We start from the raw sequence: 114,365 nt of genomic DNA, 5'->3' as shown, positions 1-114,365 counted from the left end.
TTTTCTTTAGTCCTCTTGCACTTCAAGGCACGTAGAGCCAACCATAGCAACCAGGTCTCTCCATCTGGGTCTGTTGTGGGCAAGGTGTTGACCTTGTTCCAGGGTCACATTGCAGGCCCCAAGGTCCAGGGCTATTACGTCCAGCCAGCGAGTGCGGGGGGCACCTCTGGGTCGTCTCCATCCAGCTTGCTGGGTGTTGAAGGCCAAGATGGTGCTGGTTGGGTGTTCCTGGGACAGGCGGATGACATGGCCATACCATCGCACTCGCCACATTGCGGCGAGACAGATGGCCATTGGCTGTTTGGTTTTGTCTCTTAGAGCCTGATTTGTGATGTGCTCGGTCCACGAGATACCTTTAATCGTCCTGAGGGCCCTGTAGTCAAAGCCATCAAGCCTGGCCGCAAGAGTGTTGTTCAGTGGCCAGGTTTCTGAGCCATACAGGAGGACGGAGATGACTGAGGCATTGTAGACTCTGAGCTTCGTTGCCCGGGATATGTGCCGGTGGGGCCACAGCGATCTCCACAAGGACTGCATGACAGACGCTGCAAGGGCGCAGCGACGGTCGACCTCTGTTTTGAGGTCTCCATTGTTGGTCACTGTCGAGCCGAGATATTTAAAGGTGGAGACAAAGTGGACAGGGGTGCCATCAAATACAAAAGATGGTCGGTCAGGTCCATCGCCAACATGCATCAATTTTGTCTTGGCCCAACTTATCTTTAGGCCAAGCTTTTTGGACTCCTCATTGAACACCCTTGAGAGCCTCACGAAGCTGATCGGCAGTTTCGCTGAACAGGACGGTGTCATCAGCATACTCGAGGTCCTTTAGAATGCAGTTGGCGAGTGGCACTCCAGGAATCTGCTCACAGACTCTTGACATCAGGTGGTCAATGACGCAGTTAAAGAGCTCTGCAGCGGCAACACATCCCTGCCTTACCCCGCTGTTGATGGGGAATCACTCTGAGTCTTGGCCATTCACACGTACACAGCTTTCCGCACCCTGGTACAGTTGTTTGAAGAGTGTGGTGATCTTGGTTCGGACTCTGAGGGATTTTAAGATGCTCCAGAGAGACCCATGGTCCACTGTCTCAAAAGCAGCCTTAAGGTCAATAAAAGCAATGACTAACGTTTTTGTAATTTCTGAACTCCCGAGACTTTTCTATCAGGAGTCGGAGAGCAGAGATGTGTTCGATGGTGGAACGATTGGTCAAAAATCCGGCTTGTTGTTGGCGGTGTCTGCTTCTGGGTGCAGGTAGAGCTCAGGTGAGTAGAATGCGGTTGAAAAGTTGGAGAATGGAGAGGAGTGTGATTCCTCTATGGTTGCTGCAGGTCAGTTGGTCTACCTTGTGCTTCCAGAAGGGAAGTATGATGCCCCGCCTCCGGTCATCAGACAATGACTCTTTGACCCTGTTGGAGGATGATCAAACAGGGGGAAGTGTGTTGTTGTCGACACGGCGGGATCCCTTGACCGTTCTCCACTTCCCCAGGTCCTCCGCGTGTTCGTTTGATTCGGGCTGAGTTGATGTGCAAAAGTCAGAGGCTGGAAATGGAGAAGTTCTTGCAAGATGTTTTACTGAACGTTCAGGGCACAACACGAATCGATTCGGGCTCCTGTGAGTCTCAGATTTCATCAGGAAGCCCCGAGCAACTACAGTCACACGTACATATAGGCATAGTATGTTAATTATATTAATTAGGGGCGGGCAGTCCTTCCCCTCATGTAAAAATCTGAAACAAAGAAAGTCAAGCAAAGTTCGATTTTGGCATTTTGACAAAGTACAGACCATATCTGTTGGTCCACAAATCTTGAGATTAGGGTTCCTCTTCGAAGGCACTTGACAGCCTTCAGGGACTTTCCCAAGGTGGGAGACGCAAAAGAAAACACTTGGGGGGCTGTTAATCACTCAAGGGGAAATAGGAGCCCAGCTTCACACTACATTCTTTGTTTTAAGTAGCGGATGTTCAGGACAGAGACCTAATAGTCAAAGTCGACCTGTCTATGATACAAAGTTTTAAGCTAAACATATAACATAGGTGATATCTTCAATCCCTCTCTCGGTCTCGAAAGAGTCCGAAAACTTGTTTGAAAAAGCTTTCCCTCTCTCGGACTCGTAAGAGTCCGAAAACCTTAAATGCATCTGAAAACATTATGTAAAGGTGATGTTTCAACAGCAAATACATTGGTGAGATAAATTCAAAACGATATGAAATGTGACAATAATAACGTAAACGTCAAAAACACTAATGTGTAATTCCAGCATGCAAAAATGGCGGTGATCATGAAAACATTGTGCATGCGTCAAATTCAAAAGTTATTTGGTTGTTTCCTATCATATGCAAGCAGATGCCCTCTCTGGTGGAGGCTGAGGAGGAGAGTCTTCCTCCGTATCCCACGGTGGTATAAGTGATAGCTTTGGGAGTGGGGCAGCGTTCGTTCGACGAGAGGGGAGTTTCTCGCCTGGTGGATGCGAGTTGCACAAGCAACAAACCGATCAAATACTTGGCGATCATCGTCGGTGGATACTTTGAGTGTGATGACAATTGTTTTGGGCAGACCACTTGAATTCAGGGCGAGTCGCTGGGAATGCTGTGTGTTTTTTTTTTTTTTCTCAAGATGTGAGCTCAGCTGCTGTTGGATTGCAGTTTTCCTGGGTGGAAGTTGCTCCTGCGTTGTCTGTTGCCGGGTTCAATTTGGAGTCGTCTGGCTCTGTTCGGGATTCGTCGAGCGTTGTTTCGAAGTCGTCAGGCGTTGTAGTCGTCCCAGGCTGGTCTCCCTGGCTGTTGATGTGATGGAAGCTGATCCCTGTGGGGCCTCGAGCTGGTCTGGTAGACGTCAAGTGGAACCACGTGTCTCCCTTTCCTTGCAGGCGAACCGCAGATGAAGTCCTCTCCGTCACCTTGTATGGACCCGTCCACCTGGGTTCCGACCACTTCCTTTTCAGAACCTTTAACCACACAAGTTCACAAACATTCATTAGCGGTGGAGCATCGGCCTGTTTTTCGGTCAGGCTGGAGAACGTAAAGGTCAACTGTCGCAGCCCAGGCGGTCCCTCCACCTGCGATTCCTCCAGTGGAGCTGTTGGTGCCGGAAACGGTCTGTTGGTATGACATTCAAATGGTGTCCACCCTTTGGCTGAATTTAGTGACATCCTTACATTCATTAAGGCAATTGGGAGAGCCTGTACCCAATTTAGCTTAGACGATGCTAATGCTTTTGCTAATTTTTCTTTGATGTTCCTGTTCATTCTTTCAACTTGACCTTGGGACTGTGGGTGGTACACTGAACCAAAAGAGTGTTTTAAACCCAGGGCCCTTTCTACTTCTTGTAGATGTTTGTTTTTGAAATGAGTTCCGTTATCGGACCTGATTTTCTTTGGGAACCCATGAGTCGGAATGTAATGATTGATCAAGTGTTTAGCCACAACGTTCGCTGTTTCCGTTTTGCATGGATAGGCTTCTGGCCATCCTGAAAAAGAATCCACAATTACCAACAAATACCTGTATCCTGACACTGGTTTGATCATGTCAGTGAAATCCATCGAAACCACTTGACCAGGAGCAGTCACGTCCGGATCGTGAGTGCCCTGTGGTGGCTTCGTCGTAGGCATGCTGTTGTACCTGCTACAAACACTACAGTCCTGTAGTTCACTTTTTACAATCGTTCTCATGAAAGGGTGCCACCAGGTGTGGAGTCGTCTCAGTGTTTCATCCACGCCTACATGGCACACTCCATGGGCTTCACTTATCAACTGTTTCAACTGTTTTTGTGGTGGGATGCATCTCCCATCCTTTTTCCATATTCCATTATCACTCTTTGCACCCCCTTTCGACTTCCACACACTCTTTTCTTCTGGACTGGCTTGCTCTTGCCACAACTTGACCGTATGCTCATTCACCTCTTCCCTATCGGTTAATTCATTCTCACTGATCATTAGTTGCAATGTGGGAAGATGATAGCCTGCTGCCTCTTTCGCCGCCTTATCAGCCGAATCATTTCCTTTTGCTACAAAGTCTGAGCGTTTGGAATGTCCTTTGCATTTAATGATGGCCACTGCTTTGGGCAGCATTAAGGCATCTCGCAATGCTAGGATGTCTTGATGATGCTTAATTGGCGTTCCTACAGCAGTCACAAAATCATTTCGTTGCCACTCAGCCAGAGCCGTGTGTATTACCACGTGCACATATGCTGAGTCAGTGTAAATGTTGGCAGTTTTTCCCTGGGCTAGCATTAAAGCTGTTTGAACCGCAATCAGTTCAGCTCTCTGTGCTGATTGGGGACCTGTTAGTCTTTTTGCTACTACCGTCGTGAAGTCGTCATTCGTCATTCGTGTCACAGCGAATCCCGACTGGAGTCCTTTTTCTCCTTTGAAGCAACAGCCATCTGTAAACAGTATCATGTCTGGATTATTCAATGGTGTCTCATACAGTTCTTCTCTGAGCGTGTTTTCGTCCACTATCCGCTGTGTGCAGCAGTGTGGTTTTCCTTCCATCATTCCTTCCGCCATGTTGACGCCTTCGTGCGTAAACAAGATGTGGGGTTGGGTTAGTATTGTCTCGATTTTTCTTTGTCTCCCTCCTGTCATGGTGAATGCCTGGCTTGTGACGTATTGTACAGTGCTGTGTGATGTGCGGATAGTGAGTGGATGATGTAAAACTATGTGCGATGTTTTCTGAACGAGCCGAGCAAGAGCTGAGGCAAAAGCCGCACATAAAGGATGTCGTTGTTCATATATGTCAAGTGGAGTGGATGCATACAAGCAAGTGTATCGTTCACCAACTCCCCCTTTCTGAAAAAGCACAGCAGACACACTGCTTGATTTTTCAGACACATCAAGAAAGAACATTTTGGTGTAGTCTGGAATGGCCAACGAGGCCGCAGAGGAAAGAAACTGTTTCAAGCTGATAAACGATTGGTCTGCATCAGAAGTCCAGGTAAGAGAGTGAGTTAAGTTTTGCATGCCCTGGTCATTAACCATGGCGCGCAAAGGACGTGTGAGTTCAATGAAGTCTGGAACATGGTGTCGAGAATAATTACAAAGTCCCAGGAGGGCAAGCATTTGCTTGACATTGGTGGGTTTGGGATGGTGCAAGATGTCATCCTTGTGTGAAGGTGACATGCCTGTCCCGTGTCTCGAAATGAGCCGCCCAAGGAATGAAACTCGAGGGCGTGCGATCTGAAGTTTGCTCTTCGAGCACTTCAAGCCAATCGTTGCCAAGTGAGCAAGCAGAGATCGTGTGGCTTCAACACACACAGTTTCAGAAGGAGCAGCCAGCAGAATGTCATCAACATATTGGATCAATAGTACTCCGGCTGGGAGAATTAGTGGCGCCAAAAGTTGCTTCAAATAGGCATTGAACAGGCCTGGAGAGAGAACAAAGCCTTGTGGCAGTCGGTTGTACGAATAGCACTCACTATTCCATGTGAATGCGAAATACTCCATCATGGAGTCATCAAGCGGGATGCAAAAGAAAGCATTCGCCAAGTCTATACAAGCGAAATGAGTGTGGGATGGTGCAAGTTGAGATAAGGTAGAATGCGGGTTGGGAACAGGCAAGGTAGGTGTCAAGACAGCAGCATTGATGGCGCGTAGATCGTGAACCATGCGGTATTTTCCGGTATTCTTTTTTTCTACGGGTAGGATGGGAGTGTTATATCGCGAACGCGGAATTTTGCATAGAACACCCGCTTCCAGCAACCCATTTATTGTGTCTGTTATACCGAGACGCCCTGATTCTTTAGTTGGATACTGTGGAATATAAATCGGCTCGGGTTTTATTTGAAAAATGACTGGAGTGACGTCGCATCGTCCCACGTCTGTTGAGTCGGTGGCCCACAAGTGCTGTGGAAGTTGTTCGAGCATGGATGCAGCGAGATCACTATCGGTCATTTCTCTGCCATGATGCCTGTCCAAAAGATTATGTTCAAGAACTGAAAAGGGATAAAATGCATCAGATTGGATCCAGTAGGCATCGAGAGATTTGGAATACAACAAGTTTTCGTGTATTGTTTCATACCAATCAGTCGCCGTTGTACACTCCCTCACGAATGGACCAAGATCCTTGGCTGTGTGTTGTGGAGAAACCATCAGCGAGACATGTGGATGGCAGGGTGGCATATACGGGTCGGACGGATCTGCCATCATGTACCATTTTTGTTGTTCGTCTGTTAGAGAAACCGAAAAGGCTACTCCTGGCTTTCCTACAAACAAATCGCCCATGTTCAATTGCCACGTGTTTCCCTCAACTTCCTTAAATGCTTCACTGTACACTTCATCACTTTTTCTGTCATAGTAGAGTGTGCAATGCATGCAGTCCGACACCATGTCATAAGTGCGAAGGCTGCGAACCCAAGGCGACCATTTCGTCCAGAAACTCTCCGCCTTCCTCCAATCAGTTGAATCTGTGTCCACTCTCGCCCAGTAGATGTCAGCTGTGGCACAGGCAATTGCAGGTGAGGTAACTTGTCCCTCGAATAGCTGTAATAGTTGAGCGTCCGTGTAGACAGATTGAGTAGAGCAGTGGCAGGAGTTCCCATCAGGGAACTCCAAAGTGAGTCCATCAGGGCTGCATTTTATGATCGGGGCCGTCTTGATGAGGAGATCACGACCCAACAGGTTCACTGGACAATTTGGTGCAAAGACAAAAGAGTGCATCAACGTTTGTGAGTAACATTGAGTGCGGACAGGGGTAGTCATGTGCAGGGTGGTTTCCTCTCCCTTGAATCCAACTAATGAGATGCCGCCGGTAGTAAGGGAACTTTCTGGTGGTAAGGTCATGACGGTGGAATGTCGCGCTCCAGTGTCGACCATGAAAGGTAGAGAAGTTCCTCCTACCGTCAAGTTGATCATCGGTTCCTGCAGACCGCGGCTAGTGGATCCAGGGCCCCATCATTGCGAATATTGACCGGCAGTCGGTGGCAGGTATTGTTGGTTTGGTGGTTGAGGAGGGCCAGGTTGCAGAGGTGGCATGACAGTCTGTTGTGGTGGCTCGTTATAGGATTGTTGGTTGTAGTCTCCCCTGCCACGTGACTGTGCGTAGCCTCCTCTGTCGTAGCTCCTTTGTTGTCCTCTGCCTCTGCCCCCCCATCTTTGTCCTTGTGGTCTGGCTCGGCAGTCACGTGCCCAGTGGCCCATTTTGCCACAGTTAAAACATTGTCCTTGGTCACCAGGGGGCGCTCTCCGACCCCTGAATGGTCCCGACTGATACATCATGCACTCAGAAAAGACAGAAGGTGATGAGGTGTTAGCAGCTGGTGGAGTCACGGGCTCCTCCTTTTTCTGCAAGCTTTGGAGCTGCATAATAGTCAATTGGGATTCAACGTTCTTTCGCTTTTCATTTTTTGTTTCGTTATCTTTACTATGTCTCCGTAGATGGTGCTTCAGGTGAGACAGCCAGCGAGCGTGGTCAGCGCCAGGGAGATCAGGGTTTGATTCCATGGACTGGACTACGGATTTGGGAACCCCTTTTAGCACAGCCGCCCGAAATACTTGGGAATAAAGAGAGGAGTCAGTGGGTTGATGACCTGTTTTTAGCGCAAAATCGACTTGAGCGCGATCAATAAATACTGCTGCATCCTCATCTGACTTTGGGGCAAACATCAAGTCAGAGATAACGACCTCGGGTATGGGGAACAAAGCATCTAATGCTGTCAGTATTTTCATAAACTGTGTGCTAGTAAGTGCGATGTTGTCCATAATGTCTGTAAGTCCCGATTGTTTCAAAAGAGTCTCTAACTGAGACAGCGGGCACGATTGCGTCATCAATGCTCTTACGTCACCTGCTGTGAGAATTTGACCTGTCGTGGCGCGCTGGACGGCTTTCAGCCAGCTCTCTCCACCATTCTGCATGGGAGGAAGTTTCTGCAACATCAGACTGAGGTCAGAAGGGGTGAATGGTTTATAATACATTGCTTGACATCCCGACACAGGGTCCACCTGGATATCATGGGAGCTTGGAAAGCAATCCCTCCCATAGAACGAGTGTACATGCCTCGCGGGCTCTGTGAAGCATCTGCATGTACTGAGGTGTCGATTTCAGTGTGTCGCGATGTACTCAGTGGTGAGTCTGGATGTGTATCTTTAAGGCTCTGTAACTCGCTTTTCATGTCAGTCATCTCCTTCTGCAGCTGGGACATGTATAGGTGTGTATTCACAGTCGCCATATCCTGTCGTCGTTCCCCCTCCTCTATCTCCTTCTGTCTCTCTTCAAAAATAACATCTCGAGCCTCACGGCTGCGTCTCATCTCTTCCTCTTCCTGTCTGTGTGCTTTCTCCTCTGCTTCTTTTAAGAGTGCGAGTAGCTTGTCACTAACATTCCTCGGCACTTCCTGATGTCTTGTCAACAAACTTTTAAATTTTATAGCTCTGTCTAGCAATTGTCGCGGCTCACGCCTGTATTTCATTAGTTCGTCAAATTCTTTTTGTATCATGTCGATTGAAGCAGTGACTCCTGCAGCCAGCGAGTCCGCAGCTGTCTGTCTGGTCGGATCAGAAGGTGGTCGACCCGCAGCGCCAACTCCATCCCAGTCCACTTGTAGGCTGCCTCCATAAACTGACAAAATAGGACAAACTGGTACAGATGTATCTTTAAGCATTTGTTTTACGTTTGCATAAGGTGAGTCGGTGAAAGGGTTAATAGGCACACTTTGTCGCCCCACGGCAGACTCACAATAGGATGGCGGCGCAGAGGGCAGCTGCTTGACTCCCACACTTTCTGTCTGAGATTCTTTTCTTGACTGTTTTACAGCATAGCCCATTGCCAACAGTCTGGCATTTTTTGTCCATTTTTCAACTTTCTTTAGACTTCCTCTCACCTTCCTGCCTCTCGGAGACAACTTGTTTGTTCTTTTCACATCTTCCTCCAATTTTTCCTTTTTATTCAAACATGCTTTTTCTACTTCTTTCATCAGAGTCACCAAGCACGCAGCCGAAGACATCGGCGGGAACCAGCCCTTGTCACAACATTCTCTCACCCACTCTCTCAGTTCATCCCTTTTTTCTTCCCTACTTTTCTCTGGCAAAGCGCCCACACACACACTACATGCACTTCTCACTTGATCACTCAGCAGCACACTACGGCCATGGTTTGGAATAACACGGGTATCGAACCACTCCAACTCCCTATCGAATTCCCCATCCATCTTTATACTTTAACAACACAAAACAAATTACAAACAAGGACACGACACACAGATTACAAATAAAGACACGACACACAGATTACAAACAAAGACACGACACACAGATTACAAACTCCTCTTCTCCCCTCCTCTTTTTATTTTATTAGCGGCCTTATTTATTTAATTAACGTCACACAAATGGAGGTCAATTCTTTCCCTATCAATCTCGCCCTACCTTATGCTGTAAATTGAAATGTGTGACTCCCTTTATTCTTTTTCCCGGGAACCCCTTTTATTCGCGAACTGCAGTATTTAATATCCGTGAACTTCGTTGTCCACAAACTTCTGACTCACGAACCTCTTTATTCGCGAACCTCTTTATTCGCGAACCTCTTTATCCGCGAACCTCTTTATTCGCGAACCTCTTTATTCGCGAACCTCTTTACAAGTGAATTCTCCTGTATTCTCTTTATGATCTTATTAAATTTGAGGAATTCCTGTTTCTAAAATTCTTGACAGAACGAAACAACCCCGCCTAAAATAAGATCAGTCTTAAAATCAACTCGTCTTCCTCGAGGAATTCTAGTCTCTAGGATTCTTAACAGAACGAGACAACCTCCCTGAAGATGAGTTTTTCCTTTCCCTTTTTCCTTATTCTCTTGTACTTCACTTGTATTTGTCTTAAAATCAACTCGTCTTCCTCGAGGAATTCTAGTCTCTAGGATTCTTAACAGAACGAGACAACCTCCCTGAAGACGAGTTTTTTTCCTTTCCCTTTTTCCTTATTCACTTGTATTTCTCTTATTCTCTTGTACTTCTCTTCTTTACCGGTTATTTTAGGCCTTTGGTTTAAGCCGCAAAACGAGGAATTATTACTCCTATAACTCGATAATTCAAGCGGAGTACACCCAGTAATACGTTTAAACCGGTTTAAAACGTAAAACGAGGAATTATTATTTCTAGAACTCAGAATTAGAGCGAAATACACCTAGTAATACGTTTAAACTGGGTTTCTCAATTACCAGCCCCAAACTAATTTGGTCTCAAATCAAACGTGAATCATCACATCATATCAGTCAACAGGGCAGAAAATCAATCGAGAGGATAAATGTCCCCTTACCTTATCAATTATGGCGCGCCGAAATTCTGCCTGTTGACCGACAATCAGCTCGAATCACGTCGGGGTCACCAATTGTTGGAGGATGATCAAACAGGGGGAAGTGTGTTGTTGTCGACACGGCGGGATCCCTTGACCGTTCTCCACTTCCCCAGGTCCTCCGCGTGTTCGTTTGATTCGGGCTGAGTTGATGTGCAAAAGTCAGAGGCTGGAAATGGAGAAGTTCTTGCAAGATGTTTTACTGAACGTTCAGGGCACAACACGAATCGATTCGGGCTCCTGTGAGTCTCAGATTTCATCAGGAAGCCCCGAGCAACTACAGTCACACGTACATATAGGCATAGTATGTTAATTATATTAATTAGGGGCGGGCAGTCCTTCCCCTCATGTAAAAATCTGAAACAAAGAAAGTCAAGCAAAGTTCGATTTTGGCATTTTGACAAAGTACAGACCATATCTGTTGGTCCACAAATCTTGAGATTAGGGTTCCTCTTCGAAGGCACTTGACAGCCTTCAGGGACTTTCCCAAGGTGGGAGACGCAAAAGAAAACACTTGGGGGGCTGTTAATCACTCAAGGGGAAATAGGAGCCCAGCTTCACACTACATTCTTTGTTTTAAGTAGCGGATGTTCAGGACAGAGACCTAATAGTCAAAGTCGACCTGTCTATGATACAAAGTTTTAAGCTAAACATATAACATAGGTGATATCTTCAACCCACACATGGTTGATGAGCTGTGTGAGCCACAGGATGATGTGGTCGCCACCAGCATTCAGCATCTCTGCTGTGAATGCACATCGACCTGGCGCTTTCCCATTTTTGAGCTTTGTCATGGCTGCTTTGACTTCAGCTAGCGATACAGGGGTGATGGGACAGTCCGGATTAGTGGTGAAGTGTATGGTGAGGGTTGGGTCTTCGGGGACAGGAGGATGATTTAGGAGCTCACTAAATTGGTCCTTCCAACGACTGATGCACTCGGTTTCGGTTGATAGAATGTTGCCAGCCCTGTCCTTGACTAAGTAACAGTGCTGGCGGGGGCCGGCTTTCCCTTTGCGGAGGAGGTTGAAGAGCTGCCGCAGATTGTTGTTTTGGGAAGCTGCCTCCATGGCTGATGCCTGATTGCTCCAGAAGTTTTCTCTGTTATGTTGAAGGGAGATGTTCCCTTGGGTGTTAAGGAGCCGATACAGAGCCATGTCCCCGCGCAAGCGAGCATCTCGTCTTCTGTCAATGATGTCCAGGATATCCTGGGCTTCTTCGGAGTAGGTCTTGTTCGCCCAATGGTCTCTATGGAAGCCTCGATTACATCAGCTTTAAATTGCTGGTCGCTGGTCAGTGTGTTGAATCGGTTGGTGATGGGGCATCTGAATGATTCCATGATGGCCGGGTCTTGTAGGCGAGAGGAGTCCAGCCTGGGGGAGGCAGTTTTTGGTGCCCCTGCCTTGAACTTAAGTTGCATGTCTGCTATCAGCAGGAGGTGATCTGTATTGCCAAGTTGTGCACCTCTGCAGACACGGCAGTTGATGATTGATTTTTTCCATCGTCAGGAAACAAGGATGTGGTCGATTGCTTTCTTTGTTTTTCCATCGGGGCTGTACCAGATCCAGTGATGGATCCGCTTAAGGGGAAATCATGTGTCGGCAATGCAGAGGTTGGTGGCTCTGCATGGATTGTATAGTCGCTGGCCGTTATCGTTGGTGGTGTTGTCGATGAAAACTGGACCTGTTACAGCCGGGAGGGTGTGGTTTTGGGTGGAGATTGTGGCGTTGGCATCGGTGAGGAGAATGACGATGTCATGGGTGGGGGCTGCCTGGATGACATCTTTTAGCTGGTTGTAAAAATTGTCCTTTGTCTCATCTGAGGTTATGTCTGTTGGGCTATAGGTGACAATATTTTCCCATGTTGGTGGAGGAGACGGGCGGAAAGCAGTCTGTCGCTGACTGGCTTCTAGCTGATGATGGACTTCCTCCGGTACCGTGGAATAGCTAGGGCTACACCGTGGAGGACTCTCCCATCATTCAGGCCACTCCACAGAAAAAGATGGTCGCCGGCGGTGGTTTCTCCGGTTCCGGTCTGGTGGGGGTGGATTCGTGGACACTCATAATTTGCATGTTCAGCTGTCTCCTCTCCCATTCCACACTTCCTACAGATGGTGTTAACCACCCGGTTTATCTTGGTGAGCCAATATTTCAGGTCCGGGTGGTGACCGCTGCGTAGACGGCTCAGTGTGACCTGCTCTCTTCTGCTCAGCGCCATCTCTGCAACTCTGTTGAGTTTGCTGCCCCCGTTGCCGTAGGCTCGTTGTGTTCGGTCGTGGGTTGCTGGCAGGAGCAGTTCTGGTTTGGTCGTCGGCCGTCTGTCCCCGAGGATGGATCTCCAAGTTTGTCGAGCCTTCTGCCTCCAGGTGGGCTTTTTGGTTCTTTGTCGGACCTCTGACTCGGCCGTTTCCAATCGTGGGTTCCCAGCGTAGTGATTTCTTATATGCTATTGCACTGAGTTGTACGCTTCTGGTTGCAACAGTCGGCAGGTTGGCTTCCGCCAAGATCGCCTCAGCAGGGGTTGTCTTCACTTGCCCCATGATTGCTCGGCCCGTGAATCTCTGGCAGGTCTCAAGTCTGTTGACCATCAAATGCGAGGCCCAAGGTAGCCACGCTGCTGCTGCATACTCCAACACAGACCTCCCAGTGGCAATGCATGTAGACTTCAGGGTCTGCTTGTCATACCCCAAGTCGGTTGACGGCAAAGCTCTCAGAGCCCCCGCCATCTTTGCACCGACGAGAGCTGCATGGGTGGAGAAGGTTAAATGTCTATCATACGTGACCCCTAGGAACTTGGGGGTGGCATTGTAGCAGATTGGGAGGTCATTCAGCGAGAGCACTGGACGCATTAGCTTCTTGTGTGTTTGTGGTGAAGAACGAACATTCCGACTTCTGGACCAAAATCTCAATTTCCACCATCTGCTCCAATCTCCCAACCTGTCGAGCACCTGCTGCCTCTTCTGCTGAGCTGCTTGGAGACTGCCGTCTTGGACCCAGGCAGCAACATTGTTTGCAAACAGGCTAACATGATGGTGTTGGATATAGGTGGGGAGGTCGTTCATGTAGTACAGGAACAGTAGCGGCGATAGGACCGACCCCTGTGGAACGCCTTGCTTCAGCGTGACCGTCTTACTCCTCTCACCGTCGTAGGTTACCCAAGTGAGTCGGTTTGACAGCCAATATTGGATCCACCACACCATCATGGTAGGGACGCTTTGGTGTAGTTTGAGGATCAGGGCGTCTCGCCATAACTTGTCATAGGCTCTAGAGTAGTCAACAAGGGCTAGCAAGGTCCTTAGCATTGGCTTACTCTGAAAACCGTCACTGATTGACTGTGATAGGCGAAGTAATTGGTACTCTGTGCTGCGTCCTGCTTGGAAACCGGCTTGTTGCTCATTCAGCATCCTCCCCTTCTGCGAGGAAGCGCAGTCGGTTGGCGACTAGTCTTTCCATCACCTTTCCCACTAACCGAGGTTCGTGAGAGCGGTCTGAAGCTGTTGAGTTTCTGTTGGTCCTTCCCAGCTTTGGGCACAGGTCGGATGTCTGCCACCCACCTACATCTGGGGCATGACCATTGATGACCAAGACAGGTTGAACATCTTTTGCAGGAACACAGGATTGTAATGGGACTTCTTTGCCATGTTTTTGAAATATATGGTTTTCAGGTGCTTGTGTATGTGACCAGGGTTGTGCCAGACACAGCAAAACATATGATCCGACTAAACCTCTTAACTAATGTACTGTTAAGAGCCCCGCGATCGTGATGATTCTAGTGCGGTGGTCATTCTCAACAGCAAAGCTCTCCAATAATCAGTCAAAAATGCCCCCCGTTGCTCCTAAATTCTTTTTATTTTTGGATTAATTTCATGTGGCAACAGTGTCACCAAAATAAAGCCAATCATAGAATGAATGAATGAATTGTGTTGACCTTGTAACAGGGTAGTCTGTGCTGAACATTATTTAGTGCTCAAAGCTTTATCGTATTGTTGATCTCTGTGTTCCTGATGTTAGCTTGCAAACAGATAAGTTGCTCTCCTCCCAAAGATTCACTGTGCAGGCCACTACAGGTTGAGAGTCATTATAATTACCTACTACACAGAGAGGCAGCGGATACTGAATGAGTCTTCAAATGTTCAGGTGGGGGGTCACATTCTCAAACATCCCCCACCCAGACAGACACTTTTTCCTTTGTTCTCACAGGTGAGATTACTGAGCTTTGACTGTGGGGTTGGGAGTTGAGGCATTGAGGAATGTGGGGGGTGTTCTGAACTGAGTTGTAAACTAAACAGCACTGAAAAACAACGTAAAAAAGTGATTCCAAAGGGGGTGAAAATGTACAAATATCCTTGATCAATTTCAGTTTCAACAATGCAGCAATCAACATGAGTGGCAAGCAACAAGAAAATGTTACATCAATAAAGACAGATTGAAAATATTTGCATTATCGTGACTTGGAATTGAGTTGTAGTTATTTAGTCATTAGAGTGTGTGGGTGTTAATGTGTGCGCGCGTGTGTGTGTGCGCGCGCGCGCGTGTGTGTGTGCGTGTGTGTGTGTTTTCTAACGTGACAAAAGTAAACTGATCTCAAACTTAGACAACTGTTAAAATGTGTTAGTAAGTTGAAGTGGAAGCTAAAATGCACGCCCAACACAATTTACTGTATTCTAAAAGATGAGGGAGAGGAGTCACTCTCTTCAAAGCAATGGTAAAGTGAACATGATTGACGGAGAAATACTAACACGATGTCATCACAAGGGTAACGTTTGAAAATAGTAGCTATTTATGTACTGTATTGTAATGGCACATTGTGAGGATCTCAGAATTGCTTATCATCTGACTGTTTTTGAAAAATCTTTTTGATTTTGAAAATAGTCGTATAGTCAAAGTGTATATCAGAACCTTGCCAGGGGCACGAATTTACACGAATTACTTGTCTACGTAATTTATTCTGAAAGTCTGGCGGATGCTCGTTTGTCTGAATAATGTCGTGTACTTTCATATAGGCGGGAGGGGGTGATGTGTGGGAGTTCAGGTCTGCTCGGGCTCAGGAGGTTGAAAGTTAATGTTGAGTCTTCTCATCCGTGTGAGGACGAAGATGCTACGTGGTCAACTCATGCTGCTTCTTGGTGAGAAAGCTTTTAGTATACTTTTTAGTTTCAAGGAAACCAGCCGCTCTAAAATGGGGTTCCTTCACACGCAATACGACGTAAATGCATTGCTGCTTTTAACCTTCTCTGTATAGAAACTGATGGCACAGGGACGTTTTTAAAACTTCCTCTCGACTTGGATTTCATTTACCGAGAAGGTTGTTGACATTAAAATGTATGTAAAATGACAAAAGATTTTATACAAACCAAAGCCAAAAATATATATATATCAGGAGACTACAGAATTTGAAATGTCTCCCAACTTAATTTTGTTAACAGATCACTGAATATCAAATGAAGTTCATGTGATTCAATCATGTCAGTCCAGTTAATGACTTTTTGATAAATAAAAAGAATCAAACCTCTGTGGTTTGAATTATGGCACTCAAAATTGTCCCAAGGTGTGATTATGATCGTGAATGTTCATTCATCTATGTGTGCCCTGCTATTGGCTGGCAACCAGTTCAGGGCTTACCCCACTCACTGCCCGATGATGGCTGGGATGGGCTCCAGCAGGCCCGCGCGACCCTTGTGAGGAAAAAGCGGATAGCAAATGGATGGATGGATAAATTATGTCAGTAAAAGCTTACGATTAAATTCCTCAGTTTTAAATAGGGCTGCAATTAATTCCTTTTAATACTCGTTGAATCTTTTGATTATTTTGTGAATTAATTCCCTTTTTTTTAATGACCATCTCTTATTTAAAAACAGAACAATATTTCAAAGTGTAAACGGATTACGATGCAGTTAATGGTTTGGTTTTGAAACAGGAAATAGGCAAACATGTTGATCATTTTTTCCAAAACCAAAGCAGATGTTTGCAAATTTCTTGTTTTTATTCAAAATGAAGAAAGAGTCTGATTTCCTGGAGGATGTATACTGGTCAAATTTGAATATTTACTGTGAAGAGGCTGAAATTCAGTGTTTTCAGATGAATTTGAACAAGGTCTCAAAATGATTATGATGAAAAAAAATTATTAATTTGATAATTTTTTAGTTGGTGATTAATCATACTTCTAGTTTAAAAGGTTAATGTGAACACATTATACACAAGAGCAAGTTGATGTGTTTTTTCCAGGGCAGCTATCAAGAGCTGATATTTATTTTCACTAAAAAGGAAATATATTTATTTTTATATATATGTGTGTGTGTATATATATATATAATCTTGAAGCATATCGTTGTTGTCCTGTGAAAAAACATTTGTCATTTTTCAAAATTGTCATCATTAAAGTAAAAATGTTTAAAAATGGCAAAAAATTGTGTGTTTTTCACAGGACACTGACGATATATTTATTTTCAGTTTTGCAAAATGGCTGCAGTCAAGACATAATAGAGTGTATACAGCTTACATAATTTGTGTTTTACATCACTGAACCATATTTACAATTCCATAATCGCTGGCGTCGGGTCGAAACCCCATGAGTCACCATTTGGTAAAACCATGCAATTGGTCAGTCAACAAGCGTGGGTATTCTTCGAAATTATCAACCAATCTGAAATGTTGAAAATGTTTTGCTCTCTTTGAAGATGCGATATTTATAGTTGAACAAAGTTTTGGGGTCACCTGAAAGGTGACTATTTGGGAGGTACAAGGTTTCGGCCCAAAGCAAAGGATATGTACCATGGATGAAATAGTGTGATAGTGATTCTGTGAGCGGCACGCAAAGCTCACCGCCAGCGCTCATTCATTCTGACTGGAGAGCACTGTCATTCATTTGGCCACCTCTCCGAGTCAATGGCTCGTTGTCCTCACTCTGCGGCGTCTGAAGCCCTCCGACAGCCACCCAAAGCCACCATCCCTGAGGTCGGGACCACTATCGATCGAGCCAGGGGGAGTGGTGAGTCTCTGCTCTGCTGTTGGAGACCGATCATTCAGGTGAACGGCACCCGGCTAGCAAGCAACGCGTGCGCTCGCAATTTTTGATTTTTATTTTTTATGATTAATCATCAAAAATGCATTCACTCGTACATATGAAATTGTAAATATGGTTCAATGTTGTTGTCAAACACTCTTATATTAATTATATACTGTATACGGTATGCTGCATCGTTGTTGGACAGTCAATATACAGTGACGACACAGCCCTGCTCGGCCCCAGAAGGACTGCACTTTTGAACCACATCCGAGATGGTCCTGAAAAGCTGTTTCATTGGAATTTGGCCCCGAAAAAGTCAAATGGAGACGATATGGAATCTGGCTCATGGCAAAGCACCTCAAGTGTGTGTTTATTTTATTTATTTATTTTTTGACTGACCAATCTTTGGTTGGGCTACTGTTCTTAGGTCTGTTGGTGTTCACCTTGGCCCAGCAAGTTAGGCCTGTGGTTGGCCAAGACCAGGATCACTTCAGCGTACCGGAGCTCAGTGATGTCTGCACTGAGGGCAGCTGTTACCCAGCAACGGGAGATCTTCTGATTGGTCGAGCGCACCAGCTTTCATCCACCTCCACCTGTGGACTAACTCGTCCTGAACCCTTCTGCATTGTCAGTCATCTGCAGGTAATAAAATGGTTAGATCAGGGATCACCGATGTGGTGCCCTGGGCACCAGGTAGCCCCCAGGCACCATCTGAGTAGCCCGCGGGCTTGTTCTAAGACCAGCTCACCAGTGATGGGACGTTGGGATTTTCTAGGAATGTTCTCGAGTGATCATTTGAAATTATAAACATTGGCAAAGATTTCTAGAAACAAAGTGTTTACACATTGACATTTTTCTGTTTCCAAATGATTGTGAGAAATCATTAACATGATCAGTGTCTTCATTTAAAGAAATCATTAAATGACAACATACAATAGCAGCATTATCCAAAGCAACCTATGAAAATTTGTTGTTTCACAAGTATGTATCAAACTGGTAGGCCTTTGCAGTAATCAGTACCCAAGAAGTAGCTCTCAGTTTTAAAAAGGTGGGTGACCCCTGATTTAGAGAATAGCTATAAATCACGTAGTATGAATCCCGATTTTAACTTGGCAAGGTGAATCAATTTCAGACTGTTTGTCTTCAGTGTTATTTTGACAGTTCCTGCTATTCAGTAGGCCATGTCATAGTTAAGACACAGAATAAAAGACATCAGAATGTACACCAGCTGTCTTCTAACTCAAAGACAAATAAATATACAAACAAACTTCAAGCTTCAACATCTCAATTTAGACAACAGAATATTTTAGACAGACCACAACAGCTTTTTACACTGACCCGAACAAATGTTGCACATTGCTGCACTTGAACCGATGTGATTTAGATGACCTGACAACATCAGCATCTATTATGATGTATACAATACACGAGTGGTTCCAAACCTTTTTGGGCTCGTTTAGCCCCGAACCTTTTTGTCATACTATGAGTACCCCCTCACTCATACTGTACGTATTGATGCTTCTCCGAAAATAGGATGGAACACAGCAGATTTTTAAATGAAAATGATTTTACTCTGTAAACTTAATTTGAACATTTCAGTCCTCGGCATTGTCTTCTTTTTAACTCAAATTAAACATAAACATCAACATGTTGCTTTGAAAAGAAATAATATAAAGCCCAAAAATATCAATTAAAAAAAAGAATAAACCCGCCCGGTCTGGGAAATAAATTATTAAAGGTTTCCTCGTACCCTCTGCAATGTGCTCATGTGCCCCTGGTTGGGAAACACTGCAATCAACATAGAGTGGATATAAAATACACAGTGGTACCTCTACTTACGAAATTAATTGGTTCTGGAAGAAATTTCTTCACTAGAAAATGTAAGGTTGTAAGTAGAGACGTGTTTACCATGTAAATGCCCTAATTCGTTCCAAGCACCCCAAAAATCTGACTTAAATGTTTCCGAAAGCATAAAAATGCATCAAAATATGTACTAAATAAATAAATAAATACATACATACATGTTGCAATTACATTATTGCACTGTAAATGAGAGTCGTGCATAATGTAAAAAAAACAAAGAATAAAGAATAAAAATTATGATCATTTAACTTTTAACTGCGTCCTCATCATTTTTTGCCCTCTTTTGTCCATGTTCTCTCAGAAGTGTTTTTTTCCTGGCGTTTTGTAAAGAACCGATCCAAGGACATTTGCCTTTGTCGGCTTTTAACAATCCTTCGAAAATGTCCAAGGCAAACATCAGCATAGTGAGCGATCGCCCGACTGGTGAACACTTTTTCTGGGTGATTCACATTTATGTAAAACTATCGGATCCCCTCATGGCCCGACAGGCGAATGACGAGGACGCTGCATAGACACAGATCTATCTATCTCTTGATCTATCAATCGACAGTCATCGACCCATACGGTAAAAGTCCCTCTTAGACAAGGGATGCCAGGATGATGTTAGGTAATATCCAATGGCAGAGCAGCTATAAGTATGTTGCGTTCAGGAAACTCGGAGTTACGAGTAACAGCCCATACTGTATTTTTACCTTTAGTATCTTGAAATTTCTTTCATAACAAAAGGCAATATTTTCCTGTTGAGACGTTTGGTAACTTGAACATTTTGTATGAAGAGATGTTCATAGGTAGAGGTACCACTGTATATATAATCTCAAAACCTTTTCACACCTGTAATGTACAACTCAAGTGATTATCTTCCTCTTTTCGAAAGGGGAAGTTAAGAAAAAAATTGGATAGTGTGTTTGCACAAGTGTGGACACCCTCTTATCACTGAGAAATGAGGCACAAAATCTCTGAAGCACTTGTCAGGAAATGCGTTTTGGGCCGAGGAAACCAAAGGGTGAACTTTTTAGCCGTAGCTCCCAAAGATCTGTTTGGCATTCGACAACACCGCTTATTATCAAAACAACACTATATTTGCAGTGAAGCATGGCAGTGTTATGGTCATGTGCTGACCCCCACTTTTCACATGAGTTTGAATGGGAATGGTAAATTCTAAACATTTCCCCTCTGAACAAATATTTTAAAACATTTTTAAATCATTGATGTTGTTCATTTGGTCTTCTTGACAGTTTTGTTGTAGCTTGTACCTGTGATGCTTACTGACGCTGTTCTTGTGATATTTAAATGCTCAATGGTGACGGGTCGCATACGTAACACATCCTGGAAACATCACACCCCGAACATGCCATGCCAGCTTCGATTGGCTTTTACAGATGTATTGTTTCTCCGGCTGTGAGGAGGAACTGTGGTGGAGTGTCATGTCACCCCTCACCCCAAGACAGGATTTAGCCATCTTGAGTACTGGCTGTGTAAGGCAGGCTGATGTTAACATACCGCAATGTAACTAAGTTTCTCTCTGTTCACTTTCCTTTTATTTGGATCTCCCCAATCCAAATTTGATTTGTGTTAAAATAACACAAAGACAAATCAAAGGGTGGGACTCCATAGAGCTTGACAAGTGAAATAACAAAAACAAAAGGAAATAGCTGGAATAAATAAAATATTACAATAAAAAGGCAGACATTAATTGAAAAGAAAAAACATTTTTTTGTTGCCTTAATTTAAATCAGATTCATTAATTGCTCTGTCCAGCAACTGCCTCTATCATTTTTTTAACGTAGTACTATCAGAAAATGTAAACATTTCCTTAATTTCCTTAAGAACAATACCTTTTCAATAATTTACTGGACTACAATAAAAACCATCCATCTTTATTTATATATACTGTAATACACAGTACATTTTACAGCTTTCTTACATTCAACATCTTTATTCTCCAAAGCATCTAGCAAAGTAGACTTGCTAGATGTGCTTTTTTAGAAGGGCCCCCTTCAACTGATGGAATGGAATGTTTGTCAGAAAATAAACTCCCTGTTGTGTATTACTTTGTGTGTGGCTCTGGGGGGGTGGGGGTTAGAGTCTGCAGCACATCCTGTGTTGACCATAAAACCCCTCGCCAACATACAGACACAGTGACACACACACACACACACGCACCCCATACAGAGGTGCTGATATAACTGGAGACAGATGTTTGTCCAGCTGCTCTGGGACACTCTGTGAGCGGAGTTCTCTCACTGAAAGTAATCCATTGCTCGCTGACAATGCTCGGGTATCTGAAACAAGCGTCCGCCTGTCTTCACCTATTTGCCAGCATTAGTCAGTGTAGAAAAGTGAATCAGTTCAAGGAAGGAAAATGCTTCAAATGAATTACATTGTTTCATTATAACCCAAACATTTAATTGGGCTATTATTTATTTTTTTTTTTTTGGTTTGACATAAGATTTTCGTGGCTTCATCTTGACAAACATAAAAAATGATATACAGCACCGGTAGTTCCATCCAGACTTGAATTGTCATCAAATTGTGTGACGATGGAAAAATGTGTAATGTGTTTTCCGGCACATATTAAGGATACAGTTACTGCTGTGCGATATTAAGATAAATATAAATATTGTAATAGGGCTGGGTGACATGATGACAGGAAAAAGACGACGATCTGCTGGGAGTATATTTACTAAATAAAACATGGCGGAAATATGTGTGACAACAGGCAATAAGACTCGACCTTTCCCTACTCCGCTCTCGATCTTAGTACAGAAATAATTTACATCAGTTTTGATCTTTTTTGTCAAACACAAAAACATAGCATTTTTTTTTTTAAATGTTCGCCGTCACACCACCATACCAACATAGGGTGTGTTCTTCGCTTTTAGAATGCAGGCCCCTCCTACTGCCCGAAGACAGGAGGGATAGGCATGCCCCGCGACCCTTGTGAGGATTAAGCAATTCAGAAAATGGATGGATGGATGGGCTTCTAAAACGCTGCCCTCTTCTAGTCAAACCTAGGCATTGCACCTTATTCCACCATTTCTTTTATTCCCCTTTTATGGTGTTATTTTAGATTTTCTTACATTTGTTGTAATCTGGAACAAATATTATGTTTCTGTATTCATTTGTTTTCATTTAGTATACTTCATATTAAAAAAAAATAATACTCACTACTTTTCATTGCTTTAAAACTGTCATTTTACAACTAAATAGAAATATTATCCTAATCAAGATCAGACAATATAGAAAAATTATGTTGTAATCTATTTTTCCCCTGATATATTGCCAGGCCCTCTATTGTAGTGCGATATAAAAACATCAACTGAATGACACAACCGTTTTCACTGATATCCTTATTTTGAGGTGTGGGATTGGAGGGGTATTGGCTTAGTTCAGTTGCTATGCCAATGTCAGCATTCCAAACTGTAACACCACAACCCTTGCATTCGTATAACATCATCTTCACCCACCATGCAAGACAAATAGATTTACGCTCAATCTATTATCACAACTTGCCTGGTGTCTATTTGTGTTGCCAGCCATTGAGATCCTGGTTTATGTTTGAAGAAATGTTCAATTAGTTGTAATTTTCCACTGCTATACAAAGACAACATATCCAAGTTTCATTTCAGAAGAATTGTTTGTTGAGAAGACGGTCGCTCAAATGTAAGAAAAGAAGGCACAGATCCCAACGTCTACATACAGGCCTGATGTTCGGTACTGCGTCATCTCATCTGCCTCTCTATGACCTTGGTACATCCATCACTCGAAACGGTGTTAGTCTGGACTCATCAGCCCAAATTCCCCATTGCTGAGAAGTCTAGTTGCTATGTTCATTTGCAATGTGAACCCTTCTTTGACCTCACTGATGTTTTCTTAAGGCTTCACAGCCATTTTGTCAAGTTGCCTTCAGCATGTTTAACAACACTTCTACTTTTGATTTGTTTTTCTTTTTGTTGTTGTTGTTGTTCTCACCAAATGCTGAACTTTGGTCAGAATCATGACCCAAGATGTCATGTACTGTATCTTCACTGCACTCATGCAGAAAAACAGCAGGAAAACAGGAATCTGAGGAATTCCAACCTTCATAAAGCCCCTGTTGCCTTTCCTCCTTCTGCCCCACTCTTCCTTTTCTTTTATTTCAGGAGGAAAAAAAATGTTTCATGTGTGACTCAGTGGCGCCCTACAGCGAACCAGACAATCAGACGGGAAGCCATCGTATTGAGAATGTTGTGACCACCTTTGCTCCGAACAGACTGAAGACATGGTGGCAATCTGAGAATGGTAAGGAAAAAAAATCAATGAAAGGTCAAAGGTCTACACCAGTCACACGTATTGTTTCGTGTTGAAGCGAGAGAGGCAGACGTTTTAATTGACAAAAGGCCATACATTAACAGTTACAGTTAATTGCAAATAAAGTGCATCCATCTGGAGAATATCATTGATTTCAGTAGTCACATACCACGCACAATCTCTATTCAGTAATCTGTGAAGTTTGAATGCTGAGGAGCCTTGGATTACTGTACATTTTTGCCTACTCGTCTCACTTCTCAATGGCATGTTTGAGACTGTCACAGCAAACGAAATCAAGTCTTTTCTGCATGGCAACGGCAAAATTATATTCCATCCATCTATCTTCTGATCCGTTTATCCTCACAAGGGTCACGGGACATCCTGGAGCCTATGCCAGCTATCTTCGGGCAGAAGATAGCACCCTGAACTCCTTGCCAGCCAATCGCAGGGCACACAGAGATATACAACCATGCGCACGCACACTCACACTCACACTTCGGGACAATTTAAAGTGTTCCATTAACCTGCCAGGCATGTTTTTGGAATGTGAGAGGAAACCGGAGTACTCGGACAAAACCCACACAGGCACGCAGAGAACATGCAAACTCCACACAGGAAGGCCGGGGCCGGAATTGAACCCATGACCTCTGCACTGTGAGGCCGACGCGCTAACCAGTCGGCCACCCGGGCATCGAGATTATATTATACATTATAATAGATATTTTATATTCCTTTAAACCCTCATTATCCCAGTTTTACATAAATACTGGATCTAGGCACAACATTGGCAACCGACAATGGAATTATGAAATGTCAGATGGCATACAATCTCTGGTCAGATTTTGCTCAAAGCCACGGCATCTGATTTTTTTAGTGCATTGTATTTTGCCTGTGTCATTCAATCAGAATGTTGATCTAATGATGAAAACAATATTGATCTCTGTATACAGGTGTGGAAAATGTCACAATCCAGCTGAACCTGGAAGCAGAGTTTCACTTCACTCACCTCATCATGACCTTCAAAGTGAGTGATTGCAAACTGAATTAGGAGATTATACATGAATACATTCAACAGGTGTATGTTTAAGAGATACAACAAGGTCTTTGAACACCCAAGTTTGTTGTGAAGAGTGTGCAGCGCTAGTGTCTAGCATAAACAGTTTGTACTTAAGTAAACGCCAATAATGTATTTTTACTTTAAAAATCAATTTTATTAGATACATAAATTGTAAAATCACTACAGTATTGTTAGAATATTATTTGATAGACAACGTACTTTTCGGTACCTGTAGTACAAAATATATCATTGGGCCCTTTTTTCAATCCAGGCACAAGTCTAGCGCATAGGTGGAGTTTTCTTTTGGTATTTTGCTCGACTCTGCAGCAGTAAAACTGAGTGTAACAAAGTGTTTGTCCCTTTGTATGCCATTTTGGGATCGACTGCAGTGTTTTCCCGGCCAATCCTTGCGTATCCTGTATTTGCGTTAAAATCATGGTTGCACGGCTAAAATGTGCACGCACATAAACATCGCGGAAACAGAAATTAGACTCATAGGAGTGTGTGCATGACATTGGAACGTAAACTTCAGTATCTCCCTTTCCAGCTGATGTAGTCGGTCGTGTGTGTGACATGCAATCAAGCACCCCATGATTTGTTCTCTCCCGGGGCTAACGGGGAATTCACTTACTTGAGAGGTTCCCTCATATTTTCAATAAATGTATGATACACACACATGATCGAGACGTATTCAATATAAGGTGTGGATTTGCTCAAAGATAGTGCTTTGGAGCCGACCGTCCAATCGCGATGACTGATTATGGTTTTGTATCCCGTGCCGTGCACAAATTGAACAGCCCCATCACCTCGCCGTTTTCCCCTCGAGCTGTTCCTCTTGGGGAAAGTATTTGCACACAATTTTGAAGCCTCCACACTCACGAGCTGCAGCTGGGGCTCCTTCAGGAGTTGGACCAGCCAAATTTTTTTCCAATCACCCTTTTTTTCTTTATCCCCATGGGAGACACAGAGATTAGCTTTTTGGGGGAAAGTGTGTGTTTTTTTGTAATTGTATTTTATTACAAAGAAATCCATTGCTGATATGGACGCATAAGGCACATTCAGAATTTAGCTCTGATGCCCATGCACCGCTCTGAGTGGGAGCGTTCGAAGAGGTAGAATGGAATCTGTACCCAGTAATTTCTGAACGCAGCCAGTACGGACGCGGCGTGTCCCCAGTCAGAGTGGCTGTTAGACGCGCCGGCACTCCATGTTTGGTGCCGCCTGAAAAGCCAAATGACAGATTTGAGCAACAGTCTCAGTTTCAGAACGGCCGCATTGAACCAGTGCGCGCCCGGAGGTGATTTCAGAATGCACCCCTAATGTGTGAGTACCTGAAAGACTCACCCCGTCTCTCCCTGCCCTCGCAAGAAGTCCAGCTGCAGCACACACACGGAAACAGGAAGTGTTTTGGAACAGAATGGCTACCTACTTGTGAACTTTGAAAATGTTTTACAAGTTAAATAAATAATAAATATGTAAACAAATCATTGAGGGGGATTGAAGTTGGGCTGACAGATTTCTGATGGGGCTGTAGCACCCCTTCCCACCGGTGTATGACCGTGCATGCATGCAATAGATCCTTACCGCCAGGGGCAGGTTGGCCATCGGGAATTTTGGAAAATACATTAGTTTCCTCGAATGGCCAGTGGACTGGTCCTGGGCATCACGGCCTGAATGATTAGGCTGAGAAAAAAAAAAGCGAGACTTGTATGTCGTCATTTGAATGTAAATATTGACCAGTCTTATTTGCAATGCACTTCGATCATAAGGCAGACTTCAAGTGTTAGCCATGCTGTGAAAGAAGTTCCGATTGCTTTAATATGATTTTGTTGTTCCGTTTGGATGAGCCAGTGTTACTTGATAATTTCTTTATTGTTGTTAGCTTTTGATGATAGACCTATTTCTCACTGGCTCTCATCCCTGAAGACATTTCGACCCGCTGCAATGGTCATTGAGCGCTCAGCAGACTTTGGGAAAACGTGGAAGGTGTATCGCTACTTTGCTTATGACTGTGAAACATCCTATCCTGACGTTTCCGTGGGTCCCATGAAGAAGGTTGATGACGTCATCTGTGACTCACGCTATTCCGACATTGAACCATCAACTGAAGGAGAAGTAATGTCAATTAACTGAACTTACCTTGGTGATCACTTTCACAATAATCACAATTTTTAGTTGTAGATCAAGTCAATAATCTGCTGAATCTTTTCAGGTCATTTTCAGAGTCTTGGACCCCGCTTTTCGGATCCATGACCCATATAGCTCTCGAATCCAGAGTATGCACGAACCGATTTATTAATTATTTAGCTAATTGATATGCACTCGTTTTTAAATAGTCTGGTATTTTTTTTCTGTTTTATAGATATGCTTAAGATCACCAATCTAAGGGTGAAGTTCACCAAACTTCACACGCTTGGGGACAACCTGCTTGACTCGCGTATGGAGATTAAAGAGAAGTATTACTATGCAGTCTATGACATGGTGGTTCGAGGAAACTGCTTCTGCTATGGACATGCGTCAGAGTGTGCCCCAGTCCAGGAAACTGGCTCTGTTCGGGAAGGCAAGGTAAGTTCTCAGCGGGGGTAATGTTTGGATATATTCCCCTCCAAACTGGGACTGTTTACAAGGCCTGACAGTTTGGTATAATTTACTGCAATTTCTTCTTGAAGTTATCAATAAATGATAGAAATAAACACAGGCGTGCCTTCTATCAGATGACTGACGAATGGCGGGAAACTTAAAAAATGAACGAAGCACTGACGGAAGTGGGTCTTCATCCGTAATCCGTTCATCAGAAATATGTTTAATATATATATATATATATATATATATATATATGTATATATATATATATATAGCTGGATAGCTCAGTTGGTAAGGCATCGGTTTGGCCTACGGGAGACGGTGTTTCGAATCCCGCTTGGGGCAAAAAGAAAAAAGAGCACATAACACCATCGAGTGTGGGTCCTTGGGCAAGATCCTTCACGCTAATGCCTACCTCATACAATGATGAGAGACAATAAAATGAATGACTCAGACGTCGCCCGGCCAAACAAGGTCTGCGCCAGGTGCTGGGGAACCAGAGCACCTTGATGAAAAATGGGCTACTGGAACAAAGCGGAGATGGGCGAGATGCGATAACATGGCTCTGTTGGAATGCTTCTACTCAAGCAACCCTAGTCAGAGGGGTTACATGCAGAGAATGTGGGCTAAATAGTTACTTCGAAACCCACAGTCACGGTTGACCACGAAACAACTAGTAAGTAGCTCAGTGTTCCAACATCCACAAACGGCAACTGCTGTCACAACTCGAGATTGATGAGGTACAACGCAGGTTCCATGGTGAAGGGCCCCAGGCTGCCAGATCAGAGGAGGAGGTCAACCTAGAAACCGATTACAACGGCTATGTGAAGTACCACCTGAAAGTCTCATGGAAAGTGTGAACGCAGCACTGAGGGTGATCCCTACAGTAACGATCACGGAAACCAATGAGCTGATATACGCTTCAGCATCAGTGATCCAAGAGATGCTTGGCTATAAGAGCAACCATGGAAGCCATGAGATACGTTACCCACCATGGAAAAGACAGTTGGAGGCTAAGATCAAGGTGGCTCGGAAAGATGTGAGTCAATTGACAGAGGCCCAGAGAGGTGTGATGAAAAGGCCGATACCCGAGAGGTACATCCAGATGACCATACCTGAAGCACTCGAAACTGCCAAGCAAAGGCTCCAAGCCTTGTCCAGCCGCCGAAAGCGGTACACGAAAGAGAATGAGGCCAGACGAATAAACAGGCTGTTAGCAACACAACCTGCGAAAGTGTACGCTCAGTGGCAGGGTCCTAATAACAGAGCTGACCCACCAAGACTGGAAACTGAAAGGTACTGGAAAGGCATATGGGAGAAGGAGGTTGCACATAACAGCAGTGCACAATGGCTGGTGACCCTGAGAGAGGAGCACAGCAACCTCCCTGAACAGAACCCAGTTACCATAACAGTGGCAGACATACAGGAAAGCGTCTCAGGTATGAAGAACTGGACAGCACCAGGCCCGGACATGGTCCACACCTACTGGCTAAAGAAACTCACAGCACTCCATGAGCGCCTAGCAGCACAAATGAACCAGCTGCTGAGGGATGGGACTCACCCAGGATGGCTAACCGAAGGGCGAACAATCCTGATCATGAAGGATCCCTCAAAGGGTGCAGTCCCATCCAACTATCGGCCAATAACCTGTCTCTCCACAACATGGAAGCTCATGTCAGGCATCATTGCGGCTAAGATAAGTGGACACATGGATCAATACATGAGCGAAGCACAGAAGGGCATTGGTAGAGATACCAGAGGAGCCAAATATCAGCTCCTGGTTGACAGAACAGTCGCACAAGACTGCAGGTCCCGACATACCAACCTGTGCACAGCCTGGATTGATGACAAGAAAGCCTATGACTCGATGCCACATACATAGATCACTGAATGCTTGGAGTTGTATAAGGTGAACAGGACCCTAAGAGCCTTCGTTGCAAACTCGATGAGGATGTGGAAAACCACACTTGAAGCCAATGGCAAGCCACTTACCCAAGTGTCCATCAAATGTGGCATATACCAAGGTGATGCACTCACCCCACTGCTGTTCTGCATAGGACTGAACCCCCTAAGCCAAGTAATCACCAAGACAGGCTATGGATACCGCCTCAGAAATGGAGCTACGATCAGTCACCTCCTCTACATGGATGACATAAAGCTGTATGCTAAGAGCGAAAGGGACATAGACTCCCTGATCAACACAACCAGGATCTACAGCAGCGACATCGGGTTGTCATTCGGGCTTGAGAAATGTAGTCGGATGGCGACTAAGAGAGGAAAGGTAGTCCGCACTGAAGGGGTCTCACTCCCTGAAGGAACAATAGCAGACATTGAGGACAGCTACAAGTACCTCAGTATACCACAAGCCAATGGCAACCTCGAACTGGCAACAAGGAAAGCGGCTACGGCCAAATACCTCCAGCGAGTGAGGCAAGTCCTAAGAAGCCAGCTCAATGGCAAGAATAAGACCCGGGCAATAAACAGCTATGCCCTGCCCGTGATCAGATACCCTGCAGGAATAATAAGGTGGCCAAAGGAAGAGATTCAGACCACGGACGTTAAGACCTGAAAGCTCCTAACCATGCATGGAGGGTTCCATCCCAAATCCAGCACCCTGAGACTGTACGCAAGCCGAAAGGAAGGAGGCCGGGGACTAGTGAGTGTGAGAGCCAAACATCCAAGCTCCATGAATACATCAAGGAGAAGGCTCCAACGGATGACGTACTCAGAGAATGTCTCAGACAATGGGGAACAGAGGATGAGGCGCTGGAAGAGGGACCATCATGGGAAGACAAGCCCCTACACGGGATGTACCACCGGACCATAACTGAAGTGGCTGATCTCAAGAAGTCCTATCAGTGGCTAGAGAGGGCTGGCCTGAAGGACAGCACAGAGGCACTCATCCTGGCTGCTCAGGAGCAGGCCCTGAGCACCAGAGCCATTGAGGCCCAGATATACCACACCAGACAAGACCCAAGGTGTAGGTTGTGCAAAGAGGCACCTGAGACGATCCAACACATAACTGCAGGGTGTAAGATGCTGGCAGGGAACGCCTACATGGAACGCCATAACCAGGTGGCTGGCATAGTCTACCGAAACATCTGTGCGGAGTATGGACTGGAAACCCCAGGGTCAAAATGGGAAACACCTCTGAAGGTGGTGGAGAATGACAGAGCGAAGATCCTGTGGGACTTCCAGATCCAGACTGACAAGATGGTAATGGCGAACCAACCAGATATCGTGATCATAGATAAAGGGCAGAGGAAAGCCGTCGTAGTGGATGTAGCGGTCCCAAGTGATGGAAACATCATAAAGAAGGAACACAAGAAACTCGAGAAATACCAAGGGCTCAGAGAGGAACTGGAGAGAGCCTGGAAGGTAAAGGTGACAGTCGTGCCTGTGGTGGTCGGAGCACTCGGGGCAGTGACCCCCAAACTAGATGAGTGGTTGCAACAGATCCCGGGAACAACATCGGACATCTCAGTCCAGAAATGTGCAGTGCTGGGAACAGCAAGGATACTGCGCAGAACCCTCAAGCTTCCTGGCCTCTGGTAGAGGACCTGAGCTGAATGAGGGACGGGCACCACCCGAGGGGTGAGACGAGGATTTTTATTTTTTTATATGTATAGAGAGAGAGAGAGAGATCTATATCTAGATAGATATAGATATGTATGTGAAAAGATGTGTATGTATGCGTGCGTGTGTGCGTGCGCGTGTGTGTGTGTATGTGTGTGTGTGTGCTAGAGATATCTCTGTGTGATGGCCAGCTGTGATTGTCTTAGGCAGTGATTCTCAACCACTGTGCCGTGGCACATGAGTGTGCCATGAGTGATTATCAAGTGTGCTGTGGGAAATTAGCCGATATTTTGCCAAAAACAAATAATAATTTTCTCATAAAAAAACTGTTTTTGCTCACTGGTCAGTGCCTTAGCCAATCAGGATGCAGAACCCAATTCACTGTTTAAAAGCATTAAAAAAAACGGCACTACAAAAATCCGTGGAACAGCGAAGCCGTGGAAAGTGAACCGCGTTAGAGCGAGGGATCACTGCATACTGGACACAAATCAACATCTTTTGACATAACGTGCCGAACAAACGAGCCTACCATTTTCTTGCTGGCTGCCCATGTGACTGTGCCTTTGTCTGACTGGACAGATTCATTCCTTTTAATAGGGCTGAAAAATTAATCTAATCCAAATTGACATTTTACTGTTATATAATGCAATATTCAAATTGCAAAGGCTGCTCGCTTGAAAAAGAAACAAATGCTTCATTTATTACTTATGTCTAGATAAACTGTGCCAAAGAGCAGTCCTAATATTTCCATATTGTTTTATGAAGCATGAAAGGTTAGTGATAAAGCCAGTATTGTTGTAATCTGATTTGTGATTAACTGACATAAGGCACATATTGGTTGAATTTTGTGACATTGTTATTGTCAATGCATAAAAGACTGCAAGTCAAGGTGTTTAGTAAGTTAGCAACTCTAATTGAAGCCACTAAATAAACCTGACTCAAATGAACAGGTTCAATGTCAGGCTTGCGCAGAGCTTGCTGATGATCTGATGATTTGAATCAGGTGGGTTGCAACAAGGAGACTTGGAAAACATGCAGGACAGCGGCCCTCCAGGACCTGAGTTTGACACCTATGACCTACAGCATCTAAAATAAGCAGAAATCGCTCTACATGTAATATTGAGACATTGCTTTCTCATTTTGTTCTGATTTGATATTTTTCAGGTTCATGGTCACTGCATGTGTAATCATAATACCAAAGGACTCAACTGTGAACAGTGTCAAGATTTCTATCATGACCTACCTTGGAGACCAGCTGAGGGACGCAACACCAATGCCTGCAAGAGTGAGTCTGTTCTGGTTCACAGGACAATCTTCTCATTTAAAATAAAAGCTTGTTCACTCTTCAAAGGGAGCATAACTCCTTGAATTGACCTTGTATCAAGATAGAAATTAAGCCAAGTTTCTACTGTGCTGTATAACGGAGCTCAGCTCACCACTTTGTGTTTGTTTTGCATTCAAAATGACACATTTGACCTGGGTCTATGGTTGCCTGACATGACACCAGCGTAATACAGTGTGACACTGGTAGGTTGAACCGCCCAACATATTACTGGTGTCAGGCAGAATACTCGTACCTCCGTACCTCTCAAGTTTTTGGCATCTCCTTTTGGAGACACCACAAATGTACCAACACACAGTAGCAGTGGCATGGCTCAGGTGCTAGCGTGAAGGTTGGGGGTTTGTTCCTCAACCCTGTGGGACTTGTTAAAATAAAGTCATTCTATACAAGTAAAATGTATTCCATTTATTTATTTTTTTATTCATTTGTTATTTCAGCGGCTTTAGTTAAAGTAAGACATTTGCAAACATACCACTACTCTATAAAGAACCAGTAATTGACATGCTGAACCTGAAGCTGCCTCAACCTTTGCAAGTTTGCATTCATTAGTCCTCAAGAAGCAACTCCCCACTTTCAACAAGTCAGGGATGACAATGGCACGTGATGGAAAAAAGCGGAAAGGGCGTGGCCTGGACGGGCCGTGGCCTGGATGGGGCGTGGCCACTTACAAAAGTGGCACTAAACATGCTGAAGATGAAGTGTATTCAATTTACACACTATTTGAAACTTGAACAGAAAAAAATCCCAAGATTGTTCACTATTCTTTCAAGTGAAAATTTGTGCAATTTTGCTTATGCATTCCTGTGAGCACCAATATGTAACTTCAAATTTGCTGCTCGAAATCAAAACTAAAAAAGGAAACACATTCCCTGCCATATTTAAGATTTGTTCATTACTTGTATTCATAAAGTGTTGTGTAAATGTGATAAAAAGCTGTTGATTCTTACCTCATATAGTGATCGTGAAGTCCCACACTGTTTACTATATATGGGTTATGAATGTATTTTATTATATAAAGTGGATGTCTATTTACAGTATATACAACAATATACAGTTTCATGAGGTAGAATACTTTATTTTCTCTTCATTTTAAGCTTTTTAGCAAGCGCAAAAAGCTTATTGGTCCTCTCCGTCTTTTTCCACTCTCTTTTTAGCCAACTCCTCTTGTTTTTACACATGCTCCAGGCTGTCGAAAAGCGCTTGAGATCGAGTAGTTACTTTTCAGTAGAAATGTCTGTTTTCGGTGTTTCACCGAGGTTGCATGAAGCTTTTCATCCTCTCGATCCATATAGAATGACATCGTCACACACTGTACACAGAGCTTTACCGGCGACATTGAGCTTTTTCACGAAATCCGACACAAGCACAATGGTTCCTCTTTACTGTTTCCTACTGGGGACACTGTCAGCTTTCTGTCCAACCAGTCCCATCGATACGTGTTTTTCAGATCCGCATCTATCTGACGCACTTTAGCTCCGTCGCGAGTCTCGATCACATTCAGCATTCACGAGAAAGGGTTTTAGGAAGGCGAACATGGATTGGTTGTGATTTGCATTTGCCGATATAGCGACCAATCACAACAAGTAAGGCTGTTTACAATCGGAATATGGAAAGACTGATCGAGAGCTCGTGAAAACTCGACGATAAGGTACCTGACCCCCCCTAAAATTTTCTCAACGGATTTAGACGATTCACAAAAATGATCAATTTAAGAAATAAAACGGTGGATTTCCGCGTATCCACGGAAAATTGCCATCCCTGACAAGTTGGTAACTGCATCACTCCCTTTCGCCTGATATTGCTCAATTGTTGCTGATTTGGTTTTGTTTCATCAATAAACAATTCTAAATAAACAAAAACAATTGATTACCGTATTTTCTGCATTATGAGGCGCACCTAAGAGCATTCAATTTTCTCAAAAGCCGACAGTGCGCCTTGTAATCCGATGTGTTTTATATGTGGATCAGTATTCTGATTTCTTAGACGCAGTATTTTAAATGTTCTGTAAAGTGCTTTGTTCCAGCTGCAGCCGTTGTGACAGCGCTCTATAAATAAAGCTGTATTGTATTGTATTCCACTTAGTGTAGCTCCATCGAGGCAGGGGGGTCAAACTCAGGTCCTGGAGGGCCGCTGTCCTGCATGTTTTCCATGTCTCCCTGTTGCAACACACCTGATTTAAATGAACAGGTTCAATGTCAGGCTTCCGCAGCGCTTGCTGATGATCTGATTTTGAATCAGGTGTGTTGTAACAAGGAGACTTTGAAAACATGCAGCACAGCGGCCCTCCAGGACTGGAGTTCGACACCTGTGTGGTCTAGTGGATGCATACTGCAACCTCGGCCACTATTGTAGCTTCTATTCTATGTGCTTTATAATGTGGTGCGCCCTCTATATGAAAACAGTGTAGTGACTTCTATATACATAATTCACCACCAACTGCAAACGTGTGAATGCAATGTTTTCATATGCTTGTCAGAGAGTTCATGATCATTTGGTAACGGGGTAGAAATAATTGCAGTCCCTTTAAGGACCGCCATGTTAGTCTGCTTGTTTCTATGGAAACCGACTTTCGGCGGGTCTTGTTTTGCGCCGGGAGTTTTTTTTTTTGGTGTGCTAATAAAAAAACGACACACTCTCTCTCGGAGTGCGAACGTGAGAAATTGTCGCTTTCTTCGAGTTTCTACAATTTCCACACTGGTGACCCTCGACGTTTTTTGCTGGACGATTCCAGACCGCGAAGATGTCTGTAAACGCTGTTTCGCTCAAGCTCCCCGAGTTTTGGGAATCATCTGCGTCTGCTTGGTTCGCTCAGACCGAGGCCCAGTTCGCCCTACGCGACATCACTGCGGATACTACGAAATACTACTATGTTGTTTCCGCGCTGGGCAGTTCGATGGCGTCCAGGGTCGTGAGTTTCCTCAAGTCTCCTCCGACCGAAGGACGATATGATGCCCTGAAGGCTCACTTATTGAAAACCTTTGAACTTTCCGACGCTGAACGGGCCAACACACTTTTCTCTCTCCACGGCCTGGGTGACGGCAAGCCCTCCGAGTTAATGGATCGTATGCTCGAGCTGCTAGGCGAGCACAAACCAGACTTTCTTTTTCTTCACCTTTTTCTGTGCCAGTTACCAACCCAGGTGAGGGCAGCTTTAGCTAACACCGCTATTACTGACTGTAGAGAGCTCGCTGCGGAGGCTGATAAATCTTTCCTGGCCGGCCAGCAACACTGTGCAGCGGCTCTCCTCCCCGTTACTGCCGCTGGTGCCTCCAATGATTACGCACTCGTCACGGCGGCTGTCCCTCACCCGCGGCCGGCTTCTGGTTTGTTTTTACCACGCCAAGTTTGGACCGAAGGCTAAGAGGTGCCGCTCGCCGTGCTCGTTCGGTGGGCTGGGAAACGCCGCGGCCGGCGCTCATTAGTGGCCATGAGCGTCGGTAACGTTGGCGGGCTGCTTTTCATCTGCGACTCTATCTCTGGACGGCGTTTCCTCTGCGACACAGGGGCACAGCATTTTGCCCGCATCGCAGATCGACATGGTAGCTGACAGCCACGGCCCTCCTTTGGCAGCTGCTAATGGGAGCCCCATTCGCACCTACGGCATGAGGTTCGTGGAACTGTGCTTCGGTGGGCAGCGCTTTAGTTGGGACTTTGTTACAGCGCGTGTCGGTGTACCTCTTTTGGGGGCGAATTTTTTGTGTGCTCATGGACTTTTAGTGGACGTGAAAAATCAACGTTTAATAGACCCTGCCACTTTCTGTTCTTACGCGTGCACACTCGGACCGGCTGACGTCATCCGCCTCTCCAGCATACTCCCCCTCACAGACGCTTTCCACCGCCTGCTTGCTGAATTCCCTGCACTCACACAGCCCACCTTCACTTCAGCGACTGCCAGACATGGGGTGGAACACCACATCGCCACCACGGGCCCACCGGTCTACGCCCGCGCCCGGCGCCTGGACCCGGCCAAGCTGGCTGTGGCCAAGACGGAGTTCGACAACATGGAGCGCCTGGGGATTGTCCGCCACTCTAACAGCCCTTGGGCCTCTCCTCTCCACATGGTCCCTAAACCCGGTGGCGGCTGCCGCCCTTGTGGAGGTTATCGACGGCTCAACGACGCCACAACGCCCGACTGCTACCCTGTGCCACACATCCAGGATTTCTCAGCTCACCTAGCCGGCAAGGTGATTTTCTCCAAGGTGGACCTCGTTAGAGGCTACCATCAGGTGCCCATTCACCCACCGACATCCCTAAAACGGCAGTGATCACACCTTTTGGATTATTTGAGTTTCTGCGCATGCCGTTTGGACTTAAGAACGCTGCTCAGACCTTCCAACGTCTGATGGACTCTGTGCTGCGGGACCTTCCCTTTGTTTTCGTGTACCTTGACGACATCCTGGTAGCAAGTTCTTCCACGGCAGACCACATGGCACACCTCCGAACCCTTTTTCAACGGCTCAGTCAACACGGACTTATCATCAACCCAGCGAAGTGCCAGTTTGGCCTCTCCACCATAGACCTCTTGGGGCACAGGGTCACGGAGGCAGGCGCAGTTCCTCTCCCGTCCAAGGTAGAAGCCGTCACAGCGTTCCCACGCCCAGTCACCGTGAGGTCCCTGCAGGAATTTCTTTGCATGGCGAACTTCTATCATTTTTTCATCCCGAGAGCGGCTCGCACTGTGCGGCCTCTTTATGAGGCCCTTAAAGGCAAGAAGCCCAAGCACTCTGTTGACTGGACTGAAAGCAGGGTCAGGGCTTTTATGCACACTAAAGCAGCTTTGGCACGAGCTACGATGCTGGCACATCCCTCCCTTTCTGACCACGGATGCTTCGGACTACGTGGTGGGGGCGGTGTTTGAACAGTGGGTGGACGGTACCTGGCAGCCTCTCGCTTTTTTCAGTAGGCAGTTACGCCTCCCTGAGCGGAAGTACAGTACTTTCGACCGTGAACTGCTTGGGATGTACCTCGTCATCCGCCATTTTCGACACATGCTGGAAGGCCGCCGGTTTACAGTTTACGTCGACCACAAACCGTTTACCTTCGCCATGTCCAAGGCCACAGAACCATGGTCCGCCCGACAGCAACGCCAGCTGACCTATGTCTCCGAGTTTACTACAGACATTCAACACGTGGCGGGGAAAGACAACTGTGTTGCTGACTGCCTCTCCAGAGCCATGCAGCGGTCCACCTGGGTTTCGACTACTGCAGTATGGCGAAGGACCAGGCTACCGACACCACAGTGCAGCAGTGCCGGTCGTCCACTACAGGTTTGCAGCTGAGGGACATGGTCTTTGGCAGGTCCGGCGCCACTTTGCTCTGTGACGTCTCCACAGGCACCCCTCGGCCTGTGGTTCCCTTGAGCTGGCGACGCCCGGTTTTCGATGCTGTCCATGGACTCTCTCACCCGGGGACCAAGGCCTCTCAAAGACTGGTGGCGGCCAAGTTCGTGTGGCACGGCCTGAAGAAGGATGTCAGAGATTGGGCTTGTGCCTGCATGGAGTGCCAGCGGGCCAAGGTGCACCGCCACACCAAGGCCCCTTTGGAACACTTTCACGTGCCTGAGCGACGTTTCGACCATGTTAACGTCGACCTGGTTGGCCCCCTGCCCCCTCTCGGGGGTACACTCACCTGTTAACTATGGTCGACCGCACCACACGTTGGGCTCAGGTCACCCCGCTGTCGTCCATTACATCAGTCGACGTGGCACGGGCGTTTATTGGCACCTGGATATCCCGTTTTGGCACCCCTTCGGATATTTCCTCGGATCGCGGCGTGCAGTTCACTTCTGAGCTTTGGACTGCAGTGGCAGGGAGCTTAGGGGTGAAGTTGCACCGCACCACAGCGTATCACCCGCAGGGCAACGGCCTTTGCGAACGTTTCCACCGGTCAATGAAGGCTGCTCTTCGTGCCACATTGAAGGACGGCAACTGGATTGACAGACTCCCGTGGGTCATGCTGGGCATCAGGACGGCGCCTAAGGAGGATCTCCGGTCTTCCTCTGCGGAGCTGGTTTATGGCCAGCCTCTGCGGGTGCCTGGGGATTTTGTGCCGACTGCTTCTACTCCTTGGTCGGCCACGGCACAACGCTCCACCCTCTTGGACAATGCCAGACTCTTTGCCCCTCTGCCCACTTCCTGCCACGGTGTTCCAGGTTCTCACGTGCCCAAGGACCTCCTGTCAGCTGGTTATGTGTTCATTCGCGTTGATGGGCACAGAGGGCCCTTGGGCCCTCCTTATGAGGGCCCCTTCCGGATTTTGGAGGCGGGACAGAAACATTTTGTCATTGACACGGGAGGTAAACCCGAGCGGGTCTCGGTGGACCGCATTAAGCCAGCTAACTTGGACTTGGCCGGGCCGGTTGAAGTGGCTCGCCCGCCGAGGCGGGGTCGTCCTCCTACCGGACGCTTGTCTCCTAGCCTTCTCCCCTCTGACCCCTTCCCCATGACACCCCCGTCTCCAGGTTCTTCTGTTCCTCCGCGCCCGCCCCCTGGGGATGCGCTTCCTCACTCCCCTGTCCTGCGTAGCCGTTACGGCCGCCGGATTCGCCCCCCACGACTTGAACTTTAGAGTGTCTATTTTTGTTGGGTTGAATTCTGGGGCGACGTGTGTAGTGACTTCTATATACATAATTCACCACCAACTGCAAACGTGTGAATGCAATGTTTTCATATGCTTGTCAGAGAGTTCATGATCATTTGGTAACGGGATAGAAATAATTGCAGTCCCTTTAAGGACCGCCATGGTACTCTGCTTACTTCTATGGAAACCGACTTTTGGCGGGTCTCGTTTTGCACGGGGAGTTTTTTTGGTGTGCTAATAAAAAAACAACACACTCTCTCTCGGAGTGCGAACGTGAGAAATTGTCGCTTTCTTCGAGTTTCTACAATTTCCACAACTGTTTTAAAATAGGCCATTCATTGTTGGTGCGCCTTCTACTCCGAAGCGCCTTATTGTGCGGAAAATACGGCAATAAAATGTATTTGGTGTAAAGATGATTTTGCAATATACTTTAATGCAATATATATATTGATCTGATAAATCAATTAATCAATGAAATAATTCCCATTTAAATTAAGTTGTCTGCGATTGGCTGGCAACCGGTTCAGGGTGTCCCCCGCCTACTGCCTGAAGACAGCTGGGATAGGCTCCAGCACCCCCCGTGACCCTAGTGAGGATGAAGCAGTTCGGAAGATGAATGAATGAATTAAGTTGTTAATAATAAATAAAAGTTGCATAAAAAATGCATTGTCAACATTTTCTTTTTGTGTTAAACTATCCATCCATCCTCTGAATTGCACACAGAGAAGGAGCAGCAGTCAATTGATGCAATGTACAGTAGAATTCTTTCAATTGTATTTCATAATATCATGACTGTTTGTTTTTTATAAACTACAAAAATGTGGGATTCCATTTTTCCTCATTCTTCATTGAGATTTGAAAGTTCTGATATACTGTACCAGCATGGCTTGAATGAGGCTTGTATCTCAAGACACCACTGTTCGACTTGTGTTTTGACCGTGGCTTTCTCTCATGTCCTCAGAGTGCAACTGCAACCAGCACTCGGATTTATGTCACTTTGACATGGCCGTCTATGTGGCCTCTGGAAATGTAAGTGGCGGTGTGTGCGATGGCTGTCAACACAATACAACCGGATACAACTGTGAGCAGTGCAAACCGTTCTTCTTCCAACACCCTGAGAAAGATGTTAGAGATCCAAACATCTGCCAACGTGAGTAATGAATGAATCTCTTTTTGGTCACTTAACAGTCAGTTTTAGAGTCCCAAATGGATTGTCATCACCAAGTGATTGTCAAATAAAATGTAAAAAATGGGGTTCTACAGTATTCTCAACAATATTTATCAGATATATTTTACACTGAAGTTGAAGGAAAAATAAAACATGCCTCAAATATATGATCGATGTTATGCTTTTGAACAAGGGAAAAATACTGAAGAAAATACAGTTACAAGCGCTCAGTTTTAAGATGACTGCAGTACAATACATAGGATGTATGTAAACAATATGAACTGATATTGGCAATGAAGGCGCTTTATACTGCAATGGAAACATCCATTTTAGCCGTGTCAAGAGATTTGTATTTTCCTTATTCTCGTCACTCCGCTTCATTGGAAATGATGTGAAACTAGATATTGAAGCAAAACGATTTCTGCCTTTTTGTCGCTGTAGCATGCAGTTGTGACCCGTTGGGCACGCTGAATGGAGGAATCTGTGATGGGAGGACAGACATTCGACTCGGACTCATTTCTGGCCAATGCCGCTGCAAAGTCAATGTGGAAGGAGAACGCTGCAACCGCTGCAAGCAGGCATATTATGGGCTCACGGTTTCCTCCGAAGGCTGCAAAGGTTTGACATGATCTGTAACATCATGCATGCATGGATGGATGGACAGGCGTGTACTGACCCACACAAATCCAAGTCAGCATATTCAAGTCATAATGTCAATGTTAAGTACCAGTTGTGAATGCATAAAAAGCACAGTCAAGGTTTCCTCTGGATTAAAATCTCGTTTCTGGCCCGTCTGTATGTAGCTTGCAAGTTCTCCTGTACTTCCATTTCTCAGCTTACTCCACTTTCCTCTCACATTCCCAAAACATACATTGTGAAGTCTACGCTACCCATACATGGAAGTGTGAGTGTGACTGGCTGTGACTGATTGTCGACCAGTCCAGGGTGTCCACCAGCTCTTGCCCAATGTCACCAGCACTCCCAAAATCAATTAATGTAGAACCGATGTGCGCTATGAACAGATATAGACGATCAATGTATCTGTTCCATATTGCTGAAATTGTGCAAATAGCAACAGGAAGTAAGGCTGTAACAGAGCATGCCGTCTCGCGCTATGTGCTGATATATACTTATGCTGCCCTGGCGACACTGTATGTGGGGGCACTCATCTGCTATTGAACTGTAAAGATTGCATACAATCTAAAAATGTCTTTTCTCTCTTAGCCTGCACTTGCAGCCTTCTGGGAACAGTTCCTGGCGGAAATCCTTGTGACAGTGAGACAGGAAACTGCTTCTGTAAACGATTAGTCATTGGCAAGGACTGTGACCTTTGTGTGGTGAGTTAATCATGTCCAAATACAAACACCACTCAAGCTTCTCAAACCTGGGGAACTGTGGGAGTTGACTACACAGGTTATGTGTTACTGTACATGATTGAGTGTGAAGAGATGAAGCTCCAATACATTTCATCTCGACATAAGCAGGGGTGACGTCCAAAAATGCTAACATCTGTTGTCTCTCTTTGTGTGTGTTTAAAGTCTGAACACTGGGGTCTCAGCAATGATATGGATGGCTGCAGACCATGTGACTGTGACTTGGGGGGAGCAATCAATAACCAGTGAGTTCATGCACTGTATCTAACAACGCTGCAACATTTGTAGACACTGCAAACAAGTCATCATATCAAATTATCAGAAGTGCGAAAAAGGAATTTATTAACATTTTACTTGATTGTCTCATTCAGTTACACTGGTCAATGACACTGTTTACCTTTTGAATTGTTCGGTTCTGACCGAACCAAATAATGTTTTAAGATTCCAAAAATGCGGTCTCAGACAAAGCACGATTACAAAAATATTTATTAAAGAAAATTGCACCGACAAAGTATGAACTGAAATCGCTGGTCACAAGGTGCCAAGAAAAGCAATGTGTGAAACCAAAAGTTCTTGCAAAGGCATGGTTCACTAGAACTCAGAGAATACTCAAACAAAATATCCAAAAGTGCAATTAAAATGAAAACAAAAATCAATACTAGAATAACAAACATACTACGAATGGTATCGAGAGGCCTAGAAAATCACACTTGAAGCTCAACAGCAAGCACGGTCAATAATCCAACAACGAAGAGCAGAAGTCAGAGTTCTTAAACACCTGAAGTTGCGCACAGACTCTTAGAATACTTTTCTTTTTTTAAAATTGAATGCCTTATGCTAAGTTTAAGTTCAAATTTACATGTGTTTGAATTTATTTTTTCATTCATTCATCTTTCGAACCGCCTCATCCTCACTAGGGTAGCGGGGGTGCTGGAGCCTATCCCAGCTGTCTTCGGGCAGTAGGCGGGGGACACCCTGAATTGGTAGCCAGCCAATCGCAGGGCACACAGAGACGAACAACCATGCACACCCTCACTCACACCTCGGGACAATTTAGAGTGATCAATCAGCCTGCCATGCATGTTTTTGGAATGTGGGAGGAAACCGGAGTACCCGGAGAAAACCCACGCAGGCCCGGGGAGAACATGCAAACTCCACACAGGGAGGCCGGAGCTGGAATCGAACCCGGTACCTCTGCACTGTGAAGTCGACGTGCTAACCACTGGACAACCGGGCCGCCCTGTTTGAATTTACTTCACTGAAAATGCTTCAATTCGAAAATATACAGTTTGGCGCTATGCACAGTGTGGAATTTAGACATTTTGAAATATTCAACAGCCTTGTTATATTGTTGTGTTTGTATTGTTTAATAAAACCCTTGCTTGCTGGGATTAACCAGAAAACAATTACTGGGTATTGTATTATTGGAAGGCGGCCCGGTAGTCCAGTGATTAGCACGTCGACTTCACAGTGCAGATGTACAGGGTTCAAATCCAGCTCCGGCCTCCCTGTGTGGAGTTTGCATGTTCTCCCCGGGCCTGCGTGGGTTTTCTACTGGTACTCCGGTTTCCTCCCACATTCCAAAAACATGCATGGCAGGCTGATTGATCACTCTAAATTGTCTCTAGGTGTGAGTGTGGGCGTGCATGGTTGTTCGTCTCTGTGTGCCCCTGCGATTGGCTGGCAACCGATTCAGGGTGTCCGCCGCCTACTGCCCGAAGACAGCTGGGATCGGCTCCAGCATCCCCCGCGACCCGAGTGAGGATAAAGCGGTTCGGAAGATGAATGAATGAAGTGGCTGTATTATTGTAATTGTAATTTTCTCTTCAGATGAAGTCCTTGATGAGAAAAATTGCTCCTCAATGAAAAAAATAAGAATATTCTTAGTCTTGCGTGATACAGGGCCAATGTTTTTCCATTGAAGTGCATTGATATATGTGTGATGCTCAGTTGCTTGGGGTATGATGAACTCGCCAACTGTGATGGTCCACTTTAATCACCTTTGGCCTTGTCTGGTTGAATGAAAAGCAATTCACAAATTGATAACGTACTGTATTTCTCTCAGATGCGATCAGCTGACTGGTCAGTGCCTCTGCAGAGATCACATGTTCGGGCGTCGCTGTGATCAAGTTGAGTCGGGATTCTACTTCGTTGCTCTTGACCACTACACCTACGAGGCAGAGGATGCCAAATTAGGGCCTGTGAGTGATCGTTTTAACTTTATTTTTTCTCAAACTTCTTCACCGACAAAACAATAGTAGATTTACAAAAGAAATGATCTCATCCACCAATAATTATAATTAGAGATGAAAGTCGTCCGGATTTACCCGGAATTCTGGATTTTCAAATTTTCATGAAATTTCCTCCGGAAAATTGAGGAAAAAATTGCCTAAAATTAATCCGGATATGAGTTGACAACATTGAACGAACATGCGTTTGAGTTTGTTGTTTTGCTTTCACGAGCGTAGCCATGTTGAGGCACGAACACTCGTAGCAGTAACATCCCTCCCCTCGCATTCTCATGGCCTCGCCATATCTCGGAGATTTCGAAATTTCGGCGAGAACGGAAGCCACAAAGGGTGCACGTGTGCACACAAAAGGCAGATTAATCATTGAATATCGAGTATTTGAATCGCGTTTTGTGTAGAGTAATTCATGCGTGATCGGCCAGGTACGGCCCCAGGGCAATGTTCAATCAGCTGACATACGTGCAGTAGACGCGAGTGTTAGGAACACATTCAAGTGGTCATGGCTTGACGAAAAGGACTTGAACGGATATTTTTTGTCCGACTACATTTGAAAGGTCGACAAACCTGGTAAGTCAGTTAACATTCTATCTATCTATCTATCTATCTATCTCTCTCTCTCTCTCTCTCTCTCTCTCTCTCTCTCTCTCTCTATCTATCTATCTATCTATCTATCTATCTATCTATCTTTGTTTGCATTGTTTAATAAAACCCTTGCTTGCTGGGATTAACCAGAAAACAATTATCCATCCATCTTCTACCGCGTAACCGGGGCCAGGTCGCATGGGCAACAGCTTTAGCAGGGAAGCCCAGCCTCCCTCTCCCCAGCCACTTCTTCCAGCTCTCCCTGCGGGAGAGCTGGGAGGCTTTCCCAGGCCAGCTGGGTGACATAGTCTCCAGCGTGTCCTGGGTCGTCCTTGGGGTCTTCTCCCGGTGGGATGTGCCCGGAACACCTCACCAGGGAGGCGTTCAGGAGGCATCCGAATCAGATGCCTGAGCCACCTCATCTGGCTCCTCTCGATGTGGAGGAGAAGTGGCTCGACTCTGAGCCCCTCCCGGATGACCGAGCTTCTCACCTTATCACTAAGGGAGAGCCCGGACACCCCGCGGAGAAAATTCATTTTGGCCGCTTGTATCCGGGATCTCGTTCTTTCGGTCACGACCCATAGCTCATGACCATAGATGAGGGTAGGAACGTAGATCGACCGGGAAATTGAGAGCTTCGCCCTTTGGCTCAGCTCCTTCTTTACCACGACAGACCGATACAAAGTCCACAGTAGAGGCTGCACCGATCCTACTGTCGATATCTCGCTCCCTCCTGCCCTCACTCGTGAACAAGACCCCAAGATACTTAAACTCCTCCACTTGGGGCAAGATCTCCTCCCCGACCCGGAGAGGGCACTCCACCCTTTTCCGACTGAGAACCATTGTTTCAGATTTGGAGGTGCTGATTTTCATCCCAACCGCTTCACACTCGGCTGCGAAACGCTCCAGTGAGAGTTGGAGAGCCCTGCTTGAAGGAGCCAACAGTACCACATCATCTGCAAAAACCAGAGATGCAATACTGAGGCCACCAAAACGGACCCCCTCAATGCTTCGGTGGTGCCTAGGAATTCTGTCCAAAAAGGTTATGAACAGAATCGGCGACAAAGGGCAGCCTTGGCGGATTCCTTCACGGGAAACGATTCCGACATACTGCCAGCAATGCGAACCAAACTTACATCGGTGATACAGGGACCAAACAACCTGTATCAGCGGGTTCGGTACCCCATACCCACGAAGCACCCCCCACACAACCCCCCGAGGGACACGGTCAAATGCCTTCTCCAAGTCCACAAAACATATGTAGACTGGTTGGGCAAGTTCCTACGTACCCTCGAGGACCCTGCTTAAGGGTGTAGAGCTGGTCCACTGTTTCACGGCCGGGGCGAAAACCACACTGCTCCTCTTCAATCTGAGGCTCGACTTCCTGACAAACCCTCCTTTCCAGCACCCCTGAATAGACCTTACCAGGGAGGCTGAGGAGTGTGATCCCTCTGTAGTTGGAACACAACCTCCGGTCCCCCTTTTAAAATAGAGGGACCACCACCCTGGTCTGCCAATCCAGAGGCACTCTCCCCAATGACCACGCGATGTTGCAGAGGCGTGTCAACCAAGACAGCCAGCATCACAAAACACCACTCGAGTTCTGATCGGAGGGGCCGTTCCTCCCAATCACGCCCTGATTCTCATATACTTGTCATCCAGGAAGACTATTCTGACGGTCAGGGTTCCGACTGGAAAGTATCAACAACAGGAAAATGTCTTTCTCTTCAGGTTTTTGACATTTTTGCAGTCTCCTGCAAAATAAAAGCATAATATGGGGGCTGGGGACTGGACTCAAAGTATGCTTCCTTCATGAGCGACATGGCTGGATTGTTGTACTTTATTGAACCTTTTTTGTGGAATACTTCATGCGGCCCAAAAACATCCAGACTATTTCAACTGCCCCCACGTTTAAATGCAGTTTGTGACCCTATGCTTATCAGACTTAATTGATGGAATTGATTGACTTTATTTGAGGACATGAATGACTTCATTTTTGGACTTGACAGAGTTTATGGGCAGACTCAAATGATTTTCTTCTTTCTCTCATGTACTTGTCATCCAGGAAGACTATTCTGACGGGCCAGGGTTCCGACTCGAAAGTATCAACTTTCAAAAACAGGAAAATGTTATTGACATCTAATCAATCATATCGCCTGAACAGGGACTTGAACCCTGGACCCTCAGATTCAAAGTCTGATGCTCTACCAACTGAGCTATCTAGGCTCTGTTTTGCTCTCTTTCTTAGCAGTCTCCTGCAAAATAAAAGCATAATATGGGTACGGGCGACTGGACTGAAGGTATGCTTCCTTCATGAGCGACATGGCTGTATTGTTGTACTTTATTGAACCTCTTTTGCCCAGAAACATCCAGACTATCTCAACTGCCCCCACGTTTATATATAGTTTGTGACCCCATGCTTTTAAAACTTTATTGATGGAGTTGATTGACTTTATTTAAGGACACGAATGACTTCATTTTTGGACTTGACAGAGTTCATTGGCAGACTCAAATGATTTTCTTGTTTCTCTCATATTCCTTGCTTGCCAGGACGACTGTTCTGACTCGGACGTATCAACTTTCAACAACAGGAAATTGTTTTTCTCTTAAGGTTTTTGACATGAAAACAATTGTATCGCCTGAACAGGGACTTGAACCCTGAACCCTCAGATTAAAAGTCTGATGCTCTACCAACTGCGCTATCCAGGTTCTGTTCTGCTCTCTTTCTTAGCAGTCTCCTGCAAAATAAAAGCATAATATAGGGGCTGGGGACTGGACTCAAAGTATGCTTCCTTCATGAGAGACATGGCTGGATTGTTGTACTTTATTGAACCTTTTTTGTGGAATACTTGATGCGGCCCCAGAAACATCCAGACTCTCTCAACTGCCCCCACGTTTATATATAGTTTGTGACCCCATGCTTTTAAAACTTTATTGATGGAGTTGATTGACTTTATTTAAGGACATGAATGACTTCATTTCTGGACTTTACAGAGTTTATGGGCAGACTCAAATGATTTTCTTGTTTCTCTCATATACTTGTCATCCAGGAAGACGATTCTGACGAGTCAGGGTTCCCACTGGAAAGTATCAACAACAGGAAAATGTCGTTCTCTTCAGGTTTTTGACATCAATTCAATTATATCACCTGAACAGGGACTTGAACCCTGGACCCTCAGATTAAAAGTCTGATGCTCTACCACTGAGCTATCCAGGCTCTGTGTTGCTCTCGTTCTTAGCGGTCTACTGCAAAATAAAAGCATAATATGGGTCCTGGACTGAAGGTATGCTTCCTTCATGAGTGACATGGCTGTATTGTTGTACTTTATTGAACCTTTTGTGTGGAATACTTGATGCGGCCCAGAAACATCCAGACTATCTCAACTGCCCCCACGTTTATATATAGTTTGTGACCCCATGCTTTTAAAACTTTATTGATGGAGTTGATTGACTTTATTTAAGGACATGAATGACTTCATTTTTGGACTTGACAGAGTTTATGGGCAGACTCAAATGATATTCTTGTTTCTCTCATATACTTGTCATCCAGGAAGACGATTCTGACGGGTCAGGGTTCCGTCTGGAAAGTATCAACAACAGGAAAATGTCGTTCTCTTCAGGTTTTTGACATCAAATCAATTATACCACCTGAACAGGGACTTGAACCCTGGATCCTCAGATTAAAAGTCGGATGCTCTACCACTGAGCTATCCAGGTTCTGGATTGGTCTCGTTCTTAGCGGTCTACTGCAAAATAAAAGCATAATATGGGTACTGGACTGAAGGTATGCTTCCTTCATGAGCGTCATGGCTGTATTGTTGTACTTTATTGAACCTTTTTTGTGGAATACTTGATGCGGCCCAGAAACATCCAGACTATCTCAACTGCCCCTACGTTTATATATAGTTTGTGACCCCATGCTTTTAAAACTTTATTGATGGAGTTGATTGACTTTATTTAAGGACACGAATGACTTCATTTTTGGACTTGACAGAGTTCATTGGCAGACTCAAATGATTTTCTTGTTTCTCTCATATTCCTTGCTTGCCAGGACGACTGTTCTGACTCGGACGTATCAACTTTCAACAACAGGAAATTGTTTTTCTCTTTTGGTTTAGAGATCAAATTAATTGTATCGCCTGAACAGGGACTTGAACCCTGGACCCTCAGATTAAAAGTCTGATGCTCTACCAACTGAGCTATCCAGGCTCTGTTTTGCTCTCTTTCTTAGCAGTCTCCTGCAAAATAAAAGCATAATATGGGTACTGGGGATTGGACTGAAGGTATGCTTCCTTCATGAGCGACATGGCTGTATTGTTGTACTTTATTGAACCTCTTTTCCCCAGAAACATCCAGACTATCTCAACTGCCCCCACGTTTATATATAGTTTGTGACCCCGTGCTTTTAAAACTTTATTGATGGAGTTGATTGACTTTATTTAAGGACATGAATGACTTCATTTTTGGACTTGACAGAGTTTATGGGCAGACTCAAATGATATTCTTGTTTCTCTCATATACTTGTCATCCAGGAAGACGATTCTGACGGGTCAGGGTTCCGACTGGAAAGTATCAACAACAGGAAAATGTCGTTCTCTTCAGGTTTTTGACATGAAAACAATTGTATTGCATTAACAGGGACTTGAAGCCTGGACCCTCAGATTAAAAGTCTGATGCTCTACCAACTGAGCTATCCAGGCTCTGTTCTGCTCTCTTTCTTAGCAGTCTCCTGCAAAATAAAAGCATAATATGGGGGCTGGGGACTGGACTCAAAGTATGCTTCCTTCATGAGAGACATGGCTGGATTGTTGTACTTTATTGAACCTTTTTTGTGGAATACTTGATGCGGCCCCAGAAACATCCAGACTATCTCAACTGCCCCCACGTTTATATATAGTTTGTGACCCCATGCTTTTAAAACTTTATTGATGGAGTTGATTGACTTTATTTAAGGACATGAATGACTTCATTTCTGGACTTTACAGAGTTTATGGGCAGACTCAAATGATTTTCTTGTTTCTCTCATATACTTGTCATCCAGGAAGATGATTCTGACGAGTCAGGGTTCCGACTGGATAGTATCAACAACAGGAAAATGTCGTTCTCTTCAGGTTTTTGACATCAAATCAATTATACCACCTGAACAGGCACTTGAACCCTGGACCCTCAGATTAAAAGTCTGATGCTCTACCCCTGAGCTATCCAGGCTGTATGTTCCCCTCGTTCTTAGCAGTCTACTGCAAAATAAAAGCATAATATGGGTACTGGACTGAAGGTATGCTTCCTTCATGAGGGACATGGCTGTATTTTTGTACTTTATTGAACCTTTTTTGTGGAATACTTGATGCGGCCCAGAAACATCCAGACTATCTCAACTGCCCCCACTTTTATATATAGTTTGTGACCCCATGCTTTTAAAACTTTATTGATGGAGTTGATTGACTTTATTTAAGGACATGAATGACTTCATTTTTGGACTTGACAGAGTTTATGGGCAGACTCAAATGATATTCTTGTTTCTCTCATATACTTGTCATCCAGGAAGACGATTCTGACGGGTCAGGGTTCCGACTGGAAAGTATCAACAACAGGAAAATGTCGTTCTCTTCAGGTTTTTGACATCAAATCAATTATACCACCTGAACAGGGACTTGAACCCTGGATCCTCAGATTAAAAGTCGGATGCTCTACCACTGAGCTATCCAGGCTCTGGATTGGTCTCGTTCTTAGCGGTCTACTGCAAAATAAAAGCATAATATGGGTACTGGACTGAAGGTATGCTTCCTTCATGAGCGTCATGGCTGTATTGTTGTACTTTATTGAACCTTTTTTGTGGAATACTTGATGCGGCCCAGAAACATCCAGACTATCTCAACTGCCCCCACGTTTATATATAGTTTGTGACCCCATGCTTTTAAAACTTTATTGATGGAGTTGATTGACTTTATTTAAGGACACGAATGACTTCATTTTTGGACTTGACAGAGTTCATTGGCAGACTCAAATGATTTTCTTGTTTCTCTCATATTCCTTGCTTGCCAGGACGACTGTTCTGACTCGGACGTATCAACTTTCAACAACAGGAAATTGTTTTTCTCTTTTGGTTTAGAGATCAAATTAATTGTATCGCCTGAACAGGGACTTGAACCCTGGACCCTCAGATTAAAAGTCTGATGCTCTACCAACTGAGCTATCCAGGCTCTGTTTTGCTCTCTTTCTTAGCAGTCTCCTGCAAAATAAAAGCATAATATGGGTACTGGGGACTGGACTGAAGGTATGCTTCCTTCATGAGCGACATGGCTGTATTGTTGTACTTTATTGAACCTCTTTTCCCCAGAAACATCCAGACTATCTCAACTGCCCCCACGTTTATATATAGTTTGTGACCCCGTGCTTTTAAAACTTTATTGATGGAGTTGATTGACTTTATTTAAGGACATGAATGACTTCATTTTTGGACTTGACAGAGTTTATGGGCAGACTCAAATGCTATTCTTGTTTCTCTCATATACTTGTCATCCAGGAAGACGATTCTGACGGGTCAGGGTTCCGACTGGAAAGTATCAACAACAGGAAAATGTCGTTCTCTTCAGGTTTTTGACATGAAAACAATTGTATCGCATGAACAGGGACTTGAAGCCTGGACCCTCAGATTAAAAGTCTGATGCTCTACCAACTGTGCTATCCAGGCTCTGTTCTGCTCTCTTTCTTAGCAGTCTCCTGCAAAATAAAAGCATAATATGGGGGCTGGGGACTGGACTCAAAGTATGCTTCCTTCATGAGAGACATGGCTGGATTGTTGTACTTTATTGAACCTTTTTTGTGGAATACTTGATGCGGCCCCAGAAACATCCAGACTATCTCAACTGCCCCCACGTTTATATATAGTTTGTGACCCCATGCTTTTAAAACTTTATTGATGGAGTTGATTGACTTTATTTAAGGACATGAATGACTTCATTTTTGGACTTGACAGAGTTTATGGGCAGACTCAAATGATTTTCTTGTTTCTCTCATATACTTGTCATCCAGGAAGACGATTCTGACGGGTCAGGGTTCCGACTGGATAGTATCAACAACAGGAAAATGTCGTTCTCTTCAGGTTTTTGACATCAATTCAATTACATCACCTGAACAGGGACTTGAAACCTGGACCCTCAGATTTAAAGTCTGATGCTCTACCACTGAGCTATCCAGGCTCTGTGTTGCTCTCGTTCTTAGCGGTCTACTGCAAAATAAAAGCATAATATGGGTACTGGACTGAAGGTATGCTTCCTTCATGAGCGACATGGCTGTATTGTTGTACTTTATTGAACATTTTTTGTGGAATACTTGATGCGGCCCCAGAAACATCCAGACTATCTCAACTGCCCCCACGTTTATATATAGTTTGTGACCCCATGCTTTTAAAACTTTATTGATGGAGTTGATTGACTTTATTTAAGGACATGAATGACTTCATTTTTGGACTTGACAGAGTTTATTGGCAGACTCAAATGATTTTCTTGTTTCTCTTATACCTTGTCATCCAGGATGACTATTCTGACGGGCCAGGGTTCCGACTCGAAAGTATCAACTTTCAAAAACAGGAAAATGTTATTGGCATCTAAGCAATCATATCGCCTGAACAGGGACTTGAAACCTGGACCCTCAGATTCAAAGTCTGATGCTCTACCAACTGAGCTATCTAGGCTCTGTTTTGCTCTCTTTCTTAGCAGTCTCCTGCAAAATAAAAGCATAATATGGGTACGGGGGGCTGGACTGAAGGTATGCTTCCTTCATGAGCGACATGGCTGTATTGTTGTACTTTATTGAACCTTTTTTGCCCAGAAACATCCAGACTCTCTCAACTGCCCCCACAATTATATATAGTTTGTGACCCCATGCTTTTAAAACTTTATTGATGGAGTTGATTGACTTTATTTAAGGACATGAATGACTTCATTTCTGGACTTTACAGAGTTTATGGGCAGACTCAAATGATTTTCTTGTTTCTCTCATATACTTGTCATCCAGGAAGACGATTCTGACGAGTCAGGGTTCCCACTGGAAAGTATCAACAACAGGAAAATGTCGTTCTCTTCAGGTTTTTGACATCAATTCAATTATATCACCTGAACAGGGACTTGAACCCTGGACCCTCAGATTAAAAGTCTGATGCTCTACCACTGAGCTATCCAGGCTCTGTGCTGCTCTCGTTCTTAGCGGTCTACTGCAAAATAAAAGCATAATATGGGTACTGGACTGAAGGTATGCTTCCTTCATGAGTGACATGGCTGTATTGTTGTACTTTATTGAACCTTTTGTGTGGAATACTTGATGCGGCCCAGAAACATCCAGACTATCTCAACTGCCCCCACGTTTATATATAGTTTGTGACCCCATGCTTTTAAAACTTTATTGATGGAGTAGATTGACTTTATTTAGGGACACGAATGACTTCATTTTTGGACTTGACAGAGTTCATTGGCAGACTCAAATGATTTTCTTGTTTCTCTCATATTCCTTGCTTGCCAGGACGACTGTTCTGACTCGGACGTATCAACTTTCAACAACAGGAAATTGTTTTTCTCTTAAGGTTTTTTACATGAAAACAATTGTATCGCCTGAACAGGGACTTGAACCCTGGACCCTCAGATTAAAAGTCTGATGCGCTACCAACTGAGCTATCCAGGCTCTGTTGTGCTTTCTTTCTTAGCAGTCTCCTGCAAAATAAAAGCATAATATGGGTACGGGGGATTGGACTAAAGGTATGCTTCCTTCATGAGCGACATGGCTGTATTGTTGTACTTTATTGAACCTCTTTTGCCCAGAAACATCCAGACTATCTCAACTGCCCCCACGTTTATATATAGTTTGTGACCCCATGCTTTTAAAACTTTATTGATGGAGTTGATTGACTTTATTTAAGGACATGAATGACTTCATTTTTGGACTTGACAGAGTTTATGGGCAGACTCAAATGATTTTCTTGTTTCTCTCATATACTTGTCATCCAGGAAGACGATTCTGACGGGTCAGGGTTCCGACTGGAAAGTATCAACAACAGGAAAATGTCGTTCTCTTCAGGTTTTTGACATCAAATCAATTATACCACCTGAACAGGGACTTGAACCCTGGATCCTCAGATTAAAAGTCGGATGCTCTACCACTGAGCTATCCAGGCTCTGAATTGGTCTCGTTCTTAGCGGTCTACTGCAAAATAAAAGCATAATATGGGTACTGGACTGAAGGTATGCTTCCTTCATGAGCGTCATGGCTGTATTGTTGTACTTTATTGAACCTTTTTTGTGGAATACTTGATGCGGCCCGGAAACATCCAGACTATCTCAACTGCCCCCACGTTTATATATAGTTTGTGACCCCATGCTTTTAAAACTTTATTGATGGAGTTGATTGACTTTATTTAAGGACACGAATGACTTCATTTTTGGACTTGACAGAGTTCATTGGCAGACTCAAATGATTTTCTTGTTTCTCTCATATTCCTTGCTTGCCAGGACGACTGTTCTGACTCGGACGTATCAACTTTCAACAACAGGAAATTGTTTTTCTCTTAAGGTTTTTGACATGAAAACAATTGTATCACCTGAACAGGGACTTGAAGCCTGGACCCTCAGATTAAAAGTCTGATGCTCTACCAACTGAGCTATCCAGGCTCTGTTCTGCTCTCTTTCTTAGCAGTCTCCTGCAAAATAAAAGCATAATATGGGGGCTGGGGACTGGACTCAAAGTATGCTTCCTTCATGAGAGACATGGCTGGATTGTTGTACTTTATTGAACCTTTTTTGTGGAATACTTGATGCGGCCCCAGAAACATCCAGACTATCTCAACTGCCCCCACGTTTATATATAGTTTGTGACCCCATGCTTTTAAAACTTTATTGATGGAGTTGATTGACTTTATTTAAGGACACGAATGACTTCATTTTTGGACTTGACAGAGTTCATTGGCAGACTCAAATGATTTTCTTGTTTCTCTCATATTCCTTGCTTGCCAGGACGACTGTTCTGACTCGGACGTATCAACTTTCAACAACAGGAAATTGTTTTTCTCTTAAGGTTTTTGACATGAAAACAATTGTATCGCCTGAACAGGGACTTGAACCCTGGACCCTCAGATTAAAAGTCTGATGCTCTACCAACTGAGCTATCCAGGCTCTGTTCTGCTCTCCTTCTTAGCAGTCTCCTGCAAAATAAAAGCATAATATGGGGGCTGGGACTGGACTCAAAGTATGCTTCCTTCATGAGAGACATGGCTGTATTGTTGTACTTTATTGAACCTTTTTTGTGGAATACTTGATGCGGCCCCAGAAACATCCAGACTATCTCAACTGCCCCCACGTTTATATATAGTTTGTGACCCCATGCTTTTAAAACTTTATTGATGGAGTTGATTGACTTTATTTAAGGACATGAATGACTTCATTTTTGGACTTGACAGAGTTTATTGGCAGACTCAAATGATTTTCTTGTTTCTCTTATACCTTGTCATCCAGGATGACTATTCTGACGGGCCAGGGTTCCGACTCGAAAGTATCAACTTTCAAAAACAGGAAAATGTTATTGGCATCTAAGCAATCATATCGCCTGAACAGGGACTTGAAACCTGGACCCTCAGATTCAAAGTCTGATGCTCTACCAACTGAGCTATCTAGGCTCTGTTTTGCTCTCTTTCTTAGCAGTCTCCTGCAAAATAAAAGCATAATATGGGTACGGGGGGCTGGACTGAAGGTATGCTTCCTTCATGAGCGACATGGCTGTATTGTTGTACTTTATTGAACCTTTTTGGCCCAAAAACATCCAGACTCTCTCAACTGCCCCCACGTTTATATATAGTTTGTGACCCCATGCTTTTAAAACTTTATTGATGGAGTTGATTGACTTTATTTAAGGACATGAATGACTTCATTTCTGGACTTGACAGAGTTTATGGGCAGACTCAAATGATTTTCTTGTTTCTCTCATATACTTGTCATCCAGGAAGACGATTCTGACGAGTCAGGGTTCCCACTGGAAAGTATCAACAACAGGAAAATGTCGTTCTCTTCAGGTTTTTGACATCAATTCAATTATATCACCTGAACAGGGACTTGAACCCTGGACCCTCAGATTAAAAGTCTGATGCTCTACCACTGAGCTATCCAGGCTCTGTGCTGCTCTCGTTCTTAGCGGTCTACTGCAAAATAAAAGCATAATATGGGTACTGGACTGAAGGTATGCTTCCTTCATGAGTGACATGGCTGTATTGTTGTACTTTATTGAACCTTTTGTGTGGAATACTTGATGCGGCCCAGAAACATCCAGACTATCTCAACTGCCCCCACGTTTATATATAGTTTGTGACCCCATGCTTTTAAAACTTTATTGATGGAGTAGATTGACTTTATTTACGGACACGAATGACTTCATTTTTGGACTTGACAGAGTTCATTGGCAGACTCAAATGATTTTCTTGTTTCTCTCATATTCCTTGCTTGCCAGGACGACTGTTCTGACTCGGACGTATCAACTTTCAACAACAGGAAATTGTTTTTCTCTTAAGGTTTTTTACATGAAAACAATTGTATCGCCTGAACAGGGACTTGAACCCTGGACCCTCAGATTAAAAGTCTGATGCTCTACCAACTGAGCTATCCAGGCTCTGTTGTGCTTTCTTTCTTAGCAGTCTCCTGCAAAATAAAAGCATAATATGGGTACGGGGGATTGGACTAAAGGTATGCTTCCTTCATGAGCGACATGGCTGTATTGTTGTACTTTATTGAACCTCTTTTGCCCAGAAACATCCAGACTATCTCAACTGCCCCCACGTTTATATATAGTTTGTGACCCCATGCTTTTAAAACTTTATTGATGGAGTTGATTGACTTTATTTAAGGACATGAATGACTTCATTTTTGGACTTGACAGAGTTTATGGGCAGACTCAAATGATTTTCTTGTTTCTCTCATATACTTGTCATCCAGGAAGACGATTCTGACGGGTCAGGGTTCCGACTGGAAAGTATCAACAACAGGAAAATGTCGTTCTCTTCAGGTTTTTGACATCAAATCAATTATACCACCTGAACAGGGACTTGAACCCTGGATCCTCAGATTAAAAGTCGGATGCTCTACCACTGAGCTATCCAGGCTCTGGATTGGTCTCGTTCTTAGCGGTCTACTGCAAAATAAAAGCATAATATGGGTACGACTGAAGGTATGCTTCCTTCATGAGCGTCATGGCTGTATTGTTGTACTTTATTGAACCTTTTTTGTGGAATACTTGATGCGGCCCGGAAACATCCAGACTATCTCAACTGCCCCCACGTTTATATATAGTTTCTGACCCCGTGCTTTTAAAACTTTATTGATGGAGTTGATTGACTTTATTTAAGGACATGAATGACTTCATTTTTGGACTTGACAGAGTTTATGGGCAGACTCAAATGATATTGTTGTTTCTCTCCTCTACTTGTCATCCAGGAAGACGATTCTGACGGGTCAGGGTTCCGACTGGAAAGTATCAACAACAGGAAAATGTCGTTCTCTTCAGGTTTTTGACATGAAAACAATTGTATCGCATGAACAGGGACTTGAAGCCTGGACCCTCAGATTAAAAGTCTGATGCTCTACCAACTGAGCTATCCAGGCTCTGTTCTGCTCTCTTTCTTAGCAGTCTCCTGAAAAATAAAAGCATAATATGGGGGCTGGGGACTGGACTCAAAGTATGCTTCCTTCATGAGAGACATGGCTGGATTGTTGTACTTTATTGAACCTTTTTTGTGGAATACTTGATGCGGCCCCAGAAACATCCAGACTATCTCAACTGCCCCCACGTTTATATATAGTTTGTGACCCCATGCTTTTAAAACTTTATTGATGGAGTTGATTGACTTTATTTAAGGACATGAATGACTTCATTTTTGGACTTGACAGAGTTCATTGGCAGACTCAAATGATTTTCTTGTTTCTCTCATATTCCTTGCTCGCCAGGACGACTGTTCTGACTCGGACGTATCAACTTTCAACAACAGGAAATTGTTTTTCTCTTTCGGTTTAGAGATCAAATTAATTTTATCGCCTGAACAGGGACTTGAACCCTGGACCCTCAGATTAAAAGTCTGATGCTCTACCAACTGAGCTATCCAGGGTCTGTGCTGCTCTTTTTCTTAGCAGTCTCTAGCAAAATAAAAGCATAATATGGGTACTGGACTGAAGGTATGCTTCCTTCATGAGCGACATGGCTGGATTGTTGTACTTTATTGAACCTTTTTTGTGGAATACTTGATGCGGCCCAGAAACATCCAGACTCTCTCAACTGCCCCCACGTTTATATATAGTTTGTGACCCCATGCTTTTAAAACTTTATTGATGGAGTTGATTGACTTTATTTAAGGACATGAATGACTTCATTTCTGGACTTTACAGAGTTTATGGGCAGACTCAAATGATTTTCTTGTTTCTCTCATATACTTGTCATCCAGGAAGACGATTCTGACGAGTCAGGGTTCCCACTGGAAAGTATCAACAACAGGAAAATGTCGTTCTCTTCAGGTTTTTGACATCAAATCAATTATACCACCTGAACAGGCACTTGAACCCTGGACCCTCAGATTAAAAGTCTGATGCTCTACCACTGAGCTATCCAGGGTGTATGGTCCCCTCGTTCTTAGCAGTCTACTGCAAAATAAAAGCATGATATGGGTACTGGACTGAAGGTATGCTTCCTTCATGAGCGACATGGCTGTATTTTTGTACTGTATTGAACCTTTTTTGTGGAATACTTGATGCGGCCCAGAAACATCCAGACTATCTCAACTGCCCCCACTTTTATATATAGTTTGTGACCCCATGCTTTTAAAACTTTATTGATGGAGTTGATTGACTTTATTTAAGGACATGAATGACTTCATTTCTGGACTTTACAGAGTTTATGGGCAGACTCAAATGATTTTCTTGTTTCTCTCATATACTTGTCATCCAGGAAGACGATTCTGACGAGTCAGGGTTCCCATTGGAAAGTATCAACAACAGGAAAATGTCGTTCTCTTCAGGTTTTTGACATCAATTCAATTATATCACCTGAACAGGGACTTGAACCCTGGACCCTCAGATTAAAAGTCTGATGCTCTACCACTGAGCTATCCAGGCTCTGTGCTGCTCTCGTTCTTAGCGGTCTACTGCAAAATAAAAGCATAATATGGGTACTGGACTGAAGGTATGCTTCCTTCATGAGCGTCATGGCTGGATTGTTGTACTTTATTGAACCTTTTTTGTGGAATACTTGATGCGGCCCGGAAACATCCAGACTATCTCAACTGCCCCCACGTTTATATATAGTTTGTGACCCCATGCTTTTAAAACTTCATTGATGGAGTTGATTGACTTTATTTAAGGACACGAATGACTTCATTTTTGGACTTGACAGAGTTCATTGGCAGACTCAAATGATTTTCTTGTTTCTCTCATATTCCTTGCTTGCCAGGACGACTGTTCTGACTCGGACGTATCAACTTTCAACAACACGAAATTGTTTTTCTCTTAAGGTTTTTTACATGAAAACAATTGTATCGCCTGAACAGGGACTTGAACCCTGGACCCTCAGATTAAAAGTCTGATGCTCTACCAACTGAGCTATCCAGGCTCTGTTCTGCTCTCTTTCTTAGCAGTCTCCTGCAAAATAAAAGCATAATATGGGGGCTGGGGACTCGACTCAAAGTATGCTTCCTTCATGAGAGACATGGCTGGATTGTTGTACTTTATTGAACCTTTTTTGTGGAATACTTGATGCGGCCCCAGAAACATCCAGACTATCTCAACTGCCCCCACGTTTATATATAGTTTGTGACCCCATGCTTTTAAAACTTCATTGATGGAGTTGATTGACTTTATTTAAGGACATGAATGACTTCATTTTTGGACTTGGCAGAGTTCATTGGCAGACTCAAATGATTTTCTTGTTTCTCTCATATTCCTTGCTCGCCAGGACGACTGTTCTGACGTATCAACTTTCAACAACAGGAAATTGTTTTTCTCTTTCGGTTTAGAGATCAAATTAATTTTATCGCCTGAACAGGGACTTGAACCCTGGACCCTCAGATTAAAAGTCTGATGCTCTACCAACTGAGCTATCCAGGCTCTGTTCTGCTCTCTTTCTTAGAAGTCTCCTGCAAAATAGAAGCATAATATGGGGGCTGGGGACTGGCCTCAAAGTATGCTTCCTTCATGAGAGACATGGCTGGATTGTTGTACTTTATTGAACCTTTTTTGTGGAATACTTCATGCGGCCCAAAAACATCCAGACTATCTCAACTGCCCCCACGTTTAAATGCAGTTTGTGACCCTATGCTTTTCAGACTTAATTGATGGAATTGATTGACTTTATTTGAGGACATGAATGACTTCATTTTTGGACTTGACAGAGTTTATGGGCAGACTCAAATGATTTTCTTCTTTCTCTCATATACTTGTCATCCAGGAAGACTATTCTGATGGGCCAGGGTTCCGACTCGAAAGTATCAACTTTCAAAAACAGGAAAATGTTATTGACATCTAATCAATCATATCACCTGAACAGGGACTTGAACCCTGGACCCTCAGATTAAAAGTCTGATGCTCTACCAACTGAGCTATCCAGGCTCTGTTTTGCTCTCTTTCTTAGCAGTCTCCTGCAAAATAGAAGCATAATATTGGGGCTGGGGACTGGACTGAATGTATGCTTCCTTCATGAGCCACATGGCTGTATTGTTGTACTTTATTGAACCTTTTTTGCCCAGAAACATCCAGACTATCTCAACTGCCCCCACGTTTATATATAGTTTGTGACCCCATGCTTTTAAAACTTTATTGATTGAGTTGATTGACTTTATTTAAGGAAATGAATGACTTCATTTTTGGACTTGACAGAGTCCATTGGCAGACTCAAATGATTTTCTTGTTTCTCTCATATTCCTTGCCAGCCAGGACGACTGTTCTGACAGGTCAGGGTTCTGACTCGGACATATCAACTTTCAACAACAGGAAATTGTTTCTCTCTTTCGGTTTAGAGATCAAATCAATTGTATCGCCTGAACAGGGACTTGAAACCTGGACCCTCAGATTAAAAGTCTGATGCTCTACCAACTGAGCTATCCAGGCTCTGTTCTGCTCTCTTTCTTAGCAGTCTCCTGCAAAATAGAAGCATAATATTGGGGCTGGGGACTGGACTGAATGTATGCTTCCTTCATGAGCCACATGGCTGTATTGTTGTAGTTTATTGAACTTTTTTTGTGGAATACTTGATGCGGCCCAGAAACATCCAGACTATCTCAACTGCCCCCACGTTTAAATATAGTTTGTGACCCCATGCTTTCAAAACTTTATTGATGGAGTTGATTGACTTTATTTGAGGACATGAATGACTTCATTTTTGGACTTGACAGAGTTTATTGGCAGACTCAAATGATTTTCTTGTTTTTCTTATACCTTGTCATCCAGGATGACTATTCTGACGGGCCAGGGTTCCGACTCGAAAGTATCAACTTTCAAAAACAGGAAAATGTTATTCGCATCTAAGCAATCTTATCGCCTGAACAGGGACTTGAACCCTGGACCGTCAGATTCAAAGTCTGATGCTCTACCACTGAGCTATCCAGGCTCTGTGTTGCTCTCGTTCTTAGCGGTCTGCTGCAAAATAAAAGCATAATATGGGTACTGGACTGAAGGTATGCTTCCTTCATGAGCGACATGGCTGTATTGTTGTACTTTATTGAACCTTTTTTGCCCAGAAACATCCAGACTATCTCAACTGCCCCCATGTTTATATATAGTTTGTGACCCCATGCTTTTAAAAGTTTATTGATGGAGTTGATTGACTTTATTTAAGGACATGAATGACTTCATTTTTGGACTTGACAGAGTTTATTGGAAGACTCAAATGATTTTCTTGTTTCTCTTATACCTTGTCATCCAGGATGACTATTCTGACGGGCCAGGGTTCCGACTCGAAAGTATCAACAACAGGAAAATGTCGTTCTCTTCAGGTTTTTGACATCAAATCAATTATACCACCTGAACAGGCACTTGAACCCTGGACCCTCAGATTAAAAGTCTGATGCTCTACCACTGTCCTGGGTACGACGTTAAACTGCATCCAACTGGTCCTCCAGGTTGGGGGTTGGGCGTGAGGTTAACAACCTCACCCTGTAAAACAAAACCTGTTACAGAAACGACGAGAGGAAGCCATTCCGGTAAACCACGGCGAAGAAGAGACGGCACATCCTTGGATGTATCTATGACGGGGCCGGGTGAAATCCAGCAGGAAGCCCGACCCCTGATGACCCCGATCTTTGGAACCAAAACCAACACCAGAGTAGGCACCTGGAATGTGCGCACAATGTTCCAGTCTGGTCGCATGGACCAGGTGCTGAAGAATATGAGGGACTATCGCCTGGACATCTTAGGCGTTAGTGAAATGAGGTGGACGGGGCAAGGGCGTCTCGTGGTTGATGGAGCAACTTTTCTGTACTCTGGGAAGCAAGACCACCATTCCCATGGAGTCGGCATCATCCTCTCCAATAGTGCAGCAAAAGCATTGATTGGATGGAAGCCGGTGAATGAACGGATTATTACAGCAAGGCTCTACACCAGATATGCCAAAGTAACCATCGTACAAGTCTATGCCCCAACCGAAGCTGCCTCAGCGGACGATAAAGACACCTTCTACAACCAGCTCCAGACCGTGCTTGAGGAAATCCCCAGACATGACATCAAAATGCTGATTGGAGACTTCAACGCAAAACTGGATAATGACAGAAGGGGCCTGAATGCCACAGTTGGACCACATGGGTCTGCAGGCTCCACGAACGACAACGGGGAGAGACTGTTGATGCTAACCAGTACCAACGGCCTCAGCATTGGCAACACCTTTTTTGAGCACAAGCGGATCCACAAAGTAACCTGGGTTTCACCTGGTGGCGGGACCCAGAACGAACTGGACTACATCTGCATCAACACAAGGTGGCGCTCGTCATTGCTCGACGTTCGCTCCCACAGAGGTGCAGATGTGGGTTCAGACCACTTCCTTGTGGTGAGTAAAATCAAGCTGAAGCTGAAGAAGGTGAAAAAGGTGCAGCCCAAGAGACCTTACGCAGTGGACAAGCTAAAGGATAACAACATCTCAGAAAGCTTCTGTGAGGAGTTGAGTAGGAAGCTCAAGGTATCACAACACCTTGCAAACATTGAGGAGCAGTGGAGTATGTTCTCTTGTGCCATTGCTGAAACTGCAGAAGCAGTTATCAGCAGAAAGAGGGGTACCAACAAAGAGAGATGGATAACAGACAACACCTGGAAGTTGATTGATGAAAGGAAAGTGGCCAAGATAAAAAGAGAACAAAAGAGGAGGCTCCGGAGCTGGAGGATGGAAGACGAGGAGTACAGGCGCTTGGACAGGGCAGTGAAGAAGAGTTGCAGGAAGGATAAAAGACAGTGGCTAGAAGAGAAAGCAAGAGAGGCACAGGAAGCAGCCGAGAACAACAACACGACGACCCTATACAAGATCGTGCGGGAGCTAACCAACTCCAGGAGCAGCTCTAGCGTGCCAATCAGGAGCAAGGATGGCAGGACACTTCTAAGCGACGAGGAGCAAGAAGCAAGATGGCTGGAACACTTCAGGGAGGTTCTCAACCAACCAATGCCTCCCGTGCTCTTCAATTTCGATCAAGAGACACCAGCTCCAGCTCTAAATATTACATCGAAAGAGATATCCGAGACTGAGGTTGCCAAAGCAATCAAGGGCCTTAAGAACAACAAGGCACCGGGACTCGATGAGGTAGCTGCCGAGATGTTGAAACACGGCCAAGACGCTGTTGTGGAGAGCCTTACCCACCTGTTCAACCTGATTTGGCATGCTGAAGAGGTTCCTGCCGACTGGAGACGTGGGGTCATTGTCACGCTTCCTAAGAAGGGAAACCTCGCAGACTGCAATAACTGGCGGGGCATTACACTGCTGTCAATCCCCAGCAAGGTATTCTGCAGTGTCCTGCTACATCGCCTTAAAGATGAAGTGGATAACATCTTGAGGGAAGAGCAAGCCGGTTTCAGGAAGGGAAGGTCTTGCGCCGAACAGATCTTTACCCTTCGAAACATCATAGAGCAGTGCCAAGAACTTCAGACACCACTCATGATCAACTATATCGATTTCAAGAAAGCCTTCGACAGCATCCACCGGGAGTCACTGTGGCAGATCGTCCAGCTGTATGGTGTACCCCTCAAGTACATCAACATCTTCAGGTCATTGTACAACAACTCAACCTGTTGTGTCAAAACCAACAGTGGCACAACTGATGATTTTGACATTGTCACTGGTGTAAGACAGGGTTGCATTCTGTCACCCCTACTCTTCATCATCATAATTGACTTTGTGATGAGGAAGTCCATCACAGGGGAAAAAGTTGGTATCAAGTGGGGAGGGAGCAGACTAGCTGACCTGGAATTTGCAGATGATTTGGCTCTGTTAAGTCACACCCAGCCCGCACTCCAGGAGTTGACCAACAATCTGCATGAGCACGGAGTTAAGGTCGGTTTACGAATTAGCCAGGAAAAGACCAAGGCCATGGCCGTCGGACAGCACCAGCACCTTCAACCACTCACTCTACACCAACATGACATAGAGTACATTGACAGCTTCACATATCTTGGGAGTAACATCTCAAATACAGGTGGTGTGGAGAAAGACGTCAACAGTAGACTTGGTAAAGCTGCGGGAGTGTTCCAACGCCTCCGCAACATCTGGTCATCGAAAGCCATCACTACGACCACCAAGCTACCCCTATATGTCAGTGGTTATCCCAACAGCGATTTACGCCTGTGAGACATGGATGAAGACAGCCAACATTACCAACAAGTTAGATGTCTTTCATCGGCGTTGCCTGAGATCCATCCTGAGGATCTCATGGAGAGACCACATCACCAACGAGGAGGTGATGAAGAGGGCAGGAGTGGCTGAACTGTCAGACATTGTCTCTGAAAGGAGAAGGAAAATGATCGGCCACGTACTCCGGCTGCCAAGAGAGAGACCGGCAAGTGTGGCCATGGACTGGATGCCAGAGGGTGGAAAGAGGAAGAGAGGTAGGCCAAAGAAGACGTGGAGACAGACTGCCAAAGAAGACCTCAGTGAGATGGGTGTCAGCTGGCATGGAGCAAGAAGGGTCGCCAGTGACCGGAACAAATGGAGGAGGCTCGTCGCCCAATGTTCCAAATAGGAGCGGGCGGAACTAACTAACTAACTAACTAAGCTCTACCACTGAGCTATCCAGGCTGTATGTTCCCCTCGTTCTTAGCAGTCTACTGCAAAATAAAAGCATAATATGGGTACTGGACTGGGTATGCTTCCTTCATGAGCGACATGGCTGTATTTTTGTACTTTATTGAACCTTTTTTGTGGAATACTTGATGCGGCCCAGAAACATCCAGACTATCTCAACTGCCCCCACTTTTATATATAGTTTGTGACCCCATGCTTTTAAAACTTTATTGATGGAGTTGATTGACTTTATTTAAGGACATGAACGACTTCATTTTTGGACTTGACAGAGTTTATGGGCAGACTCAAATGATTTTCTTGTTTCTCTCATATACTTGTCATCCAGGAAGACGATTCTGACGGGTCAGGGTTCCGACTGGAAAGTATCAACAACAGGAAAATGTCGTTCTCTTCAGGTTTTTGACATCAATTCAATTATATCGCCTGAACAGGGACTTGAACCCTGGACCCTCAGATTAAAAGTCTGATGCTCTACCAACTGAGCTATCCAGGCTCTGTTCTGCTCTCTTTCTTAGAAGTCTCCTGCAAAATAGAAGCATAATATGGGGGCTGGGGACTGGACTCAAAGTATGCTTCCTTCATGAGAGACATGGCTGGATTGTTGTACTTTATTGAACCTTTTTTGTGGAATACTTCATGCAGCCCAAAAACATCCAGACTATCTCAACTGCCCCCACGTTTAAATGCAGTTTGTGACCCTATGCTTTTCAGACTTAATTGATGGAATTGATTGACTTTATTTGAGGACATGAATGACTTCATTTTTGGACTTGACAGAGTTTATGGGCAGACTCAAATGATTTTCTTCTTTCTCTCATATACTTGTCATCCAGGAAGACTATTCTGATGGGCCAGGGTTCCGACTCGAAAGTATCAACTTTCAAAAACAGGAAAGTGTTATTGACATCTAATCAATCATATCACCTGAACAGGGACTTGAACCCTGGACCCTCAGATTAAAAGTCTGATGCTCTACCAACTGAGCTATCCAGGCTCTGTTTTGCTCTCTTTCTTAGCAGTCTCCTGCAAAATAGAAGCATAATATTGGGGCTGGGGACTGGACTGAATGTATGCTTCCTTCATGAGCCACATGGCTGTATTGTTGTACTTTATTGAACCTTTTTTGCCCAGAAACATCCAGACTATCTCAACTGCCCCCACGTTTATATATAGTTTGTGACCCCATGCTTTTAAAACTTTATTGATGGAGTTGATTGACTTTATTTAAGGAAATGAATGACTTCATTTTTGGACTTGACAGAGTTCATTGGCAGACTCAAATGATTTTCTTGTTTCTCTCATATTCCTTGCCAGCCAGGACGACTGTTCTGACAGGTCAGGGTTCTGACTCGGACATATCAACTTTCAACAACAGGAAATTGTTTCTCTCTTTCGGTTTAGAGATCAAATCAATTGTATCACCTGAACAGGGACTTGAAACCTGGACCCTCAGATTAAAAGTCTGATGCTCTACCAACTGAGCTATCCAGGCTCTGTTCTGCTCTCTTTCTTAGCAGTCTCCTGCAAAATAGAAGCATAATATGGGGGCTGGGGACTGGACTGAATGTATGCTTCCTTCATGAGCCACATGGCTGTATTGTTGTAGTTTATTGAACTTTTTTTGTGGAATACTTGATGCGGCCCAGAAACATCCAGACTATCTCAACTGCCCCCACGTTTAAATATAGTTTGTGACCCCATGCTTTCAAAACTTTATTGATGGAGTTGATTGACTTTATTTGAGGACATGAATGACTTCATTTTTGGACTTGACAGAGTTTATTGGCAGACTCAAATGATTTTCTTGTTTTTCTTATACCTTGTCATCCAGGATGACTATTCTGACGGGCCAGGGTTCCGACTCGAAAGTATCAACTTTCAAAAACAGGAAAATGTTATTCGCATCTAAGCAATCTTATCACCTGAACAGGGACTTGAACCCTGGACCGTCAGATTCAAAGTCTGATGCTCTACCACTGAGCTATCCAGGCTCTGTGGTGCTCTCGTTCTTAGCGGTCTGCTGCAAAATAAAAGCATAATATGGGTACTGGACTGAAGGTATGCTTCCTTCATGAGCGACATGGCTGTATTGTTGTACTTTATTGAACCTTTTTTGCCCAGAAACATCCAGACTATCTCAACTGCCCCCATGTTTATATATAGTTTGTGACCCCATGCTTTTAAAAGTTTATTGATGGAGTTGATTGACTTTATTTAAGGACATGAATGACTTCATTTTTGGACTTGACAGAGTTTATTGGAAGACTCAAATGATTTTCTTGTTTCTCTTACACCTTGTCATCCAGGATGACTATTCTGACGGGCCAGGGTTCCGACTCGAAAGTATCAACTTTCAAAAACAGGAAAATGTTATTGGCATCTAAGCAATCATATCGCCTGAGCAGGGACTTGAAACCTGGACCCTCAGATTCAAAGTCTGATGCTCTACCAACTGAGCTATCTAGGCTCTGTTTTGCTCTCTTTCTTAGCAGTCTCCTGCAAAATAAAAGCATAATATGGGTACGGGGAGCTGGACTGAAGGTATGCTTCCTTCATGAGCGACATGGCTGTATTGTTGTACTTTATTGAACCTTTTTTGCCCAGAAACATCCAGACTATCTCAACTGCCCCCATGTTTATATATAGTTTGTGACCCCATGCTTTTAAAACTTTATTGATGGAGTTGATTGACTTTATTTAAGGACATGAATTACTTCATTTTTGGACTTGACAGAGTTTATGGGCAGACTGAAATGATTTTCTTGTTTCTCTCATATACTTGTCATCCAGGAAGACGATTCTGACGGGTCAGGGTTCCGACTGGAAAGTATCAACAACAGGAAAATGTCGTTCTCTTCAGGTTTTTGACATCAAATCAATTATATCACCTGAACAGGGACTTGAACCCTGCACCCTCAGATTAAAAGTCTGATGCTCTACCACTGAGCGACATGACTGCATTGTTGTACTTTATTTCGAGCTGAAAGTCCTCCGGATTTTCCCAGAATTCCAGATTTTCAAATTGTCATGAAATTTCCTCTGGAAAATTGAACAAAAATTGCCGAAAATGAATCCGGATATTAGTTGACAACATTGAACGAACATGCGTTTGAGTTTGTTGTTTTGCTTTCACGAACGTAGCCCTGTTGAGGCACGAACACTCCTGACAGTCACACCCCTCCCCTCGCATTCTCGTGGCCTTGCCATATCGCAAAGATTTTGAAATTCCGGCGAGAAGGGAAGCCACAAAGGGTGCATGTGTGCACATCAAAGGCAGATTAATCATTGAATGTCGAGTATTTGAATCGTGTTTTGTGTAAACTCATTCATGCGTGATCGGCCAGGTATGGCCCCAGCGCAATGTTCAAACATTGAAATCATCGTGAATATTTATCCCAAACAACTCAGGCTTCAGTTTTAAAGATGATCTTATTCAATCAAGGATACATTTTTGTTTAAATAATTCTAGCCTTTTTTGTTTTTTACATTTACTTTTAAATTGGATAAATTGCAAAGCTTTCACTTCTCATTTATTTCACTTAATTGAGTGCTGTTCAAAACATGTTTTAACTGCAGCAAAGAAAGTGTTTACTAATATGTAGCCTTAAACACACCTTTTACCAAAATGTCTAAAATACGACAATGTTGCCTAAAATGGACACTGGCTCTTTATCTAACACTTTAATGCAGGGGTGGCCAACCAGTCAGAGCCATTTTTTTTTTTTACTGTGTTACTGCAAAGAGCCACATCATACACATGGGTGAACATAAACATCACTGCATCCCTTCCTCAAATACACACACACACACACACAGACCTCTGCTCAGCCATATTTATTGATTATTGATCCTGCATGTCAATCAAGTAATGGGATTGATGATAGGCTGACATTGTAAATTCTGATGTATTTAACGCCGTCGTTTGAATGGCAGCACACCACCGCCGAGGCGTTTTTGACGCTTGTCATTTGAAAGCCCGTGAGCCGCATTGAACCAGCCAACCATTGAACCATTGGCCGCATTGAACCAGCCAGTTGCTAACCCGCGGCTGGGGAGCCGCAGGTTAGCAACCCCCGCTTTAAAGCATTGACCAGTTACTGTTTTATCAGAGTAAGGTGCCATACTTAAAAGACAAAGCAACTCCTTAGCTGGTCCTCGCATTTTTCGTGAAGGACGATTGAAAAGCTCACGACTGCCAGCAGATGTTCACCTTGACTTTCATTTGCCGAATAGATACTGGACTCAGATTGACGTTAGGTGTCACACAGTTTTCTCTTGTTGCTTCAATTATTCTCAACTTGAGCAACAAGGGTGCGAGGCAGATATGTATGCGATTGCTTGTTTGCTCAAAGGCAGCGAGTGCCATCCCAAGTCCAGTGCGTAGTTTCTGCACTACGTTTACATTTTCTATTTTTGATGAATGAATGAATGGAGCGGTGGCATGGTGGTTGACTGTTAGCACGTCAGCCTTACTGTGCAGAGGTGCAGGATTCGATTCCGGCTACGGCCTTCCCGCTTGGAGTTTGCATGTTCTCCTGCGTGGGTTTTCTCCGGGTACTCCAGTTTTCTCCCACATTCCAAAAACATGTAAGGCAGGTTAATGGAACACTCAAAATTGTCCCCAGGTGTGATTGTGAGCGCAAATGGTTGTTCGTCGATGTGTGCCCTGCGATAGGCTGGCAACCAGTTCAGGGTGTGCCCCGCCTACTGCGCAGAGACAGTGGGGATAGGCTCCTGCTCGCCCGCGAGCCATTTGAGGATAAGTGGATTAGATTATGGATGGATGGCTGTACTGTCAAGCGCTTTGTTATAGCTACAGCTGTTGTGAAAGCACTGTGTAGAGAAAATTGTATTATTTAAAAAAAAAAAAAAAAGCCACAGCAGCCAAACACAAGCCCCAATTTTGGAATAATTCCATACATCTTTATTGTGATATTTATTTCAAAACCCGGCATGTTAATTAAAAAATTGTTAACAGAATATCACAGCCAAATATTGTATATTTATTGAAAGAGGGTTTTGTTGCTTCCCTAATGAGTTTGCTTCCTTTAGGGCGTATCGGTGGTTTCAAGGCCCCACCCACAGGACCACCATCCCACTTGGACAGGTATCGGCTTGGTCAATGTCCCTGAGGGAGCCTTCATTGAATTCACGGTTGACAACATTCCTCACTCCATGGAGTACAACATTCTCATCCGCTATGAGCCTCAGGTGTGACACAGAGTTACAGGATTTCATTTTGACATTGCAAGCCAGTTAATAACAGGACGGTCCCATTTAATACGATTACTGCAAAATCGATTTCCACAAAATCATCTACATGAGTGAGACAGTGTGTGTTATTGTCCTGTGAACGACTGAATGACTGACAATGGAATTCGTTTCTCGTTCCTTTTCTTCAAATTTGAATTCTCCCAGAGTAATAAATTCTGGCAAGTTCAGATCCTTTTGTGAGTTATTCCATGGAAAAGGAGCAGCATGTTTGAATGCGGTTTTACCCCGCTCTGTCCTGACCCCAGAAATTCTCATTTGAAGGATTTTTTTGAGTGCACAGACCATTCTTGACACGATTATGCAAAATAAGCATCGTTAAAAAAAAAGACTAAGTTCCACGTTACCTCTTCGCCCTGTGCCCAGCTGGACTCCATGGCTGCAGTGTAGGGCAACAGGTGCTCACCATCGAGCCCCACCTGCAGTGCTTTGCCCGGTCTGTCACCAGGACATGTTTGACCTGTGTGATCCCTTCAGGTGACAGCTCAGTATGGAGTGTTTGTTTTAACAAGGAATACTTTAATGTGTTCCTTCAGCTGCCTGACCAATGGGAGGAAGTTCTGATGACAGTGATGAGACCAGAACCTATCACAGCAGATAGTCGTTGTATAAATACTGTGCCAGATGACGACCACCAAATGATTTCGCTCCACCCTGGGTCACGGTAATGTTCATTAACAATATCCTTATTGTCACAGATACAACATTTATACTCTATGCCAAAAAAGTATGGAACATGTATTTTTGCCAAGGATTGGCAGCAACTCAGTGATGAATGATTTGAGAAGGCAAAAATGAAGACTCACTCATGGAGGACCGGTAAAACAAAACACCATTTGTAGAGATGGGTGGAGTAGAAAACAATGGAATGAAGAGTGAGGGTACTGTTACTTGAATACAGTTAAAGCAGTTTTAAACTACTATGACAAGTACAAAATCTTAACCACAGCCATCTTTGATCATTTGGTGCAATTTTATGACTGCATTTAAGATCTTCATGTCTCTTAAGGATGCTTTTCTTTTTGGGCACTAGTGTCAGTGGCTTGATTTATTTTCCCGGGGATTCCCCCCCCACCACGCACTTTTTTTATTAACACCATTTTGTTTCAACTCTTCTGATGTGCTGGCATATGCTGAATTGTTTCCTTTTGTGTCATTGTGTTCAAAGCAGTGTGCTTCAAGCTTTCCAGATGTTTCCTATTCTCTTTGTGCTTTCTTAGACATGTGGCTCTTCCCAGACCGGTTTGTTTTGAATCTGCTCTGAACTATACCATCCGCCTCAGTCTGCCATTGTATTCAGCCCTCAGTGATGTGCAGTCTCCGTACATGCTCATTGATTCGGTGAGAATACTTTTAACGTATGATCAAACTTTAAAACTAGAAGACAACACATGAACATTCCTCGTTGCTGGAATGGGTCATTTGTAAATGTTTAGTTGAGTTTCTCTGGTCAAGCAAAGCTGGTTTTCAACTTGAAACCGGAAACGTGTTCTTCTTGACAGATCGTGCTGATGCCTCACTGCAAGAACTTGGACCTCTTTACAACCCCAGAAGGGGAATCTGGTGGAAACCGTGGATGGGAAACCTTTCAACGATATCGTTGTATGGAGAATAGTCAGAATGTTATCAAGACACCGATGACTGACATTTGCCAAAACTTAATCTTCAGCATTTCTGCTCTGCTCCATCAGGGAGCCAAAGGTAGAACATGATAACATGAAATTGAGATTGCTGAGAAAGATCAAAACATACACATGTGTTTGTCCCTTCCAGAATGCCAGTGTGACCCCCAAGGCTCTCTGAGTACAGTCTGCAACATGAGTGGAGGTCAGTGTCAATGTCGACCTCATGTCGTCGGTAGAAACTGTGACAGATGTGCTCCAGCTACTTTCCAGTTTGGACCAAGTGGCTGCAAAGGTATTACCTCCAACCTCATGTTGCAGTAGTTCCAGTGTTGACTCAGAATCATGACATTATTACCTTTCTCTCTGTAGTGATAAGGCACAACCTTTTCCACAGCTTAAACCGCTGCAGCAAAAAAATAATAATGCGCCTTATTTGCAGATTTTCATGATGACCAGAAATGTACCGTTCTTCAATTTTTAGCTTCTTTTTAACTTGCCGCAATTGTGTTACTATTTACTTTTCCATGAGCTCAATTTTAAGTCTTAACCGTTCAAGTTTTTGAAAAAGATCCGCACACAATGAAGCCATTGAGATTGGTAAACAGATGTGCTCCTGCTCAATGCCACACACATGCAGAAAACGCCTTGCAATGCCAACGATGCAGCCTTCAAGTTGAAGGCTATCAACACGGCCTTTGAAAAGGCAACCGAGCATGAGTTTGAGGTAAATTAGTCAGTGATACGACAAAGGTTGGCAGATTTTGATTAGATCGTATTTGTATGTCTACCTCGTAACATGTGCTTGTTAAAATTGGACTGGCAAATTGGTGTGGTTGCTCTCCACACATTTTAGAGTTCTTTTTAAGATTCTATTATTTGTTTTGAAATCATGAAATGGCTTCGCTCCACCTTACCTCTCTGAGCTCCTTCGTCCCTGCCCGGTGCCTCAGGTCTGCGGGCCAGACATGATTAGAGGTGCCAAGAACTAAGCGGAGGCTCAGAGAGGATCGAGGCTTTTCTGTTGCTGGTGCCTCTCTTTGGAATGACCTCCCATTGAACGTTCGGGAAGCCCACTCGCTGCCCATCTTAAAAACTCGTCTTAAAACTCATTTTTATTCTTTGGCTTTTGACTCAAAATGAGACTTGATTTTTAGTTTTACTGTTTTGTTTTGTTTTTGTGCTTTCCATTGTCTTCGTTATTATTTTATTGTTTGTTGTTGTATGAATTATTTTTGCTCCATGTACAGCACTCTGTATACAGGGGTGGTTGTTTTAAAGTGCACTATAACTACAGTTGAGTTAAGTTATTACATGAGGGAATAAAGTTTAGATTATCCCACCAACCAATTTTTGGTGGGTGTTGCTGAAATACCAGCACACTTCTTGCACCGAATGATACTGTATTTTAAAGACATGTTAAGATTCTCTTGATTTTGATTTGGAAAAACAATTTCTTCATAGGCGATGTTTGAAACGCAGTCTTTAAAAAAAGAAAATAAAAAATTATATTCGTTGACAGACAACACTATGGTACATCATTTCCTAACACGTGTATGCCTCTGGTAATTTGTAAGGTAACTCACATTAATATTATCAAATAACTAATTTGTTGTGAACAGATAAAACAACATGATTTTGTATTTGCAGAATGCAACTGTGACGCTCAGGGCTCACAGAGCCCTCTTTGCGATCAGCTCACTGGTCAGTGTGTGTGTGTTTCGGGAGCATATGGACGTCAGTGTAATCGCTGTTTACCGGGCTACTGGGGGTTCCCTGCGTGTCGTCCCTGCTCTTGCAATGGGCACGCAGAAGACTGCGACGCTCACACGGGACAATGCCTCAACTGCAGGGACTTCAGCACAGGCCACAACTGTGACAGGTAAACCTGAATTCATTTTAAATATCACTGATCATGCACGACAGTCCCAAAGATTTACATGACTTGCTGACTTGTCATCTTTACGAAGAATCCATAGTGACGTTTAGAGAGTGATGGCAACTCGTTCCTAATCACTTGGCTTTGTCTTTAAACTCATTCAGTACCAGCCAATTCTAAACCAAGTCTGAAAAGACATATAAAAATGTCTTTGGGAGTGAATGAGTTTTAAGAGGAGACAGAGCCACTTTCAGGAATAGTTGAGCGGGCTAAAATGAATGTAGTTTAATTGTACTGGAAAGATATCAAGATCAGATATCATTGTCATCAGTGTGGAAGCGTCATTGATTCAACTTTTATCACAATACAGCCGACCAAAAATTTTTTTAAAAAAGTCTAACCGTCTAAGCCCTAATACAGACTAATATTGGGACCACTTATAGATTTAGAAAGAGCAGTACTGAATGTGTCGTGACTAATTAGAGATGTAAAAGTCACTCAGGTAAAGGTTATAATTTTAACACATCTACACAATGTTGATTAATTTACTAACGGGCTCAGTATCATGTTGACAGATTATATAGGAATGCGGGAGTAGGTTGAAAAAGCAATCTTGAGTCACTTCCTCCTGATTAATGTTGCCTACCTGATAGCTAAAGGGACCACTGACAGAAAGTAGAGATGCTCGTTAGCAAGCTAATAAGAGTAATCAAAGACAAGGGAAACCATACCACGAGGAGGAAGATTAGTTAAAGAAAAATGTATATAGCAAGACAATATCATGCTCTATATTTTGTGTTAAGGTGCATGGATGGTTACTATGGCGACCTGACTCTGGGCTCTGGTGACCACTGTCGCCCCTGCATGTGCCCTGATGGTCCAGGCAGCCTGCGGCAGTTTGCAGGAAGTTGTTTCCGTGGTGACAATTCCCAACAAGCTGTCTGTATCTGTAACACTGGATACAAAGGTACGTCATTGATCACAGATGAAAAAATAGAGATTATTTTTCCCCCATTCAGAAACTGATAGCACATCAAAAGCTGAATGTTAAAAAAAATGTCATTAGAATAGAATTTGAGATTAAATAAAACTATTTGGTGACATAATTGATTGTTTCTAGAAACTTAATATGAAGGCAGAAGAAGCACTGGAATCTGGTCCCTTTTTTTTTTTTTTCCACCAGGTGCTCGCTGCAATGAGTGCTCCCCTGGTTACTTTGGAAACCCACATGAGATTGGGGGCTCGTGCCAACCCTGTGAGTGCAACAACAATATCGATATGTTGGATCCGGAATCCTGCAACGCCCAAACTGGCGAATGCCTGCGCTGTCTTTATCACAGCGAAGGGCATTCCTGCGAAAATTGCATGATCGGTTACTATGGCAATGCACTACTGCAAGACTGCAGGAGTAAGTTCACTGAGCCACTCCAGCTCAAAAACAACTCATTCACACATTAACTGAGGACTCCAAAAGCTGCTTCGTTATTACTAATGCGGTCTTGCTGTTGTCCACAGAGTGTGTTTGTAACCAGCTTGGTAGTGATAGTGCCAGCTGTCCTTCATCAGGTGACTGTCACTGTGACCGCAGCAGTGGTCAGTGTCATTGTCTCCCTCATGTGATTGGTAAGCACTGCGACCGTTGTGCACCTGACACCTGGAACATGGCTAGCAATAAGGGCTGTCAAGCCTGCGACTGCGACACCAAACATTCATATGGGAGCTCGTGCAATGAGGTCAGCAATATGCCCACCTGAAATATGTTGTTGAAAAAAAATGTAGCATTTCATAATTTTACTTTCAAGGATACTTTCTGTTTGCATTGTGAAAACAGAAGTCAGAGTCAAAAAGTGTCTTCATAATATGCAGTAATGTTCTGTGCCGCCACTATTCTAAGCACAGTCTACTGATTAATGCTGCGTTTGTAGGATATGACTTAAGCAGAAAAATCTCCCAACACAGGTGGCTGTCATTTTATTTCTCTACTGCCACCTGCAGTCGACTCAAATTGAAATCATAGTGCCCACAGGCTCAGCTGTGACCAAACCATGAAAACAGGTCAGCCATGACGTTCTCAAACTGAGACCGTGGGCACCTTGATGTCACATTCAATCGCAAGCAGCTGGCAGCAAAGGACAAAATGGCAGCCCCCTGAAAAAAATTAAAACGGGTGGATTTTTCCGATTAATTCATATTCCACAAACACAATATTAATTAGAATGCCATGTTTAGACTAGTGGAGGTACATAGAACACATTGCAAAGAATATTTTTGACTTGTGCTCTCACACCTATTTTTTCTGTGAAAACGTGTTCTTCATACTGTAAATGCTACTCCAATAGATCAGTGGTCAATGTTCGTGTATGCCCGGCTTTGGAGGCAGGACGTGCAGAGAATGTCGAGAGCTCTTCTGGGGAGACCCAGAGGTCAAATGTCATGGTAGGTGATTTGTTTTTGTTGTTTGATGAACACGTGTAACATGGCCAGTAAAAAAAACAAAAAAAACAAACTTGGAAATAAGATAAGAAAACCTTTATTCGTCTCGCAATGGAGAAATTCCCAATACGTAAGTAAAATACGTGCTGTACTGAATTATAATTACACAAATGCTGTCAATTGATAAATACCTGACGAATTCTTTTACTATATCCTCCATTATCAAAGGGCGGAACCAAATTTTTACGTGTTCCCCTACTTCAAATGCGGCACTGCTTCTTTTAAGTTAAACTTCCGCCTTTGACTCTCCCCTTTTTCTCTTGATGTCCATGGAGAGGTAACATAATTTTTAGAGCTGGAGAAACCTTTGTTTTTATTTGCAAATTTAAGTGTTTTAATACATTGCTGTGCCATATCATTTGTGGAGGGAAACGCTGTATCAATATAATTGACGAAAAGGACATTGTTTTCTGCTGTTTTGGTCAGGCTTTGTGATTGAGACTGTTAAACGCAACTAACACAGGAAATCCTGCTGTGCGTCATCAATATCAATATTCGCAGTTGGACACCACCGGTTGCGCAAGACATAATAGTTGTCTTCTTTAAAAGACAATTTTCAACAGACAGACAAAGAGTTACTGAGCAAATGCTGGATATAGTCATGCCTCTAAAATGTTTGGGTCTCACATAACACATCGGAAAGTGAACGGCACTGTTCGAAAATAAAGCTACAATAGTGGCTGAGGTTGTGTAATGCATCCACTTAATGGAGCTATGCTAAAGGGAATACAATACTGTTTTATTTATATCACGCATTCACAACCGCGGCAGCTGTAACAAAGAGCTTTCCAGAACATTTAAAATATTGATATTGATCCATAATTAAGGCGCATCGGAGTACAAGGCACACTGTTGGCTTTTGAGAAAATTGAATGCTTTTAGGTGCACCTTAAAGTGTGGAAAAAACGGTACACAGAGAAAACTCATGCAGTCACCAAAGGTCATAGGCAGATATGCCAACAATTCGTGTAGCCACCAATAAATTGCAGTTTTATTTTTATGTCTTGCCATATTATTGAATTAAATTGATGATTTCATTCATTTATTTATTTTTGAGAACACGTGGCATAAAGCGAGAAATTGATTGGATAAACATTATTGGATTGGATTGGATAAACTTTATTGTCAAATGTACTGTATGTGTAACATACAGCACAGATGAGATTTATTCCCTCTCAACATAAAACAAGAGGAGCCGCTGCGGGTGTCCGCGCCGCTATCAAAAGAAAAGTTAACAAAAAAAAAGACAAAATAATACAAAACAACACATGAGACACAGACAATCGTGCACTCTTAACCACTTTCCTGTATACACTTTGTTGTCTGAAGCAGTTATAGATGAAAGAGGAGCGAATCAAAGTGTCCTTTTCACCAGTGGATCAAAGACGTCATGCTGCAATATGCACACGTCTGCTACAAGCTAAGCTTGAAAGCAACAAGAATCTGTAGCATAGCATCCATTAACGAAAAAGAGAGATTGGCTCTCTTCTCCGATATTATATCTAAACTGAACTGCACTGTTTCCATCAGAATGCGATTGTGAACCTTCTGGTGTCACTCAGCCGCAGTGCAACAAAGACAACGGTCACTGCGTTTGTGTAGAAGGAGTATCTGGTCCACGTTGTGACAGCTGTGCCCGTGGCTTCTCTGGTACCTTTCCCAACTGCCAACGCTGCCACCAATGCTTCGCGGAGTGGGATGCTGTCATTGGACAATTAACAAATCAGACGCACCGCCTTGCAAACAAGGTAAACGCTATCAAAATGAGTGGAGTCAGCGGGCCCTACAGAAAGTCAATAGACAGTATGGAAAGAAGTGTATCTGACATCCACGCCATCCTGAACCAAAACCCAGCCTCACAACCTCTAAGCGAGATCCAACAGCTCTTAGAGGAGGCCAAGTAAGAGTGGATTCAATAGCCTAAATGGTGCGAAAGGCCTAATCTGTCAAATGTAACCTGTCGTCTCAATGTGTCCATTAGTGACTTGATGGGGTCTTTGAGTCAATCACTGAACCACACGGAAAAGATTCTACTCAACGTGCAAGAGGAGAAAAGTGACATGGAGGGCAAATTAAAATTGCTGATGGCAGATGCTCAGAAACTCGAGCAGACCGTTCAGGACATTATGGATCAAATTGAGTTAATCAGGAACTCCGATGTCCGAGGTAAGACTGTATGTTGCTTAATACGTTTAGGTGTTTGTGATGAAAAGGTTTACATGGGCTCTTTGTTGTTTGTGCTATTGTTACAAATTTAGCGAAGGAGATTTTTTTGATCCACAGGTGAATCTTTCATCGTTTGTTTTGAACATCAGTTACGGTTTGCTTCACCAACCTAATTTTCTAATGGATAGTTTGTTTCTTGTTCATTGGTGAGTCTACAAATTGATGAAAACTCATATGAAGAGTAAATAAAGCGGTGCATGCAGGATCTTATGACGTTAAAATAAGTTCCATCTTCATAGGATCAATATTGTGTATTTTCGAGCAATTTAGATTCCAGTAAAAGAATTGGTGTGTTTTCATATGGCTATGTTTTTTTCAGGTCATCTAAACATTGAAGAAGGGAACTAACTGAACAGTGTCCTCGATCGATACATTATGTAACAGGTGTCAAACTCAAGGACCGGGTGCCAGATCTGGCCCGCCACATCATTTTATGTGGCCCGTGAAAGCAAATCAAAGATCGCAGCTTTCATGACGCTTGCTAAAATCTCTACCAAAATTTCAAATTCTCACTTGTAATAAATAAGTGATACTGTAAGTATTTTCTTGTTCCCAAACGACTCATTACAGTAACAATAAGTGATTAAACCGTTATTTTTTTACTTTATATGGTTTCAGTCGTGACGGCCCTCCAAGGGAAACTCACAAAAATCTGGCCTGCGACAAAAATGAGTTTGACACCCCTGCATGATGTTAAGGCTGTCCTCTTCAAACAACGGCCCTCGGGCCATTTGCGGCCCACCATCCATTTTTCAACAGCCCGCAACTTGACAAAAATAAATAATTAATTAAGTAAAAAATGCTGGACTATCAAATGACATTTGACGAGGGCCACACAGTTTGTTAAAAAAGGTGAAAGTGGGCAGGGTGAGAAGAGAGGCTGTCAGAAAAATAGGTGTCATTGCTACTTATAAATTTGTTTATAGACTGGCGAACTTTTCTCTGTATTCAAAGAACCATTTATGATTAAAAGAATAACACAATGTATCTTCAAAATACTGCAGGGAATAAAGTATATTCAATTTTAGAGGCAAAAATAGTTTCTTCCACTTTGTGCTCGACGGCTGATTTATGAAGACATCACATCAATGATCCTCAAGTAACAGATCGTTCTTTTTTAGTTTCTGAATGTGGGCATGGGATTCGGCTGCTGTTAAGTGCAGAGCTGAATCTACCCTGTGAGATAGCCAGCTCTTGGCCACCCCAAAAACAAACAAAATATAATTGCTTTGTGGACTGACTTTAGTGTGTTTCAAAAAGTGGTCCCTTCATCTTTCCATTTTTCTGTATGCGGCCCTCAAAGGTAAAAATGGGGGACGCCTCTGCGTTAAGGTGTAAAAGATGCTAGATGTTTATTTTTTGTTTTAACTCTGTTACCAGGGGCAGCCAAGACTGTCACCAAGTACTTCCTGCAGTCTCGGGTGGCTGAAGAACAAGCAAATGCATCCACCACTGACCCCGACAGCCCGATTGAGAATTCTGCTAAACTACGCAAACTCACAGAAGAGAAGATAAACCTAACCAGAGATGACTTCCTCAGGAAACACACTGAGTATGCACAAAGACTAGATGACCTGGCGGATCAAATCCAGACTCTGGACCTGACAGAGCTCAGCCACAAGGTACAAATACTGTATTTGCTAGGGTTCTCTTCAACAAATTCAGGAGCTTGGGAAAGTATTTTGACATTTCACCTAGTTTCAGGCCTCAAACATTAAGATCTAAAATTGGAATTTTGTATGAAGAATCAACACCAAGTGGGACACAATGGTGACGCGACTATCAGCACAAACCCAATTCCAATGAAGTTAGGACATTGTGTTAAACATAATTTAAAACAGAACACAATAATCTGTTCAATTTATTTTCAATTGAATACACCACAATGACAAGTTTTGAATGTTCAAGCTGATAAACTTGATTGTTTTTAAAAAATAATCATTAACTTAACATTATCGCTGCAACACGTGCTAAAAAACTGGGACAGGTGGCAACAAAGACAGTGAAGGTTGAGTAATGCTCATCAAACACCTGTTTGGCGCATCCCACAGGTGAACAGGCTAACTGGGAACAGGTGGGTGCCATGATTGGGTATAAAAGGAGCTTCCCTGAATTTCTCAGTTATTCACAAGCAGAGATTCGGTGATATTCAGCTCTTTGGGAACAATTGAGTGAGAAAATAGACAAACAGTTAAAGGACAATGTTCCTCCAAGTACAATTACAAGCAATTGAGGAATTTCATCATCTATGGTCCAGAATATCATCAAAAGGTGCGGGGAATCTGGAGAAATCCCTGCATATTAGCGACAAGGCCAAAAATCAACATAGAGTGCCCGTGAACTTAGATCCCTGAGGCAACACTTCATCAAAAAACAACATCAATGTATAAAGGATACCACGTGGACAGTTCCGAAAACCAGTGGGAGTAACTACAGTTGGCCTCTATAGCCAACTTAAAACTCTACAATGCAAAGTAGTGATGGGTCCATGAGGCCTCATGAGGCGTGTCGACAAAATGACACACTGTGTTGATACTGTGTCGCTGACCACTGCCACCTGCTGGACCTTCAAAATCCCTGCAGCCAACCCATTTGACAGACTGAACAAACTGATTTGATGATGACGTGTATACAAGCATTACCTCACTCTACCCACAATAGCCACAAGCGCCATTGTTTATGTTGCTGTTTATGCTGTTTATATTGTCTATACTGTTCAGATTACATGTCTTTTTTATACAGTGTAGCTGCTATCCTTTCTTAGCTGTGTGTGTTTAATGCACAGCATGTTTGCATGCATGTATGCACTGAGGATTGAGAGGAAGAAATTTTATCTATGCTGCATGTCATACATAAAGCATATTTGACAATAAAGATGACATTGACCCTTGACAATATCATTCACATCCATGCATTCATATTGTATCATTCAATGTGTTTCAAGAATGTGAAAATCATGTGAATGAGGATGCTTGTGGGCTTTGTCTTCACAAATTTTGATTTAGAAAAATAAGATGCTCCAGTGTTTTAAATTTCAGTCTGTTGCGTTTAATGCATGCTATTTCCCCTGTTGTGGAGAACACACACACACAATGGATTAAGACATGTCAAAAATCCGAGAGGCACTTGGTGAGACAAGGAGATTTTAATAAATACCTTATTCTCCAAAAGGAGATCAAAATGGCTCTACACGGCGGACAATTTGTATTTGTCCGGAAGCTGCTCCATAATATGCACGTACTGTAGCAACGTCACTCGAGTGAAGCGCGTCTCAGCAGTCGATAGTCTGCTGCTCTCTGCTGTGAGCGCGAGCACGTACTCGCGGCGCCGACCCAACCCACGCCACATATTAAGCTTTGAACTACGACAACAGCTAAACTAGCCTAGCCGATGTAATGATGGTCAGCAGACAAGGTTTACGTTTTATGTGACTTTTAATAGCAACGTGGCAGAGTCATCAAACATGCGGTGTGCTCACTCGCAGTCACTTTCTGGAACTCCCCCTTATAGGCGGGACCTCTCAATCAACTGGAGTATGACGTACAGTACAAACGTTCATAAAGCACTTCTCATATAATAATAGCCTATTATATGACAGCCGACATGACGCTCGAAGTCAGACGGACACATTTTTTTGATAATCAGTGTGTTTTCCGTATTGCCCAAACATATATTTTTATTCGAGCGAGGGTGAGGTCTGGCTTGTTTCGGCAATCGGCATCGTGTCGCCAGACGCGCTTCCTTAGGATACACTGTGCGGGCTTTTGCTGCGTCAACGCCCACTGCACTGAGTCGACGCCCCCTGGACTAAGTGGCGCAGCTTGGTCTGTGCCAAGCAGCCGATGCAGTCTAAACTGCACCGGTGCAGTTCACGTGTCAATTAGCAGCCTGGACTGTGTCAACGCAGCCGATGTGTCAATTAGCAGCCTGGACTGTGTCAACGCAGCCGATGCAGTCTAAACTGCGCCGGTGCAGTTCACGTGTCAATCACGTGACGTAATGAAGCAGCACATGCACCGACACGTGGTTTGCTCTGTGAGCCCGGCGCATGCGTCAACGCATCGGTGTCGCTGGACCCATCACTAATGCAAAGCAAAAGCCATTTATCAATAAAGCCCAGAAACGCCGCCAGCTTCTCTGGAGCCGAGCTCATCTAAGATGGACTGATGCAAAGTGGAAATGTTTTACATTGTTTTGGGAAATTGTGGATGATTTGTCGTCTGGTCCAAAGAGAGTAAGAAACATCCAATTTTTATGTTATGTTATGTTTATTATTTTACATTGTTACCTGTTTTGTAAAAAAAATTCACATCATCCGTCCGTCACCCCATGCAGCTCCGGCACTGACCGCACTTGTGTAGCTGCAGCCTGCCCATGAACTGTTTTCTTGCAGTCTTTTTTCTTTTACTTCCACCTTCATGATGACAGTATTCTTGGCAGCAACTCAAGCGCATGGCTTGTGCTCCCGCACTGTCTCTCACTCTTGTTGACATGCTTATAAACGTGCTGAAAAACGTACTGATGCAGTTTGGTGGGGATGCTTTTTTTTTTTTTATATAGACAAGGCTGTGAGCATTTAATTCCCCCAGCAGAGACTGTTTGATAATATGGTAACAATTTCAATTTATGTGTCTCCACAGACATGTGGCAATCCAGCAGGCGAGGACTCATGTTCCTCTCCCTGTGGGGGATTAGGATGTGTAAATGCAGAGGGTGGCCCCATGTGTGGAGGGGAAGCATGTGATGGTGTGTTGACAAAGGTTCACTCCAGCTGGCAGAAAACATTTGAGTCCGAACAGGAAATATTAAATGCCATGGAGGAAGTGGACAAACTTGCCAAAATGGTACAACCCTAATCGTTGGAGATTTGAATTGTCTTCCAAGGTAATTGGTTTGGTCTCACCTGTACTCTGTTTAGGTGTCCGAGGCAAAACAAAAAGCAGATCAAGCAAAAATGAGTGCGCACAACGTTTTTATGAAGACTAATAGGACTAAACACAATATTGATCAGAGCAACGAGGAGCTACGGACCCTTATTGAAGAAATTCGAGACTTCCTCACAGGTGAATCAAGCTTTCTTTGTTTGTCTGTCAGTCAAACTGTAAAATCCACTGATTGTAAAATAATCAGCAAGGCAACAAGTCATCACTATTGTGAATGAATAAGAGAAATTGACTAACAAGGATTTTTGTCCTAATGCTAAATATTAAATTGTTCATCGCATTAAGAGTGTCAGATATAATGTAAGTGCTGAGTAACAACAACGGCATCCTTCCCTTTAAGCATCCACACATAAACATGTTTCTTTTTTTAGAGGATGGGGCAGACTTGGAGAGTATCGAAAAAGTTGCAAATGAGGTGCTGGCCATGCAGATGCCAACCACACGTGAGCAGCTTCAGAACCTCACAGATGAAATTCGCAAAATGGTGGGGGAGCTGGGCAATGTGGAGACTATCCTGCAGCAGAGCAATGATGACAGTGAGAAAGCTGAAAGTCTACTGAAACAGGCCCGGCAAGCTAGGTGCGTTGCCTCTTGTGTCCCGAGTGAACGAGTATCTTTTGATAGAGCAGCCTTTTCACTGACAACAGGCTCAAAATCGCAATCATTCATTCATTCATTTTTCGAACCACTTTATCCTCACTCGGGTCGCGGGGGGTGCTGGAGCCTATCCCAGCTGTCTTCGGGCAGTAGGCGGGGGACACCCTGAACCGGTTGCCAGCCAATCGCAGGGCACACAGAAACAAATAACCATTCGCGTTCACGCTCACGCCTAGGGACAATTCGAAGTGTTCAATCAGCCTGCCATGCATGTTTTTGGAATGTGGGAGGAAACCGAAGGACCCAGAGAAAACCCACGCAAGCACGGGGAGAACATGCAAACTCCACACAGGAAGGCTGGAGCTGGAATTGAACCCAGTTACCTCTGCACTGTGAAGTCGACGTGCTAACCACCGCCCGCCAATCGCAATCAATCAATAGCAATCACAAAACACAAGCCTTTCTGGATAAATGGACGCTGGTCGTCGGAACGGTAATCTGTTCATCCAGCATCCTGGTTGACCAGGCACACTGAAGACGCAAACATTTGTCCATAAGCCATTGAAAAATCTCTCTCTCATATTGTCATATCCATACATGCATTTTGTCATATTTTGACAAAGACATTTTTGCCTGAAACATCTCCTCAAGAAGCTGTCCAACCCTGCTAAAAGTGGCTACATCCGTGGTTCAGCAGATCATTCATTTCTACCCCTGAAAATGAAATTGGGAGTAAATGTACCATATTTTCCGCATTATAAGGCGCAAGTAAAAGCATTCAATTTTCCCAAAAAACCGACAGTGCACCCTATAATCCGATGCACCTTATGTGTGGTGCTACTCAGTCTCTTTATATTCCCCAGTGAGTTGTTTCCCTGTTAGTGTTCCGATACCATCTAGGGGTGATTATTAGCAGGAACGAATTGTACCCTAAAAGGTTTCTGCCTGACACGAATTGACATGTGCATTTGCCGACACACACTCGAACACATAACTCCCATATTTTCCGCAATATAGGGCGCACCAAAAAGTCTTCCATTTTCTTATAAGCTCACCAAGCGCCTTAAAATCCGGTGTGTCTTGTGTATGGTCATTACGGTAATACGTCGACTCCAAGATGGCTCCTTCCTGGAGACATGCTTCCAATGTTATAACTTACTGTTGGTTCAGTGAACTGTGTCACTGCTTTATTAAATAAGTTTGTGTTGCAGCTCCGAAAAAAGGAGAGCTGTGGTGTTAATTTTTTAAATTAGTCTCAACAAATACAGGTATGTCTTTGTCTGTCTCCGTGCCTTCTTCCGTTCAACTCAAGAGGCGTTCAAGACAGCCTCCGAAAAACGTAAACTCAGGATTACTTCAATGAAACTACAAAAATTGAAAATAATACATCAAAACTGAAAAGCAAGCGAGGATATCACAAAATAAATTCTATAGCCCCCCCTACAGAATTTATATTGTGATTTCATCATTTGTGAATACACAACAAAGGAATAAATAACTACGACTGACATCTGACTGACTGACTGACTAAGATCAAGGAAATGCCAATGCGTTTTTCGGAGGCGGTCATTAACGCCTCTCGACTTGACCAGAAGAAAAGAAGGCACGGAGACAGACAAAGACGCACCTGTATTTGTTGAAAAAAGGAGAGCTGTGTTTTTTTTTAACGCAGACTTTATTAACTCATTCAGTACCAGCCGATTCTAGACCAAGTCTGAAAAGACGTTTAAAAACATCTTTGGGAGTGAATGAGTTAATGGTTTTCAGTCTCAACAAATACAGGTACGGCTTTGTCCGTCTCCATGCCTTCTCTTCCGTTCCACTCGAGAGGCGTTCATGGCCGCCTCCGAAAAGCGTAAATTAATCATTACTTCAATGAAACCACGAAGAAAATCAAGTGAGGAAATTGCAAAATAAATTCTGTAGGGCGGGATATAGAATTGATTTTGTGATTTCCTCGCTTGATTTTCTGTTTTGCTGCATTATTTTCAATTTTCGTAGTTTCATTTAAGTACAGCAATAGTTAATTTACGTTTTTCAGAGGTGGTCATGAACGCCTCTCAAGTTGAACGGACACCTCTCGAGTTGAATGGAAGGAGCATAGCACCATCTAGTGGAGGCATTGTAGATTGCGCCTTATAATGCGAAGCGTACAATGTATGAAAAAAATTTACGAAATAGCGATTCATTGAAGGTGCGCCTCATAATCCAGTGCGTCTTTTAGTGCGGAAAATACGGTACTTTGTGAGCGCTGCGCAGCCATTGTGAAACGAAGATCATACTAAAATCATAGTTAACCACTGACTAAAGGAAGGAAGAGGGAGACATGCAAGATTTTTAAAGGACATTTAACCCCTTGTGGATGTGAGCGCACGAGGTTTGTGTGCCTTTTTGCTGAATCAATTGTCTTAATAACTTTTGTTTTTCATTTATTGTTAAGCCATTTGTATTTATATGTGTCATGTGACCAGTTCTCATGGCTTTGTTCCAGTTGCAGCGGTTGTGTAGGCTCTATCAGGGGTGTCCAAAGTCGGTCCTCAAGGGCCGCTGTCCTGCCTGTTTTCCAGCTCTCCCAAGAGCAACACACCTGATTCAAATAATCAGGAATGTTCTAATGCTGCTTCAGAGCTGGCTGATGAGCTGATCATTTGAATCAGGTGTGTTGCAGCCGGGAGAGCTGGAAAACAGGCAGGACAGTGGCCCTCCAGGCCCGGAGCTGGACATACAATACAATACAGTTTTATTTGCAGGTATTGTATTGCATTCCCTTTAGCTCCATCTAGTGGATGCCTAGCGCAACCGCAGTCACTATTGTAGCTTCTATTCTCTGTGCCTTATAATGCAGTGTGCCTTTTATCTGAAAACTGTTTTAAAATAGGCTATTCGTTGAAGGTGCTCCTTATAATCCGAAGCGCTTTATAGAGCAGAAAACAAGTTCATCTAACCGGAATTTTGTTCAGTGTTTTCTAAAACAAAACAAATAATTAAAAAATGTGATTTATGTCATTATTTTAGGAGGGTGACGATCTAGAAGTTTAATATTTCCTGATTCTTGCTGTCCCCGGTTAAAATAACATCAAGACTGTCATAATAAAACAACTCCCTATATTCAACAGTCAGGGGGCAGCTGCTGTGAAGGAATCCGCTGAGATGGTCAAACAAGTGCTGGAAGAAGCTCAGAGAGCTCAGACAGCTGCCAGCAGTGCCATGCAGCAGGCCACAGACGATATCAAGAACACCAACAAGCTGCTGCTCTCAGTCAGTCCTCTTGCGTTTTCGTTTTTGTCGGTTTAAACAAGTATCTATTCATCATCAACCTGTACAAACACGTCTTAACTGTCTTGAGCTCAGGTGAAGTCCGGTACATCAGATGTGGAAATAAAATTGGGCAATGCCACTAGGCGGCTGCAGCAACTTGATGAGGATGTGACACTACTGAGAGGCCAAACTCTGAATGCCACACTGAGCAGTCAACATACCATTCAGGATGCAACGAGCATCAGACAAATAGTCAAAGAGGTGAAAAGGGTAAGTTCCAAACATTAGAAAGTTGACCGGATCATGGCTCAGGTGGGAAAATTACTCTCTTGAGCAATAAGAAAAGATTTCCAGATTGATTATTTATCCTTTTCTTCATGTCATGGAGGGCATCGACTCGGAAATTAAGGGCAAGTACTCCACTGTCGAGCAACGGATTGCACAAAAAGGGAGCGGTGTGGCTGAGGCAAAGAAGAGGGCAGAGTTATTGCAGCAAGAAGCCAAGGAGCTCCTGTTGCAAGCCAGTGACAAGCTGCAGATTCTCAAAGGTGACGTCATTCTTACCGTCGAATGAACCACATTCGAGGACCGAATGACAACAATTATGTTGCTCAGGTCGTCATGAATGCCTTTTAAAAGAGGAATGGTGGCACCACTTGAAGAGCATTGCAGGGCAATCGACTTCTACGTACAGCGCACTTGGCCACACCTTGACCTTGTATCGCTTCCTTCTTCAAAATGGTGACCAATTCCAGCAGTAATCGTGTGAAGTGAACAGTCCTCCCCGCTGATTTTTCTGCAAAGATTCTAAAGAATATGGATTTTTTTTCATTTTTTTAATTAACAAAAAAAGCAGAAAGGTTACAATTATTTTCATTACATTTTTTCCACTTACTGTCAATGTTTGTCGGCCAAAGGAATGCGGAATTTATTTCTACTTGTGTGGGATGCCACATAAGTCAGTGACAGACCAAAGTGCCACTGTCCGGATATCAAGCCAACCGAGATGTCCTGTGCACGCTGTTCTTGTATGAGAGTTGGTAATGTGGTCTCGAAGAGGGAGCAATATGTTGATACACTGTAACTTGATCAGTCTTTTTTTTTTTTTTAAGATGTTCTAAGTAATGAATGATTTCATCCACCTTTTTTAGAATGCGTAATATTGAATTTTGTAGTTTACCTTACAAGGTTTTTCCCAAAAAAATCCAAAACATTAATATAGTGTTAGAGTTAGAAAATTATTTCGATTAATTTAGAAAAACTAGGACAATTCTATAAAAAAAATTTTTTTAAACAAAATATAAAAATTATTTTCATAGGAAAATAAAGAAAAACATCACGTCTAACAAGGAGATTTGCAATGGTAACTACATCTATTCTTTCACATTTCAGAGCTCGAAAAGTCATTTGGGGAAAACCATCGTGCACTGGAGTTGAAGGCAGAAAAACTGGTGGAGTTGGAGGCCTCGGTTAAGGAGCTGCTGCAGCAGATCAGCCACAAAGTTACAGTTTATAGCACCTGTTTATTCTAAGGTCAAAGGTCACCCGCAAAGGTCCTTGCAAAAGGGGCACTCTTTTTATTTTTTGACCTCAAAGAACACAAAATGGACATTTCAAATTTCCATAACAACTGAATAATTGTGTTCCCCTTTATCAGTGTGTCCATTTGGAGTTACTAGTGTACACCATTGGATCTGTTCTTTGGGTCTTCATAACAGCAAAACCTAAACAAGAATGTAACTGTCGTATCACTGACCATTCATTCCAGATTTGTCGATGTTAAATCATTGGATGGCAAGAATTATTCACCGGTGGCCATAAGTTAGGAATCAGGATTACTTTTATTTTTTAAGTTTGTGTGAAATATAGTCCAATAGTTTTCTTTTTCTTGAACTTTACAGTTGCATCACACAAAGTGATCCTGAAAACAGCAAGTAATAAATGTTTTTTCAAGCTGAAATTGTGACTGTTTTGGGTGTCCCGAGCGCAGAAAACGTTGCATTAGGTACCTAATGCAGTGAGAGCAGATTGGGCAGGCGTGGGTGCTGCTTGGTCACACCGACGCCTTTGGTTGGTAACAGTCCACATTTTTCTTCACGCCGCAAATGATCAGAACTGTAAAGTGTCGTCACATGAATCACAAGCATGTGAGAGAAATACTTCTGGGCCTGTAGAGTCGACCCCCACATATTCACTGATATCCATACATCCATTTTCTGATCCACTTAATCCTCACAAGGGTTGCAGAAGCCTATCCCAGCCGTCTTTGGGCACTAGGCAGGGGACACCGTGAACCGGTTGCCAGCCAATCGCAGGGCACACAGAGAGGAACGACACACCCGCGTTCACACTCACACCCAGGGATAATTTAGAGTAGTGGTTCTTAACCTGGGTTCGATCGAACCCCAGGGGTTCGGTGAATCGGTCTTAGGGGTTCGACGGAGCCTCTGCCATGGAGGTGAAGACATACCTGACTCAACATGTCAATTACTTATGACACGCCTGCTTGGCCATCACTCGCTGCAGATGGTCACATTACATTGCTTGTCCAATCAGTGCTGCAGGAAATTTAGTTCCTTCAGTAGTCAACGTGTGACTGTCGTGATCGTAAGGTAAGATGAGAAAACATTTATTTGTCTCACAATGGAGAAATTCCCAAATTACAGCAGCAAAATTATGAAAGGGAGAAAGTAGAAGACAAAAAGTATATAAATAAATATAAAATGGTTTTAAAAAGGGCGGCCCGGTAGTCCAGTGGTTAGCACGTCGGCTTCACAGTGCAGTGGTACCGGGTTCGATTCCAGCTCCGGCCTCCCTGTGTGGAGTTTGCATGTTCTCCCCGGGCCTGCGTGGGTTTTCTCCGGGTTCCAAAAACATGCATGGCAGGCTGATTGGATGCTCTAAGTTGTCCCTAGGTGTGAGTGTGGGCGTGGATGGTTGTTCGTCTCTGTGTGCCCTGCGATTGGCTGGCAACCGATTCAGGGTGTCCCCCGCCTACTGCCCGGAGACGGCTGGGATAGGCTCCAGCACCCCCCGCGACCCTAGTGAGGATCAAGCGGTTCGGAAAATGGATGGAATGGATAGTTTTAAAAAGCATATTAAAAATGGGTGAGTGGGGGTCAGTCCAGGTTTTCAGGACCATCTATTCCAGGGGTGTCCAAACAGTCAGAGACTAAGAGACAATTTTTTTACCGTGTTACAGCAAAGAGCCACATCATACACATGGACCTCCCTTCCTCGCGCGCGCGCACATACACACACTTTTTAGCCCATAGATCTACTTTTGAAGCGACCAACTTCCCATGATCGACCCGATCGCGCATGTGCAAGGATACACACACACGCGCGCGGGTACCCAGCCATGCACTCGCACACATATGCACTCACTCTACGATGAGCAACAGCCCGAACATGAACGAAAGCTAAAAACGCAAACACACAAATCATTTTTCCCCACCCATTTCCTCCTCCCACCCCTTGCAGTCCGCTGGCTCCCGGTTGATTGCAATCAACGTATTGGGCCCCCCTGCCTTAAAATCAGAGGTAATTTGCTGACTATCTTAGCGCCGTTGTTTGCACATGAGCGGTTATTCAGTCATCTGATTGGTTGCCTTCTATATGTCAATCAAGTAACGGGACTGATGATAGGCTGACGTAGTACGTCTGTGTCTTGAGCGCCTTTGTTTTAATGGCAGCGCCACTGCCGATGCGTTTTCGACGCTAGTCGTGTGAAAGCCCAGGAGCCGCATTGAACCAGCCAAAGAGCCGTATGCGGTTCACGAGCCGCGGGTTGGCCACCCCTGGTCTATTCAACAGCCTGAGCAGTTGGCAGGAACGAACAGCGGTACCTCTTCTTGCAGCGTGGGTATATCAGTCTCAGGCTGAAGGAATATGTCGTAAAATAAAAAAAAACGTATACTCATGTCTTGAAATTTTATTTCCTTTTTTCTGTTTCAAAGAAGGGCGGCCCGGTAGTCCAGTGGTTAGCACGTCGGCTTCACGGTGCAGAGGTACCGGGTTCGATTCCAGCTCCGGCCTCCCTGTGTGGAGTTTGCATGTTCTCCCCGGGCCTGCGTGGGTTTTCCCCGGGTGCTCCGGTTTCCTCCCACATTCCAAAAACATGCATGACAGGCTGATTGAACACTCTAAATTGTCCCTAGGTGTGAGTGTGAGCGTGGATGGTTGTTCGTCTCTGTGTGCCCTGCGATTGGCTGGCAACTGATTCAGGGTGTCCCCCGCCTACTGCCCGAAGATGGCTGGGATAGGCTCCAGCACCCCCCGCGACCCTAGTGAGGATCAAGCGGTTCGGAAGATGAATGAATGAATGAATGAATGTTTCAAAGAAATGCGTTTTATATGTCTTGAAATTGTAAAAAGTCATTTTTCACAAATGAAGGTTTCGGGGGATTGTGCATATGAACTGTTTGGGTTCGGTATCTCTAACAAAGTTAAGAACCACTGATTAAGAGTGTTCATTAATTTAACCTGCTATACATCTTTTTCCAATGTAGGAGGAAATCGCAGTACCCAGAAAAAAAAAAACCCATGCAGGTATGGGGATAACATGCAAACTCCACACAGGGAATTGAACCCGATACCTCTGCAATGTGAGGTTGACATCTAACCACTTGTTCACCGTGCCACTCTATACATATATGAGCTGTCAAACGATGAAAATATTTAATTAAAAACGCAACTGTCAAAATTAACTCAAATGAATGAAAAATTTATCGTGATTACTCATGCATTTTTTATCGTTTCTGATTTTCCTTTATTTTAATGCTCTCATCAACATAGAATCATGAATCAGTTTTCTATGTGCAAAATGCAAATATTTACTGAAATAATTTCTATTTTACATGAACATTTTTCACTTGGAGCAGTTATTCACACATATCTCACATCTCTCACACAATATTACTGTCCATCAACAAAAGTGAAAAAAATATTTTGTCACACAACAGGTCCTTTACCAGCTCTTTTTAGGGAATCAAAACAGCAATATAAAATAATGAAGTGCACATCTAAGGTAAACTAGTACTCAGCCTATAGTGGATTTAAGCCATGGTTGCATACTTCGTTTTTCACAAGTTTGCTTTGAACACAGCAGTCAGGCTATGTTGATCCTTCTTGCTCGGAAGTCTCTCCACGGTTTTGTGTAGACATCATTTCGGATGACTACACTTGGTTCGATGACAACACTGGAGACGTTTTATTTTCAGTGTGTTCGCTACAACTGCCCCGCTGAACTCTCGACGTGCCTCAGCGCACAGTCACTGTCAGACGAACACAAAGAAGCTCCACCCGCTTGATTTATATGGCCACGGAACACTGTAACCTTCCACACAAAATAGTTCCAAACAAGTAACAATCGCGTCAGTGGCATACATCGTATTCGACAGGCTACCTGCTCTTTATTCACCAGAGGCTCATCAACCTAGTCTCTTAATTCTCTCCCGAAACAGTGTCTTCTCCCGCTTGGTGTGCCTTAGCCTTCTCCGTAACATACAATCTCTGTACACAGCTTGTAATGGAGGCTCTCGCTGGCAATCCGAAGTGGAGTCGGTCGATGCAATGCGAATGATTTCAGCTTGAGCAGCTCTGGACACTGTTGACAGGCTTGCATGCAGTAGCCATACATTTAGCTATGGCTTCAGCAAATTTGTTCTTCGTCGTGTCATCCATTTTCTTCGCTTTGAAATGATCCATAGCTGTCTGTCTGAGACGAGGGGGAGGAGTACTCACGTCAGTTGTGTGTGTTCAGTTAATTCCGTTTTTTCACGGCCCTCTGAATAGGGATCGTCGGCCAGCATGGAAGGATCACTCTTTCTGTACTTTTTTGATACATTTATTGGGACACTTTGCAGCAGAAGTAGTTGCAGTATCAGAAGCAGGTAATAACCTAAAGCACACATAAATGCAGTAAAAAATGAATACATCTATCTTTCTGCATCACGATGTAAATATGTATAGAATTTACATTAACACTTTTATTTTAACAATACATTTAATAAGTACTTTAATCAACCATGATTTCACTATGTATTATTATCGTCATTATTTTAAACGTAAGAAACCATACATCACAAACATACCAAGTCGACTCGAATAAAAGAACTACAAGTCCCAAAAGGTCCAACCGGAAGTGGAGCGCCGGCATGATTAAGCCCAGCTGCAACGCAATGTACTTTGTTCAAACATCAAATTGCAGCTAGACAAACATGACAACTAGGCAAAATGAGTTAAATAAAGACACCACTGTTCTAGACACACTTTGGCCCACGCTGTCTAAATTGCCGATTGCGAACGGTAACTGTGATTGCAAACATAAAGCACAACGGGCACAACGCAAAGCAGACAAACAAAGCAACCGATCATGATCGAATCTAAAGCTAACTTTACATACAGTATCTGGTAAAGAAAAGCACACGCGTAGCTTACCATTGGGCCATGCCGACGACGGAGCGAGTGTATTCACTAACGTAACATAATGCGATCCTGTTTTTTATACGTCGCGCAAACGGTCACCTGTCAGTGGCAGCCCCGCCCCTCTTAAAGTGCCAGGTTAATCCAACAGTGTGCTTGGCCATAAAGTGGTATTTCAGACTCGACGTGCTATGATGATAGCTCAGTTTACGACTGCAAAACATACAGGTAACTTTGGTCTTGTCAGTGGAACAATCTGGCAACTTTTTAAAAGTAAACTTTCCATTCATAAACTATTGAAAGTATCCATTTTCGGTGTCTCGCGCTGCCGTGGCTGGCGAAACAAACATGTGCGTGGACCTGTGCAGCGCGCTGGTTGTTTTGTTTGTGGTTTATTGATAGAGTAACGTAACATCTGCTGTGACGTGTGCCACGTTAATCTCGCGAGAACAAATTTAATCCCGTTAAAATTCATTTAAATGAATGCCGATAAAAACGCGCTAAACTGACAGCTCTAATATATACTGTATATATATACATACAGTATATATACAATATATATACTGTATATATACAATATATATACTGTATATATAGAGTGAGAGAGAGAGAGAGAGAAGATAAGATAAGATAAGATATCCTTTATTTGTCCCGCAAGGGGGAAATTACAAAGAGATAGTGAAATGTATCTTCCGAACATACCCACTGTGTAGGATCATGATACTGTACTCATGTAAGCAAGGATCCAGAAACTGAAACCCACTGAATGTATGCCAACTATTTTCCTATACTGTACTAAAAATAAGTTGTTTTAGGAATTTACTTTTAAAAAAATTCTTAATGTCCTATAATTAAGACTGTGACGTTGTTTTCTTTCGTCAATATAACTGTATTGATGAATTTATACTTGTGCTATGTAATAATACTAATAATCTAAAAATGCAATAATTGTGAGAATCAGTCGACATACCTGTACACTCCATCCACCTTTGTATTTTCAGGCTACTGAACAGTAATGTTAGCAATTGCCACACGATGGCAGCCATGTATTGCCGGAACAATTGTTTCTTTTTCCATCTATTTTTGTCGGTGAAGCAGCGGTCCTCGCCTTATTTTTGCGCCACAGACCGTTTCCCACTTAAACAATATGTTGACAGGCAGGCATGGAAACGAATAAAAAACAAATCATTAAAAGCACCACGCCGAATGCTTGTCGTTGTAATTAATGAGTGTCCGGTTCGTGTTTCTCTTCAATGAACCGGCACCGTCTTAGTGTAATAGGAGTTAATGACCCGAAGTGTGTTACTTCCGCTCAATTCACTCTGTAATTGTGTTTTGGTCCCTGTTATTGCACGATCGGATGTTGTCAATGGAAGCAAGGTATTTTAGTGTGTGTGTCTGTGTGTGTTTATGTGGTGGTGGGGGTGGGGGGGGCAGCTTTGAGATAAATAAAATAGGTGATCAATTTTGAATAGGATACAGTCACTCGAACGTGGCTTTCTGTTTCTGAAGTTGTAGGCTCGCCTTCCATCTCATCATTTTACCCTTTTCCTAAAATGTTCTCAAAAGACAATTATATTCTATTTATTTTTGCCAGATCGTGGGCTTCCTTTTTCACCCTCGTATAACCCAACGAGATGAGTTTTCTGACATTGACAACGGCACAGGCACATTCACTTTAGTTTCAAAACAAATAAATAAAAATTCTCTCAGCCTCTGATCAATGAAATATTTTTTATTAGTGCACATACAGCCTTGGTACTAAATGTCCTGCTGAGCAGAACTATTGTGGACAGAAAAAAAACTGGTGGCAAGGACTGCTACTGTACAGTTCTGTATTTCGTTTTATTTTCTTTTTCATATGCTTATGTTTACTTAAGGTTTGTTCGAGTACTTGTTTTCTTCCCATATGTCAAAATATAGAAAGCTCTATAAGTATCTTAATAATAATAAAAATAATAACAATACATTTTATTTGAAAGCGCTTTTCATCACACTCAAAGACACTTTACAAGAACTTAAAACACAGGATAAAAATGTGCACTTAACACAAGCATACATAATTTACAAAAGCACATTTCGAGGAACAAAAAGCAAAATGGGTAAAAGAGATTTAAAGGTATTAAAAGCATTGCGGAACAGGTGAGTTTTAAGAGATGATTTGAAGGATTGGAGGTCAGTACAGTTGTGGGTGTGTTGTGGTAGAGCGTTCCAGAGGGTGGGGGCGGCGACAGAGAAGGCTCGGTCCCCCCAGGTTTTGAGCTTGGTCACGGGGATGGCGAGGAGGTTTATGTTTGAGGAGCGGAGATTGCGTGAAGGAGTGTATTGGGGTAAAGAAGGTCGGAAAAATAGGAGGGGGCCTGATTGTGAAGGGCTTTATAGGTGAGTAGGAGCAGTTTAAATTGAATACGCTGGGGAACGGGGAGCCAGTGGAGGTTTTTAAGGACGAGGGTGATGTGAAGTCACGAGTGCGGGTGTGGGTGAGTAGGCGGGCGGTGGCATTCTGGATGTACTGTAGTTTATTGAGGAGTTTGGAGGTTGTACCGTAGAGAATGCTATTGCAGTAGTCACGCGGGAGGTGATGAAGGCGTGGATGAGGGTTTGAGCAGTGTTGAAAGGAAGTGAAGGGCGGAGACGAGAAATGTTTTTGAGGTGGAAGAAAACAGTTTTGGTGATTTGGGTGACGTGTTGGTCGAAAGAGAGGTTATTATCAAAAAAGACACAGAGGTTGCGACAGTGAGAGGAGGGGGACAGGGTGCAGTTGTCAATAGTGAGGTTAAAGTTGGAGGTTGTTTGGGTGAGGGACCGAGGACCGATTATAATTGTTTGGCTTTATTGCTTGGCTCTCGACGAAGGCGGATGCTTTTTTGCCCTGCTCCTGCTCCTGCCCCCCCCCCCCCATTGCTCGCCACTCAGTCTATGTGCTGTCCTTGTGCTGTCTTCTCCTAGCCTCCGCCGTATTTTTCATCCTAAAAAACAAACCATGGAATTGGTTGGCTGGTCTCTTGATGTAATCAACAAGATTTTTCTCGACGAGAAGAGCAGGCAGTGGGGAGCCTGCTTGCCCCTCGGGACATTTGCTGCTGGGCACACCCTAGATCCATGGAGGAAGCGAAGAATGGTGTGCCTGTCAATACTGTCCGTTGAGGAGGAGGAAGACATCTACATTATCGGCCTTCTGATAGCAGGTATGCTGCAGTTTGGTGTTAGCAGTGTCCTGTTCTATCGCAAAATCCAACCGAGCAGCTTTATTGGAAGTGAAGAAGCTGCCGGTCATTCTCGATGGCCTAGCGTGAATGTCCAACACTCAGACTCAAGCGGTGACTGAGCTCAACCGCAATTGCGGTTCTGGAGCGTCTCCGTACGATCGACAACAACAGGGAGAAGTGGATTTCTCGCTTCGAAAAGGAATTGAGGTTTGGCTGATCGGCGCCAGTGAAGGGATACAGCCACGGACTCAAGGCCACCTGAAATTGTTGGCGGCCGTCCCTCCAAAACAAACAACGCTATTTGGACCCCTTTCCCAAGCTAGTGCCCCCCACCATCACCCCCTCCTTCTCGGCCATGGGCTGATAAGCCAGGACTGTCTTCATGAGCAGACCTTGACGAAGCAGCTGCGGCCTGTTCACGCATACACATACACAACCAGACAATCACACACGCATACATATCCTCATCCTCACCGCCTTCATCGTTCCTCTTCTTTCCCCCGCGACGTGGAATGATCTGCGGAGCGCACGGAGGACTGTGCAGCTGGTCGGACGGGCCGCGTCGCGGTCACCCCCCTCCCACTCCCCCCTTCCCATTCATCCTCCCCCTCATTACATGTTATGTCTTGTGACTTATTGTAACTGTTATATGCTTATTTATGTGCTAGGGTCTTTTTTTTATCCTGGACTTAAATTATCTTCAGAAGAGGATAGTTCGAGCGTGTTTTTTTTTTTCCCTCTCCCTATCTTGTGGTTTCCTTTCTGAACTCTGACTGTAAATTTCCCCATTGCGGGACAAATAAAGGATATCTTAATCTTATAAGCAGTTGAGATTTAGTACAGTTAAGAGTGAGAAAGTTTGTTTTCATCCAAGATTTGATATCTGAAAGACAGTTAGACAGGGTGGAGTGGGTTGTTGGGGTAAATGATTTGGTGGATATGTACAATTGGACATCATCAGCGTAGCAGTGGAACTGGAGACCATGATAACGAATGATTTGGCCGAGGGGTAGAAGGTAGAGAATGAAGAGAAGAGGACCAAGCACAGAACCCTGGGGGACACCTTGGGACAGTGGGGCAATGTAGGAAGAGCAGTTGTTGATGTGTATGAATTGTTTCCTGTCTGTGAGATATGAGTGAAGCCAGGTGAGGACTTTGTCGGTGATGTTTAGGGATTGCAGGCGAGAGAGTAGGATGGAATGGTTGATGGTGTCGAAGGCAGCTGTAAGGTCAAGAAGGATGAGGATGGAGAGTAGGCCGGAGTCAGAGGCGAGGAGGAGGTCATTGGTGATTTTAAGGAGGGCTGTTTCAGTGCTGTGTTGTGTGCGGAATTCATATTGAAATTGTTCAAAAAGTTGGTTGTTGTCGAGGTAGGTTTTAATTTGAGATGCGACGGCACGTTCTATGACTTTGGACAGAAAGGGGAGGTTGGAGATGGGTCGAAAGTTGCTCATGATGTCAGGGTTGAGTCCGGGTTTTTTTTATAATGGGGGTTATAGCAGCCAGTTTGAGTGAGGAGGGGACATAGGGAAAGTTTTGGGAGGAGTTGACAATGTTCATGACGAGGTGGGAAATGGTGGGAAAGCAGTGCTTGACGAAGGAAGATGGGATGGGATCCAATGTGCAGGTGGAGGAATTCATTGTTGAGATGATATTGGTGAGTTCAGCAATGGAGACAGGTGTGAATTCAGAGAGAGGTGAAGTAGTTGGAGTGATGGATGCTGGTAGGAAGGGAGGGGGGACGGGTGAGGTGGTGAGTGAACTGTAGAGGATGTCGATTTTGGATTGAAAGTAGGATAGGAATGAATTGCATTTGTCAACGGTGAAAGAGGTTGAAATATTGTCGCTGGGTTTGAGGAGTTTGTTGACGGTGGAGAAGAGAGCCTTTTGGTTGTTGGAGTCGGTGTGGATAAGGTTGGAGGAGTCGGTGGAACGGCTGGAGTTGATTGCGGTCTTGTATAACTGAAGGTGATCGGTGTAGGCAAGGAGATGAACAGTTAAACCGGATTTTTTATAGAGTGTTTCTAGCTGGCGTTTTCGGGTTTTAAGTTTGCGGAGTTCTGGGGTGTACCAGGGGGCTGAGCGAGTGAAGGAGACAGATTTGGTTTTGATGGGGGCGAGTTGATTGAGACAGGAGGAGCGAGTGCTGTTGTAGTAGTTGGTGAGAACAGTGGGGTCATGGGACAGTGGAGGAGGTAGTATGGACAGGTGGTTGAGGACGGAAGTAGAAAAGTCAGTTGGGGAAATGGATTTGAGGTTTCTGAATGATATGGTGTGCTATTCCTTTGGAATGGGGGTAGGGAGGTGATCGGAAATGTTGAGGTTGGTGCTAAAGAGTTTTTCAATGGTGAGACCGGTGGAATAGACCAAGTCCAGAGTGTGACCGTGGGTGTGGGTGGGGAAGTTGACATGTTGAGTGAAGTTAAGGCAGTCCAAAAGGTCAAGAAATTCAGAGGCATGTTTGCAGTTGGTGTTGTCAATATGGAAGTTAAAGTCGCCAAGGAGCAGAGTGAAAGGTGAGATAGGTGAGAGCTGTGTGACAAAATCTGAGACGTCTGATAAAAATGATGGGTTGAATTTCGGGGGACGGTAAATGACAGCAATGACCACAGGGGAGGGACCAGGGAATTTGAAGGTGATATGTTCAAAGGACTCAGTGGGTGAGGTGGATATAGTGCCGATTTTAAACTCAGTTTTATGGACTGATGCCACCCCACCACCTCGGCTGGTGAGGCGGGGCTTGTTGATGTAGGTGTAACCAGGTGGGGTGGCTTGGTTGAGTGAGAAGTAGTCCAGGTGTTTGTGCCAGGTTTCGGTGATAAAGAGGAAGTCCAAGAGGAATCTTGACAATCTATCTTGTAGACCAGCGGTGCCCAACCTTTTTTGATGAAAGATCTACTTTTCGATCAAACAACCTCCCGCAACCGACCCGTTTGTTATAGCACACGCGGGCATACGCACACACTTACACACGCATGCCCCGATGAGCAATAGCCATAACGGTCTCTCTGATGAACGAAACTGAAAAATAAAGTAGACAAAAGTTTGTGAGTTTGTGAAAAGCGAATCACTGCCTACCTTAGTAGAGACCTAATGCGGAGGCATGGGACGCACTTTTGCAGCGTGTTCACGATCGGAACTCGTGTACCGTTTCAAAATGCTTCTCCAGGCACTCCAGATCCCCATTCTTTGCCTGTGCCCTTGGTGGATTGTACATGAAACAAACTGAATGAAAAGAATAACAATAAGAGATATAGCCCAACAGCTCTGATCGCAAGCTGCAATTTCAGACTGTTGACTGCTAACAACTTCCGGTAATGCAGGTCATGCGCCACCGTAGGTTAAAAGTGACCTGCTTTTTTATTTTCTTTAATTTTTTTAAATACTTTTTGTGAAAGTGAGACTGATATGATGTTAAGTGTGCACTGTGCACAAACACAAAAACATTATCAAAATAAATAACACACAGAGACACAAATGTTTTGGGTTGGGTTTTTTGTTACCCTCTACGCCCATCATGATCGACTTGGGACCCGTCCGCGAGCTACCGGTCGATTACGATTGACGTATTGGGCACCCCTGATTTAGACCATGGGTGCACACTCTGATCCTCGATGTCCAGTATCCTGTATGTATCATTTGTCGTCCGTCTGTTATAGCAGGGAGACAGCTAAAACACCCAGGAGCCCTCAAGCACCGGAACTGCCCACCTCTGATTTTGACTGTCCGACTACGTATACCACTGCGTTTCCACAGCCTGGTGCACTTCAAAAGCATGACTTCAACACATCCTCATTTGCTCTGTGAAAATTGATCGGCTAAATCGTCTAAACCTAAGTATGGCGATTCACTGTCCAATCTGTTTATATGACACATGTTATTAGGCCCCCGTAGTGATTTTGAAGCTCACTACATCCTGGTATCACCAATGTTGTGCTACGGGGAACATGCTCCATCACAAAACACAAAGACGAATGGGCTCACATGGAAACCGTCCTGTGATTTTGTCCCAGCCAGTATTCAGGTGCTCTGTTCACGCTTATCCAACTGAACCGTCTGACGAGTTTGATTGGCATTAACTTATGCAGGGGTGGGCAAACTACGGCCCGCGGGCCGGATCCGGCCCGTTGGTCTTTTTAATCCGGCCCGCCGAAGATTGGTGCACAATTAAGGTTTGATTGCATTCATTTTGTTTGGACTTGTAATGACAGGTATTTCAACACCAGATGGCACAGTTATTTCAAGTTGCAGAGCACAGGGAGGGAGGGGAAGACGAAGAAAGAGGGAGAGAGTAATGACCATGGAAGGGAAAGTGATATGTATCTGATTAAACGAAGCGGGTAACAAAGTACGAAACATTCAGGAGACGCCTGGAGTCGGAAAGACTCAAATCTACGAGACTTTGAAAAACAAGGAAGCGATTCTTACTCAGTCCGATTCTGGCAATTTCCATGCTCAGAGTGAATTGCTTGTGGCTCGAGTAAATGAACATTTCCTAGAATGGTTTGATTGTTATCATGTTAAAAACTTTCCGCAAACTGGACCGCTAATAAGAGTCGGAGAGCAGTCAAATGTGTAGAGCGTGAACAACAGGGGGCTCAGTACACATCCTTGAGGAGACCCGGTGCTGAGTGTGATGGTGGAGGAGAATCTTACATTATTACTGGCATACAAAGACATTGTGCTATCTTCTTTATTTTCTATTTCTATTTCTAACTTTTGGCCCGGCCCTCCACAATATTTTCTGCTTCTCATTTGGCCCCCCCCGGGAAAATAATTGCCCACCCCTGACTTATAGGGTTCCCCTACTTCCATGATTGTTATGATTCATCTTTAATCTGCCATTCTCTGTGCCATCAGACCATGTTCTTGGCGACAGCTCGCCTGATCCAACACACCGAAATGAATGTATTGGGAAATCTGACATATAGACTGTCATGAACGGCAGAAAAAGTTGTTAGCCTACAAATATTTACGACCAAACATCTTGAATAATGAAAATTATTGTATGTCATAGTGTGAATGAGAAAAGTATCCAATTTCCTGAGCGAGATAAAGTCTTTAAAATCCTTCTTCAGGAGCAGGAAAGTCAAATCGCCACCAAATGTCAATCAAGACGAGAAAATTTGTTGCATAGTTTAAGCAAGTCGTAACTCAAGTCTTGCTTAGTCACAATATACTGTATATTGGAATAATAGAAATATGTTTTCACTTATCATAATGAAAAAAAATAAATGAACATACAAAAAGTACATTTCTGTCTAAAAAAAATTGAACAAATAATATGGGTATGAAAGGGTGTGCAAATAGTGTATGTATATTATTTAGTGGGAAAAAAATTAACCAAATGTTTGCATTGAGTGTTTACTACTACAAATGTATGTAATATTGTTCCTGTGATGATAATATAATATATCTTATATTGTACTGTACCATGTATGGGAAAAAAAAACATCTAGCATAATAATCAAATTTAGAAACTATGTAATGTTGTTTTTGGTGCCCATCTGTTTCCCAAATCTATTGGTGTGAGAAAATGGGTGAATGAGAGCATTAGCTTTGTGGAATCTGTGTAAACATTTCTATGCTTAAACTGCGATAGAGTTGAAGAGGCGCTACTTAGTACGGCCTCGTGTCGTGAGCGGGCAAGTTAATGTTGTTGAGAGAATATGCGCACCGCAAGAATTGACAGGGGACGCTCTCATTTAAATGTCACTCAACCTGCAGCGTGTGTACATTTCATGAAAGTGTGTATATCTGACACACTTAAATCGATGGGAGAATTTCCCAGCCAAAGAAGTGCGTCACAGCACGCAGGCCGGCGTGCAATACTGTATAGTTTTGAACCATGGTGCAAACACTTTCTAAATTAATTGTTATTACGTACATATTTATTAAATATGTACATAATAACAATTAATTCATTTAATTAATTTAAATATTATTTAAAACACGAGTACATTAAAATTTCAATATTCTACCTTTACAGATAAGGACTGATAGGGCAAGTGTTCTGGGCATTATGTGAAAACAGTGATTATGAAAGGGAAAAATCTACACATCTTTAAAATCGATTTGTTTTCTAAATTACAGTTTCACCAGAAGATGTCGCTCTTGTCCTATGAACCGCTCAAATGTCGGCATAGTCGTCATTCTATTTAAATTTCATCACGTAATCAATGTGCAGGTCACAACTTCTCTGCAACAGCATTTTGGGTGTTGGAGACGCAATGAAAGAGAGGTGTATGTGTGTGTGTGGGGCACCAAAAGTAGAACGAGGAGAGGTCCGCACAGGATATTCATCTTTTTTCCTGTAAATAAGCCTGCGTTATTTTTGTATTACATATATTTATTAACATAATTAACAAACCTTTATTTAAATATTATATACTGTACTGTTATTATAATTCCGATTATGATTTTTTTTTACGAGCTTGATTTGTTTTTGGTGCCCCATCAGGCTATTGCTGCCTTACATGATCAGCATGATCATATGCATGATCAGCGTATGCCAAACTCCGTGACTGACAGCACGCCTGTTTTGACTGAAGCACACAGGAGACTGTACCCCTTAATGCACACAGTATACGATACCACGTGGCGTGCAACCGTGTGGCGCGCCACATATAGAGCACTAAATTCACTCGAGGAGGGACAGAGGCTATGATTGAGGAATGTGCTGACCTTCTTATGGAAGCAGACGCCGGTTTAATCTCAATTCTCATCCTCCTTGACCTGAGTGCAGCTTTTGATACTACAGTGATCCCTCGCTATTTCGTGGTTCGTTTATCGCGGATTTGGTGCATCGCGGATTTTTTCAAACATATTCATAAAAAAATATATATATTTTTTTCCATATACATGGAGTACAGTACTGTATATGTTGCTCTATGTGACTCGCTGTTGTTTTGCAGCTTCTCCCAGACTGTTTGCGACCTGTATATGTTAATTGGTCGCTACTTCGCGGATTTTCGTTTATCGCGGGTTGTTTTGGTCCCCATTAACCGCGATAAACGAGGGATTACTGTTTTTCCCACCACATCCTCCTTAATAGACTCTCCACCATAGGCATCACTCACACCCCCTTAGACTGGTTTCACTCCTATCTCTCTGGGCGTTCTCAGTTTATCCAACTCAATTCCTTCACTTCACAGTCCCTCCCCGTCTCTTCCGGTGTGCCCCAGGGCTCTGTCCTGGGACCCCTCCTCTCCATTATCTACCTTCTTCCCCTTGGCAATATATCCCGTAAATTTGGTATACATTTTCACTGCTTCGCGGATGACACCCAGCTCTACCTCTCCAGCAAACGCGACGCCTCCCTCCCACCCTCCTCCCTCTCACACTGTCTTTCAGAAATTAAATCTTGGTTCAAACATCACTTCCTCAAACTTAACAGTGACAAAACAGAACTCCTCCTCGTCGGTACCAAATCCACCCTACACAAAACCAACAGTTTCTCTCTCACTCTTGATAACTCCACTGTGTCCCCCTCCCTTCAGGTCAAGAGCCTGGGTGTCATTCTCGATAGCTCACTATCATTCCACTCTCATTTTAATAACATAACCCGGTCCGCATATTTCCACCTACGCAATATCAACCGTCTCCGTCCCTCTCTCACCCCTCACTCCACTGCTATCCTTGTCCACAGTCTCGTCACCTCCCGTATTGACTATTGCAATACAATTCTCTTCGGTGTCCACATAAAATTCCTCCATAAACTTCAACTGGTCCAGAATTCTTAAGCCCGTATCATCACTGGAACCCCCTCCTTCCATCACATCACTCCCATCCTCCAACAGCTCCGCTGGCTCCCTGTCAAACTGAGGATCAACTTCAAAATACTCCTCTTCACATTCAAAGCCATCCATAACCTTGCCCCCCCTATCTGTCTGACCTTTCCCTCAGGTCCTCAGCCTCCCTTGACCTCTGTGTACTCTCTGCCCGTCTCAGCACGATGGGATGCAGAGCTTTCAGCCACTCTGCCCCCAAACTCTGGAACTCACTCCCACCCGACATCCGTAATATTGACTCTCTTCCCATATTCAAAACTCATCTCAAACCCCACCTATTAAAATCGCATATTTAGTTTAACTCATCGCTTTTTATGATTTATAATTTTATCTGTGGTTTCATTGCTCTTTTTTGATTGTTAAGTGTCCTTGTGTATTTTGAAAGGTGCTTATAAATAAAATGTATTATTATTATTATTATTATTATTATTTACTTGCAGTGCAAATAGTGAGTTTACTTGTCATTCAAAAGACACCTACGGCCCTATTTGCACATGAACACGAGCATGAAAACTGGCGCATCCTCATTTTTGTGCCAGAGCAAGGCTAGTTTACCTTGTTTGGGGATATGGCAGACCACTCTATGCCTCACTGGGTGTTCTGGTGGACACGAGGGCATTTTCCATTACACGCTTCTGGCTCAGCTGACAATTTGATGACAGGAAGTAGACAAAAATCTTGAGGCTACTTATAAACGTACTCCTGCACCGATTCCTATACTCATTTTAGAGGGAATGAGTGGACCTGCTTTGATTGGCGTCTTCGGCGCATAATTTTCCCGCGGGACGCACAGTTCCAAATCATGTGCGTTTTTGGGACGCAAGTAAATTTCTCAGTCAAAACAAAAAAAAACACTGCGGTGCATCTTTTTTTTTCCTGCAACGATCGCAGTTTGACAATCGCCACTATTGTTTTGATCTTGCGTTAAGTAATCTCGCATGACGAGATTTCAGTTCTCGCGAGACGAGATTGGCGAGATCGGCAGACGATTGCCAAATTGTGTAACGTTAAAACAAGTGTTGCGAACAAGTGTTGCGAAGGTTTATTGCGGAGATATCACAGAGGAAGCAGCTAAAGTTGGATCGATTTTTGCGATAATAAATTGACTTTGAGAAAGCCTTGCATCATTGGAAGTAGAGTAAAGAGAGGAGAATTTATGAACTCAAAGACTGAACCATCGGATGAAATAAGAACCTATTTCTCAGCAAATTTTGTATGCCTGAATTATTAAAATTTTTGCAGCATTTATTTTTAAGAAATAAACCTATTATCAATGTACTGTATATTGTTGTTGTTTGTGTTATTATCATATGCAATTGAATAAGTAGACCATTTCAGAATTCGAAATTTGGGACTCTCTAAATGCATAATGGGACTCATAACGTTTCTGATCAGCGAGTCCCTGGGACTCGCAGGGCTCAAACTGTAAAATTATCATTGCTTGGATACTAATTAGTGTGAAGGGCTACCAGTTTGACACACACTTCATCAACAGATTTGCTCAAATGACCTTTAGTAATGTTACTATTCCATGCCATCCCTAATATTTAATTATGTGAAGACTGAACGTGAATGAATTCTCACCATAATTAAGAAGCAGATCAACATACAACACATGTATGATCAACATATGACAACACTTAACTTCTATAAATGTCTGCTAGTGTTTACATTTTCAAATGATGACTTTTACAACATTCCGAGAAATGTCCCATCATGTGTGAGCTTTTTCTTCATGGGCTGAAGCAGCCCTACATTCAACTCTTATCCTCCTGACTACCAGGAATAAAATGTTGTCCAACCACATTTATTTTGAAATCCCCCAATCTATGTGAAGTAATTGGACTACTCCAAATATCCATCCATCCATTTTCCGAACCGCTTGATCCTCACTAGGGTCGCGGGGGGTGCTGGAGCCTATCCCAGCCGTCTCCGGGCAGTAGGCGGGGGACACCCTGAATCAGTTGCCAGCCAATCACAGGGCACACAGAGACGAACAACCATCCACACCCACACTCACACCTAGGGACAATTTAGAGCGTCCAACCAGCCTGCCATGCATGTTTTTGGAATGTGGGAGGAAACCGGAGCACCCGGAGAAAACCCACGCAGGCCCGGGGAGAACATGCAAACTCCACACAGGGAGGCCGGAGCTGGAATCGAACCCGGTACCTCCGCACTGTGAAGCCGACGTGCTAACCACTGGACTACCGGGCCGCCTCTACTCCAAATAGAAATTTTTAAAATTCTACTACAGAGGACATTTTTTCAACACTTGAATACTCGGCTCAAATACACTTAAAACAACTCAACGTGTTCATAAGAGTCTTATAAATAAAATGCCAACAGCATTTCAAGACAAAATGTGTTTGATAAAAAGTATTACTTTTCCTCTTCCCATAAAAAGTGCTTGCGCTGAGGGAAGCCATTTTCTTCTATTGAGAAGTCAAAGTAACAAAGCCTCACCCCCTACAAATTTGGTATCATTGGAAAGCACTAAATGTCCTCTTTAGAGCACAAAAGGAGTTAATGCGATTGGATGCACTGGTGGGACATATTTAGGTTCGCAAATGTCCTCTACAGAGGACAAATTTGAACTACTGGTAGTCAGGAGGTCAAGTTGATTTGTTGTACTTTTTCTTTTTGTATTATTTAATTAAACCCTTGCTTCTGGTCCCTAGGATTAACCTGCAAATAAATTGCTATTCCAAATTAGAAAGTTGATCCTGAAATGAAGCCACTGATGAACAAAACTGCACCTCAAAGGAATTTATTTTTTCATTCTTTGTTGAACACCACACAGAAAATAATGTGTATACCTGTATATGGCGACAATAAAAGTGACTAGAATGCCCCCCGCCCTCCCAAAAAAATGATGCAGTTATTGCTCAGGATATAAACTTTAGCTTAGTATATAAACTTTAGCTTGACGTAATAAAAAGTTGTGTGTACTATGTTCATTCTGTGTGTTGTGATAAATGCGGCACAATTCCTGGAAATCCTGCAGAGACATTGTTTGTTAGTTTTTTAGCCCAGAGTGAACATTGAAGAAAAGAGTCAACGGTACAGAAGAAAATGTACCAAATTTGTTCGCTCAATCAAACATCATCGCAGCACCTTCATCGCTGCATCGCTCGTTAGTTTTATTGTTTGTTTGTTGGGGGTGTTTACCTTGTGCTTTCGCCTCATTATCTTTGACTGTGTATTGTTGGCCAGACAGTGATCGGATGACAGCATTTGTCAACACTCCACCTTGGAACAAAATGCTTCGAGGCACCTTTTCAAATCCATAACAGGTCCACTCCACCCACGGCAAACAAACACACGTATTGACATCATAATTACACCGGGGAGACGCACAAACACTTTTTCTCGTATTTTCACTCGAGAATGGGAAAGGGTCAGAGGAGCACGGGGAGTCATCAGGTCTTTGATTGGATGTTGACAAAGAAGTGGGTGTCATGGTTTGTCACCTCACTAAATATCGACCTTGGAAGCACCCGTCACAGATGCAGACGAGATGTGCCAATATGGCAATGCAGACAAAGTGACACAAAGCAGCAGAAGATATAGAGTTCTGTTGTTCAACCATTTAATCATGGCTGATGAAGATCTCGGGTGCATGTGTAATGTTGCTCACGCAGCCCCAGATAGTGATTACGGTACTGATGATTTGTCAATATATATCTGTGAAAGTCATGCGATTTCAGAGTTCCAAAACGCTGACTGAAGAATGATGTGAAAATTCATTCATTCATTCATTCATCTTCCGAACCGCTTGATCCTCACTAGGGTCGCGGGGGTGCTGGAGCCTATCCCAGCCGTCTCCGGGCAGTAGGCGGGGGACACCCTGAATCAGTTGCCAGCCAATCGCAGGGCACACAGAGACGAACAACCATCCACGCCCACACTCACACCTAGGGACAATTTAGAGCGTCCAATCAGCCTGACATGCATGTTTTTTGGAATGTGGGAGGAAACCGGAGCACCCGGAGAAAAGCCACGCAGGCCCGGGGAGGACATGCAAACTCCACACAGGGAGGCCGGAGCTGGAATCGAACCTGGTACCTCTGCACTGTGAAGCCGACGTGCTAACCACTGGACTACCGGGCCGCCTGATGTGAAAATCTACAGGAGAAAACATTCACGACAGTGCTACTTATTATTGCAGTAGTCAAATTAGATGTGATGACATGTTAAAGTATTGTATAGGAAAGAGAGGTTGGTAATTTGATATGTTTTGTGTTTTGTGTGGACAGCGCTTGAAAAGTTGATTTTGCTCTTATTTTGGAGGAGAAAGCCACAGGCTTTAAGAATTTGAACCAGTTAGAATTCTGCCAATTTTCGAGAACTTTATTCTGATGAGGTAACATGCGACAAATTACTGTCAACCACATAGAACTTGCGTCCACCAGGCTTGTTTGGTTTAAGTATTATTGTGAAAGTTCCTAACTATTTCCTAACAAAACATTTGGATATACAGTATATAAAGAGGGAGATAACTGCATGAGAGAGTAGAATTCCAGTCAGTATGTTTTTAGTAACTATGTAGATAAAAAAAAAGAAAAAAATACAACACGCTCATTGTTGACATGAAAATGACCTCAGAAATGTGTTCTGACATTTCACTTCCTTGGAATCCTTCCTTCATCTTGGTTCTGAAATGGATTATTGAGTCCACACTGCCATCTATTGGTTCAGGTCACAGAATCTTGGACAGAACAAAAGAAAAATCACGAGTGCCCACAACTTACTGCCTAGATGTACAACAATCGTGTTCATTATTTGTTTGTTTGTTTATTGAACATATAAAAACTTCACTTTTGTCAATAATAAATTGACAAAAGTGAAGACAGTACACCTGACGCATTTGAAGCAGAAAGACATTCCATTTGCACAGGATCCTTTATGAAGGTCACTTGTTAAGTGTCATATTCATTGACACTTTTGTCAATAATAAATTGACAAAAGTGAAGGTGAGTAAAAATTGTAAAAAAGGAAAATAAAAACAGTTGTCATCACAATTTTATGTTCAAAGGAGTAGGAAGAAGTAAAAAACGTATCTAGTCCTACCACTTGTTATATAGTAATACATGAATTGGTCATTTTTCAATACAAAAAAAGAAAAGGAAAAAATCTACATATCAACAAATGCTTTTACCCTTATGTGTGCTGTACTTATCTATTTATACAACTTTCAGTTTGTATATACATACTCATTCTTGCACATTTATATGTCAATTTTCTCATATTCATAATGGATACTGCATTTCATTAAAACATTTAATAAGTTGATCAATGTAATTCTGATGTATTACTATGTTTTATAAATATATCAAATTTATCATCTTAACTCTGATTCGTATAGTTTTTTTGTAGTAATCTTTTGAATTTGTTTTTGAACTCAAAAAGTGATGTACTCATTTTCAGGTCCGTTTCGAAATTATTCCACAGAATGTCACCTATTACAGATACACTCCTTTGCTTGATGTTTGTTCTTGTTTTGGATTTTTTGTATTGGTTTGTACCCCTTAAATTATAACAACTTTCTCGAATTTCAAAAAGCTTCTGGATGTTTTGGCAAAGGAGGTTATTATGTGCTTTGTACATTAATTGGGCAATTTTGAAGTCAACCAGGTCATAAAATGTCATTGTGTTTAATTTGATGAAGAGTGGATTCATGGGTTCTGTATATTTAGATCTATTGATGATTCTGATTGCTTTGTTTGTAGTTTTAAAACAGGGAGTGTGTTTGTTTTACAGGTGTTTCCCCATATTTCCACACAGTAGGTCATATATGGAAGTAATAATGAGTAGTATAATGTGTACAAAGATCTCTTATTCAGCACATCCTTAGTTTTGTGGAGGATCCCTATAGTTTTGGATATTTTTCTTTTAACGTTGTCTATGTGTGGCTTCCAGGATACTTTACTATCTATTACTAATCCAAGAAACTCATATTCATAAACTCGTTCTATTTCAATTGAGTTTCCAGTGGTGTGCAAAAGGTGGGGCTGGCGGGGCAGGGACCCACCTGAGCGGGTACATCCACAGCACCCACTGGACGGCAAAATATATTTTGCCGGACAGTACACCTGACGCATTTGAAGCAGAAAGACATTCCATTTGCACAGGATCCTTTATGAAGGTCACTTGTTAAATGATTTTCAAACTAAGAAAAAAAAAGCCTGCCTATCCATTTTTCGAGATCTGACAGAAAAGTTGTGAGAATCAGGATTGGGTTTTTTTTTCCCTCCAATTTCATTGTGGTTGAGCCATGGCCCATCGGTGGCTGTGATAGGTTTGTGACGACAAGGATGAAGAAGATGATGATTACGATGGAGGGGAATGAGTTTTCGATTAGGAGCACTGTCAGGTCATTGTGCTGCATCTCACCTCGACGTCTGTGTGCCTGATCAATACCAACAGCTCACAGTCCATTAGCAACTTTTTCTCTCCTCCCTCTCTCCATCCTTCTCTCTTCTGCCATAACAATCGCAGTTCTCAATCTTACTGCCCCTCTAGGCAACTTCAAAACGACATCGCTTTGATACCTCACTTTTATTCCAGTGTTTGTTCTCCTGAAAAATAGGCATCCTTGCTAAATATTCTCTTCAATTGCTCACGTAAAGTGATGCAGAAGCTGAACATCTGAACATCCTTAAAAAAATAGCCCCATGTGCTTGACCCTCTGGGCAACCTTCTGATCGTCCAAGACAATTACCGCATGACTTGCGCACCGGACACGCAACAGACTTGCCGCAAAGGTAAGTGTCCTCAACATCACCATGCAGCAACTGAACCACTGCATCCTCAGTCAACCAGTTCTACCTGAAAAAAAGGTGGTCCTGGGAGGCAGTTGTAGTATTTTAGATGTGCCTCTGGACCAACCTCTCCAAACATGGGTGAGTCAAAAAACTCCATTAGCTCAATTCCTTTCTCTCACCCTCCTGCTGTGACATGCTTGTTACGATGTGTCCAAGGGCCTTAATTAAAGAGGACAAAGAGCCTTGTCAAGTCACCAGCAGCCAGGCAGGCGAACAGAAATGTGCGCACGGATACATGCACCTATATAGGGCAGCTGCAGTGTCCTTATATGTGCGCATGTTTTGTTCAGAGAGGATTCTGCTTCCAAGTCATTTAACATTGCATCGTATTAGTCTCTCTAATAAGTTGGGTTCTAAACATGCACGAAGAAGACAAGAATAGACTGATGTTTAATAATCTCTCTCCTCAATTTAACAGTGCAGTAGACTGGCTAGAATTACACTGGGCACAGAAAAAGGGCCCTCAATATTTTATCCATTTCACAGTATAAAGTACCCTCCTTCCTCCCAATCCACCGAATCTTGTGTAACACCAATATTGAAATATAAGATAAGAAGAAAAACCTTTATTAGTCTCGCAATGGAGAAATTCCCAATTCACAGCAGCAAAGTTATGAAAGGAAGAAGTAGAACAACAAAATATAGGAGCTGCTGGAAAGGCAGCCACTCACGCGGCGCCATTTTGAAGTCCAAATAACAAAAATAACACAACACAAAGGACACAGACAGTCGTGCAATCTTCACCACTTTTCTGCATACACTTTGTTGTCTGAAGCAGTTATAGATGAAAGAGGAGAGGATCAAAGTGTCCTTTCACCAGTGGATCAGAGACGTCATGCTGAAAATGTGCACACGTCTGCTACAAGCTAAGTTTTGAAAGCAAACACGAAGCTGTAGCGTCCATTGACGAAAAAGAGATTGGCTCACATCTCCTGTCCCATGTAAATCCACTTCAATTCCAAGCCGCGACTCCCAGTTCCACATCCGCATCGGCGCTCCGCGCTAACGCTCCTCTCTTCTCATCGTCGGCTCCTCAAGCCTTACATCCATCCAGCCGCAGACCGTTCAACAGCACCGATCTCTCCGCTGAACAAAGCGGGGCTGTGAAAAATGCTGCCCATTACAGGCGCAAGACACAAACGCCCCGGGACAGTCCAGCAACGACAGTCAAATAGCACCGACATTCCTCCCAGGCAAAAACAGTGCTGGTATACCCATGCTGCCGAGAAGGCGCAACCACCAAGCACAGAGTCTCCTCCTTGATGAATGTCGTGGCCAAAAAATGCTGAAAAAAGTCCACATCAGGTCCACACGACGTAACAACAAACACAAAGTGACAAAACAAACCAAAATTGTGTTTGTGATTTTAACTGCTTGTTGTAAGGTGTCCTTGAGTTTCTAGAAAGGCGCCCACAAATAAAATGTATTATTATTATTATTATTAAAAAACAACAAAAAAAGCAAGGCTCATGAGAGCACTTGCCGACGGCTGCCTACTCGGGCGCCATCTTGACTTCAAAGTATGATAAGATAAGATAAGATAACCTTTATTTGTCCCACACTGGGGACATTTGAAGTCTACAGCAGTAGTATGGGGGGAAGAAAAAACAAAGTGTTGCATGCACAAGTAAATGATTCAGAAAAAGAACTGTACACAGTATAGAATGTCATACAAGGTATATATACTGTATATATATATATCCTCCTGACTACCAGTAGTTCAAATTTGTCCTCTGTAGAGGACATTTGTGAACCTAAATATCTCCCACCCAGTGCATCCAATCGCATTAACTCCTTTTGTTACTCTAAAGAGGACATTCAGTGCTTTCCAATGATACCAAATTTGTAGGGGTTAGAAAACGTAAGAAAATGGCTTCCTTAGTGCAAGCACTTTTTATGGGAAGAGGAAAAGTAATACTTTTTATCAAACACATTTTGTCTTGACATGCTGTTGGCATTATTTTTATAAGACTCTTATGAACACGTTGAGTTGTTTTAAGTGTATTTGAGCCTAGTATTCAGGTGTTGAAAAAATATAGTGGAATTTCAAAAATTTCTTTTGGAGTAGCCAATTACTTCACATAGATTGGGGAATTTCAAAATAAATGTGATTGGACAACATTTTTTTTCCTGGTAGTCAGGGGGATATATATATATATATATATATATATATATATATATATATATATATATATATATATATATATCCATCCATCCATCGTCCGAACCGCTTGATCCTCACTAGGGTCGCGGGGGGTGCTGGAGCCTATCCCAGCCGTCTCCGGGCAGTAGGCGGGGGACACCCTGAATCAGTTGCCAGCCAATCGCAGGGCACACAGAGACGAACAACCATCCACGCCCACACTCACACCTAGGGACAATTTAGAGTGTTCAATCAGCCTGCCATGCATGTTTTTGGAATGTGGGAGGAAACCGGAGCACCCGGAGAAAACCCGCGCAGGCCCGGGGAGAACATGCAAACTCCACACAGGGAGGCCGGAGCTGGAATCGAACCCGGTACCTCTGCACTGTGAAGCCGATGCGCTAACCACTGGACTACCGGGCCGCCCTTATATATATATATATATATATATATATAAAATTCCTCGTCTCACCCCTCGGGTGGTGCCCGTCCCTCATTCAGCTCGGGTCCTCTACCAGAGGCCAGGAAGCTTGAGGGTTCTGCGCAGTATCCTTGCTGTTCCCAGCACTGCGCTTTTCTGGACTGAGATGTCCGATGTTGTTCCCGGGATCTGTTGCAACCACTCATCTAGTTTGGGGGTCACTGCCCCGAGTGCTCCGACCACCACAGGCACGACTGTCACCTTTACCTTCCAGGCTGTCTCCAGCTCCTCTCTGAGCCCTTGGTATTTCTCGAGTTTCTCGTGTTCCTTCTTTCTGATGTTTCCACCACTTGGGACCGCTACATCCACTACAACGGCTTTCCTCTGCCCTTTATCTACGATCACGATATCTGGTTGGTTCGCCATTACCATCTTGTCAGTCTGGATCTGGAAGTCCCACAGGATCTTCGCTCTGTCATTCTCCACCACCTTCGGAGGTGTTTCCCATTTTGACCTTGGGGTTTCCAGTCCATACTCCGCACAGATGTTTCGGTAGACTATGCCAGCCACCTGGTTATGGCGTTCCATGTAGGCTTTCCCTGCCAGCATCTTACACCCTGCAGTTATGTGTTGGATCGTCTCAGGTGCCTCTTTGCACAACCTACACCTTGGGTCTTGTCTGGTGTGGTATATCTGGGCCTCAATGGCTCTGGTGCTCAGGGCCTGCTCTTGAGCAGCCAGGATGAGTGCCTCTGTGCTGTCCTTCAGGCCAGCCCTCTCTAGCCACTGATAGGACTTCTTGAGATCAGCCACTTCAGTTATGGTCTGGTGGTACATCCCGTGTAGGGGCTTGTCCTCCCATGATGGTCCCTCTTCCAGCGCCTCATCTTCTGTTCCCCATTGTCTGAGGCATTCTCTGAGTACGTCATCCGTTGGAGGCTTCTCCTTGATGTATTCATGGAGCTTGGATGTTTCATCCTGGACAGTGGCTCTCACACTCACTAGTCCCCGGCCTCCTTCCTTTCGGCTTGCGTACAGTCTC

The 114,365-nt window shown here is 43.7% G+C and overlaps 2 protein-coding genes and 34 non-coding genes across 36 annotated transcripts; 1 reads left to right on the top strand and 35 right to left on the bottom strand.

The window, feature by feature from the left end:
* Positions 1-4,917: 4,917 nt before the first annotated feature.
* Positions 4,918-8,153, bottom strand: LOC147205658 (uncharacterized). The gene is made up of 2 exons (XM_086108422.1): positions 5,033-8,153; positions 4,918-4,958 (listed from the first exon to the last, which is right to left on the bottom strand). The coding sequence occupies exons 1-2, from the start codon at positions 6,843-6,845 to the stop codon at positions 4,918-4,920; spliced, it is 1,854 nt and encodes a 617-aa protein (XP_085964548.1). The 5' UTR covers positions 6,846-8,153.
* A 7,106-nt stretch (positions 8,154-15,259) lies between these two features.
* lamb1a (laminin, beta 1a) lies at positions 15,260-88,467 on the top strand. Its single transcript, XM_086109445.1, has 33 exons — positions 15,260-15,393; positions 17,701-17,915; positions 23,279-23,417; positions 24,377-24,450; positions 26,410-26,598; positions 26,696-26,759; positions 26,846-27,048; positions 31,807-31,927; positions 39,525-39,713; positions 40,173-40,349; positions 40,956-41,068; positions 41,270-41,349; positions 43,170-43,305; positions 69,271-69,429; positions 70,026-70,153; positions 70,710-70,830; positions 70,992-71,190; positions 71,263-71,406; positions 72,762-72,993; positions 73,794-73,957; positions 74,174-74,398; positions 74,506-74,723; positions 75,330-75,426; positions 77,014-77,383; positions 77,465-77,649; positions 79,090-79,331; positions 82,350-82,553; positions 82,628-82,772; positions 83,024-83,231; positions 86,366-86,507; positions 86,601-86,777; positions 86,896-87,055; positions 87,900-88,467. Exons 1-33 carry the CDS (start codon positions 15,330-15,332, stop codon positions 88,037-88,039), a joined length of 5,424 nt encoding a protein of 1,807 aa, XP_085965571.1. The 5' UTR covers positions 15,260-15,329; the 3' UTR covers positions 88,040-88,467.
* trnaq-uug (transfer RNA glutamine (anticodon UUG)) lies at positions 46,089-46,161 on the bottom strand. Its single transcript has one exon. It is a non-coding gene; the product is annotated as a tRNA-Gln (tRNA).
* Positions 46,572-46,644, bottom strand: trnak-uuu (transfer RNA lysine (anticodon UUU)). Its single transcript has one exon. It is a non-coding gene; the product is annotated as a tRNA-Lys (tRNA).
* trnak-uuu (transfer RNA lysine (anticodon UUU)) lies at positions 47,081-47,152 on the bottom strand. Its single transcript has one exon. It is a non-coding gene; the product is annotated as a tRNA-Lys (tRNA).
* Positions 47,581-47,652, bottom strand: trnak-uuu (transfer RNA lysine (anticodon UUU)). Its single transcript has one exon. It is a non-coding gene; the product is annotated as a tRNA-Lys (tRNA).
* Positions 48,072-48,144, bottom strand: trnak-uuu (transfer RNA lysine (anticodon UUU)). The gene has a single exon. It is a non-coding gene; the product is annotated as a tRNA-Lys (tRNA).
* Positions 48,563-48,635, bottom strand: trnak-uuu (transfer RNA lysine (anticodon UUU)). The gene has a single exon. It is a non-coding gene; the product is annotated as a tRNA-Lys (tRNA).
* trnak-uuu (transfer RNA lysine (anticodon UUU)) lies at positions 49,072-49,143 on the bottom strand. Its single transcript has one exon. It is a non-coding gene; the product is annotated as a tRNA-Lys (tRNA).
* On the bottom strand, positions 49,572-49,643 carry trnak-uuu (transfer RNA lysine (anticodon UUU)). Its single transcript has one exon. It is a non-coding gene; the product is annotated as a tRNA-Lys (tRNA).
* Positions 50,063-50,135, bottom strand: trnak-uuu (transfer RNA lysine (anticodon UUU)). The gene has a single exon. It is a non-coding gene; the product is annotated as a tRNA-Lys (tRNA).
* Positions 50,554-50,626, bottom strand: trnak-uuu (transfer RNA lysine (anticodon UUU)). The gene has a single exon. It is a non-coding gene; the product is annotated as a tRNA-Lys (tRNA).
* trnaq-uug (transfer RNA glutamine (anticodon UUG)) lies at positions 51,556-51,628 on the bottom strand. The gene has a single exon. It is a non-coding gene; the product is annotated as a tRNA-Gln (tRNA).
* trnak-uuu (transfer RNA lysine (anticodon UUU)) lies at positions 52,047-52,118 on the bottom strand. The gene has a single exon. It is a non-coding gene; the product is annotated as a tRNA-Lys (tRNA).
* trnak-uuu (transfer RNA lysine (anticodon UUU)) lies at positions 52,539-52,611 on the bottom strand. Its single transcript has one exon. It is a non-coding gene; the product is annotated as a tRNA-Lys (tRNA).
* Positions 53,030-53,101, bottom strand: trnak-uuu (transfer RNA lysine (anticodon UUU)). Its single transcript has one exon. It is a non-coding gene; the product is annotated as a tRNA-Lys (tRNA).
* trnak-uuu (transfer RNA lysine (anticodon UUU)) lies at positions 53,522-53,594 on the bottom strand. Its single transcript has one exon. It is a non-coding gene; the product is annotated as a tRNA-Lys (tRNA).
* Positions 54,023-54,095, bottom strand: trnak-uuu (transfer RNA lysine (anticodon UUU)). Its single transcript has one exon. It is a non-coding gene; the product is annotated as a tRNA-Lys (tRNA).
* trnaq-uug (transfer RNA glutamine (anticodon UUG)) lies at positions 54,523-54,595 on the bottom strand. The gene has a single exon. It is a non-coding gene; the product is annotated as a tRNA-Gln (tRNA).
* On the bottom strand, positions 55,014-55,085 carry trnak-uuu (transfer RNA lysine (anticodon UUU)). Its single transcript has one exon. It is a non-coding gene; the product is annotated as a tRNA-Lys (tRNA).
* On the bottom strand, positions 55,506-55,578 carry trnak-uuu (transfer RNA lysine (anticodon UUU)). The gene has a single exon. It is a non-coding gene; the product is annotated as a tRNA-Lys (tRNA).
* trnak-uuu (transfer RNA lysine (anticodon UUU)) lies at positions 55,997-56,068 on the bottom strand. The gene has a single exon. It is a non-coding gene; the product is annotated as a tRNA-Lys (tRNA).
* On the bottom strand, positions 56,495-56,567 carry trnak-uuu (transfer RNA lysine (anticodon UUU)). The gene has a single exon. It is a non-coding gene; the product is annotated as a tRNA-Lys (tRNA).
* trnak-uuu (transfer RNA lysine (anticodon UUU)) lies at positions 56,995-57,067 on the bottom strand. The gene has a single exon. It is a non-coding gene; the product is annotated as a tRNA-Lys (tRNA).
* Positions 57,496-57,567, bottom strand: trnak-uuu (transfer RNA lysine (anticodon UUU)). The gene has a single exon. It is a non-coding gene; the product is annotated as a tRNA-Lys (tRNA).
* Positions 57,996-58,067, bottom strand: trnak-uuu (transfer RNA lysine (anticodon UUU)). Its single transcript has one exon. It is a non-coding gene; the product is annotated as a tRNA-Lys (tRNA).
* trnak-uuu (transfer RNA lysine (anticodon UUU)) lies at positions 58,488-58,560 on the bottom strand. The gene has a single exon. It is a non-coding gene; the product is annotated as a tRNA-Lys (tRNA).
* Positions 58,982-59,054, bottom strand: trnak-uuu (transfer RNA lysine (anticodon UUU)). The gene has a single exon. It is a non-coding gene; the product is annotated as a tRNA-Lys (tRNA).
* On the bottom strand, positions 59,483-59,555 carry trnak-uuu (transfer RNA lysine (anticodon UUU)). The gene has a single exon. It is a non-coding gene; the product is annotated as a tRNA-Lys (tRNA).
* trnak-uuu (transfer RNA lysine (anticodon UUU)) lies at positions 59,981-60,053 on the bottom strand. The gene has a single exon. It is a non-coding gene; the product is annotated as a tRNA-Lys (tRNA).
* Positions 60,481-60,552, bottom strand: trnaq-uug (transfer RNA glutamine (anticodon UUG)). Its single transcript has one exon. It is a non-coding gene; the product is annotated as a tRNA-Gln (tRNA).
* trnak-uuu (transfer RNA lysine (anticodon UUU)) lies at positions 64,639-64,711 on the bottom strand. The gene has a single exon. It is a non-coding gene; the product is annotated as a tRNA-Lys (tRNA).
* trnak-uuu (transfer RNA lysine (anticodon UUU)) lies at positions 65,140-65,212 on the bottom strand. The gene has a single exon. It is a non-coding gene; the product is annotated as a tRNA-Lys (tRNA).
* trnak-uuu (transfer RNA lysine (anticodon UUU)) lies at positions 65,638-65,710 on the bottom strand. Its single transcript has one exon. It is a non-coding gene; the product is annotated as a tRNA-Lys (tRNA).
* trnaq-uug (transfer RNA glutamine (anticodon UUG)) lies at positions 66,138-66,209 on the bottom strand. Its single transcript has one exon. It is a non-coding gene; the product is annotated as a tRNA-Gln (tRNA).
* Positions 66,613-66,685, bottom strand: trnaq-uug (transfer RNA glutamine (anticodon UUG)). The gene has a single exon. It is a non-coding gene; the product is annotated as a tRNA-Gln (tRNA).
* Positions 88,468-114,365: the final 25,898 nt, after the last annotated feature.

The sequence above is a fragment of the Hippocampus guttulatus genome, chromosome 4, assembly GCF_054856545.1.
Source record: "Hippocampus guttulatus isolate MCC_2025c chromosome 4, RoL_Hgut_1.0, whole genome shotgun sequence".
NCBI classification, from domain to species: domain Eukaryota; kingdom Metazoa; phylum Chordata; class Actinopteri; order Syngnathiformes; family Syngnathidae; genus Hippocampus; species Hippocampus guttulatus.
The sequence above is the reverse complement of the archived record's forward strand: the minus strand, read 5'-3'. Positions and strand labels throughout refer to the sequence as shown.

Bases quoted from the DNA above. Each gene is read 5' to 3' on its own strand.
- lamb1a (XM_086109445.1), top strand. From the start codon at position 15,330: ATGTTGAGTCTTCTCATCCGTGTGAGGACGAAGATGCTACGTGGTCAA. The intron at 26,760-26,845 runs GTATGCACGAAC...TCTGTTTTATAG, and splicing joins ATATAGCTCTCGAATCCAGA to ATATGCTTAAGATCACCAAT. The intron at 77,384-77,464 runs GTAAGAGTGGAT...TGTGTCCATTAG, and splicing joins CAGCTCTTAGAGGAGGCCAA to TGACTTGATGGGGTCTTTGA.
- LOC147205658 (XM_086108422.1), bottom strand. From the start codon at position 6,845: ATGATCAACTTGACGGTAGGAGGAACTTCTCTACCTTTCATGGTCGAC. The intron at 4,959-5,032 runs GTAATTATTCTC...GTTAATGACCAG, and splicing joins GCTTGCCCTCCTGGGACTTT to GGCATGCAAAACTTAACTCA.